The sequence below is a fragment of the Pelodiscus sinensis genome, chromosome 3, assembly GCF_052426305.1.
Source record: "Pelodiscus sinensis isolate ZL-2025 chromosome 3, ASM5242630v1, whole genome shotgun sequence".
In the NCBI taxonomy this organism is placed as follows: Eukaryota; Metazoa; Chordata; order Testudines; family Trionychidae; genus Pelodiscus; species Pelodiscus sinensis.
The window spans coordinates 65,986,640-66,096,927 of NC_143054.1; the positions used below are offsets into that span (position 1 = coordinate 65,986,640).

Genomic DNA, 110,288 nt, shown 5'->3' on the forward strand with positions numbered 1-110,288 from the left:
CCAGACCAGAGAGTTGCAGGTCAGAGAGGTTCAGCCTGTATTTGAATGTTTGAGAGAATTATTGAAAGGAGAAACTCTCGCATGAAAATGTCTGAATGTGAACTCTGAAAGCAATTCTACAGTTTATGGCAGAGCACACATTTCATCTAACTGCTCTCCACTGAAAGAAATATGGGATAACTTGCACCACAGTAGCAGAAATAGAGCTTCTATGTGGAGAACATAGTGAGATGAAATAACTTGGCCAGGGTTATGCAAGGATATGGTGAAGAGAAGTGCCATAACTAGGTATTTTTGCACCCCGGGCAAAATATTAGTTATATGCCCCCTGTCCTTAGGTTAACACACATTGCACTCATTACTTTTGCAGCTTATTATTTTTACTTATTCTGTCTTTACGCCTCTGAATATGATGTGCCTGGGGCGAACACCCTGCTTGCCTCACTCTTGCCCTAGTGAAGAGGCAAGAATTGTAGATACTGTCCCCAACCCTTTCTAAAGATGATATGAATACATTCAACAAAATCTACCATGTAAAGTGGCACATGTCTGAAAGGTGACAGTAGCAATGGCTTTGGGATTTTAATGCTAAAAGGTATTTTTCCTAATGGTCAACTGGGCTCAGACCTGCAGAATTATTACCAGTGAAGATGAGCCATATGAAAAGAAGCCTAGGCGATCTAATTTGGCCTTTGACATCACCTGCGTAGTCCTAGTACCCTTGAGATGATCTCCTCAGTGACAATTGTGCAGGCCGCTTGCCTTCACAGGGTTTCAGCAGATGCAACTGACTTCAAGCCCTCAAGTTCTCTGCTTCCTCTCTTAGCAGCTCTGGCTCTATGGAATTAATTAGCTGGGGGTAAAAAGCATTATGGCTGGTGTACAGTGGGAAATGTACTATATTGACATAGCCACATCTCTCAGTATCAGGAGTGTATATAATCCACATCCCTGAGAGATGCAGATATGCTGATCTAACCCCTGGTGTTGACAGTACTAGGCTGACAAAAGTTTTCTATCAACCATTGTCTTTCAGGGAGGCTGACTGCCTACACTGACAGGAGGGGTTCTTCTGCTGGTTTAGGTTGTTCTTACTCTGAAATGCTACAACTGCACTGCTGCCGCGGTTTAAATGCAGACAGACCTGCACAACCTGGCATCAGCACACATGACTGATTTAATGCCCAAAACCAGAACTGCTCCATTTAAAAAGTTTCATTTTTACAGTTGCTCTTTAGAATGAAAGTGCATCTCAGGTGACCATCCTGGGGCCTATCAAAAAAAATTGGTAGACTAGTTTTTGATTTACATGGAAAACACGATTGTCCCACAAACCACTATTCTAGAGACTCTTATGTATTAGAGGTGGTCTATAAATGCAGATTTCATGGTATGTGTATATTGTACATTGATGGGACCATGGCTTTTTCTTTTCAGCATGTGCTATCCTGTAAAAATTATTTTGTCAAGATGTTGGATCAAGTTCAATTCTTAGGTTTACTCCAGCTCCTTTGAAACATTCCACCACTATGCAAAACCCATAACATTCAGCTTAGGGAGCAATCATTTGTGATGTAGAGCCTTCATAGTAGCTCTACCATTAATCCCCACCCACCCTTAGCAAGTCCTGCCAGAAGGGAAATGGCTGGGGTAAGAGGGCATAGCCAAAGTGGTGTTGCTCTTTCTCCAGCGTTGCCAACACTTGAGTATTTGGTGTTTATTCTTTAAGGCATTGCTCCTGGTGTAAAGCAATCCCTGTGAACCTCTTACTTTTAAAAAATACATTTTCATCCTTCATGGTTGCAAATAAAAGCTTGAAAATGTGACCCAAGGGCTAAAGGGTCAAAAACCAGAAGATAAATTTAAAAACCTAACAATTATTGGACTAAAAATTAGGATTTATTTTAAACATCTCATTAGGGGAAGGGAGACATGGGTGCATAGTGTCTGTCTCATGATCTTTGAATGCTTGGGATGCTCATATTGCATTTCTGGCTTCCAGAATATTTGGGTTACAGGAAAACATTCCAAAGTTAGAAACAAAAGCCACCTTGGACCCTCTTACTCTGGTGTTGCACAGAGTGTGGCTTGACTGGAGCAGAAAATTGTCTTGAACATACAAGATGTCTTGAACATGTGTAATATTTAAGCTGCATTAACAGTGAGGAGTTCTGTGTCACCTTAAAGATTAACCGATTTATTTGAGCAGAAGATGCATTGGAGTGGAAATTCCAGAGCCAGGGATATATGCATATATAATGTGTGTGTATCCTTGCCTCTGGAATTTCCACTCCAATGCATCCGACAAAGTATTTTTTAACCATGAAAGCTTATGCCCAAATAAATCTGTTATTCTTTAAGGGTACATTTACACTACAAAGGAAGATCAAAACTGCCGCTGTCAAGCTTCCAGGGTTCAAATTAACAGTCTAGTTAAGACAGCTAATTCAAAGTGAGAGAAGAGTGTTCTCTCTGACTTCCTGCAGTGTAGATAGCACCAAAAGTTGAGTTAAGGTACTTAGACTTCAGCTATGCAACTGACATAGCTGAAGTTGTGTATCTTAATTCAACTTTGTCCCGTAGTGTAGACAAAGTTGCCACAGGACTCATCATTGATTTTTGAAGATACAGACTAACACGGCTACCCCTCTGAGACGTAATCTGCATTGTTCAGTTGATGCATGGTATGAATGTAGGTCCCCTTTAGAAAAATATTTTTAAAGTATGTTGCTTTTTATAAAGGATCTTTTTTTCTTTAGCCTCTTCAATAGATGCACAAGTACAGTTGCCAAAGATCTTGCACCCCTCTCAAATGCTGCAAAAATATAAATCTAAATAATACTCAATTAGGAAGACTATACCAAATACTCACGCTGTCTGAAAGCACCTGGGACCAGACTTAAACCATAATATCACACACACAGACAAAGGAGAAGTGGCTTGTGCTTTCTTGGTTCAGGAGTTTCTGGGATCTGGTTTGGCTCCTGCTACAGGCTAGGCTTAGCTCTGACGCCATTACAGTTGGCACTACATGGTTAGGGTGCAGGACCATGTTGGCAACTCTTCTTCACATTGAAGTGATTCTCCCCCCATGCCCCACCCCCATCTATTTAATTTATGTTGTGGAGTTGAGAGGGCATAAAGCAAATTCTCTTATGAGGCTTCTTGTTGCAGGGTATTCACTGGGTGAATGTTGTGACCCATTGCACTGGCTTTACCAGTTCAAAGGGGTCATGCTCCAGGGGTGAATTCCCCTTTTGATTCTAGTCTCATGCCTTTCACAAGACCAAGACCCTTCTGTCAAGCTGTCTGGAGTGGCTCATGAATGTGGGTGCCAACCTCAGGGCAGAACATTACAAACCAGGGCCCAAAGCCCAAACTGGTTGAGTGTTCTACAATTAGATTTCATCAACCAAATACCACATGTGAACTCCTCAAACACTATAGCTACCTTAACATGGAATCACAGATAGAGTGGAATGCCCATGAGGACTGTCTTGCCACTCAGGCAAGTCTGCCTTTGTGATAGATGGTCTTTTGCATAAAAAATCACAGCAATACTAAGGTTATTCCCAATCCCAAAGGACAAGTCACTTACTCCTCTCCCCCCGGTCAATTTTACCTCAGATCTTTCACCAAACACAATATTTCTATTCAATCCTATAGTAAAGTCACTCAAGGTATATTAACTAGAAAACCAAATAAGTTATTACAAGTTTAAAGCTGGTAAACATACATGCATGCACACAGATGAACTAGTCTTGAGTTTCAGAAAGTACTAGAAGCTGCTGTAATGTTCAAGTTGTATGTATGTACTTTAGGGGTAATCCAAGCTAAGCAGCTAGGCATTCCCTTACTTATGTTTAGAAATACTGTCTTCTCCAAATGCCAACAAGCAAAGTGATACAGTTCTTTCTGGCCAGAGAGTTTTATTCCTTTTCCTCAGAATTTCAAACTGTGAGATGAGGGTATATTCATATCCCCTCTTCCTTGGTGCAACGGGAGCACTCAACAGAGTATTTTGTCCACTGATATTCCACAATGGGTTCATCTGTCAGTGTTCAGTGTGGTCAAAGGGCCTTGGCATGAGATGGCACCTTTTCTGCTGTGATAACACCATCTCGTTTTGTAAAGTTTTCCATTTCAGTTCTTACATTAGACTATTTTGTCTAGTCTCAAAGTCATAGACAGAAAACAACAGGGTTCTAAGTTAAGGTTAAAACTCCATCCTTAATGCAGCCTCTTCTCCTGTGCCTGGCTCTGATTCAGAGTACATATTTAATTGAAAATGATACCATTTCATGCATAAAGAGCCTGAAATCAGGACCTGAATTTTGGCATTTGCTGCATTTAACTATTTAGAGACTAAGCCAACCTTCAATGTGGTCCTTGAATATATAAGCAGAGAAACAGCAAATAGCAATAGAAAAGTGGCATTAGCAAAAGCACTACTGGAATACTGTGTTCATTTCAGGTGTCAACAGCTGAAAAAGGATGATGAAAAATTAAAGGGTTCAAATAAGCCCTAGAGGAATGATTAGAGGTCTAGAAAGCACGCCTGGCTTATATCAAGAGATTTTCAAATAGTTCAGTCTACTTAGTCCAGCTGAGAAAAGGTTAAGAGGTGACTTGATTACAGTCCACATACAAAATACTCTACAAGTACCTAGATGGGAGAAGAGAGATCTGATTGTAAAGGGTTTTTATCAGAAAAAGACAAAACAAGATGTAATGGTTGTCCAGCTTCCATTTCCAAATTTGAACTATAAAGAAGATGCAACTCTTTAAAAGTGAGGATAATTACGGTAATCACTGCAACAACTTCACTAGGACCTTTCTAGGACCTCAGAGACTAACCAAATATATAGAATCATGAGCTTTAATGGGAAGAACCCACTTCATCAGATGAACTGGAGTGGAAATAACAGAAACCAAGAACTCTATGGAGCACTTGCCACCTCTCCTCCTTGTGGCTGATATAAGAGCATGGATGGTGTGTTCCTATGCTTGGATGATCCTTGGTTGTTGGAATAACATTTGGCCCCAGGAGGATCAGCCCTACAGAGTGATCCAGGATCAGGGAGTACAAAAGTTGCTTAAGGTGGTCTCCAAGGGTGGGCTGAGAGTAGTGCTGCTGGACTGCAGCTTGGGATCTGGCCCTGTGTGACTGGGCCCTCATACAGATCAGCATGTTTGGCCTAACAAACTGATATACTTGGTATAATAAACAAATGATACATAACGTATTGTGTATATGGCTCGGAGCAGCGTACTATGCATGTGTTCTTTGAGAGCTTCCGATATGGCAACAGCCACAGAAAGCAACTCCCTTCTTCCCCCATGTCTTTCATGCCTTAGGTCAGAACAGGAAGTGCACAGGAGAGAAGGAGGCAAGGCACCTTTCCCCTCCACCTCCATTTGGTATCATTAGGAAAGGAATGGGCACAGCTCCAGGCCCCACACTTCTCTAATAACGTGGACCGCTCAAGGCTATTGGCACCTGCAGGGCTGACGTTAGAGATAGCAAGTAGAGCAAATGTAACCGCCGCTGGGCAGATTTGAATCTGGGACCTCTGGAACTTTGTATAGGAGCTTCTACTGTTTGAGCTAAAAGCCAGTGGGCTCTCAGCCCATGCTGTAGAGGTCTTGTGTTCTTTTCTGTCGCTGTGGTCTAGGTGCTACTGCATGGGACAGTGAACCACACTAGGCGTGTGGATTACACAAACTCTCAGGGCCCCATGCCAGCACAGTGGGCCCCACACAGGTGTGAACAAGTCAAGGAGGCAGGGTGGGGGTCCACTCTAGGTTCTTCTCTAGAACCCCTCAAGTCTAATGCCAACCCTGGCCACTAGCAGAGGTAGCCATCCCAAATTGTGCATGGAGGAAGATGAGTCCAGGGGAGAGCTCCCTCCATGCCAACCAGCAGCCTGCCACCTCAGCTGGACTGTCAGTGCTTCAGAGCCCCTGGAAGGGCAATGACAACACACAAGGCACAAACGAACATTCAGATGCTACCTGAATGTGTCATTCTCCTTTTGACATGTACCTCTTAATGGCTCCCCTCACTGTGATTTATTATTTCCCTGAACTGTATTTTACACTAAGTGCTTGGTACATCTCTAATAAAGATGCTAATTACCACTGCAGTATGGGCGTCTGCAGGTTTATACAACATCTATACTGCATTTTTGTTCAACCTCTTAAAGCTGCCAGTTTACAACTTGCCACCTACTTTGTTAGTGTTAACTACACTCTGGTAGAACATAAGTGCCATTTTTGTGAACTTGAATGAAAACAAAAAAAGGATGGCGCTGTTTGAATATTCCTGGCAATGTATCCATTTGGGTTTGGTAGTAAACAAAGACCATGGCATCCATTTTCCCAGTTTTATTTCCAGCTATCTGGCATCATCCATTTCATACTTTACAAGATGGATCTGGGATTCACAGACATTAACCCTGCAACCCTTCTCTAATAGGGTAGCCTGGCCCATTTTCAAGATAGCAGAAAAGGGCAGTTATTTGAAGACAGCTAGGAGCCATACTTTATTCTCTGATAATTTTCCCCTAACAGTGTTGGCTTGAATTCTTCCTGCCTGAAACTGCTGCATCTCTGTCAACAGTTCATCTCTTCCAAGATTGCTTTTGTCATGTTAATTAATATAGCACAAGGGACAATTCATAGTTTCTAATGGGCAAAAACAATGATTGAGATTGTAGTGAAAGGAAACAATCTGGGTTGAACAGCTTTGGTAGACCTCATTTTGAACAGTAAACACTGATTTCTTAGAAGACATAAGCCAGTGATAACCTCTAGACAAGAGCACAAACTTTTTTTCTCCAGCAATATCCCCTAGTGTTTGCTTGCATGAAAAGGTGAGGTTATATAATTATTCTTACTAGACCTCATCACTGTTTACAAAATAGAATGAGTACTCCAGAATTCAACACAAAATTGCTCTTATATCAGGAAAATTCCTCCAACCAAAAACTCTTAAATGACCATATGTGGCAGTACTGGAAAAACAACAACATGTAGTTTTTTTGGAAACAACTGGGCAATTGATCTGCAGGTTATTTAGCTTCCTTTCTAGTTCACAGGCATAAATTATTATATCCTTGTATATAGAGTCTGCAGAAGTGTTGGTGCTAATAACTTTTGTATCCACTTTTGTAAGTACTCCAGCATTTTTATCGCACCAAACAATCAACTCCTCCATCCCCAAAGCTGCTATAATCAAGAACAAACAAATACTATGTTAAACCAGATTGTTGATAGTAATAGGTTTGGATGTAGAATATGTAAAACTACTTGTCACTGGAGAAAAAAGAAAAGGCTAAGCACAATATCTGTTGGTCAGATAACCCTGAATATGCTGAATATATACACTTCAGAGGTCTGTATTTGGAATTAAATAATTATCTGCAATGTTGCATTTGCCCAAATTGTATAAATCTGAATTTACAAGGAGACTCACCTGCCCTTCTTATATACCTCATGTATTTCTTTTCCTTGCCGGTGAGCTCTGCATTCAGTAGACAAAACCCATCCCCACAACAGCAAGAAGATGCTAAACTGCATTTTATGGACAGTCAACATGATATTCTGGGGTCCTATATCCAGAAATAGTCCATACAAGAAGAACACCAAAATGTAGATTCTGTTTCTCTTTTTAAGACATTATCAGTCTCTTCATTATTGGAAGGATGTTTACTCATACAAAAAATCATCCTGCAGTATTTAATCTGGACAGTGGGGAAAGCAATTTCCACTAAACCTATAAATCCCTCTACGTCAGATGGTAGGGATTTTCGGACAGTGTAGAATCCACATATTCCCACAGAATGATTTTTTTTCTTCAAACAGGCTATTGTATAAATTGGTTTAAAACAAAACCTTTCAGGTATGTTGGGAAATAGCATATGTATCACTGGTGAGCCAGGATGTTCTAGCTGATCAAAGATTTTTTTAATTGCTGATTTAAGTGTACTTGTTAATGCCTAATATGATAGTCTTTATTAAACATCTATTTGCATCCAGCAGCTAACCATTAAAATTTCTATCTAACTTTAAATGAACACATTTGATCTTTTTCTCCCCTGGTTTTGCTTTGTGCTCATAACATGTGATGAGGCCATTATTGATGAACCTGTGTCACACCTCATTGCCAAGCTGTTTGGACAAACACAGGGTCTATGGAAAATATCCAGTTAGGGAGATAAAGATGAGCATAGGGTGAGTCATTTATCCTGTCTGCAGTTGGATATTTTTAAGAGATCATGGTTGATTGTCATTTGCCTATGGAAGCAGACTAGAGAATGATGGAGGATGAAGAAAGCAACAGAGGATTTCCATGGACTAGAAGGAACAATGGTCTAGGTCTTTAGCAAGTAATGAAATTGCCTTGGATGTTAATCAAAACTAAGAATAGCTGTTTCTTGCATTTCTCTTCTTGCTGAGCCAACAGCCTTATCCTTCTCTTTGAAGCTCTCCAATGGCTCCCCATCATCAACTGCTTCAAGTTTAAACATCTGGCTTCATGGCCCTATGCAGCTGTGCACCAATCTACCCCTTTAATTTCATTGCTACTATCCCTTGCATTCTGCCACCATTCTGCCCTAGTCCTCCTTTTATTCCACAGCTCTCACCATACTTTTTTTTTTTTACCAAGCCCCTTATGCATAGAATTCCCACACTATACCAGGACAGCTTGTCACCAGCTTCTCTTCAGGAAGATCCCTCTTAAAGATATTGGAAGTAGATTCTTGCCTGGTATAAATTGTCACAGCTCTGTGAACTTAACGTTGTCATAGCTCAATACACCTTAAATGGTACATAGAGTTTACAGCCAGAAGGGACTATTCAGTCATCTAGCCTGATGTGTATGTCACTGGCCACAAAGAGAGAGCAGACACAATGCTGGGGACATTGTATGCTGTGAGTGGAAAATTGTAAATACATTATCTATATTTAAGAAAGGAGAAAGACATGATCTGGGAAACTACAAGTCTGCTAGTTTTACCTGCATTGGATGCAATGCTTTAAAAATTGTAAGAATAATTAAGGACAGAGAGGTAAATCGTAACTGGGATAAAATACACCATGGTTTTACCAAAGGTACATCACACCAGATCAATCTGCTATTTCTTTGACAAGATAACTGATTTTTCTAGACAGAGGAAATGTGGTAGACCTAATCTCCCTGGATGTCAATAAAATATTTGATACAGTTCCACTTGGGAAATTATTAGTTAAATTGGAGAAGATGAAGATTAATACAAGAACTGAAAGGTGGGTAAGGAATTAATTAAAGGGGAAACTGCACTGGGTTATGCTGAAAGATGAGCTATCTGACTGGAGGGAAGTATTAGTGGAGTTCCTCAAGGATAAATCTTGGGACCAATTTTATTTAACATTTTCATTAATGACCTTGGTATGGGAAAGTGGAAGTATGCTAATACATTTTGCAGATGAACCAAAGATGGCATGTATTGGCACAATAGCGGTGGATCAGAATATCACACAAAAAGATCTGGACAACCTTAAAAACCGTAGTAACAGAAATGGGATGAAATTTAGTGCAACTAGAATTTTTGCTATATGAAACAGAGATTATAGGATGACTGAGCTACCAAAGTGAAATGGCTTTAAAAGGCTAATGCAATATAGGATGCCTCAGGAAAGGTATTTCCATTGGAGATAGGGAAATATAAGTATCACTGTACCAGGCACTGGTGAGACCTCATCTGGAATACTATGTGCAATTCTGATTTCCCATGTTTAACAAACATGAATTCAAATTGGAACTACAGGCTGAACATCCCTGGTCCAGAAACCCTCAGCACCGGAGTGGTCCCGAAACAGTGAGTTTTCTAGACCAGGGGAGGTCAAGACTCCCCTCCCAGCCATCAGCCCCCTGCTGTGCACAAGCCCTGGCCAGAGCTGCATTACTCGCCACCAGCTCCACTGCCATCAGCCCTACTGCTGCCAGCCCTGGCCAGGGCTGTGCTCCCCTGTGGCCTCGCTGCCACTGGCCAAGGCTCTACTTCTGACCCTGGCCACTGCCACTCCCAGATGGGCTCTCTGGTCCAGCAATACCCATGGTCCTGCCAGACTATGGATGTTGTTGGACCAGAAAGTACCGGATTTTAGAGTTTTAACCTGTAGTGCAGAGAAGGGCAACTAAGATGATCAGATGAATGGGGAATCTACACTACAAGAAGAGACTTAAAGAGCTTGGCTTAGTGAGCCTAACAAAATAAAGTCTGAAGAGATATATGATCGCTCTGTATAAATACTGCAGAGAGATAAAACAGAGGAGAGGAGTTATTTAAGTTAAAAGCCAATGTGGGCACAAGAACAAAAGGATATAAACTAGCTATCAATACATTTAGGTTTGAAATTAAATGAAGGTTCATAACCATTAGAGGAGTGAACTTCTGGAACAGCTTTTCAAAGGGAGTAGTGGAGGCAAAATACTTAACTTGATAAATTTATAGAAGGGATTGAATGATGAGATGGTCTACATTAGCACAGGACTCATCTGTGTCTACATTAGCACAGGACTCATCTGTAACTGCTACAAGCAAGTATCTCCAACAGCTGGAGATAAGAAACTAGATAGGAAAGGGTTTGACTTTCCATAGGGAATTATTTCCCTAGAATCTGCCAACATGGTGGATCCTGCCCACATTCCCAGGGTCTAGTTGATCACCATAGTTGGTTTGGAAATAAATTTTCTACCAGGTCAGACTGGCAGAGACCCTGGGGGATTTTGCTTTCCTTTGCAGTGTGAGGCACTGGTCATTTGCTCATTTGAACTGGTTAATGGTGGCTTCTCAGTAACCTGAAGTCTTTAAAGTCATGAAGTAAGGACTTCAGTAATGCAGCAAGAGCTTTTGTGCCTCTTACAGGAATGCGTGGTGCTGTTCTGTGGCATGTGACATGCAGGAGGTGAGATTAGATTACCATCATGGTCCCTCCTCACCTTAAAGGCTGTGATTTATATGATGGATAATCAGTTGTACATGAGCTTCTAGTGTAACTGGTTGGAATGTTCTTTGTTTGTCCACACTGAATGTAACCAGGTTATAATCACTGGTCCCTAGGCAACCCCCAGTTTCCAGTCCAATGATTCATGTATCTTTATCCATCATAATTAGATCCAAAAAAAATTACGTCATGTTGTGCTTATCTGATCTGCCTTGTCTCTTAGATTGTGCTAATTTTTAAAGCTCCTAATGTGTAGACCCCACCACTGAGTCTTAGGTAGGTAGTAGATGATTGAGTCTTTCCTGAGGGAACCACGGGATGGGAGCAAATGTGTTAGAGCCATGGTCACCAACCCGTCGATCATGATCAACTGGTCAATTGCAGATGCACAACCAGTTGATCGCGAGGCGTTCCAGCCCTCCCATTCTCCCCCACACCCAAGAAGGAGCCCGTCCTGATGCTACCTTCCACAAAAATGGAGGTAGCACTGGCTTCCTGTGGCATGGGGGGAGGAGGGGAAGTCCCACAGCTGTGCGTCAGGTCCAGGTCTCAGGAAGCATGCAGGCTGCTCTTTCCCTCCTCCAAACAGCCAGCGCACTTTCTGAAATTCTGGGTCTGTCGTGCCTTCAGGAACTTCCTTCCCCCTGCTTCCTGCCTTCCTGCGTGGAGGTGGGAAAGGAGTAGGAGTCCCAGGACTGCGCGCCAGATCCATCTTCTCAGGAAGCACGCATTTCTCCTTCACTCCCCATGACAGCTGCGCACATCCTGAAAAGTTGGAGCTGGCACGCAGTCCTGGGACTCCTACTTCCTCCCCCATCCCACGCGCAGGAAGGCAGCAGGGGGAAGGAAGTCCCTGGTGGTATGATAGACCTGGCTGTTTGGAGGAGAAGAGTAGCCCATGTTTCTTCCTGAGACCCTGGACCTGGCGCGCATCTGTGGGATCCCCAGATACCAGCTGAGCTGTCCCTGTCCCCTCCCCTTAGCCAGACCCCCACGAATACCCTGCCCCAGCCCCCACCAGCACCCTGCCCCTGCCCCCTGGCTAGACCCCTACCAGCACCCTGCCCAAACCCCCACCAGCACCTTGCTCCTGCCTCCTGGCCAGACACCCACCAACACCCTGCCCAGACCCCCATCAACACACTGCTCATGATCCTGCCCAGACACCATCCAGCATCCTGCCCTTGCCTTGTGGCCAGACACCCACCAGCACCCTGCCCTTGCCCCCTCCTTCCTGGCCAGACACCTACCCCCAGCTTGCTCCTGTACCCTATTTTCCAGCCAGATTCTGAACCCTCCCTATCCCACTTACTGGCAGCCCTGTCCTACTCACTGGATTCCTCATTTCTGGCCCCACAGATTCCACTAACCCTGGAACCCCAGAAGAGTTAATCTGGCTTGGGGCTGGAGTGCCAGGGGAGTGAGGTGTCTCAGTTGGGGCCACATTAGTGAGGCTTGGGGATCTTTTTTTTTTTTTTTCAGAGAGAGAGATGGGTTTTTTTGCATCTCACTTGTGTGGCCCTGACTGATTTTTCTGTGGGTCAGTGACCCCTGACTCAAAACAGGTTCCCCGCTCCTCTCATAAATAAAGAGAATGCTGAAACATTTTGTGTTTGACATATTTTATTTAAAAATGAAGCCTGGCCAACAAGCTCCCAGCTGGGGGCCAAGCCCCATCTGGCTGCAATATCATAACACTACTGTACCACCCTTACATCCACAAGCCTGCGGCTGGCTCAGCACCCCAACCCTCTACCTGACCCCAACACTCTCCAGCCTGGAGCCCCCTCCGTGAGCCAGCATCCCCTTCTCCACATCCTCCTGCTGCACCCAAATTCCCTCCCAGAGCTTTCACCTCTCATCCCTTCCCACACCCAAATCCCCTCATTCCAGGGATGGTCAGGGATGGTGTAGACGGAGCTTGGTCCTGCCTTGAGGGCGGGGGGCTGGAGTCGATGACCTCTTGAGGTCCCTTCCAGTCCTATTATTCTATGATTCTATGATTCCCACCCCAGAGCACGCACCTCCTGTCTCAACCAACTGAGAGTGAGTAAGGGCTGGGGATAGCAAATGATGGAGATGAGGAGAACAGAGAGGGCAGGGCCTCAAGGAAGGGGTAGGGTCTAGGGGAAGGACGGGGTAGATCTTGGCTTGTCCTGACATTTAAAAAGTGATCTTGGGTGTAAAAAGGTTGGAGACCACTGTGTTAGAGCATTCCAAACAAACTGCAAGTGATAGAGAAGCCCTGCTACGAGTGCCGCTAAGAGGGAATACAATAATAATTGAGTCTCACAATCAGGAAGGCATGTGCAACTGTGGCAAAGCTGCCACCAAACAAACAAGGCTGTAGAATATGTAAATTGTGCTACACCTACCAAAAGGTTTTCCCTGGAAAGAGCGCAGCAGCTGAAAGTGGTGCAAAGATTCCTAACTTGACTTAGTCTTCCTAAGTGAATCACCTCAACTTAGCACATGAAGGGAAAGTCAGTCATATCAATGACCTCTGCTTAACCAGGGCTCAGGAGGAGGTAACTGATGATAATATCACTCACTATTCATAGGAGGATGTGTTTAAACTAACAAGTCACACTCATCAAGTTTCTTCTGCATGCTAGTGATTCACATCTATATCTCTAGCCCCATTGACCCTGCGTGGACTACGTCTGTTCTGGAATAGTGTTATTAGGCGTAATAGGCACTGTCTAAACATCTTTGGCCCAAGGATCTTATAACCTAAATAGACAAAATACACAAAACTCAGGGTAGGAGGACAGAGAAACAAAGTGACTTACCTAGATTACATAGTAGGTCAGCAACAGAGCCAAGAGTAGAATTCAGGTCTTCTGAATCTCTGTTCAGTACTCTTCCCACTCGATTATACTGGATCAATGAACCTTGCACAGATCCAGTACTGCAATTCCTATTTTCCTGTCTTGTCTGACAAGGATGTCACAAAAATCAGTTGCAGAAACTACGAAAGGGGTAAATCAGTCTAAATTAAGAACATAAGAATGGCCATACTGGGTCAGACCAAAGATCTGCCTGCTGACAGTGGCCAATACCTGATGCCAAGTGTTTTTAATCTCTCTTCATATGGGACCTGTTCCAAACCCCTAATCATTTTTGTTGCCCTTTTCTGAACCTTTTCCAATGCCAAGATATATTTTGAAGCAAAATGCAGGACAATGTAGCACTTTAAAGACTAACAAGATGGTTTATTAGATGATGAGCTTTCGTGGGCCAGACCCACTTCCTCAGATCAAATAGTGGAAGAAAGTAGTCACAACCATATATACCAAAGGATACAATTTAAAAAAATGAACAAATATGAAAAGGACAAATCACATTGCAGAACAGAAGGGGGATGCGGGGGGGTGGGAAGGGGGAGGAAGGAAGGTAAGTGTCTGTGAATTGCTGATATTAAAGGTAGGGAGAGTGGGATGTTTGTGAGTTAATGGTATTACAGGTGATAATTGGGGAAACTGTCTTGGTAATGGGTGAGAAAGTTCAAAGACTTGTTAAGTCCTTGTTGGTAAGTGTCGAATTTTAACATGAATGACAGTTCAGAGGATTCCCTTTCAAGTGCAGATGTAAAAGGTCTTTGTAGCAGAATGCAGGTGGCTAAGTCATTTAGAGAGTGTCCTTTCTGGTTAAAGTGGCAAGAAACTGTTTTCTCTTTGTGATCTTGTCTGATATCTGTTTTGTGGGCATTAATCCTTTGGCGAAGTGTCTGAGATGTTTGTCCAATGTACATAGCAGACGGACACTTTCGGCACATGATAGCGTAGATTATATTTCTGGATGCGCAGGAATATGTGTTCTTGATCTTATAACTCACTTGGTTAGGTCCAATAATGGTATCAGCAGAATGAATATGTGGACAAAGCTGGCAACGGGGTTTGTTGCAAGGGAAGGTACCAGGGTTGGTATTAGTGTGGTATGTCCTGTGGTGGTTGGTAAGAATCATCTTGAGGTTAGGTGGTTGTCTATAGGAGACTATGGGTCTGTCTCCCAGAGCCTCTTTGAGTATGGTATCCTGTTCCAATATAGGCTGTAGTTTATTGATAATGTGTTGGACAGGTTTAAGTTGGGGGTTGTAGGTGATAACAAGTGGTGTTCTATTGTTGGTTTTCTTGGGTCTGTCTTGAAGTAGATGGTTTCTAGGTATTCGTCTGGCTCTTTCAATTTGCTTTTTTGTTTCTCTGGTGGGTAGTTGAGATTTATAAATGCTACCCACCCAGGTGCTGCAAGGATCATGGGCCCAGTTCCCCACCGGCCCTGCACTCCCTGCGGGGGCTTCCACTTTTGAACTGTAGCAAGAGCCTAGCCGGGCTCTTACTACAGTACAAAGGTGGAGGCACTGTTATAGACTAATCGAATAGTCAATGGAAATTCCATTGACTATTCAATTAGTTAATTAATCTAAATTCAACATCCCTAGTTTCTAGGTGCCACGGTCTGCAATATATCTCCAATGAATATACTGGGAGTAGAATTGGGCCCTAAAATATTACGTGATCTTTGATCAGCTTGAATCAGCATCAAATGACTTCTGAGTGCCCGGGTCTTGTGGAGTCTGGGCAGAAGATTGGCTGTGTAAGACAAAGAAATAAGGTTGGTTTTATATCATAATGTTCTTAGGAGAGGGAGCAAAGTGAGTCTTTGAGAATTAAAGCAAAGATGGAAGAGGGGAAGGCATATGAAAATTAAAATTAAAAGGGGATCACAAATTTTTGAAAATAACAAGTCTGTTGGCTTCAAATCTTTATTCTATCAAATTTACTAGTATGGTGGGAGTTAATTTTGCCTGCTTTCCATATGTAGGATTTTGGCATGCCAGTGGAGATGAAAACAGCATTTTTCATTCAGTGGATAAAAAGCCCTGTGGGTATTAAAGAGAGCTGAGTTAATAATTTGCAGTGAAGAACATATTCAAAACATTTACCTTCTTTTATAGCTTGTGGAATAGCTTTGAGTAAGGATGTTAAGAGGCGGGTAATTGGGTAACTGTGTAGTTGATACAATTTGTATCGAGTACACTATTAGTCAATAAGGGAAGGTGCTCAGAAGGAGCTACTCCCGCTGTAGCTCTGCAGTTTAAATGTAGTAAGAGCTGGGCCCGCAGCAAGCCTGGCTTCTACTACATTTAAACTGAAGAGCCACAGTGGGGGTAGCTCCTGGACCTGGTGCAAGCCAGGACTGAGCCAGGTTTGCTCTGTTCTGGCTCATGCTGGGTCTGTGGTGGGTCCAGGCAAGCAGCACCACAGAAACGGTGACAGAGGCAGCAGCACAGGGGTGGTGGTGGAGGGCAAGTAATACCGGCTCCTGCTCCCTCCACCCCTACCCCTTGCTGCCTCTGATATAGAGGCAGCAAGGGGGGCAGGGGTGAAAATGTGAGTAGTTGACTACCCAATAAGCTTGGGCTTATTTGGTAGTTGACTAATCAACTGCTCTTTTACATCTCTAACTGTGAGAAGATTGTGGTTTCCTCAAATGGATTTATCATTCAAATTTGATCAATGAATATCTTTCATTGTTTACTCTAGGGATTGATTTAATTGTGTCTGGAGAGATTATATGGTGGTGTTTCTGTTATCTCTTTCGATGAGCCTTGTTACTTACTGATTTTTTTTTTTTTTTTTTGCATTACAGGCAGTCCCCGGGTTACGTACAAGATAGGGTCTGTAGGTTTGTTCTTAAGTTGAATCTGTATGTAAGTCGGAACTGGCATCCAGATTCAGCCGCTGCTGAAAATGATCAGTTTCAACAGCAGCTGAATCTGGATGCCAGTTCTGACTTACATACAGATTCAACTTAAGAACCCCAGGTGTCCCCAAGTCAGCTGCTGCTGAAACTGATCAGCGGCTGATTCCAGGAAGCCAGGGGCAGAGCAACTGTGCCTCGGGCTCACTGTAGTCAGCCGCTGGTCAGTTTCAGCAGCGGCTGACTTGGGGACGCCTGGGGCAGAGCAGCTGGGGTGCTGCTGGGTTGCTCCAGTAGCGCCGCTCCTCGGCGCTACTGGAGCAACCCAGCAGCGCCCCAGCTGCTCTACCCCAGGCGTCGTGGGCAGAAAAGCCTGGTCTTCTGGGTGGGAGGGGGCACTAGCTGTGCCCCCCCCCCCCCAGCAGACCAGGGAGACACGGAGCAAAGACGCGGAGAACGCCTGCAGCAGGACAGCCCAGACGCACCGCGGCTGTCCCGCTGCAGGCGTCCTCTGAGGCTTTGCTCCCCGTCTCCCTGGCCTGCTGGTCAGACCAGGGAGACACGGAGCAAAGACGCAGAGGACGCCCGCAGCGGGACAGCCCAGGCGCGCTGCAGCTGTCCCGCTGCGGGTGGCCTCCGAGGCTTTGCTCCCCGTCTCCCTGGCCTGCTGGTCAGACCAGGGAGACACGGAGCAAAGACGCAGAGGACGCCCGCAGCGGGACAGCCCAGGCGCGCTGCAGCTGTCCCGCTGCGGGTGGCCTCCGAGGCTTTGCTCCCCGTCTCCCTGGTCTGACCAGCAGACCAGGGAGATGGGGAGCAGCTTTTCTCGCCCTGGAGAACGCGGGCGGCGGGACCGCGGCTCATCTGGGCGTCCCACCACTCCCGTCCTCCGGGGCGAGAAAAGCCCCGTTCATAACTGCGGATCCGACATAAGTCGGATCCGCATAACTCGGGGACTGACTGTATTCACCTAGCTCTAGTCCTCAAATAAACTTACCACCTGTACTCCCACAATTTGAACATTTTGAGCTTCTAAAGGTAGTATAAGCAATAATATGTATAATAATAATTGTATATATCTAACACAGTTTATCCAAAAAATTCAAAATATTTTACAACATTTAAATGTCACAACACTTGAGGTTAGTAATTATTATGCCTCTTCCATGGACAGGGTGAAAGAGCTACAGAGATGTTAAGTGATTTGTCCAATCTACACAGTAACTCAGTGGAAGTGCCAGGAATAAAATCCATAAATCATGGTAATAGCTGTCCATCAAATCCACTGTTGAAATTCTGAGTGTCACAATGCTTATTTTGGTTTCTGGACTGAAATTGTCCTTTTGTGCATATGCTTTTGTGTTGTGAACAGATTGTAAACTGACTGTGCACCATAATTGTGTTAAAACCAGTCCATCTCCAAAGTGATAGTACAGCCAAATCAAAAAGTGTTGTTTGTCTTAAATAAAAAGTTTGCCTTACAGCAACTTTGTTACGACTTCTTTAACCATTACCCCTATTCCAGACAAGGTTATGTCAGTAGCTGGGTACTGTACCAAGCCAAAAACAGTGCCTCATGGAATTGCATTGTCCTGGATGGGAAAGCTGATAGTCCATACAATATTCACCACAATAGTGTTTCTATCCAAAGTCATGAATCTTCTATAATCTTGGCCACATCTTGTATGATTAATTTATGTGATGCTTCACAAAAATTCATGGTGATGAAGCAGTTCCAGTGTTCTGTGGAGTGTATCTCTAATGCCCTGAATATCACATTTGGGGAAATAGGAGAACACACTGCAGTGAAGTTGACGACACTAGATTACAGTTGCCGGACATGGAGGAATCGGTACTGTTATCTTAGGCAGAGGAACAATCATAATATTCAGCTTGTGACTGTCACTTTTAATGCAGATATTTTCATCCCTTGGAATTTTAGGTTTTTATGAAAACCTTGATGGCTATGTCACTTCATCTGCACGTGACTTTGAAAACAATTTTTCAGTGTACTGGCAGTTCTGAAAACCTGAAGAAATAATTAACCTCTGTTTTGGGCTATTTTAGGTTAAATCCTTAAATAAAATGTGAATGAAATTTGACAGGAAAAGTCATTTCAAATCAAAAAGATAAAATATTTCATGTGAGCATATTAAAAATGAAGTGTTTCAATTTTGTAAATTTTTGAGTTTCTGACCAAAATAACACAGTTAATTCAACATGAATGTGAACAGTTACTTGTTAAAACTGAAGGAACAGCAAGTGAACTTAACTAACTCAAATGAATGTGATTGCCAGACTTATGATTGGCTCACTCCAGTTCTGCTCCTTTATGAAGGAGCTCTGTGAAGGTGGATTGCAGACCTTCATGAGTGTGTCTGCATGCTTTAGTCTACCCCTTGAAAGCATTCTATTATTATTTTTTAATTAGACTCAGTGTGTAGTCCATTCATCTCACTTTGATCCAAATAACTTGTGAACTTTGAGGAGTTATTCTGCTGCATTCGCTTTGTGGTGGCATTCTTTGTCCTGTATTTTGTGGGTGGGTGGGGAATGGGGTTAGGCTACAAAGGAATCTTGAATAAGCATTACACAGCTGTTGATAATACAAAACATTCACCAATGAAGGATTTTACTCCGATACCACATGATATTTTGGAACATATGGCACATAGTGAAATTCACTGTGGGCCTCAGCAGTTGTTGTTTTGGATAGCAATATTTTTGTCCTTTGTACAATTTGAAGCAGACTTTTCCATGGATTTTAGGGGAAAGGAAGATAGGAAAATATACCTGCCATGGTTGTATTGAGGAGATTTTTTTAATGCAAGATAAAAGGGAAGGAAGAATATAATTTCCTTGACAAATACAAAGAGGGAAATGTCCATACCCTGGTAATTAGCTCTATTGTCTTCATGTTTTGCAGAGATCAGCAGATGTATAGAGATGGGTAGAAGTGAGAACCACTTTAGCAGGAGGATTTCACTTTGGCTACGTCTAGACTGCAAGCCTCTTTCGAAAAAGAGCATCTAGACTACAACAGTCTGGATGCTCTCTTTCAAAAAAGCACAGTTTGCTTTACATAGTGCCTTTTTTCAAAAGAGCACTTTCGAAAAAAGGCATTCTTCCTCATAAAATGAGGTTTTCTGCAGTCAAAAAACGGCCGCATTCTTTCGATTTACTTTCGAAAGAACACGGCAGCAGTCTAGATGCAGGGGAAGTTTTTTCAAAAAAAGGCTACTTTTTTTGAAAAAACCCTATAGTCTAGACACACCCTTTGTTATACTAAGGAACAAATCCTGAGCTATCATACATCCACACTGATGTTGGAGCTATGCCAATTAACACCCGCTGGCCCTAAGTGGCTGTGTGATATTTATTATTGGCCTTCTTGCCCCCCTCTCTTGTCTCTTTGTGCCCCTCACTTGTAGAGTCATATCAAATCATGCTTGCATGGTTTTGTAGGCAAAGACAGGGTCTTTACATATATTGTGACTGTTTAGGACATTTTTGGGAACTCATGAAATCACTAAAAACAAAAAATAATAAGATATTTATGAAGTCTAGCAAATCAGAGTGAAGAAAAGTTGCAAAACTTGTATGAACAAAGCCTGCTTATTAAATACAAATAAAAGAGGTAAAGTATAGTACACGTGCCTCTATGTCAGTGTAAATCCCAAATGGATTGTATGCTGTATATATATTGAAGTGAAAAAGGAGTTCAGGAGAACTGGCAGTTTCTCAAGGAGACAGTATTAAAGGCATAAAAGCCAACTGTCCCGATGAGAAGGAAAGATAGGATGAATAGGAAAAGGCAAATATAGTGCCATCAGGAGCTCTTTAATGACCTGGACAGCAGTAAAAATCCTACAAAATGTGGACAGATTGCTGAGGGAGAGTACAAAAGAATAGCATAAACATATAGGGACAAAATCAAAAAGGCTAAGGTACAAAATTAATTATATCAAGGGAGGAACATAAAAGGCAAAAAAAAAAGTTATTTAAATACAATAGGAGCAAGAGAAAAACAAAGACAAATATAGGTCCCCTACTTGGTAGGGAAGAGAGCCAACTGTTGATGAAATAACATAAGCTATGGTGTTTAATGCCTACTTTGCTTCAAGCTTCATTAAAAAGGTGAAAGGTGACCAGATAATCAACACAATTAATATAACAAGTGGAAAGGAGTGCAAGCCAAAATAGGGGAAGAACAAGTTAAAGAATATTTAGTATGTTAGATGTTGTTAGATTCAAATTGGCAGGGCTTGATGAAATTTATCGAAGGCTTTGTCTATACTGCAGGGTTTTTGCACAAGAAGCTTTTTGCAGAAGAGAACTTCCGCAAAAACTTCTTGCACAAAAGTGCATCCACACCTCAAAAGCGCATCACAAAAGCAATGTGCTTTTGCGCAAGAAAGCATCCACACTGCATGGACACTCTTGCGCAAAAAAGTTCTGATGGCCATTCACAAAATGGCCATCAGAGCACCTGTGCTTTTTGTGATAGGCTCTTTTTGCACAAGAAATCCCAGTTGAGCATCCACACACACCTTTTTGCTCAAGAACTCTTGCATAAAAAAGAGTTATTCCTCGTAGAAAGAGGTATAGCTACACTGCAATAAGCCCTCTGTTCTGCTGTTTTACTGTACATTTTCTTGCGCAAAAACATGCTTGAGGTGTGGATGCTCCAGGGGTTTTTGCGCAAAAACCCTGTAGTGTAGACATAGCCCAAGAGTACCTAAGGAACTAGCCTGGGAACCACTAGCAATTATCTTTAAGAACTCCAGGGAGGATGGATTAGATCCCACATGACCAGAGAAGGGCAAATACAGTACTTATTTTTAAAAAGGAAAACAAAGACGACTCCAGGAATTTTAAATCAGCTAACCTAACACCAATACCTGGAAAGATAATGGAAAAAATTGTTAAACCATCAAATTGTAAGTAAGCATCTAGAGGATAAGAGGATTATAAGGAATATCTGGCATGGATTTGTCAAGAACAAATCATTCCAAAAGCAACCTTACTTCCTTCTTTGACAGGGTTGCTGGCTTAGTGGATGGTGGGAGCAGAAGATATAATATATCTTGATTTTTAGTAAGGCTTTTCACACAGTCCCACATGACAAGGGATATGTGATCTAGATTAAAATTACTATAGGGAGAGTGCACAAGTAGTTCAAAGACTGTACTCAGAGTAATTATCAATGGTTTGCCATAAAACTGGAAGGAATAACTAGTGGGGTTTCTCAGGGATCAATCTGAGGTGCAGTCCTAGTCCATATTTTTATCAATATTTTGGGTATCGGAATGGAGAATATGTTTATAAAATGTGCAGTTGGTACAAAGCTGGAGAGTTGCCGTTACTTTGGAGAACAGAATTAGAATTCAAAACAATCTTCACCAACTGGAGAACTGGTCTGAGTTCTACTAGATGAAATTAAATAAAGACAAATGCAAAGTACTACACTTAGGAAGGAAAAATGGTGAATATCTGGCTCTGTGGTAGTATTACTGAAAGGGATCCGAGGGTTATACATGATCATAAATTGAATGTAAGCAATATGACTCAATTTCAAAAAAAAAAAAAAAAAGATGGATATTAACAGGAGTGTCATATGTAAGACTTGAGAGGTAATTGTCTCATTCTGCTTGGCATTGGTAAGGCCTTTGAGGGAATACTATGTCAAATTCTGAGTGCCACCCTTTAGGAAATGTGGACAAACTGCAGAAAGTCCAAAGGAGAACAACACTGAGAAAAATCCTGGCCTATGAGGAAAGTATAGCCAAAAAACAAACAAACAAAAAAAACCTGCTGACAGAAATTCCCCCAGGTGAAGAGACACTCTGGGACTAGAGATGTTACAGCCCAAATATTGTTGTTTTAGTGAGTGAACTAGAGATGGAATGCTACACACTCACACCTCAGACTTACGCGAGAAAGCCGATGAATAGGAGTGTTACAGCACTGGATGGCATGCTGTCTTCCCGAGGTGGAAATACACAGGTTTGCTGGCCAGACGACCAGGGAGAAGATCATTGGTTGGGCGGTCAACGCTTGACGTTGCGCATCTTCTCTTTTATGGACAGCCTTGGTTGCCTTATTTGGTCAACGCTCCTTGCTCTCGGGATTGAGCAATATGTTTCTCTGCTCTTGTTTTTAGCATGCTCCTGTTCCTTGCATGTGAGTGGCTCATATTCGATCATGATGTGTCCTTTTTACTTCTGCATATGTGCCAGACTGTAGCTACCCTTCGCCTTGTGTCTTCTGGGCTGTGCCCTCATACATATTGCCACAACACTCGGGGGAGGGGATACAACTCATTACCATTACAACTGCTATAAGCAAAGAAAACACAGGGGTTGCCCTATTTGCCCTCCCAACAGAAAGGTTTAAAAAAATGGGCATGGTAATCTTGAGAAAAGAAGACTGAGAGGGGCCCCTATAGCCTTCAAATATGTTAAGAGCTGTTATGCAGAGAGTGATGATCAATTATTCTCCATATCCAGTGAAGGTAGCACAAGTAGTAAGATGTTTAATGTGCAGCAGGGGAGATTTAAGTTAAATATTAGGAACATCTTTTTAACTATAAGGATAGCTAAGCTCTGGAATAGGCTTCTAAGGGAATCCCTATTATTGGACATTTTTAAGAGCAGTTTGGACAAAGACCTGTCAGGGCTGGTCTAGATTTACTTAGGCCATGGCTATACTTACCTGGAAGTTTGAATCAAGATACACAACTCCAGTTATGTTAATCGTGTAGCTGGAATTGATGTATCTGGATTTGAACTTAAGTGCTATCCCCACAGCAGGAGGTAACAGGAGAAACATACCCATTGACTTCCCTTACTCCTCATGAGGAGTAGGAGTACTGGTGCTGTCGAGGCTATTCCCTACTATGCAGAAGGTGAGGGCCCACAAGAGACCCTAAATACCTGGCCTCTATAGGCTTCTGGTATGTTTATATTTTGTTTCAGAAAGAAACTGAAGCATCAAAGCAATAAGAGAGAAATGTTTAATATTTAATTTTTGTTAGAGTTCTTTACTCTGTCTTCTCTATCCGTGACATGGTTATATTCCTTCTCCCCCACAATCATGTATTGTACCCAGGAAGTTCAGTTTAATTTCACAGGCTTCATCTCAGTTCTTCCCCAAAGATCAGATTCCATATTTGACATTTTTCAGATGATGAATGTGCTGTTTGAAAAATTGCTTCCTTTTGTCTCAGATCATTCTGCACAGTTATTTGCATTCTGTTTGCTGGATTAAAAGGTTTTATGTGCACAGTGTGGCAGAATATTTGAACTTTTGCATTGAGGGTTTGCTGTTACAATTGGAATAAGCCTTTATAATGATACTTAACATTCTTAAAAGAGATTTTTAAATGTGGAAATATGCATGATTTGGGGTTTTTTTTTTTTTTTTTTTACAGATTATTGCAGATTCCTGGTTTTGTATTAGTGGTACATATTGTTTGGAGAGGAGTATACAGCATACTAAGAAGGGGCTCTGACTGCCACAAAAGTGATGTATGCATAGGGCTCAACTTATCACTGATACGGTAAAGCTCTTTGTTAATAAATATCCCCTTTTAGTGCTGAACTGTCCTACATCCCTGAGAATCTAAGGTAGTGAAAATGGACTAAAAATACTCTGTGAATTCTGGTCATGGAGTAGGTCTGCTCTTACTTCCTGGTTTCTTCTCCTTACCTATCCATACCGCTGCTAATGTCATTTCTCTTCTGTGACTGGCAATGGACACATCTCCTACCTAGAAATATTCCCACTATGGAGCACTGTGGGATTCCCCTTCTTGGTCTCATCCTTTTTGGCCATCTCCTTTCTGAATTCAACCTCTTAGGATACATATACACTACACAGTTATTTCAAAATGAACTATTCCGGAATAGCGACGAGGAGTCCTGTGGCACCTTATAGACTAACTGAAGTGTAGGAGCATAAGCTTTCGTGGGCAAAGACCCAGTTCGTCAGATGCATGTAGTGGAAATTTCCAGAGGCAGGTATAAATATGCAGGCCAGGATCAGGCTGGAGATGACGAGGTGGATCCAGTCAAGGAGGATGAGGCCCACTTCTAGCAGCTGATCTGGAGGTGTGAATTCCAAGAGAGCAGAAGCCGCTTTTGTAGTTAGCAAGCCATTCACAGTCTTTGTTTAATCAAACAGATTCAGACTAACACAGCTACCCCTCTGATATTCCGGAATAGTTATTCTGAAATAGCACGTCTACATTAGGAAAGTCTGCCTCGGACTAATTTTGAGGCTTCCCTGCAGTGTAGACGTGCTATCTCGATTTAGAGCCCCAGGAGGCACTGGAAAGGAATAACTTAGAATGGACCTGGTGAGAGGCTATTTCAAAATAGCAGCAGTGGAGCATCTACACATGCGTTATTTCAAAATAGCTATATCAGAATAGGTGTTATTCCTCGTAGAATGAGGTTTGCAGAAGTTAGAATAAGCCATCTGTTATTTCAAATTTATTCCAAAATAGCAGAATGGCTGTGTGGCTGCTCGCTAGTTATCTCAAAATAACAGTATAGTGTAGATGCACCCTTATAGGTGACTTGTGGTACCACTCGAAAGGTGTACCACCCCTTGTGCCCCCATTTTAATTGTTTTAAATAAAGAGGCTCCTCGTGCCTCCCACCCCCATTCCCCTGAGTGGCCCTCTCTGCACCCACTCCCCAGCAGGCACCAGTTGCCTATGGAACCATTAATATATAAATAATACTGAGAGCTTATTCCTCTTCTTGTTTTGGTCCTTTTTGGCTACTTCAGAATAATCAGTTCCTAGATTTTGCCATATCCTTCTACTCAAAGTGTCTACAACTGGTATTCTTCTGACCGAATAAGCCAAAAAAGAAACAAAACAAAACAAAAAGTCACCCAGAACTCTACTACTACTTTCTCCCTCCTTAAATCAAATTTCACATTTGCTCCTGCTATAAGGAATTTCATAGTAGGCATTCCACATGTGCCCTCAGACATCTACATATTTGAATACAATCAACTGTGAAACATTACCTGCAACAGACTTCCAAATTCTGCTTGCCATTATAGTGCTGTAAACCCAGAGTGACTTCACTAGCATGAATTTATTCTGCCCTCCAGATTTAAACTGATAAAGTGAAGGGCAGATTTTAGCCCACTATCTCAACCAATTCTCTGTCAACATTCTTATATTGGATGCAGCCTGGATTAACCTTTATCTCTTCTTACTTTGCTGTAATTCCCTACTTTGTTTCCCTAAATCTCAACTCACAAAACATCCATTTGCCCTGTTTGTGTTATTGTTTTTTAATATTAGCATGTCTGTATAAAATGTCAGGGGCCTGATCCTCACAAGGTGCAAATCAGTAATGCTAGTTTAGATCAATTGAGGAGATGGCGCTATGCTTTTAATATTGGCTTTTTATTCTGTGGGATACCAGAACCTAAAATTTGGGACAATATAAGACTAATACTTTATTAATAGTGTTGTGCTGATTAGGATTTAACTGACAGGAATACTATGTTGCTAACAAATTCTCTTAAGATTCAACAGGTTTTGAAGGAACAACATCTAACTTATGAAGCACTATAATTACATAATATTCCAAATGAGCTTGTATTGTAAGTGATCAACAGTACACCAGTATATCCAACTTGCCTCTCTCAGATCTAGACAGAAGGTAACACTTCTCATTACATATTATGCCTTTACACACTACTGTAACATTAATTCAGTGAACGCTTGGATGAAAAAAAGCCTCCGGGGCTGGATGAAGCTCTTAATAGGCCCTAGGCACTCTCATAATAGTAGGCCCTTAAATTAGATTATACAGAAATATATAAGGGAGAAAGGCCTTATCACCCACTTTAATTTTCCCTCTTCAAAGTGGCACACAGTGTGAGAAATGCATGGTACTTCATTCTAAAATAACAGCCATTTTATTGTTATACTTAGGAATTACCTGATTGTTAATTGGCTGATAAGGAGAAAAATAAGGTGGTGATGTCACCGCAACAGATGTAAAATCCACAGAGCAATGCATTGCACTGCAGAGCTGATAACTTGGCAATATTGTGCCTCAAGATCGTTCAACGTCATTTATGAAACAACAGTACGTTGGCTGATGCTGGCCATACATTTCTGCCAGAAACAGTGTTTAGTAGTATCCTAGGGTTTCTGAAACACAACTGTGAAATGCAAACACTGTGGTAATAAGCAGTGTTCCCTCTAACATTTTTCATCCTTGTTCAGGTTGAATTTTCTTATGTGCATCAGCAGTACAAACAAAAAACCTAGATTAAAATATATATTTTAAATAGCTCATAGGTAGCGAAGACAAACATTTTAAAACAAGGGATAATTAAAAGGAGCAATGCTTATGATGTTTATTTAATATCAAATACAAAGAAAATTAGCACTACTATAGGCCTACATGTATTTTATTATCCTTTCTAACAACTCATGCTAGTAAGTACACCAAAACATGAAATATCGACACATAGTTCAACTTTAAGATGCTAAAGCAATCTATGAGTCATATGGTAACAGTCATGCTCTCCTTGCAAATATTAATATAATATTTACTTACACTGGAAAGGAGAGAAAAAGGCATGCACTCAGGGTTATATAGTCTCTCTGGGATGTTAACTCTTAATTTGATTAATAGTGCACAAACATAAAAAAGTACAAATAAGTAATAAAGCAACACAGAAAGCAAATAAAGCCATAAACATGAAAATAGGAAGGGAAGTAAAACATCAGGTGGTTGTTGATGGATATTTTAAATGAATGTTTAGGATAACTATGCAAGTTAAACAGAGACCTGTAAACAGAGATAAAAGTTATCCTTGTTTGAAACTTTCACATTGTGTGTGTCACCAACTGAAAGAGTAGACCCTCCAGAGCAGTACTTTAACACATGGCTTCACAGTTTGTAGACAGATTCATTTTTAAAGAGCTTGTAAATACAGTCTTCATCCTACAACACAGCTAGCACCACACCTAGTGTGCTGTTCGACTCATAACGGCTTGATATCTGGCTGGCAGTCGGTTTCAAGCAGAGTGCCCCAAAAATGAGTTCTAGGGCCAGCTTTGTTTAACATCTTTATTAATGACCTGGATGAGGAGATGGATTGCACCCTCAGCAAGTTTGCAGATGACACTAAGCTAGGGGGAGAGGCAAATACATTGGAGGGTAGGGATAGGGTCCAGAGTGACCTAGACAAATTGGAAGATGGGGCCAAAAAAAATATGATGAGGTTCAGCAAGGATAGGTGCACTTGGGACGGAAGAATCCAAAGCATTGTTACAGGTTGGGGACTGACTAGCTAAGTAGCAGTTCAGCAGAAAAGGACCTGGGGATTACAGTGGATGAGAAGCTGGATACAGCCTCTTCCCAACTTATGAACTGGTTACGGACCAAGCAATTGGTCGTAACTCGGTTTGTTCGTCAGTCAGACCCCATAGAGATACACACGACCGCGCTGTTCGTAAGCACAGATCGCGTTCATAACTCGGGGTCCGCCATTTAAGACAGCTTCGGTTGTAACTGCGAATGGTCGTAAGTCGACCATTCGCAACTCAAGGACCAGCTGTATAAGTCAACAGAGTGCCCTTGTAGCCATGAAGGCTAATGACGTATTGGGGTGCAGTAGGAGGAGCATTGCCAGCAGATCTAGAGAAGTTATTATTCCCCTTTATTTGGCATTGGTGAGGCCATATCTGGAGTATTGCATCCAATTCTGGGGCCCCCACTACAGAAAGGATGTGGACACACTGGGGGCTGGAGCACATGACTTACAAGGAGAGGCTGAGGGATTTGGGCTTATTTAGTCAGCAGAAGAGAAGATTGAGGGGGAATTTGATAGCAGCCTTCAACTTCCTGAAGAGAGGTTCCAAAGAGGATGGAGAAGAGCTGTTGGATGGCAGAACAAGGACCAGTGGTCTCAAGTTACAGAGGGGGAGGTCTAGATTGGATATTAGGAAAAACTATTTCACTAGAAGGGTGGTGAAGCACTGGAATGGGTTATCTAGGAAGGTGGTGGAATCTCCATCCCTAGAGGTTTTTAAGTCCTGGCTTGACAAAGCCCTGGCTGGGATGATTTAGTTGGGGTTGGTCCTGCTTCAGGCAGGGGGCTGGACTCGATGATCTCCTGAGGTCTCTTCCAGCCCTAAGAGTCTATGATAAGAGCCAGAACTATACCATATAGAAAAGATCTGGCCTTACTGCCCCTCCCCGAACAAATTCTAAAATTTAATGGAAATCATTTGTCTGGAATCCAACTCTAATTAAAAAGCCAAACAAATAAACAGGTTCAGTGGCAAAGTTCTTCCAGCTTTAACATTTTACCATCTAATGAATTAGTAACATAGGATATTTAAAAAAAATAAAGATCAGAGTCTTCAGATATTTGCAACACTCCAAAAAACTGTCAAAAGAATCATTTTCTTTCTGATTCTGAAGTCATTAGCACCTATGTAAACTTTCTTTGAAATGTAATCATGCAAATGTCATGAGCCAGACCTATCCTATAATCCATACCTACAAAAGCAACCTCTCTGCTTTACAATAGAAAAACACCAATGCAAGTGAAGTCAGATCCTGCATTAAGATCTGCTAATGCAGAATCTGTCCACCTTCTTTATTTGTCTGCTCTGGATCTGTCTCCCTCCAAACAAACTAATTTTTAGCTCAGGCTAACATCTCTAGGCAGATTGCCTCCTGTTAACAAACTCAATATGCCAAAAGCAAGCTCTTTTCTTTTCCTCCTGATACTAGGTGGAAAATATTTTGGTTAGAACTGCTGAGGTGTCACTGTTTTGTGTTTGCTCTACAAGTCTAACAGTGGGTGTTACATTATAATTTCCCTCATCAGATTTTCCTGGCATATTTAAGATCTTGTAATTATGTCACCCATCTGCTGGTAATTAATATCAACCCCTCCTCGTTCCAGCTTCAACAAGAAAAGGGAAAATATATTTGACTAAGCTCCCTCTGATGCATTAATGAGACAATGAAGTTTACACAGCAGCATCCCTATCTCACATATAGCCACATGCTTTAAAATGGGCAGTAGTGCTACTCGGAGTGAAACCAGGCAGTAGACAACTCAGCTATTTTTTTTTTTTTTGGCAACTGAATCAGGAGAGACACACCCTCCACTCCCAGGCATCAGCAGAACAGACTAAAGCCAATACAAGCTCTCCCACTACTAACCTCCAAGAGGAATAACAATAATGAGCTGTTCATCCCTTGGGGCCAATATCAGGTAATGATTAAACTTCATGTGGGTTTAAGAGAATCTCTTAATACAATCTCCATCTTGGCTACAACTCTACCCTCCCCCATCCTTCCTACTTCCCCTGTGGTATACAGTTCTTATATGTGTGATGTTACCATCTAGTAGGTGGTCCAAAGAGTAATATGTATTGCTAACTATTGTAGATTGATTTTTAGCTCAACTAGTAGATACATGTACTTAGGAGCTTTAGCATCCAGAATTCTAGACTTGGCTCCTCACATGTGTGTAACTTATAGTAATTGTATCCATGATCTGCTGCTCATGGACTTCTTCAAAACTTCCATGGCTCCTCTTAAGGATACCTTTGTATCTTTCTGACACTCTTGATTCTGAAGCTGCTTCTCTCTTCCAATTCTCTTGTGTCATATGATTTTCCCCTCTTTCTTTAGGTCCTTTCTAAAAACATGCTCCTTTCAGGGATGCTGCTGCAAGACATCTCTGTCCCATCCCTTCAAGCTTATACCATGCTTCGCTGTAGTCTATATGAGTGAACTGCTGTTTGCCTTAAATGGATTACAATCTTTCTGGTAAGGGACAGAGGACTAGATCCACAACTAGCGTTAACTGCCTGGTGCCTTCAGTGGAACTGTGCTGCTTTATACTTGTTGAAGCATTGGCCCAATATATTTGCATAAGTATTTGAAAATGCTCATAGGTGGTAAGTGTTATTATACCTCTGCACAAGGCTGAACACACAAGAAATGATACTACAAGAAGTACACATGCCTAGTGTCTTCAGCTGTCTCCTCATTTAAACCTGCCTGAGCTTGGGAGTTTTTATTTGCTACTCTGATGCTTTTAAACCATTTGTCTGTAAGAAATGAAAGCATTTTTACTCCTGACTGGAGTCAGTGACAGCTAAAAGGAAAGAATCCCCATTATTATTTGTTATTACTGGCTGATAAAGTGATGATTCAGGAGAGGACAGGCAGCCCAGCAATGACAAGAGAAGCCTGGAGCTGTCACAAACAGGGACTATATTAGAAAAACATGAAAGACCAGAAAGGAGAATTCAAGTGCCAAGTGTTGTCAAGAGGGGTCTCTGCCTCCAGACTGGAATGTGGAAGATGAGCTGAGCTAGAGAACGGCCAGCCTTCATAACCCACATGATTTCTTCAACTCTTCTTCTTTCCCTTCCAAACAAGGTGAAGCTCAGCTATGTGAATCTGAACACTTCTTGCTGTAAGAATCAGGCTGTGCTCACCAAGCCCTTTCAGAGCAGCTTTGCTGTATTAGAGAAAGATGGCCACAGATGACATAGAATCATCAGTAATTAAGGGCAGAAAAGTTCTGAGAGATACTCAGGGACTCATTCAGCTTAGAAATGGCAGCAAGCAGAAGCAGCTATGCTGGCTGATCTTCAGACTAAACACTGCATTAAGACAGAGAGAAAAGCTGAACACACTGTGCTTCACAAAAACATTAATAGAGTGGGGTCGCTTAAAACAGTCTAAAAACCCAGCAAATTCATGGGGCTAGTCCTCAGTATTGATAAAAATGGTTATTAAAACTGCTGTAATTTATTATTAGAACTTTAGATTATTACAAGAGTGCCTTTATCTTTATTGAATTGAAGGAGATGCTTGCATCTATTTTCATAGATGCTTAGAGAATGGTTGCTCACATGCATGTGGTTCTGGTTTCTTCTTTTAATGAAATGTTTAAGCCAATGAAAGACATTCCTGAGCAACCTCTGCTTTCTGTCACCCACTGATAAGCATCAAAAGGGTCAAAGAGGAGGTGTCCTCCTTACTCATAAAGCCACAGTTTGGTGTGTTTATTCTGACTCTGAAGTGTAACTTTATAACTTCTATTTTGCTTTAACTTTCTATATTTTATTTTATATTGTGTTTTGTAAATTTTATACACATTATGATTTGTGACTTTCATAGACTATTTAATATGAGTCTTTAATTGTAATTGTGATATGAAAGATAGGATATAAATCAAGGAAGTAAATCAAGGTCAAAAGTAAGAACAACAAGAGTGTCTTAAAGAACAAGAAAACTTCCCCTTATACAAGTAGCCAATTTGGCATTTACATAATTGTTATGGGTGCGTCTGCATTGCACCTGGAGCTCGAATTAAGCTACACAATTTGAGCTACGCAAATTGAGTAGCTTATTTTGAGTTAATTTTGAAATAGAGCACTATTCCAAAACGTCCCTTACTCCTTGTGGAACAAGGTTTAAAGGGATGTCAGAATAGCAAGCCCATTATATTTTGAAATAAGGGGCTTGCTCAAAAGATGTAGAATAGCTATTTCAGGATATTTCCAGTAATAGGCTATGTCTAGACTGCAAAGTTCTCTCAAGAGAACAAGCTTCTTAGGACAGTGTTTCTTAACCAGTGGTACGTGAATGCTAAAGAAGTCTGGGGGAGGTACATCAACACAAGTGAAATTTGGCAAAAAATGTCCAGGATTTTGCCCTGCAAAGGGGATCAGATTGGGGGTGGCGGCACGTACCTGTCAAACAAAGTTTGGAGCTTCATGCTTGGATGTTAACAGCCGTTCTGCTCATGCACCCCAGCACTGATAGGGAAAGTGCATGGAAGTGGCTCCAGTGAGACCTAGGGCAGCTTCAAGTTGGGGGGTGGGTTTGGGCGGGGGAAAAAAATCACTTCCACAGGCACCTTTCCTAGTTCATTTCCTCTCCGGCAGCCTCTCCAGGGTGCTCCAGCAGGGAGGGCAGCTGAACCTGGAGACACACATTACCCCCACCCCTGCCAGCAGCTCAGTAAAGCATCCTCATTGCCCCTTCCCCATGGCACTGCAGAGGAGCTAAAAGCTGGTGAAACAGTACAATAAGCTTTGCTCCAAAGGACCCTCCCCCCACATCAGTGGCATAGCAAAGGGGGGCAGTTGCCCCAGGGCGCCACACTAGGGAGGTGCCAGGCTGCGGTGGAAGCACACAGCCCTACACGGAGATCCCAGCTCTGGTGGGCCACTTGCTCCCTGCAGACAAGCTGCCGAGGCAGGGCCGGGTGGTGGGAGTGGGTATTCCAAAGGTAGGGTTATCATAAGTCCGGTGTCTGGCTCTGGAGGAGAGGGAGGGCACTGGGTTAGAGCAGGGGTTGCTGGGGGTGCGTGGCTCTGGGGGAGGGGTGGGTGTATTGGGTTAGAGCGGAGAGCTGGGAGGACTTATAATTTTTTTAAAGGGGTACTTCATAAAAAAAAAAGATTGAGAAACACTGATCTAGAACACAAAGAAAAAGCTTCAAAGGCATAGCCGAGTTAGTCTGTAACCGGAAAAACTTAACAACAAATAGTCTAGTAGCACCTTGGAGACTAACAAAACATGTAGATGGTATCGTGAGCTTTCGTGAGCACAACCCACTTCTTCAGAAGACAGATGACTTCATCAGATGATAGGAAGTGGGTTGTGCCCATGAAAACTCATGATACCATCTACATGCTTTGTTAGTCTTTAAGGTGCTACTAGACTATTTGTTGTTTAAGTGTAACAATGAATGGCGCTGCAGCACCTTAAAGACTATCAAAACATGTAGATGATAGCATGACCTTTTGGGGGGTTGTGCCCATGAAAGCTCATGATACTATCTACATTTTTTGTTAGTTTATAAGGTGCTGCAGGACCATTTGTTGTTTTTTAAGACCTCCCATTTCTGTTGACTTGTCAGAAATGACTTTGTAACTTCCTTTCACAGTAGCTTTTCAGGCAGTGCTGCTGGCCCAATGAACAACAAAATAGCAAGGCTGACAGCTGTGCCTTCACAGCGTGTAAGCAACTGGAACACAAAGACAGGCATACTGATGGATTTCAGAACCCTAATTTAGATCCACCTGTTTGCAACCTGGAATGCAGATCTGGACTAGACTTAACAGGCTGCTGACTGGAGTAGCCAGCATGGCTGTCAACACAGAAATGCAGTATTCTCTGATGTTAACAGTATAATCCTAGAGCAGATGCTATGAGTTGGAGAAGTGCACAATAAGAAGATTGGATGATGGACTGCAACATCCTACTGTTCTCAATAAAGTAACAGTTAGATGGCTGAATAATCTAGATATAGACTTTTGATGCATACAAAAGAAGAAGGCAGAAAATCAGATGAGATTCAAGCCCTAATGGCTGGCCCATCCTATCAGTATTCTACCTAGTTAAAGGATTGATGAGGACTCACCCTAAATTCCTTCCCAAGGTAGTCAGAATTCCATGTCAGACAACCAATATATTCTTTCCAATCCTCACACATTCAAATCAGAGGCATTGTTGCATACACTAAATGTGAAGAGAGCTTTGGCCTGCCACCTGAATATAACAAAACAGATCCAAACATCTCTAAGACTGTCTCTATTGCAGAAAGGATGAAGGGCTCTATAATTTCATCCCAGAGACTGTGTAAATGGATTTGAGATTGCATTAGAACATGCTATGAAATGCAAAGGTAGCCACAATCAGGACACACTCCGTTAGACTTGAGCACAAGCTGTGTTAGCAGCATCCTTGCAAACTTACCAATATCAGCAAGCCACACATTCAAATGACTCCTGTGAGTTCCCGCCTCCTTACTGCGATCCACATCAGTGAAATGTGCAAACAATCATGCAAAGGAGAAAAGAAAAATTACTTTCTATGTAAAGTAAGTAGAGTTCTTCATGATGTGTCATCCCTATGCACATCACACAACCTGCCCTTCCATCCCTGAACCTTTAGGGCATGTCTACATAGCAGTATTATTTTGGAATAACTGGCATTATTCCAAAATAACAAAGAGCATGTCTACACAGCAAGCCATTATTTCAAAATAATGGTGAGCTGTAGGACTTCTAACTCTGATTCCTGTAACCCTCATTTCATGAGGAGTAAGGGAAGTCGAAGGAAGAGTGTTTTTCCTTCAGCTTCCTGCTGTGAAGACAGCGCCAAAAGCCGAATTAAGCTATTTTGACTTCAGCTACGCAATTGCATGTAGCTGAAGTTGCGTAACTTAATTTGACTTTTGCCCCACTGTGAAGATGTGCCCTTAGAGTGCTCATAAGAGAAAGTGTTCTTGTAAGAGATTATCTGTAACTAAATGGGGATAGCTGCACCTGGCCCTGAGGTACCCTGGCGGAGTACCGTGGGGCCTGAAGACTGCACATGAACCTCATCTGATTAAAAAGCCTCTGATTTCTGGGACATGAGGGACATGCAGCTATTATGGAATGTACAGATGCATCTGGAGATGAATGCCTGGTTGCAAAGATGGTGTTACCAGAAAGGCTTCAGCGTCCTTGACAATGGGATGCTGTTCCAAGAAGAAGGATTACTAATGGACTGCTATCAAGGAAGGGGAAGAGAGTATTAGATACAGACTAGGGATATTAAATTTAGATTAATTGGCTAATCAAATAGTTGATGCTATTTGATTAGTTGATAAGGGCGCCTCCACCTTTGAAGTGTAGCAACAGCTCAGGACTCAAGCAATCACCCACTGGACCCATGCTCCTCACAGCGTTTCAAAGCGGCAGCATCACATGATGCCTGGGGTCAGCCGGGGACTCCTCAGCTGGCCCTGGGCTGCACGTGGAGTTTCAAAGCAGCAGCACCATGTGGCACCCAAGGTCTGGCCCCAGGCTCCATGCGGTGCTGCTGCTTTGAAGTATTCCCACTTCTTCCCTCCCCTCCGCCCCCGCGCCTCTTTCTGATAGAGGCAGCAAGCGGGGAGAAGGGGGAAGCAACCAGTTGTTCACATCCCTAATACAGACTGGCTAATCTAGTGAAGAGGGCTTTAAACTAGGTTCAGTGAGGCATGTCTCCAAAGTCCATAGCTAAGTAAAAAAACAGAAGCCTGGGAGACAGGTCAGAAAATGGAAGGGGGCAGGGAGCGCTTGAGCTGAAATAGCAAGGATAAAGGAGACACAAGACAGTACCTGGCTGAAAGGGGGACAAACTGCAGCATCTGGGAGCTGCTTGAGGAGGTAAGTGCACCCTTGAGTCCCCCCATACCCAACTTCCTGCCCCTGCCCTGATACCTTCCCACACTCCAAACCACTTAGTCCTTACCTAGAGTTCCCTCCTGTAGCCCAACCGCAGAACATGCCCTCCCAACTGCAGCCCTCATCCCCTCCTGCATTCCAATCCCCAACCCAGAGCCCCCTTGTTCTCTGAGCTCCTTGTTTCTGGCGCTACCCTAGAGCCCACACACCCACATGCAGCCCTCACCCTCACCACAATTTCATGTGCATTCATGGCCCTTCATACAATTTCCATACCCTGATGTGGCCCTTGGGCCAAATGTTTGCTCACCCCGCCTTAAAGGCAGCACTCCCCATTGCTACAACTCTAGGATTGCCTTATATGCTAAGCTGCTGGCCACCTTTTGTTTTCAGGGGGAAGTATCCCAATACCTAAATAACAGAGTTATCCAGCTACAGTGGAGAAGTCGGCTTGACTCTCAGTAGCCTGGGGAGCGAAGTGCTGTGACCTGAGTTTGTTGCGTGTAGCACAAGGGCATGATGTCAGACCACAGGTAGAAAAAGCCTCTTCATGAAACTCAGCCCTGGATATGTGAGAATGTGATTGGCCTAGTCTCATGCTAACTAAGTGACAGGTCTACAAAAAGCACCTGGCCTTTGCCAGAAAGTATAAGAGAATCAAGAAGTATCAAAGTTCAAGCGTGAGCATTGTTTCTTACAAGAAAGAGAGTTGATTCTTCATTATCAAATATGGAAACCTGACTATATTTTTAGAAGAATGTAAAGGAATGGGAATAAATGTCACGACTTTGTGCTTCTGTTGTTTTCTTTAAATGCACAAATATGTGTTTGCTTTCAGTTTTTAACTGTCTTCACAGATTTATACCCTGGCTACATACTGTACTCAGGATGTGGAAATCATTTTATGCAAACTCCTCTACCGCCATCTGCCTCTTAAGCTCCTTCTAAAAAAACCTGCATGTGTAGCCCAGATGATGCTTTAGATAGAGTTGTTTCCTGTGGCAGAGATATTTGGTGTGTTTGCCCCTCAAAAAACTGAACACAACACTAAGCTCCCAAGACATTCCACCCCTTGTATGTGCTGTGAGAGGGGAAAGGATGATAGGGTCCCCCTTAGGTAGAAGCATTCCAGACTTTGAGACAAGAATGTTCCAGGAAGCAGAAAGGTGTAATTCTACTAGAGAAATGATTGGAACTGGTTGGACACAGTCAGGCTAGATAAGGGGCAAGAGTGGATTGCAAGAGGGTTTGCTGACACACGGACCTTGTGGGTTTTCCCACTTCACAGAGAAGCAGGATAAGATGTCATGAAGCATCACTATAGTTACTCTGCAGCCTAGGAAACGAGGGGTGATTCCTGCCCCCCTCCTACTTCCTTAAATGCAGTGGCAGATTAGTCACCTGGGCACTGGGATGTGTACCCAGCGGTCCCTGCCAAGTGGGGGGCTCGTGGAAAAAATGGATGCCCCAATAAGCACTCCTGCCGGGGAGGAGGGCTGGGGCACGGAGACTTGCCCTTCTCTTCCCTCCCAACTGGAGCTCCTGTTGGGAAGCAGGATTGTGATGTGGGTGCTTGTGCTGCTCCAGCCACTCAGCACTCCTGCTGGGAAGCAAAGGAAACCCCCATTCCTCATCCTTGCTGGGAAAGACCATCCAGCTGAAAGTTTTAGTTTTCAGGAAGATTGGCCAGGCCTTGTGTTTTCTCCAGATACCCAGGAGGCAGGCCCAGTATCTCTAGGAGAAGCAGTTATGTGCCAAGCTTAAGGCAGGGTGGCAGATTTTATTGTTTAGTTTTTTAAACTTTCTATTTAAAAAAAAGTGTAAGGGGCTGTGAATGGGTGAGAGAGACTATGTGGCGTTCTTCAGAGGCCCTGAAGAACAGGAAAAAGGCAAGGTGGTGCGGAGTGATCTCTGGCATGTGGAGGTATTGAGATGGCATCTGGGCCTGTTATAAACCTCTTTACCTTCACTACAAGAGTAAAAAAAAAAAAAAAGAATAAAAATAACTCAATATAACTGTGTTTTGAGAGGTTGACAGAAGGCTTGACCTTGACCATAGGGAGTGGAGAATTGAGATTTTCTTTAGAGTGTAATGAAATTTCAAACTTGTAACTCCCCTGCCCTCAAATGTCAAAGAATTGTGGCCCATTCATCTGAGAAATGCTGATTTAGACTACTTGGACAAGGGTCTATATTCTTACACTGCCAATTGATTTCTCCCCCACCCCCACCGCCTCCAGTGAAAGCTCCAATAACCCAGATTAAGGAGGAACTAGTTTTAAAATGGGAGAAGGAAGCTGCCCTTTTCATCAACAAAGAATATGTCCATCACAGAGTGTGCTCTGCTCTTTGTCCTTCCGCAGCTTTCGAAGCATTCACCATATGTGACTTGTATTCATGAAAATCACAGACTGTCAGTGTCTCAGCTCCACAAAGCAACAATGCATTAGGGAAAACCTACAGCCCTTTTGCTAGTATCAGTACACTGAACCCGCCTTTCTTGCATGATAGTCATGTTGAGTGGGTAGCCAGCTGAGAAAGCCACCTGGTTTGCACATTCTTCTGGTACCATTGACAGTCTTTCCTTTTATGGACTGGCACTTTTGCCTTGGGCATTGGTAGATTGGATATCAACCGTGTACCATTACCATTCTCGCTGTCTATTTTAAGTGGCATCTAGTTGTTTTGGGTTAAAGCCAGTCGTGCTGTTTGTCAGCAGCATAATCTCTTTCAGCAACATCGTCCCCCACAGCATTATCATTTGCAACGTCTATTGCAACGTTGTGCCTGCCTCAGAGGGAGAAACAACATACACGTACATATCATGAGAATGGTGACAACGAAATCAAAGCACCCCTGAACAGTTTTCACTGATTAACATCTACCAAGGAAACTCATGGGCTGATTTCTCTCCAGCTCTAAGATGCAACTGGCATGGAAGTGTGTGGAGAGGAGCCATCAAGAAGCTGGCGAAGCTCCCTTTGGTGTCTCAGTTCGGAAGTTTTAACTGACTGGAGTCTTGTGCCAGCCATGAACTGGCAGAGTAGAGCTGTGTGCTGCCCGGCTCCCATCTCACTGTGGGGGGAGGAAGGAGCAGGGAGCATTTGCATTGACAGCAACAAAAAGGTGGTTGGGGCTGAGCAGGGCCTTGCACAGCCCCAGAATACAGGCAGGGTAAAGGTAGGCTTCAAGCTGCCTTGCCTCTCTCCTTGCCTTTGTTCTCGTCAGCTGCAGGAATGGAGTAACTGGGAGCCAGGTCGGATGTGTTTTATGGTGACAGCGTGACTTGTGTACACTGGCCTTTTTACGTCATCCATTTCTCTGCTGTGCTATATTGTGTAAAAACACAGAACCAACTTCTTTCCAAAAGAGGAATTAACTATTATGTTTCTTCTGCGGTGTCACAGACAACCCCGGTGATGATTCTACTTGTAGCCTTCAATTTCTATTGATATTTTAGGGGAGTTGGAATTTCAGATCATGCCTGGTTTGGGCCTAAGCCTGGTTTTGGGCCTAAGCTGCTGTGGAGGGGGGGCAGCTCTCAGACTCTCAGGATTGTTTACAGAGTCATAGAGATCTGTGGTTGCTGGATCGACAAATGTGTATCAGTCAATGTGGCACTGAAACAAACTGGAGGAGCGCTGTAGAACAGGATGGTGTCCAGAGGTGCCCAAAGGAGCAAATGCCCACTGACATCAGAATTCCCTTAAAGGCAGAGAGATCTTCTTATAGAAAATATATTAACAAATAATTTTTGAAGTGGAAGGGAAAAATCCATCTGTGGTGGGCCAGAGGTCACGCAACAGGACAACTTTAGGGTTTTCACTTGTCTGTTGTAGGCAGGTAGGCTGTAGATGGTCTGTGGGCCAGACCTATGCTGATTTACACCAGCTGAGAATTCTGGCACCCTACAACTGAGCATTCTGGAGAACTATGGTGGAAAAATATTGTTTTTCTATGCAGTTTTGAGCTGTTGCTTTTTCTTGTGTTTAGCAAAAGTTAAGGGACAGACTAAGGCTGACCCTGCTTGAGTGCACAAGAAGCTCCACCATTGTGCCTTTGCTTAGTGGCTTCTGGTTGCTGGCAGCACAATCCTCCCTAGAGATGAAGTGCATGCTACAGCCTTAGAAGAGATAGGAGAGCTGATGCTGCAGGGGCACTGCCCAGCGAGCAATAAAGTCTTGCCGAATCTAACACAATTCCTCATGGGTCTCCCACTGTAGTCACAGCCCCTGTGCATCTCCCCTCTGCCTTACAGGTACAGTCCATTAAAGGAACTCAAAATGGACATTTTCAGAATGTGGTCTATGTATAATTCTCTATCCCACTGTCTACCCCTAGTGAAGTAGTAGTACGCCCTAAGTAGTGACGTTGACAATACAGGAGAGTGCTATCTATCATTTTAAAATATTGTATTACTTAGGAAACAGAGTTGATGCTCCTGGTATTGGAATCTGATTTAGGCTAGTTGAATTGTAACTTTAAGATCTGGTAGATTTGGAGGGGTTTTTCCCTGTGGAACAAAGCCGGATTTAAAGGTTTGCCGTGGGTGGATGATCGCAACCTCTGAGCCACAGCCAAAAGCATTACATTACATAAAGAGTTTTTTTCTTCATTAGGAAATAATCTGTATTAACCAACTGTCATCTGTTGGTAATGACAGTTTATTAACATGCTGCCCTCACTGAACTTAGGCCTTTTGCTTATTTATTATATTACACATAATAAGGGAATGCACATACATGTCTACACAGATATATACAGGGCCTGATTTTCTCAGCCCTGAAAACTATCCTGCACCACTGCATGCGTATGCACTCCTCTCTCTGCAGGATATATGTCTGGGCCAGCTAGAGCTGGCTGATCTACTGCCTAGCTGTGTGCATTGCGCAAAAGACTTAATTGATCTGAGCCTCATTTACCTCCAAAACAGAGCTGATAGAGCTTCTCTACCTCTGCAAAGGAACTCCATAAATGATCTTAAGTTTAAAAGTTCCAGTTGATGCCATCAATTATGGAGGCGTGCCCCTTTATAGGAGGTTCTTCTGAAATATCACATTGACTCTGTAGGGAACTTGTCCCAAGTCTGAGCTGTGGTGGTGGCAAAGGTTTATGATTCCATTTCCCATCTGGCCTTGAGTCCAGGGCAGAGATAGAACAAAATGGAGGATACTCAGGAAGGCCAGAGCCCAGAGACAACAGGATTGGTGTTACTTTTGATCCTGGCTACTTTTGGAGTACAGGCAGTCCCCGGGTTACATACAAGATAGGGACTGTAGGTTTGTTCTTAAGTTGAATTTGTATGCAAGTCAGAACTGGTACATATAGTAGGGAAAACTCTAGCCAAACATTTCTCCAGAGCTCAGTTTTATTCTCCCACACCTCACTTCCCTCAGTCCTTTATTCTCAAGCTGAGGTGTCTGCTGAGAAAAGCCACTCTGCGTCTCCCTAGTCTGCTGGGGGGGGAGGGCGCTAGCTTCGCGTCTCCCTGGTCTGCTGGGGGGAAGCAGCTAGTGCGGGGTTGACTCACCCCATTTGTAAGTAGGGATCCGATGTAAGTTGGATCCATGTAACCCGGGGACTGCCTGTATAGCAAGTAGGGATGTAAAATCCCATTTAATTGGGTAACTGGTTAAACATTAGGGGGAGGGCCACAGGCAGGGGCTGCTCAAGTCTGGCCCTGTTCACAGGGAGCTCAGACTCCTCATGGACAGGGCCAGGAACCAGCCTTTGTCCATGGGGAGCTTGGACGGACACACACACACACACACACACACACACACACACACACACCGTGGACAGGGGCTGCTGCCGCCCTCCTCTATCAGAGGCAGCAGCATGGGGCGACAGGCAGGAGCCAGTTTAAAAACCAGCTCCTCTTGTAGACCAGCTCCTGCCTGCCACCCTGTGCTGCTTCCTCTGATAGAGGGCTCCCTGGAAGTTGGACCAGGAGCACACTGGCTGCTAGCACTGCCCCCGGGGACTGTCAAATAGTCATGTAACTGTTAAAATTGTATGCGGTTACATGACTATTCAGTTACACGCTATCCAACATCCCTAATTTCCAAGCCATTAAGCAGTATTTTCTCGGTAGAGACCAGAAAGACAGGAGGCTCAGGAGTCAATGTCAGGCTACTAGAAGCAAGCCTAACCGTACATTTGAATCCAGGCCAGACAGCCACAAGGACGATTTTACCATCCTTGCCGATTTTGAAAGCACCCTGTTTTATTTTGCTATTGTGTTTTAAGTTTGCCACCAATTTCAGGGCTATATCACCCATCAAAAACTGAACCTAAGCTCACTATTGGACTGTAGAAGTGCTGGGAGGAAGCAGCAAGGCTGTGCTGCTGAAATGTTGGTGTGGGGATAGATTTGTATGTATTGTTAACTGTATTTTATTATCCTAATCCATTTTCTTATTGCACTCTATCCTGAGTTCACCATACCTAATAAAACCCCCGTTATGGTTTTATTATGCTGGGAATTATGGCAGCTGTTTTATTTTCTGTACTCTAATACCCCTCTGTATGAGATTGAATGTTAAATATTGTCCCAAGGGACAGGCCCACCATGTTCTCTGCACTAGGAGGGGTTTCCTTGGATGGAAGTGCCAGGTACCATTCTAAGTAAAATCATGACCCATATCTCTGAGGAGAAAAGAGAGAAGGCTGCAATCACATGTAAGGGCTCCCATACATTTATCATTAGTGACCAAACTCTGCTGGGATTTTTAATGTAAGAAAGCACCAAAGTGTTTAATTATAAAAAAGAAGAATGTATACATTATTTATTAATACATAACTCACATTTGTTCTGCAATGTAGTACTGTGGAATTCAGCCCCTCTATACAGTCAAGGTAAAAATGTAACTAAAACCCTAACTGAAAAAATGCATGACAAATAATTTAATCAGTTAAAGCATTAAACTTCTCATTAAACATTATTCTTCCAATGTACAAAATGGCTGTCATTGGAGACTTGTCACATACGAGGTATGAAGTTAAAATGTCCATCTCTTTTGAATTATTTGTGCACAAATAGAACATTGTTAAAAAGAAAAATATTTTTCACCAAAAAGTGAGCAAAAAATTTTTCCTCCCATGTCCCCTCACCTTCCCTCCAAAAATAAAAGTGAAAAATAGCTGGTTATGACCAAATACAGAAAGTGTTTATACAAAAGGCATTTGTACAAAAGTTATGAGCGGATGGTATATAGAGAGAGGGAGTAGAAGAGGGTATATAGGAGTAGGTGAATTTCCAACTTTAGTCAGTACAATAAAGTTTAATTATTATAAAAAAAATCAAGTGGACTGTCTCAGGACCGACTCACCACCATAGCGCCTCCAGTCCGCAGTCCTGGGAATTAGCGTGTTGACTCGCTGGACGTCTCCCTCTAGCTGGTGTCTCCCCCTGTTTCTCTTTGACCACAGCGTCCTCTTCTGGTCACTGCCCTCCAGCAGTGCCCACTCCAGTGTTTACTCCACTGCACACTCCAGGGTCCTCCCCTCCCCAGAAGCCTCCCCCAGTTCTTCTCCCAGGGAACACCCAGTTCCCCTGTACCCACCTTGCCTCAGTGACCTACTGTCAGTCTTCATCTAGCCCCTGCCTCAGGGGCAAACTGCAGTCTGTAATGGCCACTCATCACTGGCAGAGGGTGCAGACACGCTGCCCCTGCCTACCATGGCTGCCTCTTGCAGCCCCAGTAGCTTCAGGCCTTGTTTCAGGCCCTGCAGCCTGAGAGCCTGGTTAGCCAGAGCTGGCCCAAGCTACAGGCTGACCGGACGATAGCCCAGGGTGCCCAATTGTAAGGGGTGCCGCATGGTGCTGCCAGGCCGGGCGGGGGCAGGGCCACGCATGCACCGCGCGCCCGGGTCCTGGGGCACAAGAATGGCTCAGGCCATTTCTGCTTCCTGCCCCAGCATTGCTCCATCTCTAGTAAGTCTCTTGCTTCCCTGGCAGTCAGGTCCCTACTGCTTAAAGGGCCAGTGCAGGGCAACCGCCCTGTCTCATGGACAAATACCAGTGTCCGAGATAATTCTCCCTCAGGTATCTTCTGTTCTGCACAGGATGGAAGAGAATGAAGGAAAAGGAATGTAAGGGGATTAGCATGGGAAATGGCAAGCTTTTCAGTAGGCCTGCTACCTACAGGCCCCCTAACCATGGAGCCCCTGCCATGTGAGTGGCCTCTGGAAAAATGGGCACCCCCATGCCTTGACCTCTGCTTGTCTGGCGCTCCTGCTGTGGAGTGGAGTCAAGGTGTGGGGGTTTTCCCCACTCTGCCCATCCACCTGGCACTCCTGCCAGAGAGCAGGGGAAACCCCCACACCCTGACACTTCTCCATGGCAGGAGCACTGGTGGGGGGGAAGGAGGGGGTAGACAGGGAAAGCCCATGTGCCCTGACCCCATCAGGCTTACCGATGGAGGGGAAGGAGGCAATTGCACAGGAGCCTGGTGGAATTAACACAGGTGCCAGAGCTCCACCGGGCCAGGAGGGGGGCCCAGAGCTCCCTGCTGCTTTAAGCCCCCGTGCTCAGCTCAGCAGAGCAGCAGCAACACAGGTGAGGGGGGGAAGGTGGAGCGTCCTGCTACTTTAAGCCCCATTCATTCAGCAGAGCAGGGGCGTGGGTGGCAGCAGGAGTCACCACACCTGCCCCTGTGAACCCCAGCTTGGATCTGCTGGGGGAGGAGGGCCAAGTGGGAGGGGAGAGCCAGGCTAGGAAGGGAAGGAGGGAGCCGAGCTCTAGAGACAGAGCAGGTCAGGGGACTGCAGCAAGTGATGGCCAAGGGGGATGGAGGAACTGGGATGGAAAGACAAAAAGTGGAGGGTTGCAGGCAGGGGTAGATAGGGACAGAGGGGAGTAAAGAGCCGAGGGGGCATAGGACCGCTGAGAAGCAGAGCTGGGCTGGGAGTGTCTGGGGGACAGAGCGGAAAGGGCTCCTCCAGGCAGGTGGGGGATGGGGCAGCAACCAACCAGAGGGTCCTCTAATTGAGAGGTGGTACTTGGGGTTTCTCTGGGCAGGGAAGGGGTTGCTTATGGCTCCCTCCGAAGGAATTCCTGTCCACAGGCCTGGACCCCATTTCTGCCTCTGCTACTCTGGCCGCAGCACGGTGCTATAAGGAACTGTGCTCCCACAGCTGTCATCTTTGGCCTGAGGCAGCACATCCAGACTCTTGATTTTTCATAGGCATTAAAAAAATCCTCTAGCATCTTTCCCGCAAATGGGTGGGTGCGGGCGGGGGTGGGGGGGATAGAGAACAGTCCTAGAGGAACAAGGCACAAAACCGAAGTCCTTGAATTTGGCAGTTAGCTAACACAGCTGAATTACTGTTTCTTTCCTAGTGTTTAAATGTGTCCCGTAACATCTAATGAGGGCCAGTATGAGAGCGTTGACTTTTGAGTCTTTTATTGAGAATCGAGTCTGTGGCTTTAAGAACCCTCCTCCCCTATCTTTCAACAAAATGTGTAACAAATCTGCAATGTGCTTGAACATGGATTGAAGATGCTCCATGGCCATTCCTCTGATTTAGTGTGATCCTATTAATGACTGCTCTGCTTTATGAAAAATGGCAGCTGTTATGAGACTGAGACAAGAAAACTGATGGGTTTTGTACCTACAAATGTCCACTGTCCCTAAGGAGTCCTCCTTAGTGTGCCCTACAAATATGCAGCTTAATAAAGAAGGTCTAATATTTCCTGAGTGAAGTGAGCTTAGAGCACACTAACAGATACAGACAAAACGGAAAGCACTTGAGGGCTTGCTAGTTGTACTGCTTCAATGTTATGTCCCAGTTCCCAGAATGTATTTGTTAAATTAATTTTAAAAACTGTCACTGCAATTAACATATCTTTTCATTTTTTCCTGAGAATTCTAATCTGAAACATGCAATTCTCTTCTATTCATCTGTGACACAAGCAGAGCAGTAAAATCTTCCTTCATTTCATTGCTATGTATTTGCTATAGATAAAATTCCTAGGCCCTTTTGCTGTGCTAGTTTTATTGGTTCCAAGCACATATATCAGCACTAGAAGAGACTTACGGGATGTGTGGTAGAAATGCAGTTTGGAAAACTGGCAAAGATGTGTCTTGTATTTTCACAAAAGAGTAAAATTTTAAAAACTAGGTCTCAGATTATCATAAAGTGATTTACATCATAGAATCCTAGGACTGAAAAGGACCTCGAGAGGTCATCCAGTCCAGTCCCCTGCCCTCATGGCAGGACCAAATACTGTCTAGACCATCCCTGATAGACATTTATCTAACCTACTCTTAAATATCTCCACAGATGGAGACTCCACAACCTCCCTGGGCAATTTATTCCAGTGTTTGACCACCCTGACAGTTAGGAACTTTTTCCTAATGTCCAACCTAAACCTCCCTTGCTGCAGTTTAAGCCCATTGCTTCTTGTTCTATCCTCAGAGGCCAAGATGAACAAGTTTTCTCCCTCCTCTTCATGACACCCTTTTAGATACCTGAAAACTGCTATCATGTCCCCCCTTAAACTTTTCTTTTCTAAACTAAACAAACCCAGTTCTTCCAGCCTTCCTTCATAGGTCATGTTCTCTAGACCTTTAATCATTCTTGTTGCTCTTCTCTGGACCCTCTCCAATTTTGCCACATCTTTCTTGAAATGCGGTGCCCAGAACTGGACACAATACTCCAACTGAGGCCTGATCAGCGCAGAATAGAGTGGAAGAATGACTTCTCATGTCTTGCTCACAACACACCTGTTAATGCTTCCCAGAATCATGTTTGCTTTTTTTGCAACAGCATCACACTGCTGACTCATTCAGCTTGTGGTCCACTATACCCCCTAGATCCCTTTCTGCTGTACTCCTTTCTAGACCGTTGCTTCCCATTCTGTATGTGAGAAACTGATTGTTCCTTCCTAAGTGGAGCACTTTACATTTGTCTTTATTAAACTTCATCCTGTTTACCTCAGACCATTTCTCCAATTTGTCCAGATCATTTTGAATTATGACCCTATCCTCCAGAGCAGTCGCAACCCCTCCCAGCGTGGTATGATCTGCAAACTTAATAAGCGTACTTTCTATACCAATATCTAAATCGTTGATGAAGATATTGAATAGAGCCAGTCTCAAAACAGACCCCTGAGGAACCCCATTTGTTATGCCTTTCCAGCAGGATTGAGAACCATTAATAACTACTCTCTGAGTATGGTTATCCAGCCAGTTATGCACCCATCTTATAGTAGCCCCATCTAAGTCATATTTGCCTAGTTTATTGATAAGAATATCATGCGAGACCATATTAAACGCCTTACTAAAGCCTAGGTATACCACATCAACTGCTTCTCCCTTATCCACAAGACTCGTTATCCTATCAAAGAAAGCTATCAGATTGGTTTGACATGATTTGTTCTTTACAAAACCATTCTGGCTGTTTCCTATCACCTTGCCACCTTCCATGTGTTTACAGATGATTTCCTTAATTACTTGCTCTGTTACATGCTGAGGGGTAATGCAAAGCTATGCCAGTCCAGGAGCAGCAGCCAGCTGATGGGGGTTGCTGGGTAGGCATAATTGAGTTATGTCTACCCTGCACCTAATGAGCTCTCCAGGCCCTATACTGTACCTGTAGCACACAAATTGGCCATGGAGCTAGCCCACACAGCAGAATACAATGGACCTTCCAACCCCTTACTTCCTTGTACATAGGGCAAGTAACAATCCATCACTGGGGGGTCACTTCTCCTTTGTCTACACTAGGGAGTTATTTCAAAACAACAAGTGGTGCATCCACACTACCAAGCCCATAATGGGCTGGTTACATTGAAATAACTCCTGCTTTCCATGAGAAATAATGCTAATTTCAAAATGGTTATTTCGAAATAGCGGTAGTATGGATGCTCTGGTTCTGCTATTTCAAAGTAGCTACTCAGAGTAATTCACACTAATTACTCTCCAGTACTTCCTGGGGCACTAAGTTGAGGTAGCATGTCCATATTAACAGAGCCTGCCTCAGACTAATTTTGAGGCTTCCCCATAGCCTGGCCACACTATTTTGAAATTATTGTTTTGGGAGTTATTTTTTCAAAATAAGTTGTTTTGAAATAGTTTCCTAGTGTAGACATGCTCTTAATGGCTACATCCTCAGATTATTTTACTCCTGTTCTGCTCCCTGCTGCTGCTTTTTATCATTTATGCAGTGCCACAACAAAAGAGGGTGAAGAAATAGAGCTGGCTGTAGTGGTGTTTACAAAACAGAGACGCATTGTTCTCCTTTGTGCTTTCCTCCTTCCTCCTCCCTACTGTTCTTGCTTTGTCTGAAATTTTAATCCCTTTTCCCATGGAAGTACTGACCCTGATGCATTAATGTCCTTTTTTAAAAAAAGGGAATTAATCAGCTTAGCGTGAGACTGGATTACATTTTAATTTTAATAGTGCTAAGATCTTTAAATACATTTTCAGGCTCTTAATTTTAGCAGGTCGGCATCTTTTTTCAGTCAGACTGTCATCTTTTTAGTGTGGCAGGGTTCTTATGCACTAGGCCTAGTAGTTGTCTCGTATATATAGCCATATTGTCCAGAGAGCTGGTTTATCTTTCCATTCATAATTAAGATGGAGATTTAGTCAAAGACACAAAGAGATATTAGGCATCCACTTAGGAACTGGGTGCCTTGCTGCCATTTGTGCCTTTGAATAACTGCCCATAAATACAGAGTAACTGTTAGAATTTTCTTCAGCTGTGGATTGCAGCGCCCCTACGTTTTGTATGGCTTATATATACATGGGAGACTTGAATGCTTATAATCAGAAGATGCCCTTTTACCTGAATGTCTTCAACAATTAAAGATTATTTAATATTTAAATCCAATTACAAATGCAGCACAGTCTTTTTTTTTGGGGGGGGGGGGGCAATTCTGAAAGATAGGCATTAACTCTTATTTAGGAGTACTTCCAGGTAACTGGAAAATAATTTTAAAAGTTCACAAAATAACTCACAAAACAGAATGAACTGATTAATTCAGTGTCTCCCAATCCCTTGTGATTTTATTACCAAGCTTGAATTTAGGAATTAACTGATCATACCAGTTAACGTAGTCATTCCAATTGTCCATCTAGGCTGGTATCGGTCTTCCACACTAAGCAATACTATTAGGCACAGGAACTAGGGGTGCAGGAGGTGCAGTAGCACCTCCCTCCCCCAGGTTTTAGCTAGGACTCCACTCCTGGTGCCAGGCCTGCAGAAAGAGATAAGGGAGCTAGCTTTCAACACCCCCACTAGTAAAAGTGTTCCCATGCCACTGATCAATACTAGGTGCTGCAGAATAAAGTGGGAGAAAACCGATGGACAATTCTGCAATAAGCTGCCCATGGAGAATATTTCTTAACTATTAGGCAGTACAGTAAAAGCTTTCCATCAATCTGACAGTGTCTATATGGGTTTTTTTAGTCTAATATTTGGTAATTTCTCTATGCAGCATAAAAACAACTTAAAATATGTACATTTATCCAACATACATACATGTCCCAGATTTGGTTAAAGAGAAGATAAAGATTTGATACTGTATGGGCAGGAGCCCCCCCCCTTTTTTGGGGGGGGGCATTTGGACCAAAAGTTTCAGAAATGAATGCCTGAAGTCAGTGAGACTCACGCAGTTAAATCTCTTCAGTACTTTTGAAAATCTCACCCAGAAGTAGGCATTTAAAGAGCTGGTCTAATTGTAAAAGGCCTCATAGGCAGTAGGTGTACACCATTCTTAAAAATCAGACTTTTAATTTAGGTGTATAACTAGGGATGTGAGTAAGCTCATTTCCAAAGCTATTGGCCATAGGTTCGTGCAGATATAGGGTTAAATAACACTATCTTCTCTCTGGTCAATGACATCTCCTTTTACCCAAAAGAAACTGATGGTCAAATAAGTGTATTATTAATTTCACCTCTCCTTCTAGGATTTGCTCTTTCACTCTGTCCTGTTCATTTCCTCCTTGTTAGCCAGCAAATACAACACAGTAATTACAAATGTGTGTGAATCACTGAGGGCTTGTTCATTAGTTACATCTATTGTTTAAAATAATTTTAAAATCTCAAACAAGAACATGGCAGTGTTCAGATTAACTTTCCCTAATGGTAACATTCTCTCCTTCACAATTGTCTGCACTGCATAGTTGCAGGAGCTAAAAACAAATGTACATGTGTCACATTAGGCATATATCTCCAGCATTACACATGTATGAACATAAGTTAATCGTGGCCTCCCAAAGGAAGTTTACTAGGTAGCATAAGTAAGAGAGAATATCAGTGCAGAGGAATGTAGCATCTGAATAATCCCCTACCACCAGATAAGTTCTGAAGTGACAATGAGACATTTAATAAAAATAAATAGCAAAGTAAAATCAAGATTTTTTTTTTTAAACAAAAGGCGACATTATCCAGTAACAGAATTCACATAAGTATCTTGAGCTAAATTTATACCTGGTGTGACTCCACTAAAATCAATGGCATTACACCAATAATAAATGTGGCCCACTATCTCTGTACTCCTAAATAGCTCAGGAAGATACAATCATTTTATCTAATGGAAATTGATGTTCAATTTGCCATTATTGATTCATTGCACTCTGATTGAGAAAAGCTCTGCAGTGTGAATTAATAAAAATACCTCACACTTTCAAAGGGCCTCCCAGCTACATATGTTATGAAGAGTCACAAATATTAATGAATTAAACATTTCATTTTCCCTTCCTTCCACACTCCTTCCCCCACACCCATGAGGTAAGTGGTATTATTCCCCATTTGACTGATGAGTAAACAGAGGCACAGAGAGACTAAATGAAGGTCTCAGTTTCACAAGAATTCTGTGGCTTTGTTTGGAATAGAATCCAGATCCCTTGCTTCCCCTTTCCCTGATTTAATCACATGACTCTTTCCCCCTTTTGTCTTACATCAGCTAATCAGAGAAGAACTGAGTCATGAAAGAAGTTACAGACTAACTCTGCTACCCCTCTGGTGCCCATGAAAGAAGGGAAGTTATTTTTAAATATAAAACTGGTTTCTGATTGGCTAAATATTTATTTTAAAATGCTAATTCTCGAAAAAGCATTTAATTAAATAGGGAATTATGCCTCTAAGACTCTGTGGAATATATCTATAGCTCTTCTTGCATAATAAAGGTGGCTGGTTTTCATCTCAAGCTGCTATTGTGAAATGTACTATTTACATCCTGTAGCATAGGAAAGAAGTGGCAGCCTGAGATATTGGAATATGTCTTCTTTGAGATATTAATCCATTTCTTGGCTTCTGTTCTGTTTTAGCTAGAGATCTTTAGGATATATTTTCTCCTTTTAGGACAACACAAATGTATCAATTCTTACATACATGTGCAATGAAGAGGGATATATTTCTTAGTTTGTTTCTTTAATCACTTTCATTAGACTCAGTCTTACACAGAAACGTGTTGCAATTTAAAGAACAATAATTGAGGCACAGGATAAATTCTAGAGCAGTGGTCACCAACCAGTAGATTGGGATCTACCAGTAGATCTTAGAGCCTCTGACAGGTGATCCTGACTGGTTTGGCCATGAAACTATCAAGCATTGGCACTTCAGTTGCCCCTCCACTCACTGTCATGCTGCTCCTGCCCTCTGCCTTGGAGCTGTCCCGCTGGGAGCCTCCTGCTTGCAGGATGTGGGAGGGAAAAGAGGTGGGGTGCTGATGTGAGGGTGTCTCTCTTTTCCCCACTTCTGTACCCTGTCTCCACTCAGAGGGGCGGGGATGGTGTGAGCTTGGCAATGCAAATCTCTATCACTTTCACACAATGTGTGTCTGTCATTCTCACAAACACACACTGTTCTTCCCTTTCAGCTCCCGACCCAACACATACGTGAGGGGATTGTTGTTACTACTTATACTGCTTGCAAAATGTGTTATTTTTGGTTTTTGACTGTCCCTGCTCTGATACTCCTCCTACACCCAACCTCCTGTCCCCAGCATGAGCCACCCTGCACCCAAACTCCTTCCCAGAGTTTGCACCCTGAAATCTTTCCTGGACCCCAATCCACCACACAGGCTAATCCTGGACCTCCTCCCGCACTCCAAACTCCTCAGCTCAAGACTAGAGCCTGCACCCAAAACTCTACCTCAACCTGGTGAAAGTGAGTGAGGATGGGGGAGGAAGGGGGATGGAGTGAGTAGGGTGAAGCCTAGGAGAAGGGGTGGAGCAGATGCCGGGCCTCAAAGAAAGGGCAGGAAGGAAGCGGGAGAAGTATATTTGGATGAGGTAGATCTTACATTGCACTTAAATTGAAAAAGTGACCTTGTGTTCAAAAAAGTTGGAGACCACTGTTCTAGAGATTAATGATAGGCTAGAAAAAGTTTACTCCAGCCAATCATGAAATCCCTGCAGAAAAGTTAAAACTGCTATTGTAAACTGAACATATAAAAAGCCCAATAAGTATGGAGCTATTTTTCTGTAAATGGGATTACTGTTTCATTTGATATGAGTAAGGAATTGCAAGAGACTTGATGCTCTGTACATTATCTGTACTATTTACATCCTGTGTTGACATTCTAGTCAGCTGTATACTTTAGTCACATTGTTGAGTGATCCTCCAACTTCAGCACAGACTCGACTGAGTTCGCATCTGACCACCCTGCTGTGCACCAAATTAGCACCCAGCTGTGATTAATGACATCACTTCCACAGCTCAGCATGCTTGGGTATTTTCCTGAAGAAATAAGCAAAGATTAAATGTGACTTGTTGCAATTTTGTACAAAATTCTGTATCTTCCTGTCAGCAATACTAGCCAAGGAAGAGGAGATAGCTTTGTGTGAAGAATGGAATGCTAGCCATATACAGAAGCATGCTACTGTTCCCTTTACAGCTACTAAAGAATAATTTAAACTTTTAAGCCAGTTACCAGAGTGAATGTGGTGCATGATGTTCTATAGTGCTATTTATGGCCATTTTTTTCTTTAAAATGGAGGGTCACCTGTCAAGATGTAACAGCCACTAGGCAAATTTGAAACTGGGACCTCTGGAGCTTAGTGTAGGAGCTTCTACAGCTTGAACTATAAAGCCAGCTAGCTCTTAGTTTAGGGCCTTAAGCTATGGAGTTCACTTATTCTTATCTCTTGCTGGAAGTGGTCTAAGTACCACTACATGGGACTGTGAACCACACCCACTAGGTGTATGGGTTACAAAGACAATTAGTTGCAGCATGCCTAAACAACATAGCTGCTCTGCTGGAGAGGGAGCACTGCATACTGGGAAGTATTTTCTCTGTGGGCTACATTTTTCTGTTAGAAATAAAAGCAGCCTTTGAGTACCTGGAAAGGTGCCTGCCCTGCCCTCTACACTGTTCTCTGCTTTAAAATATAAAGAGAGGAAGCAAAAACAGCTAGCAGCTCCTGGAGAAACTCCCCATTCCTACACACTAATCCAAGGTCCCCTCCATTTGGTTACCTTCCACCTCCTTTAGAGGGGATAGTACTCAAGATCAATGTATTGCATACCAACTCCAGTTTGTAAGGAGCAAACAGGCTTATTTAAACTTCTAAGCTGTCATTGGAAATGAGCTCCAGAGTTCATACTGCTCCAGTTCAGGATGTTTCTTGGGTTCACTTTACGTCGTCCCTTCATTTTTAATTCAAAACAAACTAACTGCGTAGTCTTGGTAGACCGTATTCTGCAGATCTCACTCTGGCAGCAATCCCACTTATGCAATGGGAGGTTTGTATGAGGACTGCAAGACCTTGCCTACTGGCATGACGAAAGTTTGTCCTGAAAAGACGCCATTTGTTTATAAGCCAAGGACAAAATGAAAGAACGCTATGAAGAGAGCCCTGTTTTCATTAAGATCTTTTAAAGCTGAGTTCTTACTAAGGAGCCCAACTGTCATCTTTTTCTAGGTACCCCAGCACAGCTATTGGAACACTTTAATCCAACAGTGTATGCTGGGCAATTCTTCTGTTGTTGTTGCCTTGACCCAGATTTTCCAAGGTATTTAGGCACCTCACTCCCATTGAAATCAATGGGAGTTGGCATCTAAATACCTTGCAAGATCTGAGCCTCAGTGCACATCAGGCACCATCTCCATTGTCCAGTCCCAAAGATATATACAGTAATTGTTGGGCAAACCAAGAGAAGTGTCTCATCTCTTGGTTTGCCCAGAAGAGGGGAAATGTGGGTGTGGAGTACAGAGTAACTGACACACCAGATTCTCCAGGAAATGGCTGTTGCAGGACATACCCAGTGTTTCATGCTCCATGGGTACAATAGGAGAATTGGTTTTCTAGCTTAACAGCCAAAGTGAACTTTTTAAAAAAATACCCACTTAGTCCTTTAAAAGGCTTCTGCCCCAATACTTCTAGCAAAAGACAGACCAGTATATCAAGTTAAAAAATATATAGGTGCCTGGGAATATTAATCTTGAGTATTTATCAATCGCATGAGTGTTCTGGATGATGCGTAGGCCGACATGGCCTTTCAGTCCCTTCTTTCGCGATGAATTAGATTCATTGGTCATGGCCAAATGAACCACCATCTTGTCTTGTTTTTCTTCCTCAGTCACTATCTGGCTTCTTGTGTATCCTGCAAGGCTGTTGGCATCAGATTCACTGTAGGTTCCATCCAGCATCATAGTTTTTGTCTGAGATATTCCACATGTGCATGGAAACTGAGAACAGAAACACAAGAAAACAATAGTCAAATACTGGAGGCAAAGATGAAACCCTTCTTTTTATGGCCAACTTGTAAAAATAGGAGCTGCACATTATAGTTCAACTGTGATATTTTTCTCTATTAAAACACTAGTTTTCCAAAATGAAAAGTCGCTGACTAGCCATACTGGTTATAACTTTTATTGTGTCTGGATTTGTTTCTGAAATCCTATGTTATGTGGTAATTAGGGATGGGAAATTAGTTTGATTTACATAAAAATTGATCAGACTTTTTTTCCCAGTTAATTAATTCAATTACCTCTGGCTGTTTATGCATTCATTTTCATGCTTGGTTTCCCTATGGATATTGTAGCGCAATAGACAGTAATGTTTGTGGAAACAGTGTTTTAAGTATAAATGAGAAAAATACTGACAGAAAGCAAGTTTTGATGTTATAAATACAAGTATTCTGCCTGGAAACCTGACTCTAAGATTACACATATCCAGCCACAGAACAGAAAAGCTCATCCCACTCGTCTAATCAAAACAGCTAATGCATCTTGAATTCTGAGTATCAAATATTCATAGCACACTGCTCATGAACTCACTGACCAATAATAATTTGGCAAATGATTTTGGACAACAAACCAAATTGCTCACCGATAATTCATTAACTGAAAAGAGAGACTACTGTCTCAATTCCAGTTGTAGTAAAATAATGTAGATGCTCAATGCACAAGGAGTATACTTCTGACCTAGGCTACAACACAGTTGTTCCAAATGGCTTGTTCCCACCAGTAATGGGATTCTTTTAGAACTCTTTTTGGCTACAACCTAATTTAAACTATTTTTAAACACATTTTATATTTGGATTGAAGGCAAGTGAGTATAGATGGAAATCATGATTTTTGATAATTTAAATTAATTTTATTTTTGGCTCTCCATGAGCAACCAAATTATGTTTAATAGAATGCCCTCTTCTTTCAAAAAAAGTATAGGGGGAGATTAGTATAGGGGGAGATTAAATCGGGATTCTTAGCATCTGGCCCCTCAGCTGATAGATCCAGGATGCAGCAGTAAGCACCGGGCAGTGGTACTATGCATAACTGCTTGCTACAGACCAGTTGCTGCAGGACTCAAGAGGAAGAAAAATACTTTTGATCCAAGTGACTCTTAGCCGCCTTCCCCCCCACCCCCCAAAGTCAGGTTATGATTTGGCCTGAGGGAAGGGAGCCGAGTGGCTCTGATTTGTTTAAGATATGTTGTATACATTGCCAGGATTCTAAGAAGATAGTGGCAGGAGGAAGCAAGCCCAAAGTTTAGATGGTTCTGGTCCCATGTAATCTTAATTCATCCCTGACATATTCCCAAAACCAAATTTGCACGCACACATACAGAGAAGAGGTGTGCTGAATGACATTTCTGGGGAGTGAAAAAATTCAGATTTGGATTCCCTTGGGGCTTTCACAGCTGAATGTCATTGGCTAATGAGGTCAACATTTATTCCAATGACACACAATATAGTCTCTCTTCTTGGGCCACTCCTGCATCTTGGACAGATTGAAGATATATCAGAGAGAAGACTACCTCAATAATCAAGGTGGTAGATAACCAGGGCACAGACAAAAAAAAAAAAGATTGTATTTTTGAATTGGGACTGTTCTGTGTGTTTTGGCAGAGAACTGTCTAAGGCATGTTGCAGACACATTGATATATGCAGGACTAGACAGCAAGAAACACGTCAAGCTAAAAGACAGATTTGCCAATGGGCAGGGGAGGGACACTTGCTACCCCCGCTGCATCTCTGCCTTTTAAATGTAGTAATAACCACCTGCTTCTTACTGTACTTAAAAGACAGAGGCACAGCCTAGGACCCAGCCCGAGTAGGGCCTGAAGCAGTCCCTGGCTCACACTGGGTCCCCATCTGCTGCAGCTCTGCCTCCCCTGCCCTTCCATCTGCACCATAGAGATGGTGCTGAAGGGAACCAGCTTTTAAACTGGCTCCCCCCAGCACTGCCACCTGCTTCCCCCTACCCCCTTGCTGCCTCTGATATAGAATGCGAGTAGTCGACTCAACTACCTGATAAGCCTAGGCTTATTGGGTAGGCAACTATTCAGCTACTCTTTTACATCCCTACTGTGAACTCCTTGAAAGAGCAGGAGAGAAGAGGAATAGCCACCAAGAAAACATAGGTTCTCAAAAGCCAAGGATGGACAGCATATTAAGGAGGAAGCACTATTTATAGGCTGCATACGGATATCAGAGAGTCTGTAGGATTGAAGGTTGCAGAAGGCTTATGTAGAATAAGAATGAGGTAGAATACATTAGACTTGGCCAAAAAGAGGTCATGGGAGATCTTGGTGCCAGCAGGTTCTATGGAGAGATTGGAAGCCAGAGAGAAGTGAATCTGGGAATGAGGTGAGAGAGAGAAAAGCTACCAGTTATAAGCTGCTACTTCAGTGACTTTAACAGCGTCAGAGAGATGGGGATGGCAAATGGGGAGGCAGCTGAGGGATACTATTAGCATATTTATGTAAGTAGGAAATGATGACATCAGGGAGACATCTGGAACAATGGAATATAGAGATTAAGTGAGACCTCAGACTCCATCACTGGGCCAAAGGAGGAAAGCTAATTGGAAGCCAATGGACTATGTCAGAGGGGCATGAAGTGAAGGAAGCTCACAGTCACGATAGATCTTGAAGACTCAGGAGCAGAGTGATTAGAGAAGAGACAGCTAACATTTACACAAAAACTCCTGAGGATACCAATCCTGGGAAAGAAAGCACAGAAAAGGTCTTCAGCCATTAAGTGGCGTTTCAGTGAAGCAGGCACATTTTTAAAACGATCATTTTAAATCAACCAACAGCATGAGTTAATGAGTTAATCATAAAAATGATCCACTTAGCACCATGACCTTTCATGGGAAACTAACAGAATAAATATGACTATTTGTTGCTCAAGTGTGTTTTGTGCCGATGAACAATTCTACTATTTATTGAAGCCAATTTTGAAATGTACCTGATTGCGAGTTAGGGGGTCTATAATTCACTCAGAATAATATGTTTTTGTGACTTTAAAATTGAATTTTGGTAGCCTGTGACAGGGTGAATCAACCCCGCACTGAAGCTGATGGAGTGACGTTGGCCCAGCTAGCTGAGAAGCCCCCCCCCCCCCCCCCAGCCCTGCTGGGCATGCTCCAACTGGAGATTGACTATAAAAGCCTCATGAGCAGCTCAGTCAGGGTTGACTGCTGAAGGGCAAGGAGGTGCTGAAGGAGCTCCTGGGGAGGAAGTGCAGCCAGATCAACCAGCGGCAGCCAGGCCAAGAGGTGCTACACGAGAAGCCGCAGAGACAGAATGAGACTACGGAGAAGACATCTGCCAGGTGACAGTAGGAAGTAGCCCAGGGCGGGGAATTGATCCCTGAGCACTCACTGTGTGGCAGCAGAATTCCCTGCTGAACAAGCAGTGGACTATGCCACTGCCAACAGGGCCTTGTGCTGGGACCCGGTGGTGTGTACGGGCCTGGGTCCACCTCCCTATTCTGTATATACGCCCACATGGGGGAGTTTTTCCTGCATATGAACTTGAGACATATTACCCTGAGTAGCAGGGATTTGCATATGGACTTAGGCTGTTGGGCCACAATACCCTGAGAAAAGGATCAAGTGTATAGGCTGAGGCTGTGCAGTGCCCTGTAAATTGACTTGGTGATAGTCAAGTTGCCCCATCAAAGGAAATTAGGCTTGAGGGGTCTCCAAGAGTTGGTCACCCCTTGACACAGCCAAAGGGAAATATGAGTCTGGATTTCCCCCCTCTTGCCCTCCCCCATGTTCTCTACTGACGTCCAGGTTGCACACATCCCCACTTCTGATCTTTGTTTCTTTCTCTCTTCCTTTTGTACAATGATCAAAGAGAGCAACTCCTGTTTTTGTGGTGTCAGCACTTCAGTGTGAGCTTCTGCATTGTAAACAAATTAATCACATACCACCGCAAATTTTTCCATTTACTTAAACACAATATAAAGCACACCACCTGTAAAGTGATGGTCTCACCTTCTCTCGCATCTTCCTCTCCTTTCGCTCTTGCACTGTGGTCAAGTAGTTCACTGCTGCATATTCCAACACTGAGAGAAAGACGAACACGAAACTGACCCAGAGGTAAATGTCTACAGCTTTGATGTAGGAAACTCGAGGCATGGAGGCGTTCACACCAGTGATGATTGTTGACATGGTCAGCACCGTGGTTATCCCTGGAAAAGCCCCCACAAAAATTCACTTCATATGCCAAATAAAGATCAGAAGATATCTTCTACTCATTAGTTTTGTCTCAGAATACATCATTTTTATCATCTAAGAGTGGTGCTGAGGAAAGTAATGTATTAGGTCATTCTGTCTAGTTGCCTCGCAGGGCAGAATTTTTCCCTCTACTGCATTCTGGACCACTCTGCCTAGTCAATTTTTTTAAATGTGATGGAGCAGCCACTACTTCCCTTGTGATTCTATTCAACACTCCAGTATTTAATTAGGAAATGATGCTTCCACCCCAACCTACAGGGTTTTCTGGTTTAGCTCCCGTTAGGGTGCCAGTCATAATAAGGACTCTTGTTTTACTGAGAGCACCAATTGGTTTTACACAGTCATCAAACAGCAGCCCATGACTTGTGGTCACTGATGAAGTGGCTTTGATTGGAATCATTGTCTCAAAAGGTGAAAGCCTGTGTGAGAGTTAAGGATGTTAAAATGCAATCATCCAGCTAATCATATAGTTGATATAATTCGTATCGATTATTCGATTATTCGATAAGCGCTGCTGTACAAAGCTGCAGCAGAGGCAGCTCCAGGGTCATCCATGCTGCTGCTCTGTATTTTAAATGTAGTAAGTTTCCCCCCAACACTGGCTCCTGCTTCTCCCCTGCTTGCTGCCTCTCCCTGATAGAGGCAGCAAGAGGAACCGGGGGGGGGGGAGGGGGGGGAGAGAGGGGCGGAAGTGACTAGTCAAGTGGCTACTTTATCCAATAAGCATTTGCTTATCGGATAGTCGACTCGTCACAAATATCCCTAATCTGAGTGTGGAAATATATTTCATAACAATGTGACAGCAAAGCCATTATGTGCTCACCTTTAGATAAGATCATTTAAAAGTTTTTAATGGCATCCACTCTATCCATTGTATTCATTTTAGAGAAAAGCATTCAGGCGCATCTAAAACGTGTGTGTGTATGTGTCTTTCTCTTTGGTATAGTTTATAGAGCGACAAGGTGTTCTGAGTGATAAAAGTAAAATACTTCTCCTAATTTCCAAGTTTGCAATCACCTCTTACCAATCGAGTGGCAGAGCCAAGGAGCATTTGAGTGACTTTAAGCAAGTCATTCAAAACTAGAGAACTTCTTCCAGTTGAGCAGGCTCTAGAACAGGGCTACTCAACTTTGAAAGCCCTGGGGGCCCCAATGACACTCACAGCACATGCCGAGAGCCGCAACTTAAGTGTGGTTGCAGATACATCCAAATATATAAGCAGATAACTTCTTTCACACTGACAGGCATGAATACAAAGAGTAAGCCATGAGCTGTGGTGCCGGATCCAAACATGGCCAGTGTGAGCCAGTCAGCACCTCTCAGGCTCTGCCCACAACGCTAAGCAGCCAGCTCTTCCCACAATACCCCGGTGCTCCCAATACCTCCTCCCTGGAGGCTAGAAACACCAACGCCCTGTCTGTTCCAGCCAGCCCATCCGCTTGTGTCTTTCTATGCTCGCCCCGCCTGGGAGATGCCTCACCTTTGTGGAGCATGTTCCCAGTGAAGACCATGTTCAAAGGCTCCCAACCCTGAGCCACGTGTTGAGCCCTACGTAAACCCAAACCACACTGCAGGCTGCAAACAAACAGGCCACGGGCCACTGCATGTTGAGTAGCCCTGCTCTAGTGCTCTTTTCAGATGCTTGTACAGTGTACCTCTGGGACTGACATTTTTACTCCGTATCTATAGGAAGTCATATGCATTCATATTCTGAGAGATACACTATACTTTTTATTACATCTCTCTCTCTCTCTGACCAAGACATTGATAACTGAGCAAATTGGTTTCTTTTTTGTTTTTTTAAACAAAAGAAATTCCAACCGTCCTGAATAAACAAAACTCTCATTGACATTTCAGTAGTGCTAGATTTGGCCTATAATTAGAAACCTTGATTCATTAATTTACAAACACTGGAATCTTTTTTCTAGGCTTGCTTCTCTTTTTAAAATACAATTCTATCTTCTGCTCTGATTCAAATAAAGATACAGAAAATTGATCAACGTGGAAGAACTAATTCAACAATGAAAAACATAAGATAAAGCACAGACCTTAGAATACTTTAACTCTCAGCTAAAATACACATGTATTTTCCTAGCATATTTAAACCATTAAATAGAATTCCTCCTCCCCCATCCCCTCCAAATTCAAAGGTTTTGTCACATTCATGGTTGATATTAATTGCTCTCACCTAACGAGACTCTAGCAGGTACAGCTCTGCGATCAATCCAGAAGGACACCCATGACAGCATGACCATTAGAGTGGCAGGGAAATAGGTTTGGAGCAAGAAGAAGAAGATGTGGCGACGTAAAGTGAAATTTATATACAGTCTATTGTACCATCCTGTTGGGAAGAAAAAAGGTGCAATGAAGAACATCTTAATGACACATACAGAGCTGCTACATCTGTCAGCAAATCATATATTTCTTTTATAAGCATCAACTACCTATAATTGTGTAAATGGATGGGTGAGCATTCTGTATCCTACAGATCATTCACAGCATAGACTGTAATGATCTGTAATCCCAAAGTTGACAAGGGCAAAGGGAAAGACAGAAGGACTCTTATTCAAGTACACCTTACAGAAATGTCATTTAAATTTCACCCAGCAAATGCTTGACATTGAACTTGTAAATATATGGCAATGAATCAAAAAGAATAATAAAACCATTTTAAAAAAGACTATAATACCAGTGCTACTGTAGAAAGCGAGTCTGGAGGTAGTATGAAACTTTTGTATCAAAAACTGAGACAAGGAAATCTTCTCATCCGTTTTCAGGGATTCATTCCCATTTTTCCAGTATAGCATCAGATCTTCATCAGTGTAAGCATCTTCGGGGGGGAGGGGGGGGGGAGGAAAAAAAGAGACATAATGTGACTTTTCTTTAGGATATTTTTTGTAAACAATCAGTATAAAAAGTAACTGTGTGGATAACGAACATATTAATGAGATTCACAGATGAGTGCAAGGCCCCACTCGTGCATTGGGATCTGCTTGGTATAGGGGTTCATGTTCCGTGGATTCTGATGTTAGATCAGGCTCTCAATTGGAGATTATCACAAATACTACTGGTGACAGACCAAGCCCACCAATATGGGGTGGGAGGCAAAGAGGTCAATTGCCCTAGGGCCTTAGTGATTCAAAAGAGCCTGGGGTTTCAGCCACCTGAGCCCTTTAAATGGCCACTTGAGCGCCACCATGGCACACTCTGGGTGTCTATGAGGGCTTCCTGGAGGAGGGAAGGCTATGGTGAAGCATGCTTCAGACAATGCTGAGAGCTGGTTGCCCCAAGCCCCTCCCCTTCTGCCCAAGGCCCCACTCTGTCAGAGTGCAAAGCCAGACCCTCCACCACCTTGCCCAGGGACCTGGGAAGGCTGTTAGCCCTACTGGGACAGACTAAAAATGCAGAGTACCAGGGAAGTTGGAAGTATGGGTGGAAAATAACTCTGAACTCTGTTTGGAATAAATGCAGATGAATTTATATACAAAAAATAAACAAACACAGATGCATCTTTAGCAGTAATAAAAATCCTGTTTATTTGGCAGTGGACAGTAGGATAACTAAGGATCTTGCCATATGTTGTACTGTAGCAGCCCAAAAAGCCAAACCAAAGATATCATTCCATGATCGACTTTGTACAGCACTGGTATATAATTAGAATGGTACATTTCTGATCACCACAATATCAGAAACATGTAGACAAATTGGTGGAGATTCAGAGATGAACACAAGAATTGATTAAAGGGATAGGAAGATTGGTTTATGAGGAAAGATTATAGGAAGTAATTATGGTTAATCTAGCCAAATTTAAGGGACGAATGAGAGAAAGCCATCTAAAATGTTACTTGTGAGACAGACCGGGTTTTGAACAGGCTCTGTCACCTCTCAGATGAGCACTCTAACCACCGAGCTATGGGATATTTTGATGTGGGGTTCTCTCAGTGTCATCTGTTGCACTCTGGTTAAATAATTTTAAAAAATTAATTGGAGCAGGTGGATCAGATCTTGGGTCTCCGACCTCACGGATGAGTGCTCTATTCACCACAACAAAGTCTGATGCAGAATTGTAAATCCCAGTGAATTTCTAGGAGCCTAAAAGTTTCTATGTGACTTTAACCCTTAAGCATGAAAGCACCTGGTGACTTCCATTAAGATGAACTAAATTACTCAAGTTGAATTCTGTGGCACTGCTCACATGCTTTAGTACTTGCAGGATCTGGCCTAATTTGTAAAGCATGTTAGAGTCATTGAAGATGAAAGGTGCATATATTGAAAAGAGTAGCAATTAACAACTGTCCTCCAAGATGGTTTCAAACATCATCTCCCAAACAGAGTAAACCAATACCATAGAAATTCTGAGTATTCCCTCCAAGGCAGACTCCAGCCTTATAATAATCAGTCCAAGGAGCAGGATCCTAGTTTGACTTTTGTTGCTTTTCTTTTGTGTTATCTACGAAAAATCTCTTGTGCTCTCTCATACACACAGGCTATATCTATACTGCACGCTCTTGCACAAATATTTCCCCCTGGAACCACTTCGGACAGGGCAAAAGGGCACCAGTCCCTTCCGCGGGTAGGTGCCAGAGCCCCGCTGAGACACGTGCTTAAAGGGATCTCCCTGGACAGCCGTTTCTCTGCTGCTCTGTGCTTTGGGACCTGTGGTAGGGACTGAAAGCTGTAGCAGTGCCTGTTGTGGTTGCCCTCAGCCTCTTTGGGCGCCACAGCTTTTGCCCTTGTGCCTTTGGGGACTTTTGCCTTCGTCCTCTTGTGCCATGGAGCCAGAGATGGCCCTGTGCCTGCTCTGGCCCACACGGCCATTTTGGAGTGTGTGCAGATGCTGCTCCATGCCGCCATGCTACTCCTGCAGGAGCTCGACACTGAGCTCCATCTGGACTCCCTCTCCCTGGATGCAGCAGCTTTGCTGTGGCATCCCTACCCTACCGTGGAGAGGCAATACTGGAGACTCGACACCAGTTCCAACTGATGGGACCGGTCTGGAGCACTAGAATGACCAGCAGTGGCTCCAAAACTTCAGGATGCGGAAGCAGACGTTCCTGGAGCTGAGTGCCTGGTTCACCCCTGAACTCCAGAGACAAGAAACCCAGCTGCAGCCCGCCATTCCCGTCAAAAAGAGGGCTGCCATCGCCAGTCTGAGGGGGGGCAGTAGGGGTGGGGGAAGCCCCATCACCCAAGGGGGTTGTGCCATCCCTCCCTCACATAGGCCTGCTGGCAGGGGGGACCTCTGGAGCGAGGGGGCCCTGGCGTGTTTGGGGACAGAGGCCATCAGAAGGAGATGGACACCCCCCAAGGGCCCATGCACGCACCGTCTCATTCTGCGTGTTCCCTGTGTTTCTGTGTGCCCTTCTGCAGGTTGTCCGAGACATCAACAACATCCTGCTCAAGAGGGTCATCTGCCTGTGCGACGCAGACACAACCATGGCGGGCTTTGCTACCCTGGGGTTCCTCAACTGCAGGGGAGCCATGGATGGGACCCACATCCCCATACGGGCACTGGAGCATCGAGCGGCCCACTTCATAAATAAGAAGAGCTACCATTCCATGGTGCTCCAGGCCCCTATGGACCACCATGGCCACTTCACAGACATTTATGTGGGGTGGTCAAGCAGAGCACATGACACCCTCCTCCTCTGAAACTCCAGCCTGTTTTTCAGGCTGGAAGCAGGCACTTTCTTTCCCCAGTGGGAACTAATGGTTGGGGATGTCCACATGCCACTTTGCGGGGGACGTAGCCTACTCCATGATGCCATGGCCGACGCAGCCATACACCAGATGCATGGACCCCAGCCAGGAACGATTCAACCTGCACCTGAACTGGGCCCGCAACCAAGTGGAGTGCGCCTTCAGCCAGCTGAAGGCAAGATTCCATTGTCTGCTCACCCGTCTCGACACGGGCGAGCACAACATCCTGGAGATGGTCGCAGCGTGTTGTATGCTGCACAACATTGTGGAGCGGAAGGGGGGAGGCCTTCCCTTCCGGGGTGGATGGCAGGTGAGGGCTGGGCGTTCGAGGAGCCCTGAACAACCGCTATTGGGTGCGCCTCTGAGGTGCCCTCAGGGAGATGTTCTCCCAGGCCCCACAGTAGGTTGCCTCGGTCTTGCATCCACATCCCTCTACCATCCCCAACCCTTCCCTCCCCCCTTCCCTCCCATTCCAATAAACACAACTCTGCTTGTTCACCAAAAAATAAACTATTATTTACATTGGGATGAAGGGTGGGCAGTGGGAGGGGGCTCTGAACTGGGAGGGGGAATTAGTGCTGGGAGGGATGGCTCCTCCCAGCGCCTCCTCAGGTGCGGAGGCCTTGGCACCCTTCAGGCCAGGTTGGAGCAGGCAGCCCTGGGAGGTGGGCAGCATGGGGAACAGCAAGGGGGGGATTGGCACAGCAGGAAGAGCAACAGGAGGGGCAATGGGGGGCAGCAGGAAGGGGCATGGGCACGGCAAGAGGGGCAGCTGCGAGGGTGGCGGGGGGGGGGGAGGCAAGGCCATGCACATCCTGTCACACCACTGGAGGAACTGCCCCCATGCCTGCTGCCGCCACTCCAGGTCTGCCCGGATCTTTGTGTTAACCACCTCCTCCATCTGCTCCACAGTCTGCACATGCCACCAGAGGAGCTGGCCGCGCTGCCTGGCCCACCTAGCTGGTCCCTGCATCTTTGGTGCCAGCGGTGCGGGGCTGGATGGTCCCTCGCTCCCGGCTGGTCCCGCTGCAGAGAACACAGAAGACAGCAAGGCAGTTTGTCAGCCCCGCCCACAGTGTCTCTGAGCCCCATGCCCTCCTCCATGACCCTAACGTATCACCACTAAATGTGGCCCAAGCCACAGAAGGACCAATTAAAAATCCTGGGATTGAAGTGATCCTCCATGGATTGTAACACTGGGGCACATCACTGTGAATAAAGACCCTTGTCTGTGTTCTAGCTACTTGGCATGCTGTGTCTGTCTGTCTAGCACTGTGTACGCTCCCAAAGATAGAGCACATGGCTTCTAATCTTCTCCCTGCGAGCATATGCCATGATCCTGTAGTCATGTTTCAGTGCACATCCACTCTGCATTTGAGCAAGTGTGGCAGATGAGGTCTGGGTTTTCCCACTACTGTCACTGATTTCCTCGGAGTCAGAGACAGGGCTACTGGGAGTGTACTGTCCCTGCAGCAAGACTCAGTGGGCCAGAGGCCCAGGCTGCCCACTTCCCCTCCCCCCCATTCCTCAGACAAGTAGCTCAGGGAAGTGTGTGGATTCCCTCAGGGGCAGCAGAGGGGCTGGGGGTAGCCTGCGGGCTTCGTGGGGGCCGGACTCAAAGGGCTGGCTCACTGCTTTTCCCTGGAGCAGCTGCTGTGTCACACGGGCAGGCATGGCTGCGTACTGTCTGTGTGCGGCACCCTTCGGGATGTGTGGGGTCTGGCCCGCGCCCTTGGGGCTTGGCTGCTTCCAGCCAGCCTCCCCTCTCCCTCCCCCAGGCAGGACGTGTGAGAGCAGCAGGGTCCCAGGCGTGTCCTGGAGCTGCCTGCCATGTCCGTGTGCCACGGAGTCAGGCTGCACGAGGTTGAACGTGCTGTGTACTGCTGCACAGCATGCAGCTGGGACTCCCCGAATGACACTCCCCCACCCCAGGGAACCCGCCTCCCCCGCCCTTGCGATTGACAACCGCTACGCTCACCTCACCGGAGGATCTATCGCCGGTCTCCAATGAGGCCCAGTTGCTGGGCACTGGCTCCAGGTGGAGGGTGATGGTGGCTGGGCAGTCCTCTCCCTCATCCTCGGAAGTGGTGGTCAGGTTGCCCTTCTCCTCCAGGTCAGGCGGCCTGACCACTGGGGTGCACAGGGCCACCATGGGTGAAGGCCCTTCCACCGCCGTCTCCCCCAGGATGGCATGCAAATGTTCATACTGGGGGCAAGTGTCAGCTCCTGTCCCCTCCCCCTGCCCTCACTTGCCTTGACGTAGGCCAGGGGCAGCTCCTTGACTTTGGCCCAGACCTGTTGCAGGGTCCGGGCTGGGTGCCAAAGATGTTGGCATTCCAGTGCCAGGACCGAGGGTCTTGGAGGGCTTCCTCCTGCCCCCACAGGTCCAGGAGAGCCTCCACCTCTATCCCTGACCAGCATGGGGGCGCGCGAATTTGTGCCCCTCTGGGCCTGCTGGGAGCCCTGGGGTGGCTCCTGGGATGGGGGTGCAGGCTCTTGGGGTGGCTCGGGGCAGACATGCCTGTGGAGATGCGGCATACAGAGCTGTGTGGTGGAGCTGCTGCCGCGTGGCATCTGCAGGGTGCCTGGCCCTTTAAGGGGAGGTCCAACAAGCAGGACACAGTGAGCTGTGCGTGTGAGTACAGAGTGTCCAAGCAGTCACCTGTGTTTTTTTCTAGAGGCAAGTTCTTGCACAAAAACTCCCTGCAGCCCGTCCACACTTCCTTCTTGCACAAGAGCGCTTGCTCAAGTAGGCTTATTCCACGTACAAAGTGTCAGAGGTCTTGCGCAAGAAGCCCTCTCTTCCGACACTTTACTGTACATTTTCTTGTGCAACACGTGTGCAGTGTGGACGCGCCACAAGTTTTTGCACAAGAACAGTTGTTCTTGTGCAAGAAGCTTGCAGTGTAAACATAGCCACACACACACACACTCCTACCCCTCCCACTCTCCGCAAATAAGGATCCAATCCAAAGCTCTTTGATTCACTGGAAAAACGTTCATTGACATCTACAGGCTTTGAGTCCAGCCCTAAAATATTATTTTTCTTTACCCTGAAGTATGTACAGCCCACCAGTGTGTACAATCAGCTACGGAGGACTTGCAGCTAAGAGTGTCTATGTTACTTACAGCTTTCCAGCTCCAGAGAACAAGTCTGGGAGTCCAGGGGAAATCGACTGAAGTCCATGTTACACATTGCTGTCACTGTGATCCTAAAAATATAAACAGGAAAGGTCACTTCCTAGAAGAGATATTGATATTCCAGAGAAGGTAGGAGAAATGTGTCACTGGGCACAGAAAATATAAATTTAAATAAATAAAAATAATTTCCCAGATTTAAAATCAGAAATTATGCATAACATGGTAACATAAAAGAACTAAAACTTCCCAGTGAGTACTGAGGCCTTGGTTGGCTGTGCACAGGTCATGTGAAGGAGCAAATGTGGCTTATACCAAATCTGTGTACTCATGATTTCCATGATTTGTGGGGGAAAGTTTGACATACTATTGCAATTCAAACAGCAAAAAAACAATAATAGTTTCAGTGTATTTGTTGAATCTCTTCCTCAGAGTAAAGCTGTTCACTTATTTAATAAATTATTTCACTGGGTTCCAAAGCATTATGCTTCCTTTATGTCCAGCCTGGTTAAAGCTTCCACGTCTCCCCATATTTTACCTTCTCTCTTCCTTTTTGTCATTACAACAAACCTGCCTGAGTTTCTCATGCATAAATCAGCAACATAAGCATGAAAAGTCCCTCAATGTATGTCTTGTTAGGAGAAAGCTGCTTTTCTTAGTGCTGGATCAATCTTGTTTAAATTGTGAGGGCCGATTATTATTGGTGGAGTGGAAGGCGGGGAGGGAAGGGCAGCTATTTTTCCAGTAGTCAGATTTGCCTCTGTTAAATTCACATCTGACCTAGGGATCTGAAACAATCCCGGCTTTAGTTTATAAATCTGAATCTAATCTGTCCTAATATTATGTAACAACTTTCCCAGAGAATCAAGAGGGGTTTTTTTCCTCCACACATATACATCCTACCTGCCTATCCACTCTCTGGCTCACCTCCTTGCAATCTGTCCACCCCCTCACCCCTTCCTGCCAAATTGCCTCCCTGTTCACCTCCTCACTCTGTTTGCCCACCCATCTGCTGCCTCACCTCCCCACCCACCTCCTCTTGACTTTATTGAAGTGCAGCCCCCTGCAAAGCCTGGGGCCTTGAGCACTCGTCCGGATTCAACAAACCCTCAGCTCTGGCTGACTGTTTCCCTGGTTCATTTTAGATGTTGGCAAAGAACCTTTCTGCTAATCAAAGGATTATGGGCCCAATTCTGCCTTGACCTACACTTCAATCACTTCAACTAAGTCACAGGAGTTGTATGGTTTAAAACCAGAGCAGAGCTTAGCCAAAGCCGATATTTGGAGCTCAGACTTCGGTCCAGCATGTTACCATGGCAACAATTTCTCATGGTTCTCTACAGTGATGTCCATCAAAATTAAATAAGATATAACTCTGTGTCACTACAATATTCCATTTTCCTTCCTAATTAATGTGGTTATTAACAATACATTAGTCAGAGAGAAACATTCAGTAATGGGCTCTTCCATCTAGCAGAGAAAGGTCTAATACTATCCTGTGACTGCAAGTTGAAGCTCGACAAAGACTAGAATTTTTATCTGTGTGAGTAATTAGCCATTAGAAGAATTTCACAGTTGTGGCAGATTCTCCAACAATGACAATTTTAAAATTAAGATTAATTTTTTTTTAGAATCTCTGCTCTAGGAATTATTTGGGAAAAATTCTATGACCTGTGTCATACAGGAAGTCAGACAAGGGGATGACAATGGAACCTTTTGGCCCTGGAATCTATCAATCTATACATTTGGCATAGACAGTGAGCTATATGAGCCTGAGGTGCTCAGGCACCATGAATATTCATGGATGGGCTCCAGCAGCGTTAACTGCATCACAGCCTGCATGTGACTTTGATGAATTCAGAAGCTGGCAGAAGCATAGCCTTTGCAGCATGGAGTTTGTTTATAAAAAGAAGTAACAGAGGTAGCCATGTTAGTGTAATCTTGGTAAAACAAAAAAACCAGTCATGTAGCACTTTAAAGACTAACAAGATGGTTTATTAGGTGAGGAGCTTTCATGGGGCAGACCCACTTCTTTAGATCATATTCTGAATGTGAATTGGCATGACCATTATATAACAGAGGGATACAATGAAAAAAGTAAACAAATTACATACTAATGAATCAGCTACATAGAACAGAAGATGGGGGGAGAGGAGACAAGGAAGGAGAAAAATTGCTTATTATAAGAGTCAATTAAGTGGCTAATCTGGAGTTACTATGAATATCAAAAGGTGGGGAGGCTGTCTTTGTAATGTGTAAGGTAATCATCATTCACATTAAGGCCCATTTGCAACATGTTGAATTTTAACAAATAAATGTTCTGAAGTCTCCATCTGGAATCTGGTTTTAAAGTCTCTTTGTAGTAAGATTCATGTGGGAGGCAGCTCCAAAGCAAAGGGCAGGAGATACACAGCCTGCACTTGATAGCTTCTTGGCTAAACTAGTCAGGATCACCTGTCAGAGGCTCCAAAATCTAGATCAAGATCCCGATCTACTGATTGGTGACCACTGCTTAAGCCTATGGTGAGACAAAACCTTTGCTTTGCAGCCATTTAGCTTGCTAACTTAGGTATTAGTTTGCATATTATCTTTCATTTTCCTTGTAAGCCATTCTGACTGTGTCTCATTACTAGTAATCACCTTAAATGTGTCTTTTTATCATTAATAAACATGTTTTATTGTTTTTACCTAACTTCCCTCCCCCATTCATGTTTGCATTGAAATGATGGGTAACCTCCACTTGAGATAAGATTTCTGTTTATCATTTTCCACTGATAAAATAAGACTTTATATGAGCTTGCATTATCCAGTAGACAGCTGGGATGCAGAAGATGCACATTTCTGGGAGAAGGTCTGAGACTAGGAAGTTACTGGTGGCGCCCAGCACTGTATGTAATCCATGAATAGTTGGCTAAGGCATTCATGTAATTCAGCTGGGCATGAGTTTACATGCTAGAGGCTATGTGGGAGCGGGAGCAGGACCAGGAGTGGTTGTTTTCACAGCACAACAGTATAAATGGTACCGCAGGAGGGAGTTCTGAAGGGACACAGCTGTCCAACCGTTCAGATTATGCCCTAATGTCACAGTGGCAAAGTCCCAACTTCAGCAAATCTGACTCTTAAAGTTGGGCAAACAACAAATGACTCTGACTATTCACAGACCATGAGCTAGATTGTGTGGTTACCTCATACTATATAATACGTGACCATCTGGGAACACACGCAACATGATGTTGTCAGTGGTTGTGTCGTGAATGAATGATCTTTTGGAGTGCACAAAGAAGACATCTGGAACCCAGATCTTCTTCACCAGCCTGCCATCAAAGGTCATGCTCTTGTTAGTGATGCTAGGAAATGAGAGGCGCTCATCCTTCCAGTAGTGCCTTAAGTATAGTGTCAAGGTGAAGTCCTGCATCAAAAGAAAAGAGAACATGAAGGCCTCATTGTGATATGTTCTTTTCATACCCATGAAACATTAGAAAGGGAATTATCTCTTGTTATACTAATATCTCTCTCACAGCTTGAATCTCTTCTCTGCTAAGCCTGGTTATCTTCCTCAGACTAATTCTACAAAACAGTTTCCCACAGAAATGAAGCATTCTGGGAAAGTTCCACAGCCCAGACCATTTTAGTATGCTACAGTACAAGTATGTAACAGAGTAACATGAAGGTTTCAATGCAATCCCATCAACTACTGCAGGATGTGAATACAATGCTAATATAAGTTGTAGCATGTATTCCTTAGAACAGTGGTCCCCAACATTTTGGGGCTGCTGGGCACCTGGGGCGGGGCCACTCACGCGCCACGTGTATGGGGGCAGGGCCGCTCACAGGCCACAGGCCTGGGCCAAGCATGCGCCGCATGCCCGGGGCCAGCACCAGCATGTGCCACGACCCTGGGCAGGGGCTACCCAGGTGCCGTGTGCCCAGGGCCGGCACCGGCATGTGCCGCGCACCCAGGCAGGGACCGTCCAGGCGCCGTGTGCCCAGGGCCGGCACCGGCATGTGCCGCGCACCCAGGCAGGGACTGCCCAGGCGCCACATGCACAGGGCCAGCACCGGCATGCGCCGCGACCCCGGCGTAGGGGCCGCCCATGCACCCAGGGCTGGCACCTGCCGCATGCCTGGGGGCGGGGCCAGCCCAGATTGCTCTGCAGGCGCACATAAATGGCCTGGTGGGCACCATGGCGCCCGTGGGCACCGCATTGGGGACCACTGCCTTAGAAGCTACAAGTCCATTGGAAACATTGAAATTCAACCTTCTAAGGAAAGCATGTATCTCTGTATTGATACAGGCTTTTGGGATCCTGACAGCATAACACTAGGTAAAAGATAATCATATACCCAGTCTGCTTGAAAAAACAAAATCTTGTTCAAGTTAGCTAAATGAGTCTGAGCACTGAGCAACTAAGAAACATCTGTTTCTATCATTGATCCCCATCTGCCAGCTGCATCCTCCTAAACCGAATAACCACTTAACACTTAGAGATAAAATGTAATTATTTTTTATAGTCCCCTGTCAGGGTGCACGCCCCCCACTGTGCCTCAGTGCCCCCTGACTGTCCTCATATAGCCCCTCTCAGGGCAAGTTACAGTCTGTATGGGTTGCTCATCATTGGGATTATCTCCACAGCCCTGCTTACCTAAGCCGTGCTGTGATCCGCATCCAAACCAGGGTTTTGTCTCCAGCCCCTAGCCAAGGGGACTCTTGGCTGGCCCTCTCCCAGCCCTTGCTGGCTATCCCCAGCTTGTCTCCCTCCTAGGAGCTCCTGCTTCCTCCGCAGTCAGCCCTTCACTGGCTCCCCCCTCTAAGCAAACTGTGCTTCTCTATATACCTGCCAGCTGGGCTCTCACTCACCCTAATGGTTTCAGCTGGCTTCTACAAGCCATTTGTGCTGCCCTAGATAGTTGCCAGCTGGGCTCTCCCTAGCCCAAACAGCTTCAGCTGGCCTCTGTTTCCAGCCCCAGCTCAGGGCCTGAGTCCTGGTCTTAAAGGGCCAGTGCAGGGCAGGCGCCCTGTCACATCCCCATTAAGCAATTGATACAAAAAAGTTTCAGAAGACCTGCATTCCTGGTCTGAAGTAAGAGCAGCACATACTGTTTTTCTTCCAAATGATCCTAAAGTAGTTAAAAAACAGTAAGAGAATGTTTGAAGGGACTCATTTTCCCCACACAAACAGTGCTGAGAATGGTATGGCCACTGGCTAATGTCATCTTGGACTCTTTTCCTACAAAGTTTTCATTTGGAAAGTGAAAGTTTTGAGTTTTTTAATGAAGCTGGTAGATTTCCACTTCATACAGTTAAATACAGTTCTTTGCAATGTGGCAAGTTTCAAAGGGATAGCCATGTTAGTCTGTTTCAGCAAAAATGAGGAGTCCTGTGGCATTTTAAAGACTAACAAATTTATTTGGCCATAAGCCCACTTTATCAGCTTCATGAAGTAGAAACTTCAGTTTGCCAGGTATCTATACATATATAAAGATTAGCATGTTACAATATTATGCAGAGGGCCAGTGCTAGCAAGGTCAATTCAATGAAGGTGGATGTCGCCCATTCCCAAAAATTGATGAGAAGTTGTCAATACCAAAAATGGAAATTTGCTTTTTGTAGTGAGGTAGCCACTCCCAGTCTCTATTCAAACCTAGTCTGATACTATCAAATTTGCATATGAATTCCAGCTCTGCAGTTACCCCCGAAATCTATTTTTGAAGTTTTTTTACTCAAATATGGCAAAACTTTCAAACCTATTACTGAGTGTCCAGGGAACCTGAAGCACTCTCCTATTGGTTTTTGAATGTTAGCATTCTTTTCCCTACAAAGCAGTCAGATTATCAGAAACACAGTAATAGATAACAGTTGATGGATTAGAAGTATCGGATTTAAAGCACTGAGATCTAATCTGGTTGAGCAATCCCCCTGGTCCTGTGGCACTGTTAGTGAGCCAATCGAATCGATTGCAGCATCTTACTACCTGGGAAGAAAGGAGGCACCATCTGCAACTGTCAGAGGCAAAATGACCAGTGTAGGGGTGTAGATGGTTATTTTCCCCAGATTTAAAGGATTGTCTATCAGGACAGTATGCTAAGAAAGGTTCTTAAAAGGCTAAACTCATGGTGGCCTGGGGGCTATTCTCCTGCTATAGGATACAATTTCAGTGGGAATAACACATGTCCAATGGTTGAGGAACAAGGCCTCAGGCCCTCAGAAAGATGTAGCTCAAGGGAAAAGGGAGCACAAGTCACAGCTTCCTCAGGGGCAAAGATCTAAGTCAGTGGTCCCCAAATGTTTCTCATATACTTCCCTTCCCCTGGAGCCAGGGCAGGGACATGGCTCAGGCAGGGGAAGGTACAGATAGGAATAAGGGAGTCAGGGCAGGGCTGAAAATGGAGGCCATTTTCAGCTGTGGCCAGGGCGGGACTGAAAATGGAGCTAGGGCCAGCAGCTGTGATTGGGGTCAAAAGCCGAGCTGGATTATGTTCTCTCTGCCTCCTATGGGGATGGGTCAGTCCCCAGTCAACCCCCCCAAATGTTCCTCTGCACTCCCCAAAGGGGGCCCACCCCAAAGTTTGGGGACTCCTGATCTAAGTGAAAGCCTGAGGTTCTCTGAGTAAAGACTAGAGTGTTATTTATGAGCTACCTAGGGCATAATTTTTATATATTACCTTGAAACATTAGAGATCTGGTTCCTAGACACTAATTGCTTTCTGTGGGTTTTTTACCATGTTATCACCCACATCCCATAGAAAATCCCTGTTTCAATTAGGGATGTAAAATCCTGTTTAGTTAGTTAACCAGTTAAATGTCATGTTTAACTAGTTAACCCATTAAATGGGACCAGGCAAGAGGCTGCTCCAGCCTGGTTTGGCTGGAGCAGCACTCCTGCCCACTGCAGCCTGGCTGGAATGGTCCTCCTGCTACTGGCAGGGGTTGCTCTGGCTGGGCTGCAGCACCCTGCACCCACAGCAGGCCCCGCGGGACTGGAGCAACCTCATGTCTGTGGCTCCAGTTAAATGTAATTGATAAGCATCACCTGGTAAGGCTGATGCTTACTGGTTAACCATTCACATCCCTATTTTCAATATCAATGCCCACAAGCCAAGTTCTTATAATAGGATCCAACTGTGGCAGGATACAAATCAATACATTTTCCACTTCTCACTGCTAGAAGAAATTAAAAATTGTTTTGTAGCAGATAGGATACAAAGCAAGCTGTCCTTAGCAGTAAGTTTAACAATGTAACCGCAACCTAAAGGGAGCAATTCTAACTTTAGGTGTGATCCTCAGTTTTTCAAAGGGAAAATAGCTTTTTTTCTCATCTTGTGATAATGCTCCGTTGTCCGGTAAAGGCAGAATGACGAGGACTACAGAACAGTAAGAATAACAGTTTGTATTAAAGACACACAGTGTGGAGTTTAGATGTTAGGAGACAAGCCTACCCGTAACCCTGCAGACTGTGTCTAGATACCACACCTCATGGTACGTAGGAGGAACAGCGAGGAAAGGAATGAAGGGAAAGGGGAAAAGAGAAGATTCCTTCTTTTCCCCTCCTTTCCCCATTACATTTCTTCTTCTCTCCAGTCTTTTTGCTCCATCCCATGATTTCAAATAGGCCCTCACATAGATTCTTAAGCAGGAGTCTGAGAGGATAGGTCTCTTATTGCAAGTAACACTGAAAAATATTGTTTGTTGATATCTGGATTTACATTTCTTCCCTTAAAAAAACAATAAGAAAAAACTACTGCTGAATTTAGTGTTGTTGCTAAGCCCTTTAATGACAGTATTGGAGGCTGAAATCTGGTTATCCAACCACAACAAATTCAGCATAGAAAGAGGCAGTCTACTCCAGAGATGAAAAATAGGAAGCAGCTTATTTTGATTTAAGATAAAATAATAGTTCTTCTAATGTTTCTCTCTGATTTATATATTTAAGAACAGATTTTCTGGTTCCATAATATTTTTTTTTTTAAAAAGTAAGGCTTCCATGATCCTCACAAGAGAGGCTTTAGAGTTACCTGAACCTAAGGAACATGAATTCTGCTACTGGGTACAATGAAATGAGCCTAGCAGGCAATTACAGGCAGTCCCCGGGTTACGTACAAGATAGGGACTGTAGGTTTGTTCTTAAGTTGAATTTGTATGTAAGTCAGAACTGGTACATATTGTAGGGGAAACTCCAGCCAAACATTTCTCCAGAGCTCAGTTTTATTCTCCCACACCTCATTTCCCTCAGTCCTTTATTCTCAAGCTGAGGTGTCTGCTGAGAAAAGCCGCTCTGCGTCTCCCTGGTCTGCTGGGGGGCGGGGGGGGGGGGGGGGAGAACGCTAGCTTCACGTCTCCCTGGTCTGCTGGGGGGAAGCAGCTAGTGCAGGGTTGCCTCACCCCGTTTGTAAGTAGGGATCTGATGTAAGTCGGATCCACGTAGCCCGGGGACTGCCTGTACTCATATTCCTAACTACTGTATATCAACCAAGATCACACACATTTTCTTATCAAGGTCTTTGTTCCCTTGCAATTTTAATCAACTTTCTCTGAAGACCACACAATGACTCTTTGAACCATGTCTATCTTTATTAGGACTTGAATTCTGATAAAGGATCTTTAAAAAATGCTAAGAGTTGTTTTTACTGCTTTTTCCTTCATCTGACCAATAAACTGAAACCCAAATATGGGATTTATCTTGACTAGGGACTAATTACAGCTTAAAAGAATGTTACTTACCATATCAACCTCAGAAATACTGTCTAAGCTTTCAACCTGTACATCCACCCCAACAGGAATAGCAGGACCTGTGGTAGAATGAGATATAGACATTTATATACTATTCATTTATATTATCTGTCTTTAGTTACCTTTATAAAAATGGCATTCAAAACATTTTTGGACTGATGTAATTTCTGGTAACTGAAGAGACAACCAGAACAATAATACCGATATCTCTTTCCCTTTACAGGCCTCCAGCACTGACACTACCTGTGTATGGCTCTCACACAGCCTTTGTAATGCATTTTGGAAAGGTTCATAAACAGGCCCAGCCTTTGGGCAAGGCGAGTGAGGCAGTTGCCTTGGGCCCCACACATTCAGGGCCCCACACTGCCCAGCTCCTGGCCCCACCCACCAGGCCGCTCACTCGCTGCCCTGACTGGGAGCTGCACAGCTGTGCGGCTCAGCCATGCTGCCTTGGGCCCCCAAGAACTCTTTGGCCGGGCCTGTTCAAAAAGTAGAGCCAGACGGCCCATTATACATCATAGTTCTTTATAAAGAAACCCTAAGCAGATACAGGAAAATAAGAGGAAAAAACCACAATCCTTGAGATTTCATTTTGCTGACAGCAAAAGGAATGAAAAAAAATACTCAATGTGATAAACTCCATTTATCTTGTGTGAATTTCTGAGATCTCTGTAATTTTCTGGTTTCGAATTGCCAGATGTTTCTTTGATAGTTTAACAATAGTCACTTGTTGGAGATTACTTTTAAAAAGTTATTCTCATTGTCATTCTAAAATAAACAGCCAGATAATCCACAAAGCATAAATAAGCATGAAATCTTCCCACAATAAAAGGAAACTCCTCTGCTAACAGAAACTCTACCATTTTCATAACAGATAGTGACTCAGGGCCAAATCCAGCTCATCTTACTCGTATTCCATTTTATGCCCTATTTTTAAGAGATTTTTTTCTCCTCTCTCATTCCTTTATCCATTGTGGACAATCTCTCCTCTCCCTCCTTTTTCGACACGCTTTCCTAAACTGCATTTGAACTCAAAGAAGTGCAAGCCAAACCAAACTTTCAAACATTCAGTATGCAGGTATGTTTGAAGTTAGGCAAAAGACGCTCACTTGTCCCTAATTTGAAGGCAATAGCAGTATTCAGTTGCTTTAATTGTGCTTTAAAGACTTGTATATTGTTACAAAGCCATAGCTTGTAAACTGTTCCAGGCAAGGACCATGAGGCCCTCTGTTTGTGTAGCCTCTAGTACAATGGAGGTCCTAAATTTGATCTATAAGTGCTGCTTTTATATAAGTATTAAACAATAATCTAATGGCATCATATTGAAAACTATTTCCAATAGCAAGCACTTGAATATCATATATTTAACAAGATAGCCAGAAAATCTCTGATCTGAGAATGCAAGCTAAAAGCCCTATTGCAGAGTATCACCTACCCTACCACAATTTCTGCTGTGGCCCACAAAGATTCCAGCGTATATTTTGGGGGGCTGGATGGAACATTATATAATTTTCTGGTGTAGAAAAGGGGAATTCAACACACAGCAAGCTGCAGGTGTTTCAGTGGGATAAGGTAACACAGTATCAGTAGGGCCTGAATCCAAGCTGATCACCATGACTGGACCACCTATTGCCAGTTCTTTGACACGTCCCACGGAGGCACGTGCAAGGCCTGGGTTAAAGGAGCACTGCAAGTGATATAATTCACCTGTTCCACTTATATTTCTGCGGTCTTTGGCATTTACCCAATTTTTTTCAGGGGCCATGATGTTCTGAAGAAGTATAGTAGCAGTCTGAGAAATATTAGCCTGACTACTGAGTTACTGAATTTGGATTTCATCTTGCAACAAAAGCATGTCAGATGGAATTTCAGTTTGATCCTGAAACATGCTGAGTAGTCTCGCCAAAACAAGCAAAACACTTCAGCATGTACTTACCTCTAAGTATGTGCCCTCGCTACTGCGGTGGGAGTTTGCAGGTGGATCCATAACTACATGGATCCACTAGCCATACAGAGAACTCACTTCCCCTCCCCCATAATTTAGCTTCCTCAAAATCTTTTCACGGAACCATTGTCTGAACCGAGACCTTGGGTGTGGTCTCAGAGATTAGGGCTACGCTTCATACACAGTTTCTCCTGGGATGACTGCCCTTGTAGCTTTTCTTCAAGCTAGGCCAGCAGTGAGCATAGTGTGTCCCACACCTCCCCTGCCATCTTTCCAACTGCTCAGGATCCACAGGAGGACACACCTGAGAAGACCTAATGAGGAAGCTTGCCTCCAGTCCCTCATCTGGGGGCTCAAAGAGGAGCACTGGGAGTGGGCTGTGACCAGGAGGAGTGCCAGGCTGACTAGGAGCAACAGGAGGCTGCTTGGGAACAGCTGGAGAGCAAACACGAGGTCAAGTGCTCCTCCCTCACCTTGGTGATGGGGCACATGGCCTCATGCATGGAGCAGGCCACCAGCCACCTCCCCTCCCCACCTCACCCCCAAGGCTTCCCCACCTAGCCCCCGCAGGGGCCTCAGAACATGGGGAGGTAGACCTCTTGGGCAGCCTAAGCCTCCCGAGCTAACCAAGGCAGGTGCCTTTGAACACAAGTGGGAAAAAGCTGCCTACATTACACTTCAAAAGAATACAGACATGAGAAAATTAGTGAATAGACTGTTCTCTTCGTCAGTGACTCCCACCCTATGGCTTAGTAGATCCTTGGTGGTCAGTGCAGAACTGGCTCTCCTGGCTGCAAGCTGCTACGTTATATTGAAGACCAATAAGAAGAAAGATAAGATCTTTCTTAATACTACTTCCCCAATTGAGAGATTGCTTGAGTGGCTACCAGGGTATTAAGGTGAGTGAGAGGTGAGGCAGCTGACAAAATCTAAAAGTCAGAATGGAGGTGTCTACAACAAAATCTCTCTTTTGAGACAGGGCATTCACCACGGCTGGATCATGAAGGGGTTTTAGGGGCTGCATCCTAGGGCCCTGAGCCAAGGGGGGCCCCCTTAGCCCTGGGATGCAGCCAGTAAAGGCCCTGCATGCTCCAACCCAGCTTTGCCTGGTGGGGAGCAGGAGGAAACAGCTCTACTGACTGACATTTCCACTCCCTGGGCTGGAGCTGCGTGCATCGCCACTACAGCAGGGACGCTCCACTCCCGTTCCTCTCATTGGCTGGGAATTGTGGCCAATGGGAGTAGCGCCTGCCATTGTAGGGCTTGAGCTTTGCCAGGTAAGCGTTCCAATCCCCTGCGCCCTCCCACACCCTTGTTCCCCTTCCCAGTCGGCTCCTGTACCTTACCCTCCTGCCCAGATCATGCATCCTCACCTCAGCCCCCTTCAGCACCCTGACTTGATTAGCTTCATTAACACAAGCAACTTCTTCCTTCTATGTACTTCCACTGCAATTCATCTGATGCAATGCCTTTTACCCAAGAAAGCGTGTTCCCTAATAAATCTGTTAGTCTCTAAGGTGCCACAGGACTCCTCATGGTTTTTATAAAATTAACGTTCATGAATAGCTCTTTTTTGCTCAGACATGTAGTGATGCTATACGGCGAGCCAGGCAGGTGAACCAGCAGCCCACACGGGCTTCTCAAGATCATGGGTGGGGCCAGCTCCGTGTTCCTGGAAAGGGCAGGGCCTCTGGCAGAAGGGGTGGGGACAGCCAGCCCTCTGTGCTGCCTGGAGTGCAGTGTGCTGCCCCCCCCTCCCCCCGCAAGCTGTCAGAGGTGCCCAGTGCCCAGGCAGCAATTTAAAGTGCCCAGGCCTCCAGCTGCTGCCGCAGTTGTAGCAGCCAGGAGCCCTAGGTCCCTTTGAAACACTAGCCCCAGTGCAATTGCCCTATTCCCCCCTCAGCTGGTGGGACTGGGGCCAGAATATGAATGAATAATAACAGTCTTTTCATTCCTGGGTGAGCAGAATAACTAGGTGCCACAGGGTTGGACCAACACAGAGGCAGGCACAATAATATTATATTAGATGACATAGCAAACGGAGGGATTATAAAACAGTAAACTGTTGGTGTCTGACTGTGAGAAAGCCCTAATCTGTACAGTAGTGAAATGACTTTAATTAAATATCTTGAGGATCAAGTTATTTTATGATCATGCAAATGTATTTGGTTGTTTATCCAGCTATCCATCTCTTTAAGGGCTGTGTAGATGTGGGGTTGTATTATACCTAAGCTGCTTCCCTTATTGGGGTCATGCAGCAGCAGGGTTCACTGAAGACCCTGTAGACAATTCAGACGGAAAGACTCCCAGGACACAGGGGCAGGCATGGCAACCACTGCCCCTACCTCCTACCCTCCACAGTGTTTTTGTGTGATGGTACTGCCTGGTACGTAGTACACAGTACCGGTACCTCCAGTCAGAGCTCAACAACATTTCCCCTGGAGTACTGGCCCTTTTTTTTTTTTTTTAAACAAAAAAAGCACTGACCCTCCATATGCTCAGTGTTGCTGGTTACTGTGGAAGGGGGCAGAATCACATGCTCAATCCCTTTGAAATGTCTAGTGCCAACAGCAGCAGTGGATTGTCCTTAGAGGAGAGGTGCAATCTGGATTTTGCTGTAGAAGACACATATTATTTACTGTTACTAAATACTTACATCATGGTAGGATCAGGGCTTTGGAGCGCTAAGGGGGTGACATGCTGTGCCGAGCTCTGTACTAACAGCAAAGAATAACCTCTGTCATGAAGGACTTACAGTGCACTCTCCTTACAGAAGAAGAAAAAAGCTGATGGTTCACATCACTTCACATTGGATCCCACTAGTGTGTTGACGAACTTCACTTAAAATTCATGTAAATGCCAAACAACATCCTCAGAGCAGATTCCAAAATCCAAGAGACACTCTGCACATAAGGGCTCAATTCAAGCTACCATGATTTAAATCAGATCACATCCAAAGTCTGTGTTCCGCTGCAGTTTCAATGCTTGCCTGAACAGAGAACGTGGATAAAAGAAGGAACAACGGCTGAGAGGAAAGGAAACATTTACCCTTCACTCCTCCTACACCTCCCTTGAAAACAACATAATGCTGCTGCACTCTAATTTTTATCATCTTTTTCACTTTTGTGCATCTAGGGCTCAGTTTTGCTTTGAGATAAATGGTGCTTACCCAAGTGCAAGGACAACTGCTAACAGTTCAATCTAACATGTATTTGATACTTTACAGAACCCAAAATAAAAGATACCCCTTGCTGAGCATTCAGTTTACAGATGGACACACTTGGGAGTCATGAGGAAGGGAGGACTTAGATTGGTTTTATCATATTCTCACACGGATGGATGTTGCAGTAATTGAAATGCAAGGCAACAGTACCCTGGACAAGAGTTTTAGCTGTGTAGATGGCTGAGAAACGCCATATCTTAGAGATGTTATGCAGAAAATCAGCAAGTTTTACACGCAGACCTCTCTCTAGGTCCTTATGTCCAGGCTGAGTCAAAGATCTCACCCACGTTACCAGCTTCAATGGCAAGTAAGACTGTGGGGCTGTACACACATTAATTTTGCATATACTTTGTAATTTTCATTTAAATTCCTTGTCATTCCACATCACTCTACAATTTGATACGCTCCAGTGACTATGAATAAAATTTAGTCATGGTATTTGTGCTCTGTACCATGAAGACTCCCTGTACAATATTATAGAATGTTAACATATGTGTATTTATTACATATGTATACACACGTGCTGGGTAAACATTTCTTTGATTAGTCTGAATACATTTTCACCATGTTTATACATTGGAAAACTAGTGCAGGCTGCCCATTACTGAATTAGATGATCTGTTCAAGAGGATAGAAAGTCTGCCTCAAAGCTAAGAAAACAACTAATTGTATTTCTTGAATAAAAAGTTCTTTATTCAAAAATATATCAATAATAGGAAAATCAAAGAATAAACATCCTGCAAAACACACAGATTTCTTCAGCAGAGGGGATTGTTTAACTCAGGCAATGATGTTAGCTATCATTCATAGAATCATAGAACACTAGAACTGAAGGGACCTCGAAAGGTCATCAAGTCCAGTCCCCTGCCCTCACAGCAGTACCCAGTACCATCTAGACCATCCCTGATAGACGCCTATCTAACCTGCTCTTAAATACCTCCAGAGATGGAGATTCTACAACCTCCCTAGGCAACTTTTTCCAGTGTTTAACCACCCATTGGCTTACACCACTCAATCCTCTGGTCTCTGTGTTCTGAACTAGCACATGATACCGTTCAACTCTTCTCAATTATTTCAGTGTGTGACAAGCATGCAACAATCAAGATCAATTTCCCCTCCTGATCACAGAATGAACACATTCCTGATTATTGTGACAACATAATACGCAAAAAGTATAATATGTTGTATTCTTGTCCATTTCTGAGCCATCATTTCTTCCTACTTCAGGACTTGAAAAAGTGCAAACAAAATGGATATGCACATCGATTTACAGTAAAGTAGTGCAAGAGTCGAAGACTGCACAGCAAAGCTGCCAAACCCCAAACACTAGTTTGGAAATCAGCTCTGTGCCTTGAATTACACACATGGATTTGTGTTACTTAATAACCAGTTCTTACAGTCCTTCCATAGTAGATGACACGCCAATACCTAAAGCCATGTGAATTTTCTGAAGGCTGATTTTAAACCAATTTTCTTTGTGCTGGTTTACACATGCCAAAAATTCAAGAATTTTGCATGTGAAGCTGTAAGACAGAACTAACATATAGCAATGTCTCAAGACTTTCTGACTGTAGGATTTTTGCTTACAACTCTTCAAAATGTAGATCAACATACATTTTTCACACTTGGTAAAGAAGTGTATATTAATTATTTGCAATATTTAAAGCAAAACAGAAATCTAGCAACAAATACTCTGCTCAAACCAACACCACAAGCTTTGGGGGTTCCGAAATGTCAGTGTGGCTACAGAGCATTCTGTTGAATTAAACAGATGTTGATCACAGAAAGATGTCAAGAGATTTTTGGTCTCACTAATCCTTGTGATCATTAGGAAACTGTTACGTTTTTAATCCTGCCTCTTCAAACTAAACTGTTCAACCACCAGGACTCCAGATGCTTAGCCAAATTCCCCACCAACTGCCACTAACAACAAGCAAAGAAAATCTCTCTATTGAAAAGGAACTGGGGATAAAGAGGGTCTAAATGGGAAGAGAAATTAACAGATCTGAAAGAAATGGGCATCTTGAGCAGGTAGGTATATTAGAAAATTTATTCTTAAGGTTAAAAGAAAACAACTTTACTCCAGCCGGAACCTGCTTATTTCATGCAACATTTTACAAAACAAAATTTCACTGTCTTTTGAAGTAACAAAAGCAACATGGCCATTCATTCAAGTTCTATGTGCTTTCTCCACACACACAAAGGACGTATGGCAAAATCAGGAAAAGTCTTTGGGTTTGTAATAGAGTATTCAGGAAACCTTAACAAATCAGAAGGTGGTACTTAGGCATGTTCAATCCCAAAAGGAGACACCATCAAAGTTGCAATTTTGGCTCAGGAGATCAGATCACAGACACTCTCTAAAAAGCCCCAAGTCAGCAAAATGCTTTATCATCATGTGCGTTACATCAGACACCTGAACAGTGCCACTAAAGTTAACGGAATTGCTCATGTGCCTCAAATTAAGTTCGTGTGTAAGTGTTTTTGGATCAGTAGGTGTAATAAATTATATTGTCTTGAACTGAAAGTCCACGTTATGTTCTCCTTCCAGAAACAGGAGACTTATCTAAATAAACAATTTTAAATATTGTACCACAGCAACATTTTTGCAGAACACAAATGCTAACCTTAATGGGATTGACAATTGGATAAGAAATCACTCGAGAAACTTCATAAATGTCACAGAGGTCTATTTACAAGCATTGACTGATCTCTGTTGATTACATTACTGAGTTTTTGTTTGTTTGTTTTGTCCCAAGATCAGGCTTGGAAATACTGTTATGCTTGGAGCCCCAATATGGATGGTACCCACACTTACACTTAGGAAATCATATGATAGAATACTTTTATTATTAATATAGTTTGCAAATTCACAGACACGTTAACCCAGCAAGAGAGGTGGAAATAATATATAAGCAGCTGGACATCCAGCTACTTACACCATCCCTTGCACAACTGGAAGTGTTAAGTATAATCTTTCCTCTCATCATCATCTCCCTCTCTGGTGGTCATCATCCTGCCATTGCCCAAGAACTACCTCTCATCTCCTTCCCAAAGCACACCAGCTAGAATACAACTTTTATAAAGTGTTACACTTATGCTTCTATGCCCAATGCATATTCAGTAAGTGTTTCTTTTTCTTATTTGAAGTTGGGTTGCCCTTCTCCCAGAAGTTATTAATCCTTCTACCTTGAGTTTATTAGCATAGATGTTAATTCATTACCATGGCATTTTTGTGCTGATGCTCCTAATTAAAAATATCCCAAGCTGACAAAGTAGGATCTCAGGTTACGTAAGCCATTGGAGAACTCCCTCTTGTGCTATTTTATTATATAGAGTAGCCACTTATGCTAAGGCTAGTGCCTGAATTCTGGGGCTGGGAGCAGAACCTTAACTGGTGTCAATTGTTATAATTCCATTGGACCCAATAAATCTATATGAGGGGTCATACGGCCCCCTTTACTGTAGTATCTGAGCTCCCTAAAAGTGCTTAGGTGGCCAGCTCCTAATGAAATCCATGGCAGTTAGGCATTAAGGGCCAGGCTACACTACAACAGGAGCATGGTTGCCGCTGGCCCAGATCATCTGAGTTGGGCTGGCAGGGGTTGACCTGCAGAGCTAAAATTTGCAGTATAGATGTTTGGGCTTGGGCTGAAGCATGGGCTCTGAGCCCTGGGAGAGGAGAGGGACTCAGAGCCGAGGCTCCAGCTTTGGATTAATTCACAGAGAAGAAAAAGCAAGGCGTCCCCAAGAGGCTGTTTCGTAAATCTGTATCTCAAAAGTCAGTTTTATTTCCATTTTGCATTGCTGCCAATCCTGCTTTAGAAAATGCTTCCCACACTTTGGGGAAGGGGGGGATTTGTTTAATTCCAAATTTTGAGCCACCCAGCTTTTGCATCAAAGTGTGTGGAATTGATCAGGTTTCAATGTAAAAGCTGACACTTCGCGGGGGAGGGGAATGTTGCCTAAAGATAAATTTGGGGGCCACAAAATTGCCTTCACAAAAATTGTATTTTTATCATGAACAGGATTTACTATTTTCACACAGCTCCAGTTCAAGAGTAATTAATGGGCATCAGTAAAAATATCAGACTCACCTTCCCACATCTGCATGGCTTTACTGCAATTTAGGGTTTCAACCTCCTATCCCCCATCCCATTGGTGTAATGCAAAAGACTGTGGTATTTGCATCAGATTTAACTTCCATGTAGCTTCTCTGATTGCTGAATATATAGGTCCTAATAAAATAAGTTACATGTCTGACTACACACAGAAGCACTGACTTCATAGGGCTATTCACAGGGCTATTAAAGTGAGGCACATACTTCAGTTACTGCAGAAATGGATCCACTCGCACTTCCTGGAGCTACCCATAGAGCAGGCAGAGAAGTAGCATAGCTCAGAAGACAGCATTTTACAGTTGTGTCATGGGCTTCTTTAGCATGGAAATGGGCCTTAACCATACAGTTCCTATTAGGGTCTAAAATTCAAGGTTGTTCAGACATTTGATTTGGTTTAGTTCCTTATCCATCTGGAGTCCAGCTAATAGATATGGATTCAAATAGGCCATTTGTGAGGAAGTTCCTAAGTAGTATACAACCGGAATGATGACTGGAACTCACGGAAGAGTAGGTAAAAAAATATGGAGCCACTTTTTGTATGTGAATCTGAAAGAAGCAAGGGAAAATTCAGATACCTTATTCCCAGAGCACTGGGCTTTGACCCAGGGAAAGATTTGCCACTTGGGGGAAAAAGCAAATCCTGGAAAAGTCTGAATGACGTCAGCATTCAGGGACAGAACAACATCTTCTGACTAGTCTCAAACTCCTTTTCTCTGAGTCTCGCCACATCTTAGTCTTATTGTATAAAATAGCTCCATTGGGATGCAGTTTAGAAGGCACAAGGTTCAGGCCTGTTCTCTGAGTAGCAGAGTTTTATGCTGGGTACTCATGTGATAGAAGCTACTGCGATTTTGTGATCGCAATAATCCTACTGAATGCCTTAGAAGATAGGAATAAGTGTGCTGCATGAAATATGCCTGAAGTCAGTACTTGCAATCTGTTGTGCTACCAGCTCTGAGATGAAGAGTTTGTCATTTCCCTGTAATTTCAGACTCTGTCACAAAGTTCAAAAGCTCAGAGTTCTGTCAGTTTCCTTTTATGTCAATCTCTCTCTCTCTGTTCATCTGCCTTCCAAGTATTATAGGGAGATAGTAGCTGTGGACCTTGAGGACAAAAATTTCACATATGACTAAGATGAGTTTGCTACATTCTGAGGCCAAAATGGTAACTATGCAAATAAGAACAGTTCCATGTTAAGAGAGGAGTTAGAAGGTGCTGTAACATGTTACTATGTATTAATTATCAGTACAGGTAGTCCCCAGGTTACATGGATCCGATTTACATCGGATCCCTACTTACAAACGGGGTGAGGCAACCCCGCACTAGCTGCTTCCCCCCAGCAGACCAGGGAGACACGAAGCTAGCGCCCCCCCCCCTCCCCCCCGCAGCAGACCAGGGAGACGTGGAGCGGCTTTTCTCAGCAGACACCTCAGCTTGAGAATAAAGGACTGAGGGAAGTGAGGTGTGGGAGAATAAAACTGAGCTCTGGAGAAATGTTTGGCTAGAGTTTCCCCTACAATATGTACCAGTTCCGACTTACATACAAATTCAACTTAAGAACAAACCTACAGTCCCTATCTTGTACGTAACCCAGGGACTGCCTGTACTTCTACTTAGTAGTATTGAAAGGCCTCTAAAGGATAGGAACCTTATTGTACTAGGTGAAGCACAAACATAGATAAAGGCAGGGCCTGATCTAAAGAGCATATGGACTAAAAAGACACAAATGGAAGGGACTAAAAAGACACAAATGGAAGGGACTCAGGCAGCTGTTCAAATCATAATAGACCAAATCTAGTAGACTACAGTATAAGACCCGATGGGTCTGAGCTGCAGACCAGTCTACAATCATTCTGTACACACCATAAACTTAGATTTATATTTTGTTGTGTAAACAGTATCCCGTACAGTCCGGGACTCAACACATTTAAGCTAACTCCCACTGACTACTTAATATTATCTCAAGCTTCTGTGGCACTTGAACTTCAAACCTGCCCAGCCCTTACCCAACATATCAGCTAGCGCAATGATAAAGCCACAGCCACTCTGAGCTAGAGATTTGTGCAAGTGGATGGGGGTAAGATAGAGTGAACATTCAAGTTATATCTCAAACTAACAATGCTGTGGCAACATATCCTATTAGTCTATGGGTTCAATCTTGAAAGGTACTAAAGCAGAACAAACCTCTGAGTACTCAGCACTGTTAGGCTTAGCCCTAAAATAGATACAACCAATTCAGTTCAGACATGGGCTACATTCAGTAGGATCAGTATCACTGCACTGAGGAAGGGGTTGTTTGGACGTTTTCCTACCTTACTGATGAATTATCACTGGAGAAGTGAGCTTTACCCTTACTTTTGACACTAGATCCCTGGGAAGCATATATACCTTCAGTTACACAGCTGTCCCAAAGTGCTGATAAAATTACTATTCAGCAAGTGCAGCAAGGTCTAGTTGACATTATATATGGACAAGTATACTGTGAAGCATGAGGTTGTTTCTCAGCAAAGGAGGTCTAGCTATTCTGAGTATCAACTAAAGCTGCTTATTCACAGACTCCTGTAAAATATGAAATGTCCTAGCTGGAGTGCTCAAAATGGGTGTTTAAAGACAAGAGCACAACTAAAACATTTACATAATCTTTAAATATTAATATTTGTAAATAATACCTGAACATCTGCTAGCTGGAGCAAGGTCATTGGCATGGAGATAACTCCAGAAGGGTCAGAACAAATGCAATCTATTTTAGGATAGGAGGCAGCTACGTAGAACATTCGCAAAGCGACAATCTTTGTCATTATCACTTTACCGAATAGCCTGTTACTAATGGGTTGACATGAGGCAAGACTTAACTATAACGATTGGGCTGTTAATAACGTCACTTACATAACATCTGCTCTACTGCTTTATACTGATAACTTTTATTGGATACTTTCCCTTCCTTCTAATGTTTTTCCCCAGTTTCTTTTAATAAAACTCTGGTTATTTATCTCAGGATTTACAAACATGCTACGTGACACATGGTTTCACTACAATTTAATACTACTTCCTAAGTTCCTTGTGAAATATTTATATTGGTCCTAGAGAGTCACTGGGAATGTTAGGGAAAAAGGAAGTGAGTTGGCAGGAGGCCAGAAGAGCCAATGGAAACAGAGTGTGTGCTTTTAAACTGGAAGGGTTAGCTTCCTGTTCCTGTTGTGTAACCAGAGCAGAGCTTCTGGACGAACATGAACTAAGCCAAGGAACCAGGCATGCAGAATCCAGTCACATCCATGGCTAGTGAAGAACTAAACTTTGAAACAACAGAGATGTGAGTAGAACATGGAATGTTTAGTCAGATGTGATCAGGCTATTGTCATTATTTTGGGGTTTGTTGGACTTCTCTGTGTTGAAACACGTAACTTCCCCTTACACAGTAACTTTCCAAACTGAATCCAAGGGAAGCAATTTCTCTGTGTTTTGATGCTGTGTAACACCTAGCAACCAAATAATGGTTCATCAAGTGCGGGTTTTTGGTTAATAAAAATCACCCTTTTAAGACCCAGATCTGATTCCTGCATTCTAGAAAGTGGGAGGTTCTGTGTGAACATGCCTAAGACTTTCAGCCAGACTAAGAGAGATTACAGTTTTCAGGCTAACTCCCTCCAGAGGGATGTCAATGCTCCATCTGAGCTTGCTGGTACCTCACAGGAAGGATTTTCCCACATGCACCTTCCTGGGTTTTCAGAGAGGTTTTTGCATGTGGGTGGCAGCAGTGATACCAATCCAAGGCCAGGAAATCTGTGAGTCTGGGGAGTTTTTAACACAGGCCTTTAATAGGAAGGTCTCTTTCAGACCCCCAACTTCTGCATTCAAGGTGCTAGAGTGGAGAACAGCTTTCACAACCGGTACATTGGAGTAATGCAGTTGTGAATGAGGCCCATTGATTTTATTATGTAAAACATTACAGAAGAAAAAATATACCCAGTTAACTCTATTTTTCCTTAATCTTTTTCTATACGATTCATTTCAGATCACTAGAATTATACTACAGTACAAGATTTTTGATACATTAGGAACCTAAAACATCCAGCTGATGACAAATTGTCTGGTTGATTTTGATTTGGGCTTACATGGCTTACAGTCAAATCTAATTAAGTGGTTGCCGAGGTTTGTTCTTAGCCATGCACAGTTAAACCATGTACAACTGCACCCATTTGCTGACATTCAGTGTCAGCCACAGGTAGTTTTGATAGTTCAAAGAAGGCCTTTGTGAGATGTCATTGTTTCAGCCAAAACTACGGAAACATGATCATTCTCCCCCGCCATCCATAGGATGCTTCTATCAAATACTTATCTTTGAAGCTGAAAGAGCTGAAACGTCTTCAAATGCAGCTTCCAATAGTCTGCACATTAAGTGGACAAACATTGGGTTGAAGTGTCTGAGATTTTGCAAAAACTGCTCCAGGTTTTTATGATTTTGCAGGATCCTAAAGCTTGTGCCTTTTTTTAAAAAATACTCTCAAAATAAACAAAATATTTAAAATGTGCTGCTATAAAAGTTACAAAAATAACCATGTAAACACACTGCCCCAGCAACAGGGGGGCAAAAGGGGCCGGATATTCAAAGGAGAACGGGGCTCCTGGTCATTGCTGTAGTAAATTGAGGGTCAGTAACATGGAGTCAGCAGGCCTAAATAGAGGCCTGTAACATGAAAACAGCAACAGGCCTGCAATCTAGTGAGCAAGACTTTGGTTCAGTAACAGGAGCCAAGAAAGAGGCCCTATTGATAACTGTGCGATTGTGTAAGTTAGGTCGAGCATGGAAGGACACAGGGAGGCACTGGGTACAGACTGTGAGCCAAAGGGGAGTATTGGAACATCTTAATAAGAAATGTCTTGGTACAAAAACTCCCTAAAAACTAATGCACATACCGACCTAGGTTCAGGACCGGGTCGAGATTGACAGCATGAAGGATAGTAAGTAAGCCCCCCTTCCGTAAGGTGAGGGGTCGTAACTAGGCAACAGAGGGTGGTAACCTGGTATGTAAAGAAATGATGTAAGTTGTTTGTACTAGTCTATAAAAGGACACCGCAGAGGGTGCTCTCCGGCCGACCTTGGGGGGGGTGCACTAGGCGCCTGAACAGCAGGTGTCATTGCCTAAACTTACAGAGTGCACAGTAGCTTAACTTTGACTAACTGCTGTTAATATCTGTTATATGGCAATAGGCCTGCCCGGTGTTGGTACCTTGTCAACGCGGGCCATAGTGCCCAGTGGTGTAACATTGTATTGATCTCTGTTACCAACTGGTAGAGCTTCGCATTTGACAATAAACCTGCTCGATTGATTTCAAACCTTGCCTGCAACTGTCGTTTCCGGCACCTCTCAGAGATCTCTTGTGTTGACCCAAGTGCACGGGGTCTAACACTCTAGATAAAGGGAGTACTGATTGTTACGCACGCAGCCGAAAGTTTAACAACGGAGTAGAGGTCCTGTCAGGAGCGCGCCAGGACAACCCTGACCAGATGACGCTGACACTGACAGTCCAGACCACTGAAGGTACCGAGGTACAAAAACACTGAGGTACGACAATTGCCACTGCTACTGCAGAGGTGACATCCAGAGCCTTGGGCTTCTTAAATTGCTTCTGGGGCACTACGTTGTGGGGTGGGGGGAGGGGGAAGGCTGGCGTGATGTGCTCCAGGCAGTGTGAAGAGCTGGCTGCCGCAGCCCTGTTCCTTCCATACTACACCTTGCCCCTTCTGGGAGTGCGGAACTGCTCCCCTGCCTTGTCCAGGGGACCACAGAGGCTGTTGGCACCCCTGTAAACACATCTTCATTTATTTTGGTGTGACAGACACACACACCTCCGATCCTGAACACCCAGATAATATATGAAAAGATACAATAAAGGGCAGAAGAAAATACAATATAAAATAGCAGATTCCACAAACTCTACCCCTTCATCACAGAACACAACAATATCTATATCAGCCCCAAACCTCCCCAAAAACCTTCCACACCAAATGCCTAGCCCAGCCAGCCGGAACCACTCCTGCAAGGTCACTTGATTCAGGCTATTCCAGACCAAGTGAGCAGAACCAAGCCCTAAACTAGAGGCCTTCCTCAGCTCAACGCTCTAGAAGCTGCATCCTCTTGTATAAATCAAGGGCACTTCAGGTCAAGTCCTTCTCTTCTTCACACTTGTAGCAGTATCGCTTGAGAGCACGAATGCAACATTGTCTGCTCCACATGTTAAAGTCCTGAGGCTGGCTTGAAAATCTTAAGACTTTTAACACTAAAAGGTACTTAATTCTTTATGTTTGCATTCGAGTGGCTGAGCCTTTGGGCTGCGCTTGGATCATCTTTGCAGGCTTTTATTTGCTGCCACAGTAGCTAGAAGCTTACTGGGGGTTTTTTTTTTTTTTTTCATGAAAGCAAAGATTCTCATGATTCCAGAAGTGGGATTTTCAGTAAAGCAGCAAATGTCACGAGACTCACAATAAAATCATGAGAGTTGGCAACATTGCGGTCCCCCACTTAAGACAGGTTTCAGGCAATGTAGGACTTTCAATCTAGGTCAAAACAACACTGTCAACTCCATTAAGAAAATCCGGGCAGCCAGTCAGTTCATGAAGCCCATGTCATGTGCTCAGTGTGAAATGCTCCCCTTAACCAACATGCTGCTGCACTGTGTATTCACTTCAACTTCTGAACAGTCATGATACAGCACCTCCGTACACAATAGATTTGCTGGCAGGGTGTATTCTGAACTATTACTTGTAAACTGAGTACATTTAATCTGAAATTGCTGAGACAACCATGGATCCTACAGTGGTATTTTGCATTCTGTTTTTGGAATACAATCATACTGGAAGCATTTCTGTACACTTTCCTTCTGACTTTTAATTGGCATTTTGAAATAATGCTCAAGTGTGGCCAAAATTGCCAAAAACTGAAGACAAAGCAAGTTAGAAATATAGATTACAGTCAGCACAGCCTATCAGACTCTGTGGTGTAATGTGATGACATAGTTAACACATGTCTCTGCTGGCGTTCTTTATCCTTGTTTCCTCTGGTAACACTGTGTCATGTTGTCTAAGCCATGCCTGGCACCTTTCTCCTAAAATATCAATACAGCATGCCTCCACTTTAAAGACAATTCACATAATCTTTGAGTGTCTGAACTTTCCCTTATCACTCATGGGAAGAAATTTACCAGCACAAACCCAACTCCATGTAGTTGATTTTTTCCCCCCAGTTTTAGCATTTTACCTCTGCCCTTTTATTCTGATGTAATCAAACCTTTCAGCACCAAAACACAACCTTCTACAGCTTGAGCTAAAAGAGAACTCCAATAGCTATAACATAAGTATCCTTGTTATATTCACTGAAGCCCATCATCTGCAGTAGGAATATCATCACATGCATGCAGACACAGTTTTACTCAGTGCTTCCTGCTTGAAGGTGGGAGAAGAACAGATAACCAGAAAGTTGCTGCTCCAGATGCAAATACAGAAAAACTTCTATAGCTAAAAACCTTTATCTCTTCTCCTCACTGCTTTAAGAACCCTGCATTGGGAGGCAGAGGACTGGTGCTGACTTACAAGGGGAATCACAGCCTGAGCAGTGGAGCAGGGCAAAATACCAGAATATTTCTAGCTTTATAGGAACATATGTTCACCTTAGCCTGGGAGCTACTTGAAAGAGGACAAGATCTGCTTTTCAGAAATCAGTTGTCTGTTAGGAAGTCTGAGGGAACATCTTTGATCTGCTGGCTCCTGAGATGTGGTGGCAGGAACTAGCTCTCTACAGCAACTTCTCCCCTCTTCTGCTCTTCTTTTTCCCAGGTAGTTTGTCCGGGCTAGATCCAGCTATCAGGAAGATTATCTCAAGGCAGTCGTTGCCACAGCTGCTATGACCTACCTCTGAAATAGTGAACAGGGATTACCCTTTAGAATTAAGAGGGTGGCTCCTAAGCCAATTCATGTGGTTGATGGGGTAGGCAAAGAATTGAAAGGTGCTGGTGGGCCTGGTTCCTTCTCCTTTTATGTTGCTTTCTTCACAACTAGAATTAAGCACCAAACTATAGTTGTTTTTTCCCTTCTAGACACAATTCTCAAGCAGATGAAATATCACGTAAGATCCAGATCCAGATCCAAGTTCTTGGAAGACTACTCAACTGAAGGAGAGCTTAGCAGTAGACAGGACTCTGTTTTCATGGGGCGCTGGAGGCCAAAAAGTCTGCTTTCAGTTACCTCAGAGTACTCACAGAAGGTACTTGAGTTCTCCTGGCTCACTATACTGGTGTAGAAGAGGACAATCTGGCTCAGAAATATTTTCCAAAATAGATGGACTGAAAAAGAGCAAAAAAAAAAGACATTCCTACCTCCAAAAGCTGGCCTCATGGTGAAATCATGGTCATCGACTCTCAAAAGCTGTTCGGTTTTTCCTTTCCTAGTTTTGGTCATGTCATGATTCTTCCTGTATATGTGGCTGTAAAAGAGGAACAACAGGGAAGTCTATCACTCCAGATCTGTGGTCACTGTACCTGAGAAGACTCTAGAAGACAACACCTTAGTGGATTAAAGTTACTGTGACTTGCTAATTTTTTTATTCAAAGATAACGGACCAGGTCCTCGGCAGGAGGGATTGAACCTGAGACATTCGGGGATAAAGCCATATGCCTCTACCACATGAGCTAAAAGGCAGCTGGCTCTCAGCTAAGGCTGTAGAGCAGACTTCAGTCTCCCTTGTCACCGGACTCAGTTACACATGCTATGTTAAGGAGAAACAACATGGATGGCATTGAGAGAGAGCGAGCCGCTCCCCACCGCTGGAATTACCATGAGCACAGCAGGACTTGAGAGCACAATGAGGTGAAAAGCAACATGGAGGAGATAGGGAAGCTCTGCTGCAGCTACTAGCGTGCAACAACCTTGAATACAGTCCATAGCCATCACCATACGTCCATTTGTAAGTCTAACCAGGTTTTCTCAGCTGCTAGACCTGAAACTTCAGCCTGACCTCAGAGAATCAGGCTGTGCTCTTTCTAATTCAGATATCATTGCTGTCAAAAGGACTCCAGAATATCAGTGTAGCAGGTCATTTTGTGACGGATGCTCAAGGCAGACTAGGAAGCACTTGTTTTTCTGCTGCATTGTTTCTTCTGTGCTGACAGTAATAAAATAAGGGCTTGATGCCTTATAACCAAGTAATAACAACATCACTCCATTCCTTCCAGGATCTTAGTATTGCATTTTTCTCTCTACCTGAAATCTACCTTGATTCTTAGTCCTCCTTTGCTTTGAATAGCAAGTGAGAAAATGAATTAGTTTTTCGTTTGTATACATTGGAATATACCATAAACTAGTTAGACCAGGAGTGGGAAAAGGGCCCTCCGTGGGCTGGATCCGGCTGACCAAGCCAGTGGATCTGGCCCACAGCCGCCCTGCCACTCCCCCCCTCACGCAGGCCAATTAGGGCCCGGAGGGGGAGGAGCACGTGAAGTCTCCTCACCCCAGCAAGAGCAAGTGGCAGCTAGACACACACGTTAGCTGTTTTAAAACAGTCGTGTTTATCTCTAGCTGCTGTGCGCCTTTGGCGAGAGAAAGAGCTTTACACACCTGGGAATGAGGAGTGGGGAGTGTGCGAAGTCTCCCACATCCTGTCCCATTTTAAAACTGCCATGTGTCTCTCTAGCTGCCACACACTCTTGCAGGGGCACGACGACTTCACATGCTCCCCTGCCTCCAGGCTCTGATTGGCCTGGAGACAGGGAGAGCGCGCAAGGTCTCCTTCCACTAGGTGCCTAGAAGGAGCTGCCAACTGTTTTAAAATAGCTGGCATTTATCTCAAGGTGGCAGGGCAGGGGAGGGAGGAAGACCAGGCTAATCAGAGTGGGTGGGAGCACAAGAAATCTCCTGGCGACGCCCCTTCTGCCCGAGGCCCTGCCCCTTCCAGGGTGGCCCAAAGCCACTTCAGAAATTTCTGAAGTGGCCCCCTTTTAAAAATTATTGCCCACCTCTGAGTTAGACCAACAGTAAGGAATAGTACCAAGCCCTTGAATAAAGGGATAAAAACAATTAATCAACCTGCATACTCTGGAAATTCAGTTATAATCTGTCAGCTAACTGCCCTATGCACCTCTAAGAGAAAATCCGATTCTGCAGTCACAGCCGTTCCACATCAATATAGGAGGATTAGAATAATTAAGATTCTCTGAACCCCTTTGCCCTGAAAGTGAGACCTTGTTAAATCTAAATACTGCTGCAATTAATGAGCAGAGAAGTTATTAAGAAAATCTAAGGGGGGAGGCAGGACAGTTAAATCCATTTTGGGGAGTCACCAGCTAGAAGAGGCTCTTTGCCTGCTGCAGCCTGAGGCTCCTCAAAATGATTGGCAGCTCCTTCTAGGCACAACATGCCTCTGGTGGGGGTGAGGAGGGAGACTTTGCATACTGCCTTCCACTCCCAGGCCAATCATCGCAGAAACTGGCCAATGGGAGCTGCGATGATTGGCCTGTGGGCAGGGGCAGTGCCTGAAGTCTCTCCCCGCTCCCACCAGTGGTGCACAGCACAGAGCAGCACATGTGCAGCTGCTCCAGCCATTTTGAGCAGCTGTGCGGGGTTGGGGGGCATGCTGTGGCAGGCACAGAGCCTGCCTTGGAATCCCTGTGGGGCTGCTGGCTGGGAGCAGCCTAAGGTAAACACCTCCTAGTCAGAGCCTACACCTGGCAACCCAACACCTCCTATATCCCAACTCCCTGCCCCAGGTCACCACCCAAACCCTCTGCACCCCTTCTTCCTCAGGTTACAACTCCCTCCCAGACTCTGCACTCCCCTCCCCCCATCAAAATCCACTCCTGCACCCCTATCCCCTCCCAGTCCCTGCACCCCAAACCCTTGCCCTAGGTCATAACCCCTTCCTTTGCCCAAACTCCTCCTCAGTCCCTACACCCTCTCCTACATGTCAATCCCCTACCCTTCTGTATCCAACTTCCATCCCAGACCCCACACCCCATCCATAGAAAAGTGCAGCCCTTGACAAAATCTTGGAGTGCCCACCCATCGAAATTATTGCCCATCCCTGTACTAGAGGATACTATATGTTGCACCTACTTTGCCAAAGGTTCTAAGGTGGATCTGGGGAATTATAAGCCAGTATAAGCCTTACTTCATTGGAGATGTATGGTTTGAAAAAATAATTATACACAGAACTATTAAATAGTTAGATGAACATGATATGATAGAGCCCAACCAGCGAAGCTTCTATAAAATAAAAGAGCATCTCTTCAACATGTTAAAGTTCTTTAAATGTGTCAACAAAATAGTGAATTCAAGAGAACCAGCTAATAAAACTGATTTGGATTTTCAAGAAGCCTATGTCACCAAAGTCTGTCTCAAAGTGGGTGTATTAAGGAAACTGTTGTCCTGGAGTGAGGTGTAAAATACTGTAATGGATTGGAAACTAGTTAAAGGGCAGAAACAAATTAGGACTAAATTAAGAGGTGAACAGAGAGGTTGCAAAATTTGTAATCAACTTTAATTATTTGAATTACTCATGACTAAACAATTTGGTGGAGAGTTTCAGGGCAATCAAACAAAGATAGATCCGGGACAGCACAGTGGCATATGAAAACAAATATAAGGAATGGTATTCAGCAAGCAACAGCCAGTGTTGATTTGGTTAACTTAACATACCCCTCTCTGCTCCTCTGCACATCATACTTTGTTTGAAAACTTATTGGCTGTGTCTACATTGGCAAGATTTTGAGCAAAAGCAACTGCTTTTGCGCAAAAACTTGCTGCCTGTCTACATTGGCCACGAGTTCTTGCGCAAGAACACTGACGTTCTAATGTAAGAAATCAGTGCTTCTTGCGCAAGTGTTGCTTCCGCTCAGGAATAAGCCTTCTTGCGCAAGAGGCCAGTGTAGACAGGCAACATGAATTTCTTGCGCAAGAAAGCCTGATGGTTAAAATGGCCATTGGAGCTTTCTTGCACAAGAGGGTGTCTACACTGGCATGGATGCTTTTGTGCAAAAGCACATGCCAGTGTAGAAGCTCTCTTGCGCAAATACTCTAATGCAAAAACTCTTGCGTTAAAGAGTATTTGCGCAAAAACTTGCCAATGTAGACGTAGCCATTATGTCTACTTTAAGATGAGGTATGATGTGGAGCTGTCAAGTGGTGCCAGAATCAGAGAAACAGGGTCACCATCAATACACTAAAAATGACCGTTTTAAGCTAACAGAAATGAATGCAAATTCCTTTGTATTACTACAAGACATAAAATTGGATTTCTTTGTGACTGTGACGGGACTTAGCAGATCTTGTCCTCTTTCAAGTCCGGCAGTTCTTGGGGTTGGCCAGCTATTATCGCCGGTTTGTCCCCCGCTTTGCATCCCTGGTGGCCCCCCTGATGGATTTGACACAAAAGATGAGGCCTCACAAGCTGGTATGGACCTACGCGTGTGAACAAGCCTTCCAAACGCTTAAACGCAAATTGACCAGTGCCCCGGAATTAGCCCAGCCAGATTTTGCAAGTCCTTGCTTTTGCACTGCAGCAGAAGAGCATGTTACATCTGTTACTAACCATATCATCAACAATATGACAAACCAATTTGACCCTAAATCATCCAGAGGGGCTTATCAACATATCTACTGGACTACGTGTAACGTCAGATGTACAAGAGTCTGTATTGAAAATAGCAGATGTTGGTGCAGAACAAATGGAGAGATTTGAGAGCTTCATGGCTCCAGTTCCACGTTTCCAGCTGAAGAGAGCTGTGAGAAGAAGCATGGGCCAGACAGCTCCTGCAGCCAATAAGAGCTGCAAGGCTCCATGCTTATGAGTGCTTACATAAAGTGTGTGTCAGCCTGCCAGCAGCTTACCTGGGTGGGTTTGCAACCCAACTTTGAAAACTCCTATATTATGCCATACAAACTATGGGAAGATACCAACTGCTATTGATACACAATCTTCAATAGGAGACTGATCTAGTCAGCCAATTTCAACTGAAAAATATAAAAAAAACTGTTATATTCATTTGTGAGATTCTCTAACAGTCAAATATGTATTGTGAAAATATTTATTGTTAGAGGCTGTCAAAGATTGATATTCACCATTTTTGCCAGATACCAAACAGCTTCAATGTTTCTCAGAAAAAATACTTGCCCATGCAAAACCAAGAAAAATCTTTAATACAAATAAACAACATATTGTAGCGATGAAAAGAACATTAAACAGTAAAAACTGCAGTCAGTCATGTGGCAGTTTTTCTGGCACCATGTTACAAATGACTCTTCTTTATTTGGGGCACTATTATTTCACCTCACCCACAGGATTAGATCATCATTTGGTAGCTCCATATCATTCCTCACCTACACATTCATAAAATGTGTTTTCAAATGATGCATGCATGAGTGTGCTTACTTTAAATGCCAAAAAAATGCAGCCCTTTTTGGAGAATTGCCACGCATCTAATAGAAGCAGAATATGAACATATTAGGACTGTATAAAAACCAGTGATACAGACTCACTAGCGATATTGTCTTCATTACTGGTAATTTGATCACAAAAAGGAGGTAGCAAAATCAGAGCTAGGCAGTAAGAATGATCAAGGGCACATAAAGACTCTCCTTTTGAGTGAGATTGTGAAAGGAGGTAGATAAGAGGTTGCCTGATAAAAGTATACAAAAAAATGAATGTTTTAGAGAAAGTAGGTTGGGAATACTTAGCCTTCTAACAAACACAAGCTACTATTGAGGCAAAGAGAGTTTAGAGACATTCCGAAGAGGATTCAACACTTATATGAACATGAACATCCAGAGTTTAACAAACAAGAGTTCTGACAGTCTTAAAAGAGTAGCCATTTTAGTCTAACAAAAAAGACACACACACACACACACACACACACACACACCCCTTAAAAAACCAACAATGGTTTTGTAGCACCTTAGAGACTAACAAATATATAAATAGTATCATGAGCTTTTGTGTCAAATGACAAGAGTTCTGACAGGAATATAAAGAGAAACAGTAGCTAGTAGGAGTTAGAAGAAAACTTTCCCTGGAGGAAGGTTACCTCTTAACTGCCTACTTTTGGTTTTATTGAACTGTCCTCTGCATGAGGCACTACTGGAAACAAGACACTTAACTAGATGGCCCACAGTTCTGATACAGAAGCTTCAGGGGGTAGCTGAGTTAGTCTGTGTAGAGGATAAACTTAAAAAATAACAAATGGTCTGGTAGCACTGTATAGGGTAACAAAACATGTAGATGGTATCATGAGCTTTCGTGGGCACAGCCCACTTCAGATGACCAGAGTTTTGAATTTAGGATGTGCAGACCCGTCTGCACATCCTAAACTCAAAACTCCGGTCAGCTGAAGAAGTGGGCTATTGCCACGAAAGCTCATGATACCATCTACATGTTTTGTTAGTAAGGCAATTCCTATGATCCTAAGTACTGCACACCACGAGGAAGAAATCCTAACTATTAATACAAAGGGTAAGCAGGATCTGAAAGAATGCTTCCATAACAGCTAGCTGAAATGGTAAAGAAACACTGGGTGTGTATGTAAATACAGTTTGCTCCTGCGTTGCTATCTGTGTTAAATATTCAGCAGACGGGGTGGTATTTTGCTCATTGTAATCAACTTCATTTGTGACCCAACACCAGCTATGTTTGTATTGAAATGCAGGAATAGCTAAAGTATGGTTACCGATGTTTGCAATTTTGTGGGAATCAGAAAAGTAGGACTGTTCTAAATTGTTCCAAAGGAAAGGACTCTCAGTAAGCAGAAAGAACCTTGCAAATGCAGAGGCTTGGACTTTCAGAGCTTTATGAGAGGAAAAGAGTGAGGAAAGGTTATTCTGGTCAGGAGGCTATATGGCTTCCCCTACCTGGACCAGTATGGTCTGTTCCCTCCACTGTTCAAAGAACAGAGCTAAATAGGCATCATTAGGTACCTCTTTTCTTAAGTTAATGGTGTTGGACTTGTGCTTCTTGGTTATGAACTTTGTTTGTGATGTTTTCCCAAATAATTAGGAAGTTAATTCCCTCCCTTTTATTAAAAGTTTCTTTTCCACACTCAGACTCCGTGCTTGCGAGTGGGGAAGCATTGCCTCTCAGAGGTGCTTAGGGGTGTGGGTGAATTTCCCAGGTTACTGGGTGGGGGCTCGAGCCAGTTCTGTGTTGGATGGATGGATGAAGAACCCTAGATATTGAACCTGGCCCTTGCTGCTGCTGGCTCCACTTGGCAGAAGGGTTGCAATAGTACTAATTCGATTAACTTTTAACATCTCAGAAGAAAGATCTTAGCATCATTGCAGAGCTGCTCAGTGAAAAGCTTCTACTCAAAAGGTACGAGTAATCAAAGTGTAACCCTGATTTTAGGGCCAGATGGAATTGTTGTGATCATAGTGTCCGATTACCTGCATTATGCAGATGATGAGATTTCACCAAGTTCTTCCTGCCTAAAACCCTCCTTCCCATAACACAAGAACTAGAGGTCACCAAATTAAACAAACAGGCAGCAGGTTTAAAACCAAACAAAAGGAAGTATTTCTTCACACAGCGCACAGTCAATCTGTACAACTCATTGCCAGAAGATCTTGTGAAGGCTAAGACTGTAACGGTTCAAAAAAGAACTAGCTACGTATGATAGATCCATCAGTAACTATTAGCCAGGATTGGCAGTGATGGTGTGTCTAGTTGCTGTTTGTCAGAAGCTGGGAATGGGCAAGAGAGGATGGTTGGGTTCACCTGTTCTGTTCATTACTCTTGGGTACCTGGCATTGATCAATGTCAGAAGATAGAATCCTGGGCAACATGGGCCTTTGATCTGACCCAGGATGGATGTTCTTATGTTCTTGTACCTGTAACTTCTGCTTGGGTTGGAGCAATCTCTTCTGAAGAAATCCAGATTTTGCTCATAACTGTTCTTGGCTTCAGGAAATAGCCCTTGAAAAGTTCCATATAAAATGGAACATATGGAACTTTGGCTTTGGCTTTAGGAAGTAGCCCTTTGAAAGTTCCATATGTTCCATTTTATATGGAACTTTCAAAGGGCTACTTCCTGAAGCCAAGAACAGTTATGAGCAAAAGCTGGTTTTCTCCTGAAGAGATTATATAGTGTATGTAGTATAGTATATAGAACACTGATCAGAATTATAGTCTCATTGACAGAAGATAGCAGTGAGGCCAAAACGCTTAGCAGGATTAAAAACATAAAAAACAGAAACAAACAATAAAAAGGGATTTGACATTTATATGAATAATAAGAATTTTCCAGAGCTACATTAGATGTGATTTAAAAAAAATTAGAAACATAAGCCCTCAAGCTCTGGGGCGTAAGCCTATCACAAACAAGAAATTTTCTCTCTCTCTCTATAGGCAGAACAGTTCATAATTGTGCATTATTGGTTTTCGTGCACCTTCTACAGGATCTCAAACAGACCACTATCATGACAGGATAGCAAACTAAAGATCAATAGCAATGCCTATTACCTAGTTCTTAATACAATTGTGAATATGATTTTAGTTTAATATGCTCAGTTAACAGCTTCCTAGGCTCTAGTACAGCTTCTGAAAATTGCTAAATAAAGGCCTCATTACCTTTCTAGAATAGATACAGAAAGTTGAAGAGGACAACATACTTTGTAAAGCCAATACAAAAGAAATCATAAGATCAGTACCTCCTGTTTATCTCTATAACAAAATGTAACACAGCTACGGGTGTACAGTGGAAGCTAAATGCAAAACAAAGTAGAATGCACTAAAAATAAGTACATGGCTATCTTTCATAACTACTTAGTATCTTGGATTGGCAGTCAAAATTTAATTTCTCCATTATTATGTATGCATGTATTTTGCAGCACTATGTCTATATACAGAAACATACATACCACATGTGATTTTCTTTTGTATACATGCACACCAGACACTTGACGAGTGCCTTGGCCTTGCTATGGTCACCTTTGCACTGCTCTGGCAATGCCAAGTTAATTTAAACTTCCCTAAATATGGTCAGTGAGCATTCCCTGTCGACAAAAATCCTGGGACTGCTTTCAGTTGACTTTAATACAATCCCCCTTCAGGGTTCCCCATTCTAAGGGACACATTGGAAGGGTTGCTGAAGTGCCACAGAGGATTCTGAATTAGTGTGAGCAACCAACTCAATCACCTGCTGCCTAGTCTAAGATGACAGAGGACAGCCAGCCATTTATGTGCTACCATTAGGTGAGACAAGTACTGCTGCAGCCCACCTGAGAATTCAGCCCCTTAAGCGATGGGAGCAATTTCATTTTCAGAGCATGAGAAAAGCTGTATCAATTCAACAGTAACAGACAGGAACAAGTCCAAAGCCCATGGGCACTGACACTGTTCACAAGTGTAAATAAAAAAGGAATTCCACTCTGCTCACCATCACATCTTCGACTCCAGCTGAGCCAGCATTTTGAAATTTTTGCAAGATTTTTTTTTAATCGTGCGTCTATAGGTAGGAGAGGAGATGTGTTAACTCTTTGATGTCAGTGCTGTTGCTCAAGTTTTTAGTCTGCTTTGCAGACAAAGTAGAATATGGTTTGTTCCTGATACTGAAATACCCGTTGTGATTTCTTACTTAAGCCATCCAGAATGTTGAGCCCTTGTGTTTCTGCTCTGCCTCAGCATGGGTGAATTTTGCTGCTGCTACAGTGTGTGTCAGTCCCTGACATACTAACTTTACCTCCACTCCACTAGTCCAAACCTTGCCTTGAAGATAACCTGTAAATCCCAGTCTCTGAGCTCCCCGATGATATTTCCCTGCAATGTCCAGTCCCTTTCTCTGGGCACACACAGAAGTCACTAAATTAGCTGCCTCCAACACGTCAGCCTGTTAGGTTAGCAGAAGACACACTCTCCATTTTAATTCACAGAATCTAGATGATTTTGCAATGATGCAAGAATAAAACTATTAAGAATAGAGATTTAAGAGGCATACCACAAGAATAGAGATAAGAAGGATGATCAACAAAACTTGCCTAGGACCAAACTTAATCTTAGCAAGTTACAATTTTGCTTAAGGAGTGTTCTTATTTATATCAAGTTATCAGTATTCCACAGTCTCCAGGCAAGCGGACCCAACTTTCATAGGCTCACTGAGTGGAGTGGTGTTCTCTATTTTCTTTAAGGTGACAGTTGCCAAAAAGGTTTTTTTTTTTTTTTTAAAAAACACATCTTTTTGTCCCCCATGTCAGGATGTCTTCTGGCTTGGTCTCCCTTCCTGGAGACTCCCGCGACTCTGATGATCTGTATGTAAATGAGGCTTCTGTTTTGATTCCAAAATTTACTGACACACACATGCTAAATAAAGGCCTCATTACCTTTCTAGAATAGGTAGAGAAACTTGGAGAGAACAACACACTTTGTAAAGCCAATACAAAATGAATACCAAGATCATACCTCTGTGTACAGTGGAAGCAAACTGCAAAATGAAGCAGAAGGTGTACTTGCATGACTTAAGTCACATTAACATGATCAATAAGCGTTACCTGAGAACTTTCAAGGAACAAATAAATTTGGCAGAAAAAATATGTTCATCAGTGGTACCAAACTCTCAGGATCAATATATGCCAAAAGGAATTCTCAAACCTGTATCTTATTGTATTTGTGTAATCTATACAGAATAGGCCCAATTCATACCTGGTGTAACTCCAGTGACTTCAATAAATGTTTTGGCTCTGCAGTGTTCTGGTTCTGAGAAAACTGGTGAAATCTCAAGTATGTATTAGGCTAGCAGTTGTAGGCCATTTTTACTTATGATCTGCTATTTTGCCTTTGCTGAAAAACACAAGGATGAGTATATATTCTCCCTCTGACCCACTCACCACATTCATTTTACATAACAAGATAGATAAATAGTAATTCACTAAACATCTGACAATAAAATGGGCAGTTTTGATTCCTTTCGTACAGAAGAAATAACAGGATTCTGCCAAGCATAGACATCGCAAGAGCTGAGTTGCCACGAATGTCTTCGTAACAGGGAGCCCAACAGTTTCTGTGGGGCCCCAGGCAAGGTGTGGGGGGCGGTTTGGAGGGGGGGGAAGAGACACGCTGTGTCCCAAGAAGGGGCAAGGTCTTAGGTGGAAAGGGCAGGGCCAGGGCAACCAGCCCTTTCCACTGCCCAGACCACGGTATCGGGCCCCCTCCAGGCCTCAGAGCCATGAAGAGAGTGCAGAGTGGTGCTCTGATGGCCATTTAAAGGGCCTGGGATTCCAGCCACTGCTTCAGCAGCAATGGCAGTGGCTGGGAACGCCAGGCCCCAAGAAATTATACACAAAAACTATGGTGAAGGAACATGGCTCATCATACGATCACAAGCTACTTTTCCATAAGCCCACTCCCTCAATCAGTGCACAGACCTCAATGGGCATGAATCAGGGTTGCGTAGTGAAGGAGGCTGTTGTCTATAAGGTTATGTCTAGGCTACATCCCTCTTTCGAAAGAGGGATGTAAATTAGGCAGATCGAAAGTGCAATTGAAGCACGTATTTAAATATCCCGTGCTTCATTTGCATATTTGCAACCAATCGCTCTTTTGAATAAGAGTTTTTTCCAGGAGTATGGGATCTTTTGAAAAAGGGTTTTTTTCCCCAAAAAGAACTGCATCTAGACTGTGGTTTCACTTTCGAAATACCCTTTTTCAAAAGCACAATGGGACGAGAATATGCAAATGAAGCACAGGATATTTAAAACTGTGTTCATTTGCACTTTCGATCTGCCTAATTTACATCCTTCTTTTGAAAGAGGGACGTAGCATAGATGAGCACTAAGACTGGTTTTATTTGTTGCCAACCTTGGGAAGCGTGTAGAGAATGAGGCAGCGGACTACCAGAACAGAAAACCTGGTCTCATCATTAAGGCAGCTGAATGCTGCCTGAAGGAACTGGATCATACCCCATACAGGGTTCCTGTATGCTGCTGAGCAAGTCACTGATGGTATGTCAACACTGCCGCAGGGAGGAGTGATTCCCAGTGTGGGCCGACAGACTTACACTAGCTCAGCTTGAATTACCATGCTAAAACTGTGGACTTTGCAGCATAGGTGGCAGGTTGGGCCAGTTCTGGAGCCCAACTCACCCAATGCTCTCAATCCAAGACTGGGCAAACAGCTCGAGCTGCTGCCAATGCCACAAAGAGCCACCCTGCAACTTTTCAGGTGCTAACTCAAGCTGAGCTAGTGCAAGCATGAGAATCATAGCTCCCGGCAGCAACTTCGACATGCCCTTAACCAAACTTTTAAAACTCGTGCGCTCCTCATTTTCTGGGTGCACAACTTGAGACCCTGGAATCTGATCTGAAGAAGTGCCAAGCATTAAGAATGCAACTGACGTCAATGGGAGCTGGGTTTTGAATATATAACGTGCTGTATAAGGCTAAGTACTCTTAAAAAAATGAGTTCTTGTCATCTTAGAATGGGAACCTACAATTAGTGAATTCTTTTGATTCTACTCTCTGTACCTTAGTTTTCTATCTGTAAAATGGGGGCAATATCACCCCCACATCTCACAAGGATCTTATGAAGATAAATTCATTAATGTTAGTGAAACATTCCGATACTATAGTGAGGAGCACCATAGAAAAGCCCATGAGGAAATTATTATTATTGTCTTCAGAGTAAGCTATGAATAGCATACATTAAATAAGGTCTAAAGCCACACACTGAACATTGAGGAGGAAAAAATAATTAATATTGATCCCAGGCCATCCTTTGAACTGAATGAGGCAGAGGTCTTGTGAAAAAAATAGTTTGTGATCATGTAATTACAGACTGTCTCGTAATGATGCTCACAAGGGGGCTGTAATGAAGTTGAACACGAAATCTTAAGTCAAGCATTTTCCAGCTCTGGAGTGCTTGACCTTGAAACTCTACTAATATTGGTTTAATGTTCTTTTAAAATAGCTGTGTTTTGGGTTGTGTAATGAAAATGACCGAAGAAGCTATGTACCTAGAAAACAGGACAGGCACCAAGGTGCCCAGTTTTTATTCTTAGCTTTGCCACTGCCTTCCTATTTTGCTTTTAGGCAAGCCATGTAATCTCTTTGTGTCTCATGATTTTACCCATCTTTCATATTCATTATTCATATTTCATATTGGACTGAGAGGTCAATTACTATTTTTTAAAAGCTCCTTGAGCTTTAATATTTTTTTAAAAGCTCTAAAAAGTGACCAAGCAATGAATATTGGAGCAGAAAGATTTGGCGCCTAATAGATCCCAAATCAAAAGTCTTTGAAGTCAAGGGAAATGGCTTTTTATTAGGCACATATACACTGGCCAGCACAAATAACAGAAAATATTTTTGCTTGCCTAGTAGACGTATAGAGGGAAAAAAAGCAAGAGAAATACAAAGCAGAACACATGAATCAGTTACAAAAATAAAAAAAGATAAAAGACACTGTTTATTTTTGTGTTTATCTTTGAGGAAAGGCAATCTGACACTGAAATTGAGTTTCCTTTGACTGCAGGCAAAAAGTCCAGTCCATGAAGTTTTCAGCACAGGTTTGCTTTTAACAAAACAAACAAAGCTTTCTAGCAAAATAATCAGGAATACCATTACTATTTAATGCTTTTAACTGTGAGCACTACAGAAATATCGATAAAATAAAAGAAATGAGAGTCTCATTTTGAGTTTTCAAAATAAACTGCATTTTACACACATTTAAATAAATGCATTAAAAAAGTTTGTATGGATAAATTCCAGGGACAAGGACAGAGTGATCTATGCTAAGTAGTATATGAACATAGTGTTGTTGATTATTTAATATCTGTGGAGAAAGATACATTTTTGAAATATGATTTATCCTTTCATTAGTTTGTTACACCTCATTAGTTTACATGCAACAGAATATCTGTTGAATATTATCCTCCACAGTGCAAGAAAAATGTCTGACTATTTCTTGAATTCTCTACTATTGCAACTTTGCAAAAATCAATGAGATTGTAATAATTTATTTTATAAAGATCAAGAATAATTTGCTAAGAGATAAACCTTCTAATAACTTATTAACTAAGAGACTGGCAGTACTTTTCAAAGAAGGCAAATATTCAGTTTGTACAAATGAGTATTAGCAGTTTATGCTGTTTTATAACTTTCCAAGGGAAGGGAGTTTAATCATATATGAAAGAATCCCATGCAAGTACTAGCACTGAATCATTAGGTTTCGCAAACCAAATATTCTGAGAGAGAGCCCAGCATGCTTCAGATTTACATTCAAAGGACTAGATTCTTTCAAAACAGTGGGAAAGCATCTAATGGTTTGATGTAAATGGTTTAACATCAGGCCCCCGATGTCTCAACTAGAGAATAAAATTTGTCACCAAAAACGTGCTTGCATATTTTGCATTAAATACCAATAGAAATAAGAGACATTACTAGATTTCCTCTGCTTCTTTCGTAACACATGTTGTGCCAAAATGTTTTCTACCCAACATCTACTCAATCTCAGCATTGTCAGCAGCTGAAAATGTATGGACATAGTGCCATGCTAAAGAATATAAAATGAATAAACAGATGACTGTTTACACTCAGAGTGATTCCACTTAATAAAATGGATTAACCCAACTTGATTTTCAAGCTCTTAGTCTAGCAAACAATCTTACAAGATATAATTATCACTGGATGACATAACTCTATACAAAAAAAGGATAATATACTCTGGACTGCTTGGCTGGTTTGAAAGCTTATCTTTTCTAACGTAAACTTCTTCTTCCCAACCCCATGTCTCAGTACAATTAAATCTAGCAAACTTCACTAAGACCTTTAACTCTTTGATGCGTGCTTGCCTTGTTAATACTGTAAAAAGCTACATTAAAGTTCCCACATAATTTTCCAAAATGTAGCTGTAGAATAACTTTACAATCCCTATACAGTAAGTATATACTCCTATGCAGTAAGAATACTGTGCATACTAAAACCCAACAAATTGCCACGAGAAAATGAAATGCATTTTTAGGTAGATTTGCATAATGGAGACATTTAAATAAACAACCACAGGAAAATAGAAGGCACTTTGAAAGCCTTATATTGTTGCTGGGAAGGTATTTGCTGCACCTTTCTTCTGCATCTTACTATGCCGACAATATTGTATACACAGATCTGAGACTGTGTTCACTAGAATACAATCAGCGGTCAGGTTACTAATGACAGCTGCTAGAAACATGACCTATTACAGTTAGAGCTGAAAACAGCAATAAAGGTTGTATATGGTTATTCAGAAACCATAGACACTATTCACATATATTGTTAAAATAGGCAAATTTGATGTACACGTCTAACTGAACTGATTGTATACATTATCATTACATATATAGTTTTAATTTCACCAGTGTATAGCAAGAAATTTGTGTATTTTAAGGGTCCTTACCTTGCCTTCTGCACCTCCAGCTGACCTGTCCATCTCCTCCTCCTGTGCTTTCTGCTTTCCACAAGAAGGACAAAGCAAAAGAGTAATAAAATGAGTTTAGCAAAATAAGGCATTTTGTGGGAAATCGGGCTGAGACACGCTACACTCCAATAACCTCCTACAGCACAAATCCACCCTCGTTTAAACATTGAATCAGCTAGAATTCCAGGGTCCTGTGTTTGTCAGAGTGATCACGGTTAAAAATACTGCTTTTCTGATTCAATATTTTAGCCTAGCTTTGGAGGGCTTCTCACTCAAAGCTCATCCTTCATCACTGCATAGTGATTGGCCATTACCCAAGAAGTTTCTCCTCATAAACAGCATTTCCACACGGTCCTAAAGGAGATATTTGCCAAAAGTCATTATATAAAAAGACTGCAATTCCGCATGCCAGCTTTTTGCTCAAGCCACTAATCTCAGAACTGTACTGTCCTTCTGTCAGACTGTATAAAAGCACGCCATCTCTTTTCATTAGAGATCCCAGATTTTGTAATCACTATACTACGCATTTTTAACAAGGTGGTGCCAGTGTATTGTGTGTTTAAGATCTGTACACAATGCATCAAGGTACCTATTTTAGTATAGTTTTATGAAATTTGATTTTTTTTGATCAGTTACCAATTAGTCAACTGTGTAATATAATTAGCACCAGCATGCTGTTTGTGTGATATTAACATTTTTAAAGCCCTTTCTTCTCCCCTGCAAAACTCGTTTCCCCCATAGATTAATAGCATTGAAGTGGTTATTTGTTCTGAATATTAGGATTTCTTTAATAATGAAAAAAAAATTAAATAAATTATATATCACGATCTGATTTTAGGACCCTCAGTTATTAAACCTTCTATGCGTCCAATCCCAAAAATAAGTATGCATGCAAGAAACTTGCCTTTGTGAGTAGTCACTATTGATAAGAGTTATGGGCTGTAGGACTGAGACCTTAATCTGTTAAAAAGCTTCAAGATTAGCATGAAATGACATTACAGCAGCTGCTTTTTATCATAAGAAAGAGGATGTTTTCAGGTGTCATTCTGAAGTTTGTTTATTTACTAAACAGTAAAAATGGGGGGAATTTGAAATGGCAGCTTCCCTTGACAAATGGAGAGGAAATGATCACAGATCTAAAA

The 110,288-nt window shown here is 43.3% G+C and overlaps 1 protein-coding gene across 1 annotated transcript; it reads right to left on the reverse strand.

The window, feature by feature from the left end:
* Positions 1-48,857: 48,857 nt before the first annotated feature.
* Positions 48,858-109,860, reverse strand: LOC102452429 (gamma-aminobutyric acid type A receptor subunit rho2). Its single transcript, XM_006133301.5, has 9 exons — positions 109,126-109,860; positions 94,103-94,209; positions 76,435-76,502; positions 70,901-71,124; positions 67,707-67,789; positions 61,567-61,707; positions 61,066-61,218; positions 58,635-58,831; positions 48,858-54,593 (listed from the first exon to the last, which is right to left on the reverse strand). The coding sequence occupies exons 1-9, from the start codon at positions 109,311-109,313 to the stop codon at positions 54,285-54,287; spliced, it is 1,470 nt and encodes a 489-aa protein (XP_006133363.4). The 5' UTR covers positions 109,314-109,860; the 3' UTR covers positions 48,858-54,284.
* Positions 109,861-110,288: the final 428 nt, after the last annotated feature.

Coding starts and splice junctions, on each gene's coding strand:
- LOC102452429 (XM_006133301.5), bottom strand. CDS start 109,313: ATGTTTAAACGAGGGTGGATTTGTGCTGTAGGAGGTTATTGGAGTGTA. Junction 94,210..109,125: donor CTGGAGGTGCAGAAGGCAAG/GTAAGGACCCTT, acceptor CCTCTTTTACAG/CCACATATACAGGAAGAATC. Junction 71,125..76,434: donor GTATTTCTGAGGTTGATATG/GTAAGTAACATT, acceptor CTTTTGATGCAG/GACTTCACCTTGACACTATA.